Source organism: Trichosurus vulpecula, chromosome 1 (assembly GCF_011100635.1).
Source record: "Trichosurus vulpecula isolate mTriVul1 chromosome 1, mTriVul1.pri, whole genome shotgun sequence".
Lineage (NCBI taxonomy): Eukaryota > Metazoa > Chordata > Mammalia > Diprotodontia > Phalangeridae > Trichosurus > Trichosurus vulpecula.
In genome coordinates, this window is record NC_050573.1 from 323,990,299 (window position 1) to 324,134,477 (window position 144,179).

The 144,179-nt window shown below is 35.3% G+C and overlaps 1 protein-coding gene and 1 pseudogene across 1 annotated transcript; one reads left to right on the forward strand and one right to left on the reverse strand.

The window, feature by feature from the left end:
* Nucleotides 1-847: 847 nt before the first annotated feature.
* On the reverse strand, nucleotides 848-1,791 carry LOC118833885 (annotated as a pseudogene).
* Nucleotides 1,792-23,797: 22,006 nt separating this feature from the next.
* Nucleotides 23,798-112,748, forward strand: CDH10 (cadherin 10). Its single transcript, XM_036744937.1, has 11 exons — nucleotides 23,798-23,818; nucleotides 29,529-29,823; nucleotides 31,336-31,455; nucleotides 32,008-32,175; nucleotides 61,673-61,860; nucleotides 66,579-66,832; nucleotides 77,068-77,204; nucleotides 85,954-86,075; nucleotides 99,867-99,975; nucleotides 105,514-105,765; nucleotides 112,133-112,748. Exons 1-11 carry the CDS (start codon nucleotides 23,798-23,800, stop codon nucleotides 112,621-112,623), a joined length of 2,157 nt encoding a protein of 718 aa, XP_036600832.1. The 3' UTR covers nucleotides 112,624-112,748.
* The last annotated feature ends 31,431 nt before the right edge of the window (nucleotides 112,749-144,179 follow it).

The window sequence follows — 144,179 nt, forward strand, 5'->3', positions numbered from 1 at the left end:
ATGATTATATGGTCAACCATTTCTTTGCTGAGTTGAAGCAAGACCCTAAGAAGTATATAAGTGAGAACAAAAGGGCTGTCTGTAAACTGCACAACTCTTGTGGACGTGCAAAGAGTACCCTCTCTTCCAGTACCCAGGCCAGTATCGCATTTGACTCCTTCTATGAAGGTATCAACTTCTATACTTCTATCACCCATTCCCATTTTTTAAAGTTTAGTATTAAACATTAAATATTTTCTTTCACTTTAATTTTACATTATTCTGCTGGAAGGATATAGTAGCGGTGGGAGAATTAAAACAAGTTAGATGAAGCCTGGACACACTTCCATGATTATCCAGCTTGGTAAAAGTGGGTGGATTTGTTCCTGTTGCTGTATATGCAGACCAAGGCCCTGGAAAGTTGGGACGCAGTTATGGTCATTTTCAAAAGTGTGCTATGAAAAGAATGGATAGCTCTAAGCCAGATTACAAAGGAGGAATGAGGGACCATTTTCTTCCAGAAACAGAATTTCTGAAGAGACCCAGTTCTTTAGTTATTTCCAAAATGACTAGAGAAAGGAGGGTAGAAAGGAATTTCGACATGATTTTCAAAACACTGTCCATGTGAGGCAACTGGTTGCTGTTCTGAGGACAGAAATGACTTAGACAGGCTATCCCCTCCAGTTCCAAATATGGAAATTGAGAGTTGACAGCCCATTGGGTATAAGAGTGGGCTGATGCTAAGTTGGTATGGAATTTACTAATAAGTTTCTTCCATAAACAGACAGCTCAAGTATTCCTTTTGCTTCAGCAAAGAAAGCTTGAAAAAGCACTTGAGAAGCTCCTCCACTATCCCTAGTGGGTAGATTCAGAGAAGGAAGTCATCAGTGCAGCCACCTTCAAGGCCATAATAGAACTCCTGAAGGTTGAAGATGTAGTGAAAGTGGATAAAGGCTGTCATCACCACCAAGACATGGAAAATCTAATGTGATTAGAACCATATATCAAATCTGCCAGGAAAGAAGCACTTGATATACATCACAGCCATGAGGAAGAACCAACCCATCCGGCCCACTGTTATGACCTTGACAAAACCTTCTGCAATAGGGAAGTGCATGGTGGGCACAAGCTCACTCAAACCAAGTCCCAGGAACACTCCTGCTCTTGTTTGCTGGTGTTTGGGTGTGGCAAACCGGTTCCACTTGGCCACAATGATGGCAGAGATGCCCAGGCCACAGACAATGGAGAAGTAGATGAAACATAGCTGTGGAGAGCAGTAGAAGAGTAATAGAGCCAGAGGACAAAGCAGCTCCCCATGATCAGCAGAGAAATCAATTCAGGAACAGTCCAATGTGGAAAATATCCTAGAGACTTTTCCTAAATGACAAAAGATGATGTGAAAGAGCCAGGAGAAGCTGAGGCAGAGCACAGCACCTGAAGACCACTTCCTCCAAGCAGATGGGCCCAAATATTGCCAGTCTCCATGTGTATATGGAAGATGCTCCTAAAGCAGGCACAGAAGGAAGGCACGGGTGGTGTGTGGCCATGGAGAAGGTAGTCATTGTCCTTTGGCCAGTCACAGAGCACATCACACAGGATGACCCCCCAGCGTCCTTCCTATACCTTATATACAAACTCTTCCATCTTCTCCATGGCATGGTGGACTTGTAGTGGCAATGTCAGTACCTGCACCTCCTCTTTTTTTCTTGGGGTACTGGATATGTTTGTCCTTCAACTTTGGTGGAATTGGGGAGGGGCCATTTGTTTGCCCTTCTCTGTTTGGTAGAGAGGTCCTAGCTGGGTGAGCTCCATTACTCTGCTTCTCCGTTATGGCCGGTTCCCACTGTGCTGCCCCACCACAGATCATTTGCAGGAAGATATCTGGCTGGCACCCCGACAACCAGAAGCTTCAGTATGGTTGAAAGTGAAAGCTTCCCAGTCCTAGGGGCAGAGATCTCCCTTTGATGGTAGACTGGGCTGAGCTCCTGGCCAGCTGCAGCCTCCTAGGGCTCTGAAGGGGCTGCCTTCCCCATGCGGAAAGGGCCGCCAGCCTGGCCCTGGCCCCGGCTCCAGAGTCTGGTAAGGCTCCGCCTGCTGCCTCGGCCCGTCCCCGCCCCCAGGGACAAGGAGGCGCGATCCCGGAAGAAGCTCCAGAGGCCGCTGCAAACCCCGGGCCGCAGCGCTTGCCGTACCATGGCTCCTTGCCCCCACCGGCTACCATTTAGAAGAGTTGAATGTTGACTTCTTACATGGACCTTACCGGACCCTGTGGAAAAGGCCCTAAGGGATTCCGAAATAGATAAATTAGAGATTAATTACATTATCTTGGTCTGTGGATCCACTGGTATCTCCCAGATACAGAAACTTCTGCAGAACTTCTTAAATGGCAAGGAGCTCAAGAAGGGCATGGATCACAATGAGGCTATTGACAATGACGCATCTATCCAGGCTGCCATCTTGTCTGGAGAGAAATCTGAGAATGTTTAGGCCTTTTGGATATCACTCTTATTGCCTTTGGTATTCAAACTGGTGGAGTTATGACAATTCTAATCAAACAAAATATCATCATCTCTACCAACTGGACACAGACCTACTCAAAGAACCAATTAGTTGTGGTTCCCCCTGACAAGGTTTATGAAGGTAAGAAATCGATGACAAAATAACCTGATTGGAAATTTTGAGCTTACAGGAATCTCCCTCCACCCCTTTTACCTCAAGGTTGTTCCTCAGATTGAAGCAAGGAAAACAAGGTCACCATCACAAACAACAAATATTGTTTGAGCAAAGAAAACATTGTGTGTATGGTGGAGGAAGCTGAGAAATACAGACTGAAAAAGAGAGGCAGAAAGACAAGGTGTCTTCCAAAAATTCACTTGAATGTTATGCTTTCAACATGAATGCTAGAGTAAAGGATAAGAAATTTTAAGGGAAAACTGGAATTAAAGAAAAAAAAAACCCTAACAAATATAATCAAATAATTAACTGGTTGGTTCTTACCAGACTGCTAAAATATTCCCCTGGTGGAATGAGCAGATGAAAACAATTTGTAAAGGCATCTGAAGCAAGCACTGTGCAGTGCTTAGAGCTTGCTCAGACATGGAAGATGCCAAGGTCATACATTGTATCCCAGGCCATTGCCAGTTTTCCTGACTTTTGTCTTGGGACTAGACTTCCTTGACTTTGAAAGAGAGTGAGGGTGATAACTTTGTGCAACTCTGCCTCAAAATAGCACCCTGTGATGTCATTGGTCCTCTTTGAAAATGAAGGAAAAATAATTACCAGACGGCTAAGAGGGAGTAATTTCAGCATCAGCAGAAAGAATTGGAGATCTGCAACTTACTAAACTGTATCAGAGTGAAGAAGGTATGCCTGGTGGGTTTGCAGATGGTAGAGTAGCCCCATTAAAGAGGTCAGCTACAAATGCCAACAGAACATTCCACACAGCTTTCCAAAAATTCAAGGGCTCAAAATTGTAGCCAAGGCAGTAGGGATTTAAAGAACATTTTAGTTGTTGTGTAAATCTGTGCATTCTGAATAGTTGATGTGTGTAGGGGGAAAAAGTGAACAGCATTGCATTTTATCAATTCTATATTGCTGGTTTTTTTTGGTAATGTCTGACTCCTCATGACTTGGGGTTTTCTTGGCAAAGATATTGAAGTAGTTTGCCATTTCGTTCTCCACCTCATTTTACAGATGAGCAAATTGAGGCAAACAGAGTTAATTGACTTGCCCAAAGTCACACAGCTACTAAGTGACTGAGGCTAGATTTGAGCTTAGGAAAATGAGCCTTCTTGATTTGAGGTCTCACACTCTATGCATTGCATCACCTACCTACCAGCCCTGTGAGTTCTGTATACAAGTGAAAATGCACTTCTTATCCTGAAGGAAAAAAAAAAACTACTTAAAATTTGCAAAACCCCCCAAAAGCCTTTTAGTTTCAAGTCCCTCTTCTGATGAAACCACAGTATTCTATTCCTTCAGTTACTTTGGTTTTATAGATTTAAGGTAGTTCTATTATTTAGTTTTTAAATTTCATTTGTTACCTCTTTCCAAAAATCCTTCTTTTCATCATCTATACTCTCTTTCTACTTACTCTAGATCTTCTTTCTCTGATTCATGACTCCTATAATTACCTTGACTCTCTGTTTTCTTTGTGTTTTTCATGCTATCAAAAATTCCAAGGTATCCATTCTAGGTTCTCACCTCGAGACACTTTCTGTCACAGTCTTGTAGGATATATGTCGTGGGTTCCCCTTTAACATCATAGCTCATTTCCAGAGCAATTATTATTATTATTGATAACAAAAAATTAATAAGAATAGCTAATTTTATATAGCACTTAATTGTGAGCTAGGCACCATTCTAAGCACTTTACTTTTGTAAATATATATAAGTTTTAAAAGTATGTTTCAATCTGCTTTCAGATTTCATCAGTTCATTCGCTGGAGGTGGATAGCATTTTTCATCATGCATCCTTTGGAATTGTCTTGGATCATTGTCTTCAGAGTTGTTAAGTCTTTATTGATCATCCTTACAATAATGCTGTGGCTGTGCACAATGTAATCCTGGCTCTGCTCCCTTCACTTTGCATTTCTTTTTTCTTCTGACATTATCCTAGCCTGCTTTTCTTATATACAATAGCATTCCATTACAATCATATACTACAACTGGTTCAGTCATTCACCAATTAATGGGCATTCGTTAGATTAGCAGTTCTTTCCTACCACAGAAACTGCTGCTATATACACACATATACAGTACTTAGTACTTTTTCATGTTCCCCTAATTTACTTATTATATAACCCTTTATGTCTAAATCATTTGTGTATTTTAACCTTGTCTAGGTCTATGGTGTGATATGTTGGTCTATGCCTAGTTTCTGCAAAACTGCTTTCGAGTATTCCTAGCATTTTTTTCCAAATGGTGAGTGATTACTCCAAAAGTTTGGATCTTTGAGTTCATCAAACAATAGATTTGTTATGCTCATTCACTACTGTGTATTGTGTACCTAGTTTAATCCACTGATCTACCACTTTATTTCTTAGCCAGTACCAAATTGCTTTGATTATTATTGCTTTGTAATATAGTTTGAAACCTGGTACTGCTAGGCTGCCTTCCTCACCATATTTTTGTCCTTGATTTCCTTGATATTAATAACTTTTTGTTTTTACAAATAATTTTATTATTATTTTTCTAGCTCTATAAAATTTTTTTTTCTTTTTTCTACTTTCTTCTTTTCTTATTTTTTCCATTTGCACATAAAGAAAAATTTTAATTTTTGTATTTTCTTTTAAATTTTGAGTTCCAAAGTTTCTCTTTGCCATCTTAACCTCCCCCCACACTGAGACAGTAAGCAATTTGATATATGTTATACAAGTTTAATCATGCAAAACATATTACCATATTAGTCATTTTGTGAAAGAAGACACAGACATAAAGAAAAAAAAGTACAGAGATTGAAAAATATTATGCTTTGATCTATATTCAGACTCCATCTGTTCCTTCTCTGGAGGTTGATGGCATTTCTCATTATAACTCCTTTGAAATTATCTTAGATCATCATATTGCTGAGAATAGCTAAGTCATGCACTGTGATTACTGTACAGTATTGCTATTACTGTGCACAAGGATGTCCTGGTTCTGCTCACTTTATTTTGCATCAGTTCATAAAACTCTTTCCAGGTTTTTTGGAAATCTGCCTGCTCATCATTTCTTATAGCGCAGTAATATTCTATTACAATTACATGCCACGACTTGTTCAACAATTCCCATATTGATGGGCGTACCCTCAATTTCCAATTCTTTACCACTATAAAAAGAGCTGCTATAAATATTTTTTCTACAAGTGGGTCCTTCCAATCCCCCCACTTTTTTTAATCTCTTTAGGATACAGACTTAGTAGTGGTTTTGCTGGATCAAAGGGTATGCACAATTTTATAGCTCTTTGGGCATACTTCTAAATTATTCTCCATAATGATAGGATAACTCTACCAATAATGCATTATTTTCCCAATTTTCCCACATCCCCTTCAACATTTTTTATTTTACTTTTCTGTCATATTACCCAATCTGAGAGGTTTGAGATGGTATCTCAGAGTTGTTTTAATTTACAGTTCTCTAATCAGTCGTGATTTAGAGTATTTTTTTTCCCTTGTGACTATAGATAGCTTTGATTTCTTCATCTGAAAACTACCTGTTCATATATTTTGACCATTTATCAATTGGGAAATGACTTGTATTCTTATCAATTTGACTCAGTTCTCTATATATTTGAGAAATGAGGCCCTTACTGGCTGTAAAAAATTGTTTCCCAGCTTTCTTCTTTTCTTCTGGTCTTGGTTGTATTGGTTTTGTTTGTACAAAACCTTTTTAATTTAACATAATCAAAATCTTTCTTTTTGCATCTATTAATGCTCTCTATCTCTTGTTTGCTCACAAATTCTTCCCTTCTCTATAGATCTAATAGGTAAACTATTCCTTGCTCTCCTTGTTTGCTTATGATATCACCCCTTATGTTTAAATCATGTTCCCATTTTGATCTTATCTTGGTATACAGTGTAAGATGTTGGTCTATACCTAGTTTCTGCCATACTGTTTTCTAGTTTTCCTAGACATTTTTGTCAAATAGTAAGTTCTTGTCCCAAAGGCTACAGTCTTCATGTTTATCAAATATTAGATTATCATGGTCATTTACTATTGAGTCATATACACTCAATCTATTCCACTGATTCACCACTCTTTTTCTTAGCCAGTACCAGATAGTTTTGATGATTACCACTTTGTAATATAGAGATCTTGTATGACTAGCCCGTCTTCATTCACATTTGTTTTCATTAATTCCTTTGATATTCTGGACCTTTTGTTCTTCCAGATGAATTTTATTGTTTTTTTCAAGACCTGTAAAATGATTTTTTGTTAATCTTATTGGTATGGCACCGAATATGTAATTTAGATAGAACTGCCATTTTTATTATATTGGCTCAACCTACCCATGAAGCAATTAATATTTTTTCAGTAATTTAGATACAACTTTATTTGTGTGAAAAGTGTTATGTAATTGTGTTCATATAGTTCCTGGGTTTGTTTTGGCAGGTACACACTCAAGTATTTTATATTGCCTACAGTTATTTTCAGTGGAATGTCTTTTTTCAATCTCTTGCCGCTAAGCTTTGTTGGTAATATGTAGAAATGCTGATGATTTCTATGGGTTTATTTTATATCCCATAACTTTGCTAAAGTTGTAAATTATTTCAACTAGTTTTTTTTTTTAAGTTGCTTTTCTAGGATTCTCTAAGTATACTATCACATCATCTACAAAGAGTGATAGTTTTGTTTCCTCATTGCCTATTCTAATTCCTGAATTGTTTTTCTTCTCTTATTGCAATATCAAACATATCTAGTACAATATTGAATAATACTGGTTTTAAATGGGAATCCTAACTTTATCTCTGATCTTATTGGGAAGGCTTATCCCCATTCTAGCTAATTTTTTAAATAGATATTACTTATCATTTTGAGGAAAACTCCATTTATTCCTATGCTCTCTAGTTTTTTTCTAGGTGTTATATTTTGTCAAAAGGTTCTTCAGCATCTAATCTTCAGCATCTGTTGAGATAATCATATGATTTCTACTGGTTTTGGTATTTACATGGTTAATTATGCTGTTAGTTTTTCTAGTATTGAGCCAGCCCTGCATTCCTGGCATGAAATCCCACCTATCATAGTATATGATCATTGTGACATTTTGCTGTAATTTTCTTGCTAATGTTTTATTTAAAATTTTTGCAACAATATCCATTAGGGAAATTGGTCTATATAGTTTTCTTTCTCTGTTTTGGCTCTTCCTGGTTTAGGTACCTGTACCGTATTTGTATCACAAAAGGAAGTTGGTAGGATTCCCTTTTTACCTATTTTCCCAAATAGTTTATATAGTAATGGAATTAATTGTTCTTTAAATGTTTGGTAGAATTCTGGCTCTAGAAAATTTTTTCATTAGGGAATTCATTGTTGGCTTGTTCAATTTCTTTTTCTAATATGGGGTTAATTAAAAATTCTATGTCCTTTTCTGTTAATCTGGGCAATTTGTATTTTTGTAAATATTCATCCATTTCACTTAGATTATTAGCTATCTTGCCATATAGTTGTGCAAAATAGCTACTAATTATTTCTTTAATTTCCTCTTCTTTTGGTGGTGAATTCACTCTTTTCATTTTTGATAATGGTCACTTGCTTCTCATTTTTTTAAATCAAATTAACCAATTGTTTATTTTATTATTGTTATTTTTTCATAAAACCAACTCCTACTTTTATTCACTAGTTCAATGGTTTTCTTACTTTCAATTTTACTAATCTCCTTTGATTTTCAGGATTTCTAATTTAGTGTTTCATTGAGAATTTTTAATTTGTTCTTCTTCTAGAGGTTTTTTTTTCAGTTGCATGCACAATTCATTGATATGCTCTTTCTCCATTTTATATCTCTAAGTATTTAGAGATATAAATTTCCCCTAAGTAGTGCTTTGGCTATATACCATAAATTTTGATATGTTGTGTCATTGCTGACATTCTATTTAATGAAATTATCGATTGTTTCTATGATTTGTTCTTTGACCCATTCATTCTTTAGAATTAGATTATTTAGTTTCCAATTAATTTTAATCTATCTTTCCATAGCCATTAATTAAATGTAATTTTATTGCATCATGATCTGAAATGGATGCAATTAATATTTCTGCCTTTCTGCATTAGATTTGAAGTTTTTATTCTCTAATATATGGTCAGTTTTCTGTAGGTGTCCTGTACTGCTGAGACAAAAGGTGTATTCTTTTCTTTTCCCATTCAGATTTCATCAGAGTTCTGTTCTATTCAACTCCTCAAATTCTTTCTTGATTATTTTATGGTTAGATGTATCTATTTCTGAGGGGAAAGTTGAAATCCCCTATAGTTTATTTCTATTTCTCCTTACTCACTTAACTTCTCCTTTAGAAATATTTTATTATATCATTTGGTGCATATGTGGTTAGTATCAGTTTGACTTCATTGCTTTTGGTACCTTTTAGCAAGATATAAATTTTTTACCTGTATCTGTTAATTAAATGTATTTTTGCTTTTTCTATGGTCTGAAATCATGATTGCTACCTCTGTCTTTTAGTTTTTACTTCAGCTGAAGCATATATATTCTTCTTTAGCCTTTTGCCTTTACTCTGTGTGCCTCTGCTTCAAAATGTATTACTTGTAAATAATATATTATAGAATTCTAGGTTTTTAATCCACTTCGCTTTCCATTTCTGTTTTATAGGTGAGTTTATCCCATTCATATTCACAGTTATGATTACTATGTATTTCCCTCCATCCTATTTTTCCCTCCATCTCTCTCTCTCTCTCTCTCTCTCTCTCTCTCTCTCTCTCTCTCTTTCTCTCTCTCTCTCTCTCTGCCCCCCCACCTCCTTCCCCCGCTTTGACCTTATTTCTCCTCACCAGCATTTTGCTTCCAACCACCACCTCCCACAATCTACCCTCCCTTCTATCACGACCCCTTTGTTGTCCCCCTCTGCTCCTACTTCTCTATAGGGTAAAATAAGATTTCTATGCCCAACTAAGTGCGTAAGTTATTCACGTTTTGAGGCAAATCTAATGAGAATAAGATCCCTCTCCTCTTTCCCTTCACAGTAATAGGTCTTTCACACCCTTCATGTGAGATAATTTACCTCATTCTACCTCTCCCTTTCTTCTTATCCCAGGGTAATTATCTTTCTCACCCCTTATTTTTTTATATCATCTCATCAAAGTCAACTTATACACTTACTTTCTATCTATGTATACTCCTTCTAACTGCCCCAATAGTGATACAGTTCTTTTTTTTTAACTTATACAAAGCTTTATCAGTGCTTTTGGTTTATGCATCACAGCCATTTCTAGAAACATCTCCCTTCCCCTCCACTGAGCCCTAGTATTTTGACAAAAACAATGAAGCAAAAACTTCTGATACAGTGACCTGTCTGACCATGTATACAGCATTCTGTCTCAGTAATACCCTGTCTGTCTGCCAAGAGGATGAGAGGTATGTTTTACTGTATACTCATCAGAACAGATACTCCTTTTTTGTTTACCCAGAATCTACTTTTTTTTAGCAGTCTCCATTTCTCATCGCAGTCATTGTGCATATTTTTCTAAGTCTTCTTTCACTCTGCATCAGTTCATGGATATCTTCTCACATCTCTCTGAATTCTTCTAGGCACCATGTCTTAATTCACAAGAATATTCCATTATATTCCTGTACTATAAGTTTATATAGATATTCCTCTGTCTGTGGGCAGCCACTTTTTTTCCCTAGTTCTTCAGTCACCCCAAAGGGGTATAACTGGTCTCTCCCATATGTGGGAGAATTTCGGAGTCCAAACTCTTTATAATTGAGATGAATCTCAAACGTAATTTCATGTTAGTCACTTAGCTCAGAGGTTCTTAACTTGGGATACATGGGCAGATGTCAGGGGATCCAAGAAAAAAGAATCCACCTTTATTTCAAAATAATTGGTTTTCTTTGCAAACTTCTTTATTTTATGCATTTTAAAAACATTCTCCTAAGAAAGTGCATTGTAAACCTTACAGGGCTTTATGTTAATATTATTGTTATATTATATGTATATGTATATATACACATATGCATACATGTGTATACATAAAAAATAGAGGCTTCACCAGACTGCCAAGAATCCATGACCCACTTAAAAAGATTAAGAACACTTAAATTAGCTTGATTTAGTCTTAAATAGTTAACTAGAGCTTTCTAGGTGCTCTCTGGGGTCATGACTTTAGTCAGCTGACTTTGAATCTGGGTTACAATTTTCATTAACTTACCCTCATTCTCAGCCCTCTAAGGCTAGGCAGTTTTCTTCTACTCCCCACTTCTTCCCTCTTCTCTGTCCCTGCCAGTTTTGGCTTCTAGATGACCAGAGTTCTTTTTCCTTTGGGCCCAAGGCTCAACCTTCTTTGGCTTCTGGTTAAAAGTATTGTTTTGGTAATTACTTCTCCAACTGAGGCTGATATCCTCTTGGCTGGTAGTAACAGGAAATCACTGACTAATGTTTTAATTGTGGACATCAAACTCCTGGCTGAGCTGCCCATCTCCATTGGCATTTACTAGGTTTCATTTTCCAAGATGCAAATCTTCCTGACTTCTTTGTTTGTTTGTCTTTTATTTAATATATTTAGTTTTCAGCTTTGATTTTCACAAGAGTTTGAATTACAAATTTTCTCCCCATTTCTACCCTCCCCCCCACTCCAAGATGGCATATATTCTGGTTGCCCCATTCCCCAGTCAGCCCTCCCAAATGTCACCCCTCTCCCCTCCCATCCCCCTTTCCCGTCTTCTCTTGTAGGGCAAGATAAATTTCTGTTGCCTGTGTATGTTATTTCCTAGTTGCATGCAAAAACTTTTTTTTGTTGTTGTTTTTGAACGTCTGTTTTTAAAACTTTGAGTTCCAAATTCTCTCCCTTCTTCCCTCCCCTCCCACCCTCCCTAAGAAGGCAAGCAATTCAACATAGGCCACATGCGTATCATTATGTAAAACCCTTCCACAATACTCATGTTGTGAAAGATTAACTATGTTTTGCTCCTTCCTATCCTGTCCCCCTTTATTGAATTTTCTCCCTTGACCCTGTCCCTTTTCGAAAGTGTTTGTTTTTGATTACCTCCTCCCCTTGTCTGCCCTCCCTTCTATTGTCCCCCCTTTTTTATCTTCTTCCTCCTTCTTTCCTGCGGGGAAGATACCCAATTGAGTGTGTATGGTATTCCCTCCTCAGGTCAAATGTGATGAGAGCAAGATTTACTCATTTCTCGTCACCTGCCGCCTCTTTCCTTCCTAGAGAATCGCTTTTTCTTGCCACTTTTATGTGAGATAATTTACCCCATTCTATGTCTCCCTTTCTCCCTCTCTCAATATATTCCTCTCTCATCCCTTAATTTGATTTTTTTTTTAGATATCATCCCTTCATATTCAACTCAACCTGTGCCCTCTGTGTGTGTGTGTATACGTGTGTGTGTATACACCTACATATATACATACATAGACACACACATATGTATATACATGTATACCACACACACACACACACACATATATATATATATATATATATGCATATTCCTTTCAGCTGCTATGATATTGAGGTCTCATGAATCATACAGATCATCTTTCCATGTAGGAATGTAAACAAAGCAGTTCAACTTTAGTAAGTGCCTTATGATTTCTCTTTCTTGTTTATCTTTTCATGGATACAGGGGATTATTCACCACCTAATATAGATTTTTTAAAGTCATGTACAGAAGATAGAAGCAAGGGCACATAACTGATAATAAATACAGAAGTGTGGCATGACCCTGTGTGAGAAGTATTAAAGGTCAGAATGAATCTGATAAGAAAACCTAGACAACAAAAGGGTTTCATACACTAAGACTTTTGGGACACATTGTATTGCTCGTCTAAGGGAATGATGGAGAATATTTTTTTCTTCAGTTCAAGATGCCTTCCTGGTTGCCATCCCTAAAGAGAAGGGAAGACTTACTAAAAGTTTATATCCAAAAACCCAACCCCTTTCAAACACATGCCAATTATACAATAGACCATCACAAGTAGACCCATTTACCCAAGCAGATATCAAACAGAAATCAGAGAAGCTATCTGAATTAGAAGATGGCAGATATTACATAGAGTGGGTGAGCTCTACCTCTGGGAATAAGGTATCTCTGCTCTACCAAGACCTTATCCAAGGAAAAAATTCCCCAAAGTGTCTGAGGAGGCAAACTGGAAATTAAGGACATGTCGAGGAGCTGGCTTTGGGTTTACTGGCTAGATTCTTTCTCTCTCTCTCTCTCTCTCTCTCTCTCTCTTCTCTCTCTCACTCTCATCCCTCTCCCTCTCTCTCTCACACTCTCTACCCTCACTCTCTCTCTCTCTCTCACTCTCTCTCTCTCTCTACTCTCTCTCTCTCTCTCCCCCCCCTCTCTCTCTCTCTCCCTCTCTCTCTCTCTCTCTCTCTCTCTCTCTCTCTCTCTCTCTCTCTCCTGTCTCCCTCCCTCCCTCCCTCCCAAAACCTTAAATCCAGTTCACTCTGAAGCTCATAGATTGGACCACAATAGGTCCCTGCCCAAGCTCCACTTAATGGTTGTATTTTGGGCCCTCCTGTCTTAGAGTCAATGTCAATGGTAACTGGTTCTCTTGGAACAGCAACTCTGAGGGTCTTCCCTTCCCAGCTGGATTTTTTTCTTTTTTTTCTAGTTAAAGGGGCCATACCTTGATTCACTTCTTAAAGAGGCCTATTCATTGAATGGGCGTTACCTCACTCTAAGTGAGTATATGAAAAGGCCTTAGCCCAAAAGGGCCAGGATCTCCCATTGCATCCTGGGTCATCTCCAGTTATCCTGATGAATATCTGGTCATTGGATCAATATGGCTCTGGAGAAAGTGAGGTGGGTGACCTTGCACAGCCCTCCCTCATCACAATCAAAGTCAACTGCAAGTCATGCCATCATTTCTCTCATATCACAGTCCTCTTTGGAAACAAAGGACAAACACTACAATGTTTTGATCTTCCTTGTCACCAAAGTAAGATTCTGTAGTCTGACTTTTTTTTCTGCCCTTGCTCATTTCACCAGCCAATTACTTGACTTTTGAGCTCTTTGTTAAGGTAGGACTCTGCTTCCAAGGTGGAGGGCAAACTGTCCCAACTTTCAGGGGTTTTGTGCAACTGTTTTCAGAGATACTTCTAGAGACCTGTAAATCTTCAGCTCTTCCAAGGCTGTATGATCAAAAGAGAGGTGTTTACTCCTCTCCTGGTCTGTGCTGTGGTCTGTGAGTGACCACCAGCACTCTTTTCTGCCTTGGCAACTGTGAGGAGGATTCCCTCTCCACTGTTGTCACAAACTCTACCATGCCCGTGCTTCTTCTCACCCCAGGACCTCCACCAACAACTGAAACCCAGATTGAAGCATGCAGAAAGCAAGAGAATCCTGCCTCAGCAGCAGCAAATAGATCCCTTCAATCCCCACTCTGATCAGCCACTCAATCCCTTCACTGTCTGTAGGCCAGAGAGCTCCAAAAGTACTTGTTGCTGTTGCTGCTTCCCCTGCTGCTACCCTGGGGCTGGGGACAAACCATGCTCCTCTGTCACCCAGGTCCTACAGACTTTTCCTACTGACCTTCTAAGTTGTCTTTGGCATTTGTGGGTTGAGAAGTCTGGAAATCACCACAGCTGCCACTGATTCAGTCCCCTGAGGCCTACTCTGGCCCTATCTATGCCAGTACAGTCCACACTGGACTGCACTCTTCTCTCAGACTGGTACAACAGACCTATCCTGTCGACCTTCCAGGTTATCTTGGGCTGGAAATTTGTTTTACTCTGTCATTTTGTAGGTTCTCCTGCTCTGGAATTTGTTTAGAGTCATTTTTACAGGTATTTGGAGGTGTTTGGGGGGGGACTCAAGCAAGTCCCTGCTTTTACTCCACCATCTTGACTCTGCCTGCCCCCCCCAATCTCTTTTGTCCTGATTCAGTTTCTAAAAATGTTTCAAACTCTTCTTCATATTTTATCATCTGTCCTTTGTCCTATATGATTAAGCTCAGACTTGCACTATAAGTCACCTTGGGCTTTTTGCTCTACTTAAGAGTGAGCTCCATCACTCTTTAGAACACATCATTCCATTTCTTCCTCATTTTTCTAGTCAGTGTGTAATAATAGTCTTATATTGTTCCATTATTTCCTATGTATTTGCAGGTATTTTCCTTGATGGCTTGCAGACTTTGTTTCTGAATTGAATTGTTATGTTTAACCACTAAGTATCTTGGAGATTGCAGCCTTGTTATTTTTTTTTCCCTGGATGTGCTCTGTGAATCCTTTCAATAGGGCTTTCACTTTCCATGTTTAGAAGTTCTGTGCAGTTCTTTTCTATTATTTCCTTCATTATTATACTGTTAATTTTTTTATCCTGTCATTTTTTGCTGGAACACCTATGATCCTTAGGTTGTCTCTGCTCATTCTTTAGGTTCTAGTATGATGTTTTGTTTACATAGTAAGTATATTTTCTTTTAATGTTATTATTTCTTCTCTTGTTGTAGGTTGACCTTTAGTTCTCTGTATTTATGTTCCCAAACTTTTGTTCTCTCATTTGTTTTTGTTTTGTTTGTTTTGTTTTTTTGGTGAGGCTTCCCAATGCAGATTTGAGTTTTTCTTTTTTGCTCATATTTGTTGTGCAGGACATACATTCTGCACTCAAAATTCTCATTTCTCTTTTAAACCACACAGAAACCATTTGTTGTGGCTCCATGTCCTCAAATTCCACAGGGTCCTTTTTCTCATGCATCATTTTCTTTTTTTGGAAGTTTTTATTTGTGGATGCCTGAACTCATTTACTAGATCCAGGAGCCATATTTTCTATAGTTGTTAATGTTTTTCCTATATATTTATCTGTTATGTTTCAAGGCCTTTGAAGTTTTTTTTCTTCCTAAAATCTTTTGTTCTTTCAGTCTTTCAGTTTTATCCCCCACCCCACCCCACCCAGCCACCTTATTTGCCTTATCACTCACTTCCTGGCTCCCTTACCTCTGACTGTGGTTTCCTTAGTGTTTGGGTCTTAAAGTTTCTTTAACTCCTTCAAATATGGGTATTTCATGGTTCCCCAGCCTCTAGTCTCCCCCAGTTCCCCTAGTGACTTTTGGATGATTGAAACTGGCTCCAGTTGGATGCTGTACTTGTGCCCTCAGGCTTGCTTGGTAGAATGCTGCATAGTACCCCACATGTAGAGTGTTCTATCCTGGTCACCGCTCTCTCTCTCTTTCTCTCTCTCTCTCTCTCTCCTTCCCCCCCCCCCCATTTCTCTTTCTCTCTCTCCCCCAGTTCTCTAGCTTAGAACTAGGAATTCAAAACTTGCTTTCTCTGGCTCTGGTGATTCTGGATTGCAGCCACTGCCAGGGTTTTGCTCCAAAAGGGATGTTGCCAAATTGGCTGCCAAGCAAACTTGCACAGGTTAGAGCCAGGCTAGGGTCATTGTAGCCTTGGAAAGAGGGATGTGGGGTGCAGCTTGGTGGTGCAGTGAGTAGAGAACCAGCCCTGGAGTCAAGGGGACCTGTCTTCAAATCCAGCCTCAGACACTTGATACACCTACTGGTTGTGTGACCTTGGGCAAGTCATGTAACCCCAATTGCCTTGCCTTCCCCCTTCCAAAAAAATAAACAAAGAGGAATGGGGGTGGGCTACATGGGTAGGTTTTGTAGCCTTGCTTCTGATAGCATGGGAGTTAGAAAAGAGGTGTTTGCTCATGGTCAGTGTCAGTTCCTGGGTTTGTGAGGATGTGTTTTTTTCTTTTTTTTAGCCTTCTTTTGGATTTTTTTGTGTCCTAAAAATTCATGGAAACAGCTGAAGTTGTTTTATATTTGGTGTATAATTTCTGTTTTAGAGAGGTCTGAAAAGTCGGGGTATCAGAGAAAAAGTCTGTTCCTCAATCTTGTTACTATGTGACATGGAAGTTTGTTTAACATTCATATCCTTGACACAAACAAATACATAGCTGCCTTTTTTTAAATCAAGTTCACAGAAGATGGAAAATTGGGAGGAATAGCTCCTACTCTGGAGAGACAGAGTAGAAACTAGAAAAGACTCCACATAGGGTTATGACCCATAGTCTATGAAGCACTGAAGGGATTGTGAGTGGAAAAGTTTGAGAAGCCCTGGACTAGTGAACTATTCATTAGGTATTTTGTATGCATGTGTTTAGTTTGAGAGATTATCAAGAGATAATCATGATAGCCAATGATAGATTCTGTGATTTGCAATATGAGATACTGAGTAGATATCGTTAAAACTCATTGAGGCAAACCCAGAAAATCAGGCAACTTTAGATTTTAATTTATGTCCCTGCCCACCTACATTACAGTTGTCACATGGCCATCTATGGGTGATGTTATATTCTAGTGATAAAATAATGCCAGCTTATCTGAGCTTTTCTAATTAACCCACAGCCTCATTCTTCTAATACATCAAACAAGTTATTAATCTTTTCACTAAGGCACCTAACATTTGCTTTAATATTAGGGATTATCTATTTTTCTATCTACCTCTACCTATCTATCTATCATCATCTAGATATAGTGGTTATGGATAAGAAGTCTACCATGTATTCATGTATATATGTATTTATCTAATTATCTTTTACCTAGATATATTTGTTATGGCTAAGGAATACAATTATTCACGAAAATTGCATATATATATATAAATGTATACACACAGAGATATCTATACAATGAAAAAGTCACTCTCTGTGGTGAGCAAAAGGCTTGGGGATACGCATGATCTCAATTATAAAGACTACTGGGAGACTATTTGCTGCAAAACAGTAGTATTGAAATGAGTAGTTACTTAGAGGACTGAGTTAAGCTTAAGTGATTTTCAAAATAAAGTTATTATTTTATCAACCAGGAGGGACTACTACTACTTGAAAAAAATTGCCTAATGTGGGCTATATAAACTACTTCAAAGGTCTGGAAAGACTGCAAAAAATATTGAAGAACTTTATTTTCCTTTGCTTGCTTAAAGCTTCTATAGAGTACATATGTTTTTAGCAAACTGAATGGTGTGTGCATGTGTCTTTATATGTTTTCAGCTGAATTTATGTCTTTCACACCAAAGTATTTTTCAGGATGGGATAAGGCAAAGCAGCAATAGCTGATAGTTCTCTGTACCACCTGGCAGTGGAATGCCCTCCAGCTGGTTCTTCCCACTTTGGTAACTAATCTGTCTATTTTTATAAATTTTTAAGGGGGAACACAATTCCACAGGCACCTGGAACACAAAATTTCCTGTTAAAAGAGTCTCCTGGGAACCTAGCTGAATTTTATCTTCTGTTTTCACTACTCATATTGTGTTTATGCAATATTAGCAAGGTGATACTGTACCAACAAAGAGACAACAGGATTCTGATCCATTAACATTGCTTGGATTCTAGCATCAGATACCTCTTTGGAGATATGAGTCACTATGTAGAATCCAGTAAAAGACCTAGATCATTACAGTACAGTCTTATATTACCTGCAGCTTTCCTAGTAAAACCATTATAGCTCTAGATCTATTCCCTAAGTACACTGGACTGTCAGCATAATCTATTACTCCTGGTCTCTCTTAAATAATCTGTTTTTAGTAAAATATCCCTAAGTTGGTTAATGGAAAAAAGCCTAAAAAGTTAAGCTCCATATATTCAAATCCTATTGGGACTGTGCCATATTGATCAATTTATCTATCTGTTTTATCAAACAACAAGCATTTATGAAACTCCTCCAAATGGTAGATAGACACTGTGCTAGCTGCTGAGAATATGTATGGAAAGAATTAAATAATTCCTCTAATAAAGGAGATTGCATTCTGAGACCCTGGATTTGACATATAAAGAGGCCTATTTCACCTTCAATGTAAACTCATTATAGCAGTTGCAGGCTCAATATTGGCTCAGACAACTGGCATTTTTAAAAATTGAATCTCACATTTGGCCTATACTAGTTTGCCTTCTGGGTGCTACAAGAACTCTTAGGCCAGAAAAGACTTCATTCAAATTTACCACATTTTTTTGAGGGAGGGTGGGTCCTTCTTCTAATTACATTCTTGAAAGATATCATTCATAGATATTTTCCCCTAAAACTTTGAAATGCGTCATCTGATCTATATTTGTGACAACGGTCTATACTGCATTACTAATTAAAAGTCAAACAAACAAAAAACAAACCTGGAAACAGTGAAAAAGGTTATGTTTTGAGATAGCATATACACTTCCTCAGCTGCTGTACTATGATTTTAAAATTTACAAGTATTATATTTTTTATCCCATTTCTACCTCCTTCTTTTACTCCCACCCTATGTTACTTCACTACTCCCTCCTCCTACCACACAACAGCTACAAAGTATACGAAGTAATACTGCTTGTATCTGTGTGTATGTGTGTGTGTGGCTTGAAAGTGCTTAAAGATTCAGAATCATTTCCACCTGCCTTTTCTTTGATGCAGATTTCAAATTACTAGACTCAACTATTTTATTTTCTATTCAGTGTTACTCACTGGAGCAATTAAAGCAGAATGTTAATGTTGATGTGATGGGAATAACATCGTTTATGCCACACATTGTAGATTATTTCTTGACAAGTGTAGACACAGCCCAGCTGCCACACAGGAAAATCCCACATAACATCCTTACTGTGCATAAGCAAATGTATACACAAAACTTTTGAGATTTTTTTTCAAAAGGCTCAACCCACTGAAATTCTGAATGATTGCTTTGTACCCTTTTTCCTCTGTGATTAATAGAACTGTTCTAAGGATGCTCAATGTAAGTTCCAATCTTTTTTATGGTATCTCCATATGTGCTTTGGAAATGGAATCAAATGCCAGCATACCCCACAGGAATGTAATGATGTGAAAGATAATATATAGCATGGCGATATGTTTTCAAGATTGTAACTATAATAATAATAATAAATAATATACCCTCCATTTCTACTGTGCTTTAAGGTTTGCACAGTGCTTCACAGATATTTTCATTTGATCCTTACAACAATCTTAGGAGACAGGTGCTATTATTTTTCCCATTTTATAAAAGAAGAAATTGAGGCCAAAAAAAGGTTAAATAACTTGCCCAATCACACATTCAGTAAGTGTCTAAGGCAGGATTTGAAATGAGGTCTTCCTGACTCCAGTTCCATGATCTATTTTAAAATGACAAATGGTTATATTTCTATATGCTTTTTAAAATAGCTAGATATTTCTCCCAAAGAAGAATGAAAACTTGAGAAACTTGAGTTTATCATATGCCCCTTGCTAGGTATTTCATTTGTCCTTTGATCCCCAAACTTAACCTTGTTCTTAAACAAGGCATTGAGAAATGCTTAGGGAAAAGAGCAATGAACTATGAGTGAGAATACAAATATGCAGGTCCCAACATTGTCACTCTATTAATACTGTTTTTACATAAATGTTAAAGTCACTATCTCATTTGATCCTCATAACAATTCTACATATAAAGAAAGAGAGGATCAGGGAAATTGTCACGTGCCATTGGCCACATAACTACTGAGTGTCAGAGGTAGGATTTGAACCTAGGTCACACTGAATCCTAAATCAGCACTCAAATTAATTATTTGAACTTAGTTATTACCTTTCTATGACTCATCCTTTTTAGCTATAAAATGAGAGGATTAGACTAGTATCAAAACTCTTTCCAGTTATACAATTTTGTGATTTTAGGTACAGATAAAAATTAATTACTACTAAGAATACTATAGGGTTCCATATCTTTTGAAAATATTAAGTCCTTATTAAATACTTAGTGGTTATTTTATGTATCTTAAAATCACTTAGTGAATTTCTTTAATTATAAACCAAGGAGATAGTCATATGCATAGGTTAAGGTTAAATGTTGAAGACCAACAAGTACTAAGAAAACTAATTTTTTTTAAAAGTGCAGTGCAGTACCAGTTGTTCTATTTTCCTTAATTGTCATGTATCTTGCCATGTCCTTTATCTGCTTAGTGAATTTACAACGAACACAGCAGGTTGTGAATTTTTAATAGGCGCTCTTCAAGGAAAGAAAAGGTCAGCATTAACATAAAATTCTTCTTAAAGATTTGTGGCGCAAATGTTTCACAGCAGAGAACAGGTGTTGCTGAAAAACTAAAGCCTGCCACAATCACGATAGTCTAGCAAAAATTCCCTGTGTTAAATAAAATGAGCACTTTCATGCAACAGAATACCAATACCAAGTCAAATCAATGTAAATCAAAAGTGACTGTTTTATCAGCGTGAAGCTTGCTTGGCATACAGTATGCACTGCTACATCTCATAATTAAAAGAATTCTTCCTTTGCAGGCAAAAAAAGCAAACCAACAAAAAAAGATTATATGTTGAGACAGAAAGAGATAATGAACTTTGAAAAGTGAAATAACAATTTAGCATGTGCAACTTTAAAAAAAAGTCTTTTTTTAAAAATCCACCGTGGTTTCCTGAGTTTTAGGGCAATAGAAAGGAAAAGGAGGGGAGCAGAAAGCAATAAGGAGAGGAGAATGAAGAAAGGAGTACAGAACTGGGGAGGGGATGAGAGGTAGAGGGGAAGGCAAAATATAATAGAGAAAATGTAAAGCAGTCAAATACAGAGTGAAGACGATATTTAAAAAAAACAATTGCATAAGGCTTGAGAAGAACTCTAGAAAGCATGGTTTTCAACAAGGGAGAGCAGAGTCATGACATCTTACAAAGGTTATTATTATTTCCTTCCTTAGTTTCCTTCTGTAACTGCTTAGGAATCAGCACCAATAGCCTTTCATTACAGTTCCTCCATTTCAAGTAATATAAGTCTCTTTATCTCCTGTCAGTTTCAACCAAGATAAGGAGCTTCTGGGGCTTAATTGGGATAGCCATTCGCCTCCAGAAATTTCTGTTTCCCCTCAGGGTCAACTCATTATAGTAGTTGCAGGCTCAAGACTGGTCCAGACACTGGCCTAATTTGAGAAGGTTGTTCCTTCATTTGATACCATCCTGTCAGCTGATGAAAACTGCTTCTTTGTCCTGATAGTGCAGGGATTTCAAATATAGTCTAACAAAATCCAAAGTAGTATAGCTGCTCCTCTCTAGATACTCCTTTGTGGTTTTTCTTCCACTGTCAGAAAAAGTATAAAGAATGTATTTGAAGTATTAATAATGCAAACTGACAAAGGCCCAAGTAGGATGAGTCTAATTTCTTCTCTGTAACACCAAAGATGCCATTGTGATCTTTTGTTTTGTTTTATATGATTATGTGAGAGGAACTATGCTATGTGCTGTGTGGAGACTATACCAACGAATATGAAGTGAGCCTTTCCTAATAAAAACTCAAACTATGTAAAGTTAATATGTATATGCATGTAATATGAGGTAGGATATAGTGCATGCATTAGAGAAGTATAAAATGTCAAATGTTTCCTTCCTATGAGAGTCCCTTTCCAGACTTTTACTCTACAGAATTTCAATGGAATAGGACCATTGCAATCATGTACAATAGTATATACTATAGCCAGATCATGCAATATATACTTTGAAATGTCAATGATTTCAGTGAAAAAATGGGAAAACAAGAGATCAGCAAAATTATATATACACATATATACATGTATGTAATACATATCTATATGTATATATGTAGTGAAAATATGGCTCAAGAAAATGAAATGAGAGCCAAAAAAATTTGGAAATACCTGCAAAGACCCTATATACATACTCCTCACGAATGCTTTCTTAAAGAAAAGAAAAGCACCAAATAAAATAAGAAAAATAACATTTACCATATTTTAACAGACAGAATCTCAATTAGATAAAATATAAAAAGAGGAAGTCCACTCTGGGGCCCAGATAATTTTGAGGGCATTGAGAGAAAAATTCCAGAGTTCCAAATTCCAAAGTGAAGAGGAGAGGATATCAGATGCATAAAAAATCTTATGCTAATATCAATATCCTCACCTTCAAACAACAATAACAACAACAACTAAGAGAATATAAACAACTATTTATAAGTATGACTTTCTCCTGAAAGTATCAATTATGTAAGAATAATATAGATATACATCATGGGAATACTTGCTATGAATACCTGAGAGGAACACTCAGGCTTTTATATGGAATGTTGTACGTTGGATCACATCTTGATGATCATATTCTAATAGGCAAAAGATCATGCTCTGTGTGTGTTTTGTTTCTTGATGTAAAAAAATTGTTAGTGCAAAATTGAGCCTCAATATTTCTCAGTATTTCATATGTATGTCAAAATTATTCAAAATTCCTCAAAACCTTAACAGTGATAAACCTGATCAATGAGCTTCTGATTATTATTATCAAGTAATGCATAAAGCAAGAAGAGGAATCTACATCAAAGGTATTTGACACCACCATTGAGGAGATCATGCACAGAATCTGAAGGTGATGGCCAAGATTCCTTACAGATGGTGGATTCTCCCAGATGCTGCTATTTTCAAATGACATTTTGTTGATTGTATAAAGTCCTAGGAAAATTATATAGCATCCTAAATGAGATAAATAATCGCCTTAAAAATGTTAGACAACCAGTATTTATAAATATTGTAAATAACATACAAAACAAATAGATGAAGAATGACTTGTTCAGTTGAATGAATAACAAACAGTTTATCCATCAAATCCATCAGTATATCTATAGAGATTAGGTAGACAATTCAAATTATGCCAGAATTGAATCAGATAAGAATAGCTCAGTGGCCTTGAGGGAACTGAAATGTTTTGTTTTTTTTTTAATGATTCCAATCTCCTCCCTGAAACAAAATTTCTTCTTTTAACTCCAATATCCTTGTGATGCTATTACTTTACAGTGCATCATGGAGCAAGAAAATCTATGAAGAATTGAGACTGCACATAATCTAAAAGACAATGAATTGCACAATGTGAGCTGTATCAGATTACAAATAAGGAATCAAAGAATTAGAGAGAAGTGGTATAAAGGATGCCATCAAAGAAATGAACGAATGAATGAAAAATAAAACCTCAACAAAAACTGAACAATGGTACGGAAGAAACAAGATTTAGATCAACACCTCACATCTTATACAAAGAAAAATCCAAAATGCGTATATAAACCAGATATAAAATGTCACATCATAAACAAATTAAAGAAAGATGGAAAAATAGTTACTAGGTGTAGGGTAGGAGAAAAGACCATGACCAAACAAAATAGAGAATCATAGAAGATTTTGGTTAATTTTCATTAGATAAAATTAAAAGTTTTTGCCATGGACACAAGTCCATTAAAGGTAAGATTAAAAGGGAAAGAAACTAACTAGGAAATTTTATGCAAATTTTAAGGTGACATTTCCATGCTATGTAAGCAATTGATTCAGATTTATTAGAATACGAGTCTTCCCAATTGATTAATGGTCCAAAGGTATGAACAGACAGTTCTCAAGGGAAAAGACTATCTATAGCCATATGAAAAATGCTCTAAAAACTACTACTTAGAGAAATGCAAATTTAAAAAATTCTGAAATTTCTACTTCTTATCCTGAAGAGTCACAAAGAAGACAAAAGGGAAAATAGTAAATGTTGGTGGAGCTGTGAAAAAACACACACCATTGGTGGACCTGCAAATGAGTCCAACCATTCTGGAAAGAAATTTGGAATTACACATAAAAAGTAGTTAAATAGTGCATTCCCTTTAACCACACTATACTACTTCTATGGCTAAAGCCCAAAGAGATCAAAAAAGATGAAAAGGTCCTAGATATAAAGGAAAATATTGTGGTTAATTTATGGTGGCAAAAACAATAATAACAACAAAAACTGGAAACAAAAAAGTACACATCAATTGAGGATTGGCTGAATAAATTTTGGTATATTAATGTGACATAATATTAGTGTGTTGTAAAAATATGAGTAAATAAATGATTTTAAGAGACATAGAAAGACATATGAACTGATCCAGAGTAAAGTAAACAGAAATGAAGGAATATTTTAAAATATAACATCAATATCATAAAAATAAACAACCTTGAAAACTTTTATAAACTGATGAAGAATGAAATGACAGAAGCAGGAAAACAATTTACAAAGTAATGGCCATTCATAATCCCTGGAGACTAATGATAAAACATGCTATCCTCAACCAAGATGAGAGGTTTAGGGTGCAGAGTGAGACAAATATTTTTGCATACAGTCATTGAGGGAATTTATTTTGCTTCACAATGCATATTTGTCACAAGGAATTTCTTTTTTTTTATTTTTTTTTTTTCCCAGAGAAAATGAGGGTGGGAAGGGAAAGTTTATTTTTTTAATGGAGAGCAGGGTAGGGGTGGTGCCATAAGTGTTGACTGTTGCATATACTTTCAGATGAGGTCACTATTTTGCTTTACTGTTGACTTTGTTACAAGAGGCCTCCCATGGAATAGGAATAATTTGTTAATGTTTGTAATTTAAAAACAAAACATTAATAAAACTTAAAAACAAAATTAAAAATCATTTGGGCACATTGTAAAAGTGAAGGGAAGTCCCAATTCTTTAGTATCTGTAAGAAAAAAGTGAGGAAAGTCACCATCACTTTGGTTGGACCCCCATGCTGAAATTATGAGAGTGGTAGATTGAGGAACTCCACAGACTGGGTAAGCACAATTGAGTTTGTTATCTGTACTATTGGGAAGGAGTACCTACTATATGTTAGAACAAAGACTCATATGATAAAGAAACTCTTTTTGCTTTACTCCTTCACTCTCTTGGTTAATACCCAGAGGTAACTCTATCTTCTTAACAATGTAATTTACTTCTCTCTTTTTATAGCTTTCCAAGTACAATGCTCATATTAAAAAGAAAATAATCTGGCTTCTCTTGGTAATAGCAATATAAATGAGGAGGTAGATGGTGATGATGACTATAATGTTATATTCATGTTAGTATTTCCTTATCCATCTTATTGCTTGGATAATCATTTGCCTGCTGGTTGGCCTCCCCAATCACAAGTCTTTCTTGGATCCAGTTCATCCTCTGCTTGGCTGTCAAAGTTGTCTACCTTAAGCAAAAGTCTAACCATGCTAAATTCCTTCTCAAAAAATTCCAGAGTCTGCCTAACCCCTCTAAAATCAAATATAAAATTCTCTATTTGAAATTCAAGGTCCTTCATTAACTCCAACCCCTCTACTTTTCCAGTCTTCTTAAACCTCCTCTCCTTCCCCAATGTGTACTCTATGATCCAGTGACACTGGGCCTTCTTGTTCTGTGAACAAGATACCCCATCTCCACACTTTGGGCATTTTACTGACTATTCCCTATTCCTGGAATGCATTTTCTCCTCATCTCTGCCTCCTGGCATTCCCTGGGTTCAAGTTCCAGCTCAAATCACACCTTCTAGAGTAGGCTTTTCCAGTTTTTCTTAATTCCAGTGGCTTCTCTCTATATTTCCAATTTATCTTGTGTATAGCTTGTTCGTACATAGCTGTTTGCATGTTGTCCTCTAGATTAGACTGTGAGCTCCTTAGTAGTAGGAACATCCTACTGTATCCTCAGCACTTAGCACAGTTCTTGACGCATAGTAGGTGCTTGAAAATATTTTTGTCTATATTGGGGGGGGCAGAATAAAACAAATTTAACCCTTAATCCATTTAGGATCCCTTCTCTGAAATATTTGAAGACTATGATCATTTTCCCCCTAAGGCTTTTCTTTTCCAGGCTAAACATCCCATTTCTTTCATGCAGTTTTCTTATGGGTTTGTTCCATGGTCCCTGACAGTCCTCCTTACCCTATTGATATTTTCTAGCTTGCTAATGTCTTTCCAAAATTTTAAAGCACCAAGCTGTACACAATACTTCATAAGTAGTAAGAACAGGCTACTACAGGTAAATAATGATAGCATCCTTCATTAATGAAGCATAAGATTGAAATATTTATTGTTTTGGGGGAGGGATAAGGGTTGAGGTGGTTTCCAGGCCAGTTCTGCTGAGTCTCATTGAGAACTTTCAGTCCAATAAATTCCGTCATCTTATATACATTGTCCATTTAGTTATTCTCATGCCTGCATTTACCCAGTTGATTTTTTTTCAACCCAAAGATAGGACATTTTATTGTAGCTTACATTTCAATTTACTAGAGGCAGTGTGATACAATGAAAGGGGCACTGGTTTCTTTGACTTAAGATAACTTAGGTCTGAGTGTAGCATATGATACTTAATAGTAGCATGAGAGTTTGTAAGTCATTTTGTTTCCCTGTGCATTTTAGGGACATAGAAAAAAATCTAAAATCAAAATAGTAATACTTGTATAATGTACCTCACAAGGTTTTGGTGAAGAACAGAGTTAGTAAATTTTAAAGTGCTATTTAAGCATGAGTTATTGTTGTTATTGCTACTGTTGTATAAGATAGCTATTTTTATGGAGTTTAGATCAAAATCATTGAAGATTATATCACTATCTTGATATCTATTTAAATGTAATGACCTGTAGAATACTACACATGTGGATAACATGACTTCTGTAAGTAAGTAAAAGTATTGTTATTGACTTGCTAAAAAAAAAACTCACTGAAAGGATCTCTGAGAAGCTCTAGTCACAAACTAGATGACAGTGATGACCTGTCCATGGTTTTTATATTGTCAAAATCTAAGTGTTGTGAAAAATGTTAATGCCATGTACTTTTAAAGATTATGAGTATTTGGGATGTCACCATCTATTAATTTGTCATTCTTAAAAATTTAAGGACAATGAGCATGCCAAATACTTTGTCCTGATTCCATGTTTGTTATTATTGTGTTGATCTAATTTTCCCCCCAGGGGAGGTCATATAGAAATAGTCCTGTGACAAATGACTGTCTTGATATTGTTCTTTTATATGTATTATCCTGTGGACAACCAGGCAGGCAGATAAAATGGGTGTTTTTTGGAATTGAAAGAAAACATTGAGAAGTAAGCTTTTATTATGTAGGCTCACTTAAAGCATTGTTAAGACTTCTGTAGCAGATAGAGTGACAGCAATAATGATGATTGGGTGCCATATCTTCATTGATGGATAATTAGTAATCAAACAACCCTACAGTTAGACTCAAGAAATGAAGGACACAGAAGAAATAAAAACTACCACTGTCTTCATTTTTTTAATGTTACCACATTGTTGCTTTATAGTTTAGTAGAAACAGTCAGAGAGCTGGGTTTGAATCTCTGCATAAGATTAGACAAGTCACTTATCCTCTCTAGGTTTCCCTGATCTATCAAACGAAGAATTTTTACAAGTTGGGCTTTGAGTTCCTTTTTCAGTTCCAAATCTGTGATGTACTAGTGATGCCTAGTGAATGTAGAAGTGAGTGACTAAAAGAGCACTGGGCATTATTGCTAGCATATATGCATAATCAAAATATTTGAGAATACATTTTTTCCAGACAAATGTTATACGATTTTACCATCTGCATGCCAGGTATTCAGACTCTTTCAAATGATCACATGATTAGTAATCGTTTTAAAAATAATAAAGCTATAAAAACATATATATATACTTCCCTTGAATAGTACACTTTATTGAGTTAGGTTCATAATAGATTTAAGTATTTATTTCAATTTCACCAAATTTTTCACTATTCATTTTGTTTTCTATTTTATTACCTTATGGCATTCCTCTGGTAGCTACTCTAGTTTTACTATAATTATAGGTTCACTTTTTCTTTTGAAATAAAAAGCATTCAAGCAGAAAAAAAAAATTATACTTCTTCACTTTTAGGTCTTTTTTGTTAATCTGCCTCAATAGAGCAGAAATGTCCATGAAATTAAGTAATTTTTTTAAATAAAAAATTGCAAAAAGGACCACCTTACAGAAATCCTTAGGCAGAATTTTGCCTCCGTACTAGTTTTTCCTCTTGACTGTTCATACCAATTAATCATTAGGAATTATTAGAAAGGGTCTTATTTTTATGTCTCCTAATCTTTTGTGACATTCTGATTCCTTGCTTATTTCAGTACAGGGAAACCTGAAAATATCTCTCTAAAAATGCCCACATAATAATATTGATTTCCCACCATCCAGGCATCTATAACCAAATGTAACTTATATTAACCAAATTATAACTTTTTTAAAAGTTGCTCTTTTTCTCTTATATGTTTAATTCTCCACATTATTCTTCAATTTAATTTTACAAAATTCATGATGAAGTGGTTAACTTTGTATTGAAAAGATGCCATCACAACTATCAAATCCTTATTTTTACCATCTAAACATTTTCTAAGTACTCTGACTTAGTTCCATGAATCAATCCTTATCAAGGTGAAGTAGCTAGGTTTATATTACCTTTTATCCTCCATAGGGTCTAGCACAGTGCTTAACATGTAGTAGGTTGTTAATACCAGTTGGTGGGTAGATAAAAGAGGGAATTTTCTAATGGGCTGGATATTTTTTGTCTGTTTATTAATATATGATGGGAGTGGAGAGTAGAAATATTTCTAGCTCAGTGTTTTTATATCAAGTGCCAGGAAAACTAGTTCTGCTGAGAATTATTGGCTCAGTTACCAATTCCTAGAGCAGCTAGATCAGTATACAAGCACTTACTTTGATTTTTTTTTTCAGTAAATTATGCACTGGTACCATACTGTTATGTGTTAACATTTTCTCTAGTTTTTGTTGTTTTCTGTATGAATATCTTTTGACTAAATTGTAATCTTTTTGAAGACAAGAACTGGTATTTTATGCTTCCTTTGGATTCTTCATAATGCCATGTGTATTTGAATGGCTGATTCCTCTCTTTCAGATTGTCCAGGGACCATTGTGACATTAGAGATGGCATACGGAACACTTGCTAAAATCATATCTTCTTTCTTCTTTGCCCTTTAGCTCTTGTTGCCTCAACTCTGTGAAACCTATAGCTGGACCCTCGTAGTCTTACTTATATGTAATTTAATATGAGTAAATAAAAATATTTTTCTTGGAATTTCAGAAAACAACAAAAGCAATTTAATAGTGAATCTTTTTTGATTTTCTGTTTGTAATTTGTTTCTTCTAGCTTCATTCAGATCAAGATAAGGGAGATGGATCACTCAAATATATTTTATCTGGAGATGGAGCAGGCACTCTTTTTATTATTGATGAGAAAACAGGTGACATTCATGCCACTAGGAGAATTGATAGGGAAGAAAAGGCCTTTTATACTCTCCGTGCCCAGGCTATTAACAGAAGAACTTTGAGGCCAGTGGAACCTGAGTCTGAGTTTGTCATCAAAATACATGACATCAATGACAATGAACCAACATTTCCAGAGGAAATCTATACTGCCAGTGTTCCTGAAATGTCTGTTGTAGGTGAGTATTTATTTTACGTTTTTTTAAAAGCATGTTATGTAAAACAGTATTATCAAGAAAGAACTATCAAATAAAATAGAATGAAAAAATAATTTATCAACACTGTGAGATAAATGTTTTATTCTCAGAGTATACTGAAGAATGAGAAAAATGATCAAAACTTTATTACTTGAAAATTAGATATTATTTTGAAAGGGACAATTCATTTTTCTTTGCCTGCTTTTAAGTCAAGCAAATGTAGTTGCCATCACCATAGCACTTTGTTATAGAATATAGATGATAAAATAATTATTGCCCAGTTAATTCCTTTGTCGAATCATAGCCCCAATATATTATTACTGTATATGGAAATGAGCCTGTTATAGCATAATAAAGAAATAATACAGGATGTTTCCTGAAAATTTACTTGAGTTAATTAGATATTTGATAACATAGGTCTTGCTCTAGTGGGTAGTTTAGAACAGGGTTTTGTAACCCATTTTATAATGGAGGTGAGTAAAACACATAAAATCTATTTGTTAGACTAATCTTTAAGTATTTTATCCCTTGAAGATCGACAGACATTCAGAGCTATGGATGAGGTAGATGAGTTTTAGAGATGCAGGACAAAAAAAAAGGATTTGTTGGAGATTTTTAAGTTTGCAAATTTTAAAAAGTTAGGAACTTCCTTACTAACAACTTTGTAGACCTCCAAAGCTAAGGACTCCTTATGTATATGAGTAGAGGGGAAAAAAACTCATCTTGATCATATAAATTCAAAACTTATCATCATTTCTCAGTATAGAAGTGAGTGTTACATAGGTAGTCTGAGATAGATGAGAGCATCCCCCCCGCCAAGAAATGCATTAAAGCTTATAAAGCAAATACTGTAATTTTAGAATTTGCATTCCTGTAAGTTAACTTATGAACTGCATAGAAACTTCAAAGGATCCCCAAAATCTCAGAGTTGGAAGATATTTAAGGGGCTGTCTGGTGCTTCCCATGGTTGTTCTGAACAAGAATCCATTGTATAACAGACCCAATAATTTCCTTAAAGTCTTTATCTTAAAATGAAACTACTCCCTGTTTCATGAGTATATTTTCCTTACATCAAGCTTAAATTTGCCTCTGCATATAGGAAAATTAATACAGCTAGGAAGTGAGAGAGAAAAACAGGATTTGAATACATTCCTTACTTCTTGTTGGTCCGGTGCTCTTCTTAGTACACCATGTTGTCATTACCATTTCAAATGAAGCACAAAACTGGTTTAAAACAAATAAGTACAACCGAATTTGACTTGATATAATCTTGAAAGCATTTCCTTTAGAAGAGACCAATTGCTAATTTTTCTTGTGAGATGATGTCATTGGCCAACTAAATAAATAAGATGATGTTTTTACCAAATTGCCAAGTAGAGATTTATTTAAAAGGTCATTATAAAGGCCCAGACACTTCAAATGTTGAATAAAAACTAGAGCTTTTGCTCCTCCTTGTGGTACTATGCAGAACTAAGCTGAATTTGGATATTTCAGGTACTTCTGTGGTGCAAGTCACAGCTACAGATGCCGATGACCCTTCGTATGGGAACAGTGCCAGAGTCATTTACAGTATACTCCAAGGACAACCGTATTTCTCTGTGGAACCTGAAACAGGTCGGCAGCAAAAAATATGCTTTTCTCATTTATTATATCATGATCTTTATGGGAAGGAAATAAAATGAGAGAATGAGAACCAAAAACTAGTTTGAACAGTTTTGGAGGGAAAATACTATAGTGAATTAATGTCCTCAGAGTTAAATGACTGTCAGAGCTGGATAGATAGATAGATAGACAGATAGAAAGGCAGGTAAATACATATGTATTTTGCTTTGATATATTTAAAACTGAATTATGAAAATAGCCTATTATATTTGTAAAGCCCTTTGCAAACCTCAGAGTTATATAATTGCTAGTTATTATTATCCTGATCAATGTTATTTTTAATTGCAAGTGGAAATAGCTAGATATAAATGATTTGCACTGAATTGGATTAGTTTTTAATTTAAACACTATTTAAAGTGGCCTTTTATGTCATTCTTTCAAATTAATGCTGTAGGAATACAAATGCTAGCAGTAAATAAAATGAAGGCCTTGCTTTAGAATTCTACATATATTGGGAATGCAAATAATACAATACCAATTTTTTTTTTGTTTTTGTTGTTAAAGGCATCATCAGGACTGCTCTGCCAAACATGAACAGGGAAAACAGGGAGCAATACCAAGTTGTTATCCAGGCAAAAGACATGGGTGGCCAGATGGGTGGATTATCAGGGACTACTACAGTGAACATCACGCTGACTGATGTTAATGACAATCCACCTCGATTCTCCCAGAGTAAGCTGCCTTTAATAGTCCTGCACTATAAATGCTTTAGAATAAAAGAATTAAGAAATCTCCATCTGGTTTAATTTAAGGAAAATCTAGATTATAGGGTACTTGTGAATGAAAAGCTTATGTACTGATTTATTCACTGTTACTAAACAAGAAAATTAAATGTTGGAGCCATGTTTCATTCAGAAAATTGTTTTTTGCTGGTGGCACAGCCTCACAAATATATTGTGCTTTTTAGAATTGTTTGTGAGAATAAGATTGCACTCTAATACGCAATTCTTTCTTTTAGTGAAAGATAATTTATTTTTCATTAGGAAATAAATCAGGTCATAATTTTCCAGGAAAGGGAAAGGGGCATTTTACTCAAAACCCTAACACGGGGGAGAGATAGCTCAAGGAAAATCTATTTTGATGTTGTAAAGGGGATGTGCTTGAAATAGGTGATTAAAAACCTCCCAGTATAATCTGAATGTATTTTACGTCCCTGTTTTTGACAATATAAGTATGTCAAAACAGTATGTATTATATTTTAACTTTTAGTATGTGTTTGGGGGGAGGTGGGGCCATTAAAATGACTTTCTTTTCAGTAGCATCAATAAATTTCTGTTCTATTGTAAATCAATTTTTGTTAGAAGTTAGGACAGCAAAAACAATACTGTTCAATTTGGTACAATTTTCCTAACATTATAACTTACTAGGTTAGTGTGTATGATTCAGTGATATTCCATACCATGTCAAGAGGTCTAGAGGAAGGCCCCTAGCATACAGGATTGAATAACTGAAAATTTATAGGAGAAAGTGCAAAAGAGTCAGTGTAGGATGAGAACAACTGGAGAAATTTCAATCTGCACTTATCAAAATACCCATATAGATAGATCTGAATAGATAGAATCATGGACTTATTTGTTTAACCTTCATCATATAAAAACTAGATCCTAATAACTAGTGATTTTACCTTCAGTTATGTTTCTCAACAGTTAAATTTTGGAACTGCTCACCAAAGATTCCATTTAATTATTATAGACTACCAACTTAAGAATATTTCTAATATAATTATTAATTATAAAGTTCTTTTAGATGACCACTTACACAGAGGTCTTGGTATTAAATTGCAGGACTATGGAAATTTATAGCTTCTTAATTGGCAACCATAAAATGAAAATTAAGTACACTTATTAAAAAAATAGCATACATATATGTTACTATGTTTATCATCGACCTACTCCTCTTTTTAACTCTATTACAATTATTCTAATCTTTTCCTTCCTTTGGATATGTTACTCTCATTTACATTTATATATTTATAACTATATATGTGGATAGAAATGCAGTTAAAGATATAAAGCTTATTTCATTTGCAATGCCAACTACTGTTCAGATTTATTCTTGACATCCCTCTTGCCAAGAGGTTGTGGTATAGCTACAGTTACCATAAAATGCATGCATCTGGATTATCTGTTTATCTTTGCAAGTAATCAGGATTTGCTGTGTCATAACAAAGAAGAAAAGAGGTATGGATATTACCACTGAAGAACAACCCTTTGTTATCTTGCAATGGCATTAGACACTTAAACTAAATCAAAGACCTCCAAATAATCTTGCACACACATTTTCCTAATCCTGACTTTTCAGTTTGACCCAATTGTCAGTAGTCTGTGAACAGAGTGGGTGATGGAAGGAAGGTACTGGATAGGAGTAGCTAATTTATTCATAAACATTCAATACAAACTATTACTTTAATTTTAAAAGGTATGATCTTGCTAGTGAAATGTATTTTGTCTAGCAACATTCTCATATTTGTAGATTTAGATTTTATCCAGCATTTACATGCATGTTGAGTAAAGCCAGTTCATGTACAAGTAAACCAGCTAATCAGAAAATGATCAGATAAGACCAGCCAAAATTCCCAGAAAAGCCTGATTTAATAAGGGATTAAGACATATGGAGTTCAAAACAGAGGTTTTTTTTTTTTTTTCAATAACTGCTTTATTTATTATTGCAATATTTATTTTTTCATTTTGGAAATGCAGCAAATTTGTGTTTTCACTTCAGTGTCCATAGAAACCTTGCACTATCTCCAGATTTAAGACTTTTTGTCCATTCTAATTTTTCATATATGCCAGAGTATAAGCTGGCATAGGTCATAATTGAGTAATAAATTTGAACTTGTCAACAATAGTAGTAATAGCGACAATATTTATGCTACTAGCAGTAATGACTATTTGCATATTATTTCCACAACTTTCAAGATAATTTCATATAGATTGATTATTTGATGTTCACAATTCCTGTGTGAAGAAAGCGAGCATAAATTTATTAGGTAAAGAGACCAATGCTGAAAAACATTAAATAGCTTTCCAAATATCACATGAGTAAAAGATAGTATAATTCAAACTAAAGCCAAAATCTTTATATTTCTTATTCTCTGTACTGTTAGAAGGTGCTTCCCTATCTTGCATTATCAAATGAAATAACATATTGGAAATTTTTTTTTAAATAAAGAATTCTACAGATAATTAAAGTGTTATTATTATGAGCATTTATGCACACATTAATATATGGTTGTTAGAATTATTTTCTGTCATACATAACTTTGCAATTTCTTAAAGTTTTTTTTTTATTTTTTCACAAATATTATTTCATTTAATTTTTACTTCAAAAATCTTTACAAGAAACCAGTTATCACTATTTTTTTTTCAATGACAAAGCTCTGGTCCCAAAAGGTTAAGTCACTTTTGCAAGTTCATAGAGGCAAAATTCCTAACTCGATATTTGGAATTCAAATCAATTGGCCTTTTCATTGTAATGTACTGAGTTTCTATGTAATATCTAAGTTAACCTTGCTATGGAATTTAGTATAGCTGTTTCATGTCTATAAATATGTACATGTGTATTTATATGTATATAAATAAAAGTGTAAAGAGGAAAGAGAAGGAAGATAGACAGGCAATCCATCCAGATCACTGAATTTGAATTCTGAATACCTGAGTTCAAAATTCACCTTTGATACTAATTACCTGTATTATCTTGGACAAGACAGTCTTTCCCAACCTTGATTTCTTCATCTGCAAAATGAGGGGCTTGGGCGGATGATCTCTAAGGTTCTTTCTATTGTTAAGCATTATGATTCTTGAATTGGCAGGTGAAGGGTTTTTGCAGACTTTTAGCTTTGTTTTTCCTCCTCGTTCTTCTAAGAGGGCCCAATGAAAACAATAAAATTTAATATGAGATTTTTCTAGGGTGCATAATGATAGCTCAATTAAAATGCAATTAGAAATATTTTTAAAATGAAGTCCCGGATATGAGGCGATGGAAGAATTCCCTTATTCAACAGAGGTGGGTTAATGAGAATAGAAGTTGAGGAAGAGGAGGAAACAATTCTGCATCAGGTCATAGATCTCTCAGAGGTAGATTACAACATGCACTCCAGCTGAGAAAGTGAGTGCACCCTTGGAGATCACTGGAGAGTGAAATGTTAACTTCATTGCTCAGTTTGTGACTGTATGAAGCATCCACATCTTGTGGTGAGATTGTTCCTTGCCCATGATCCTAAAATACATTAGATGCTGAGGTCTAGCAAGAAGGGAAAGAATATTCTGATGAGATGAAATTAATATTTTGGAATATATTTTATTTACCCTAAATTATACCTAGAAATTCCTGGCAATAAAATATGCCATTCGCGTCAAACATCTATGTTAATTAAGGTAATATTGTATATCAGTTTTATGTTTCTTTGAGAATAAATGAACAAAATATTCCCCAATACTATCAAAGGCCCATGAATTAATCAACCAGCATTTAGTAAGTATCTACTATGTATTAGGTGCTAAGCTAGATACTGACTATACAAGGACAAAAACTAAACTGCTTTTGATCTCAAGAAGTTTACATTCAAATTGAGAAAACATACATAAATAAACATGTATAGCATATGAGGCATTTAGGTGGCACAATGGATAGTGTTGCACTTGGAGTCAAGAAGACCTGAGTTCAAACTCTGCCTTAGAACCTTGCTAAGTTTATGACCCCGGGCAAGTTGTTTAACCACTTGGAGCTATAGATTCCCTTTTATAAAATGGATATAAAAGCAGAACTGCAGTAGCACAGAGGAAACAAGAGCTGGGCAAATCCAGCAATATCTCCATCCCAAATGTTCTAACAGACTACCTATTTTCAACCTGTGGGACAACCTTCCAAACTCACATTGGACTGATCAGTCAAAGCAGAACACACTGTACCTTGAAACCAACATCATGATGTCATTGGTCCTCTTTGAAAAGGAAGGATGAATAACAACAACAACATAGCAACAACAATAATAGCACCTACCTCACCGGATTGTTGTGAAGATCAAATGAGAAGAAAACAACAACAAAAACACTTTGCAAACCTCAAAGTGCTATATACATCCTAGCTATAGCTATTATCACTATCATTATTATAATTAGAAGCTAATTAACTTAGTGGATAGAATATTGGACTTAAAGTCAAGAAAACCTGAGTTCAGATACTACCTCAGGGATTTAATAGCTATGTGACCCTGAGCAAATTATTTAAATACTAATTGCCTCAGTTTGCTCATCTGTAATATTAGGATAATAATAGCATTTACATCCCAATATTCCTGTGAGGATATCATGAGATTTTTATAGTGCACTTTGCACACCTTAAAATGATATATAAATGCTAGCTTAATGTTATTATTCTTACTATAAATTTAGTGAAAAAGAGCACTCAATTGAACTAGGCGGTTTTCTGCAAAAGTTTTCTGACGATAACTACTGCTAATAGAAGGTTGTATCTTCATTGATAGGATTATTACTATCTTTCTAGCTGAGATTTTTAAACTCATGGGTCTTCTTCAAGGAGCAGCCTCCCTAAGTGTTGAGAGGGTGATATGTTTTTTTTACAATTTGTCATAATTTCAAAAGTTAATTTTTTTTGGAAACATGGAATCAGAAACTGGTCTTTGAATGACACTTCCAACAGAAACTTGTGACCTCAGAAAATTTGCATAACTTCTTTGAGCCTCAATTTCCTCCTCTGTAAAATGAATAATCTACTTACAGAAATGTTAAAAAGAACATGATTTTTATATCCTAAATAATTATAAAAATAAAATATTTCATGAATAAAACTTTCCATCAACACAACTTTAAAAATAAAGGTCATAAATAATCTTCAAAAATATAAATCTGACAGTAATTTCTAGTCACTGGAAGTAGTTTTTGTTTTGTTTTGATTTTGTTTTTTTTTTTTTTTTTCCTTCTGATTGTTAATTTACCTAAAGATAGGATTTCTATTCACTTTCCAAGAAATTCTCTTCAGGTCACTACTTCAGGTAGTGAAAAGACAAATATGAATAAATTTTCAATGCTAAGATAATGTTTGAATGATGATGTGTGAAGGCTGATGATATTATAAGAATGTTTTCATTCCTAAGAAATAGTATGCAAAAGTTGTGACTAATCATTGAAGACTGTTAATGATCAACATTGAAGCTCTCTCCACAATTAAATAAATATGAGATCCCAGAGTGTTGTGAAAAGAAATCTGTATTTGAAAGTAGAGAGCCTCATTTCAAAGCTTAGTCCTTTCCTCCCAAAACCTGTATTATCTTTGGAAAGTTTTGACCTCTCTAGGCTCCAGTTTTCTCCTTCATAAAATGAAATAGTTGAACTTGATAGCCTTTAAGGTCCCTTCAGTCCTAAGTCTAGCATTTCACCATCTTATTCAGATCAAGTGATTATTTTAGAAAATTAGCAAGTGAAAACTCACCTCAAAGGCAGTACAAAGAGAAATAAATGTTTCCTTTCTTCCTTTCGTTTTTCTTCTGTCTTTTTCTTTCTCATTCATTCTTTGTCTTTTTTCTCTGTCTCTTCCTTTCATTCTTTCTTTTCTTATTTATTTTTTCATTGATTCATTTATATTTAATAGTTCATTCATTATCCATATTATAATAATTTTTCATTATTCATTTTATGTATTCAATATGTTTGTTCATTTATTTATTTAACGTTTATGTACCTATTTTTTTTTACTTGTTTATTTGTCGGTTTAATCATTCATTCATCCTTCATTTATTTTTTTCCAAACCAAGGATTCCATTGATGTATAAACTTTCTGGTGAGGAAACTCTAACAATACAGATTGACTATAAATACTATAAGTTTTTGGAATTTGTATAATCAGAAAATTGCCTAGGGCCATGAGAAATTAAATGACTTGTGCAGGATCACAAAGCAAATGTGTTTCAGAGGCAGAACTTGAATTCCTCACTGTGAGGCTGACTATTCTCTCTATCGTTGGTTTTTTTTTTTCATTGTGTAAAAATATTTAATGGAATTAACTTTCTGGAGAATATGAGTTGTTCTTTTAAAAATACATTTTAAAAATGCATTTATATGTAGTTGGTGTTGGCCTAGCTTCAGTACAGAGCAAGTAAAACAGCTATAGTTTTTCCTTTGAAGGGGTAGTAGAAAGTTATGCCTTTGAGGAAGCTTGAGAATTGGGAGAAATTTGACATCTGCAATTCTAGTTGTTTTAGTTAATAATGATGATGATGATGATGATACAGCATTTATGCAAATATGTTTGGTGAATTCTTATATTAGCACCAAGGAAATCTTCTAGATCCAAAACTGGCGGGATGAAGAATAAATATATGTGAAAATTGAGGATCATCAGAGGCTCTGTATGGTTGGATTACACGCTCCACCATTGCTATGACTGGTTCTTTCATTCTTTCTTCTTCTTTTCCCCCTTTCTGTTGTTTTTACCCTTGGTTTCCCTGAGACTGTGGCTTCTGTCTCTATTTTCTTGACTGCATTCTCCCTGCCCCTTACAACCACTTTGTTCCATTCTTCTGGGTATCTGAAAAACTGGTGAATGGTGCTGAAGATAGCCGAGGCACCTCTTTAGTTTTGTGCTGCTGCTGTGGTTTTTCTTAAGCGTAGATTTTTTTAGTATTTTTTTATAATTTATTTATTTACTTTTATTTTTCAACATTCATTTTCACAAGATTTTGAGTTCCAAATTTCCTCTCCATCTCTCCCCTACCCTCCACCCCAAGATGGCATGTATTCTGATTATTCCTTCCTCCAGTCTGCCCTCCCTTCTATTACGTACCCTTATCACCTTCCCTCTTACTTTCTTGTAGGGCAAGATAGATTTCTGTACTCCATCGCTTATATATCATATTTCTCAGTTGCATGTAAAAACAATTTTTAGCATTTGTTTTTTTTTAAACTTAGAATTCCAGATTCTCTCCCTTCTTCCGTTCCCACCCACCCTCATTAAGAAGGTAAGTAATTCAATATAGGTTATACATGTGTAGTTATGCAAAATATTTCCATAATAGTCATATTGTGAAAGACTAACTATATTTCCCTCTATCTTATCCTGTCACACTTTATTCAATTTTCTCCTTTGACCCTGTCCCTTTTCAAAAGTGTTTGCTTCTGACTCTGACTACCCCCTCCCCCAATCTGCCCTCCCTTCTATCATCCCCCTTTTATCATTTTCCCCCTTATTTTGCTGTAGGGTAAGATACCCAATTGAGTGTGTATGTTATTCCCCCCTTAAGCCAAATCTGAGGAGAGTAAGATTGAGTCATTCCCTTTCACATCCTGCCCCCCTCTTCCTTTGTATTGTAACAACTTTTTCTTGCCTCTTTTATGTGAGATAATTTATCCTATTCTATCTCTCCCTTTCTCCCCTAATACTGAGAAAGGGCTCCTGAGTTACAAATATCATCTTTCCATGTAGGAATGTAAACAGTTAAACTTTAATAAGTCCCTTATGATTCTCTTTCTTGTTTACCTTTTCATGCTTCTCTTGATTCTTATATCTGAAAGTCAGATTTTCTGTTCAGCTCTAGTCTTTTCACCAAGAATGCTTAAAAGTCCTCTATTTCGTTGAATATACATTTTTCCCCTTAAGTATTTTACCCAGTTTTGCTGGGTAGGTGTCTATCATTGCTTTTTCAGAGTTTCTGTGGAGGGGCTGGAGGACAGGAGAATTTCAGAACTTCCTTCTAACATCATTTTCACTTCATTTAGTTCATTTTTTTCCTTTGCTTTGGGGAGAAGTGAGACTGATCAGGAACGATGGGAAGATTTAGATGAGAAAAGATAATTTTAATAGTTGTTTTTTAAGAGAGTATAAATTCATTTTTTAAAGAGTCATGGAAAGTGAGTTCAAATATAAAGTAGCTGAGTGGAATTTCTAGTCATCCAGGAAAGAGACAGGTGAAGTACTGGGTCCCATTCTATATTTATCTTATTCATTTAACTGGATTCTATTTCCCCTTCCTAAATGTAAAATATTTTCTGAATTTATACCTAGAGTCTGGGGAGAAGAGGCTGATTTCATTTTCTTTTTTCTATGATTCAATTTCTGCTCTTTTCCTTTGGAAACTTCCCTCAAACACCAAGAACAAACAAAAATTAAGCACTGTTATAGTCCCCTGCTTCACAAATGGATTGTCAATAAACACAAATCAAGTTTATTCATTTGCCCTCATCTTTCTATTTTTTCAATTCTAGAAATACTCAACAGAGTAAATAAGAGACTCCAACTCCTCCAACCAATAAAGGTGTTGAAGATGTTTTGATTGTATATAATCTTGATTAAGAGAATATGTGTGTGTATATATATATGTGTCTGTCAGCATCTGTCCTCTAGGAACATTGGCTGCCCCAAGCTCCATCTTGTAGAATGTCACTCTGAATCCCTCCACTGTAATGCCCTCCTCTGCCAAGACATAGAAAATAATTTCAAAATTACCTTTCTCAGTTTAAAAAAATGTCAGTCACATTCAGGAACATTCATTCAACAAAGATTTTGAGTGACTGTCATGTACAAAGCAGTGCATCATGAAGTGCATGAAATGAAAGTAATAAATCCAGGCTCATGAAGTCTATAGTCTATTGGAGGAATAAAGAACAAATACAAATAATTATAACATACGATAAGTACTTTAGAGATTAATAAAGTATTCAATGAAGTCCAAGGAGTGAGAACACAGTTTTCTCCTGCTTCTCCTGATACCTACAACAAGATTCCTTTCAAGGTCTCTGCTAGTTCACTGTGTCTTTTCTCTTAGATTCAGGGTCACTTGAGTGGCCATTTGGTTCATGTCACATGAATACAGGAAAGTTATAATGTGTTAGGACCTAGAAGCACTTACATCTTCCACAATTATCACAGTAAATCTCTAAAATGAACCAGAAAGAAAGAAACAAGCATTGCAAACCTACTCTGTGCCAGGGACAATGCTAAGAATTATGCAAAAGTTATTACATTTGATATTCACAGCAGTATTAGGTGATAAGTGCTGCCATTATCCTCATTTTGCTATTGAGGAAACTGAGGCAGACAGAGATTAAGTAACTTGCAGACTCACTTAGTAAGTGTCTGAGGCTAAATTTGAACTTAAATTTTTCTGACTCGAGGCCCAGCATGCTATCCACTATGCCAACTAGCTGCCTCAAACCAAAATTAAATTGCTATGACTTACACATGTTCAGGACAGCACAAAAAGGCTGTTAGATTCTCTCAGAATCTCTGAGCAGATACATGTCAGGATAGGTATCTAGAACAAGCAAATTTGTGTAAGTGCAGGAAACAGCTTGCTCACAACATTCTAAAACTATAGGAGGAAGAATATTCTATCCCAAATTCATAGTCCCAATCCAGATTAAAAAGTTGGAGGTATAAGTAAATAAAAGAAAATCCAAACACAATGAAGAAATAATATGATCTAGGAGAAGCCCAGAAGTATACCCAAGCGAAGAGATGAACTCCATAACCTGCCCAAAATAGATCATCAAAGAAAAGAATGCTATGGTCACAAGGATTATAAAAGTACCTAGAAGAAATGAAACAAAAGATACAAAATGTAATGTTAAATGAAGTGATAACTATGGAGGAAATAATGGCAAAAGAATAATAGCTTAGAATACAAATTGAACATCTTGCACAAGTATTGGACTTCTTTAAAATTAGAGTGACCCAAGCAGAAAGTAATAACTACATGAAACAAGAAATATATAAGCACAATCAAAAGGTTCAAAAAAAGAGAAGAAAATGTAAGACGTTCTATGAAAAAACCAACTGGTCTGGAAGAGCAAAATGTCAAGGAGAAATAATCTATCAGTCTTTTGAATATGTGAAAATTACTATCATAAACATTAAGTTTAGCAACAAAGACTAGGAGGGAAGTAGAAAATTGGGAGAAAATCTTTACCACCAGTGTCTCTGATACAGGCCTCATATCTAAAATTTACAGGGAACTGAGCCAGATTTCTGGGAATAAAAGCCATTCCCCAGTTGAGAATTCGGCAAAAGATATGAACAAGCAATTGTCAGTGGAAGAGATTAAAGTAATCTATAGGCATATGAAAAATGCTCTAAATCACTACTGATTAGAGAAATGCAAATCAAAACAACTCTTAGGTACTGCATCTCTCCTGTCAGATTGGCTAACATGACAAAATAGGAAAATGATAAATGCTGGAGAGGATGTGGGAAAATTGGAACATTAATACATTGTTGGTGGAGTTGTGAACAGATTCAGCCATTCTGGAGAGCAATTTGGAACTGTGCCCAAAGAGCTATAAAAATGTGCATATCCTTTGACCCAGCAACACCACTCCTAGATCTCACAAGTGGGAAAGGAACCTGTATGTACAAAAGTATTTATAGCAGCTCTTTTTGTGGTAGCAAAGTATTGGAAATCAAGGGGATGTCCATCAGTTAGGGAGTGGCTGAACAAGTTGTGGTATATGAATGTAATGGAATACTGTCGTGCTATAAGAAATGGGGGGGGGGCAGCTAGGTGGTGCAGTGAGTATAGCACTGGCTCTAAAGTCAGGAGGACCTGAGTTTAAAGCCATTATCAGACACTTGACATATGTACTAGCTGTGTGGCCTTGGGCAAGTCACTTAACCCCAACTGTCCTGCCCCCCCCCCCAAAAAAAAACAACAAAAAAAGAAATGGGGAAGATACAGACTTCATAATAACCTGGAAAGAACTACATGATATGATGCTGAGTGAGAGGAGCAGGACCAGGAGAACAATGTACACAGCCACAGACATATTTATTCTACGATGACTAACTTTGGTTGACTTGGCTCTTCTCAGCAATACAAGGCTCAAAGATAGCTCCAAAGGACTCATGATGGAAGAAGCTATCTATATCCAGAGAAAGAACTGTGGAATCTGAATGCAGATTGAGGCAAACTATTTGCTTTCTTTTTTTTATTCTCCTCTCCTTTTTTGGTTTTGTTTCTTCTGTCTCACTATTCATTCCATTGGTCATAATTCTTTACAACTTGGCTATTGTGTAAATAAGTTCAATTTGAAGGTCTATATAGAACCTATATCAGACTACATGCCCTATTTGGGGAAATTTCTAATTTGTATCTCCAGAACTTAGTACAGTGACTGGCACCTAATAGATGATTAATAAATCCTATTAGACTAACTTACTGTAATGTGCTTCTTCTGCATTGACCTTTATGCTTCTCTTCCTTTGAGCTTCATCTTTGTCACTTCTTCAATGAAACTTTGTCTGTCTTTCACTTTGATAACTGATTTTTCTTGCCTCAAACTTTTCTAGAGCTCTTTGATCAAGTATCTTTTTTGTCCACATCATACCCTGTCTTGTATCCTACTTATCTGCCATATTCCTTCTAGAAGAAAGTAAACTTCTTAGTGGCATTGATTGTATCATTGTTTAAAAAACTGCATCCCAGTATCTAGTATAGTGTTGACAGTGCTGTAGGAACTTTAAGGTTATGTGTTGAATTGAACTTTTGGCATTACTGACAGGAAGAACAAAGGAAAATCTTGATGGACAACAGAAATTTCTAAAAATAAGAGCCATTCCCCAATTGACAAATGACGAAAGATATGATCAGTTTTCAGGTGAAGTAATCAAAGCTATTGATAGCCAAATGAAAAAATATTGTAACTCACTATTGATTGGAGAAATGCAATTAAAACAATTCTGAGGTACTACCTCATACCTATTAGATTGGCTAATAGGACAGAAATGACAAGTATTGGAGGGGATGTGGGAAAAATGAGACATTAATACACTGTTGGTGAAGTTGTAAACTGATTCGACCATTCAATAGAGCAATTTGGAACTGTGACCAAAAGGTGATAAAACCATGCATATCCTTCAGCTTAGCAAATACCACTACTAGGTCTGTATCCCAAAAGAGATAAAAATAAAAAAAAAGGAAAAGGACCCATTTATACAAAAACATAGCATCTCATTTCTGGTGGCCAAGAATTGAAAATTGAGGGGATGCCCATCAATTGGGGAATGACTGAACAAGTTATGGTGTATGATTATGAAGACAAACTATTGTACTATAAGAAATGAACAGGTTGCTCTCAGAAAAACCTGGAAAGACATGCATAAACTGATGCAAAGTGAAATGCACTGTGTACAAAGTAGCAGCATTATTGTAAGATGATGAGTTGTGAATGACTTCCTGTTCTCAACTATATAGTGATCCAAGACAACTCTAAAGGACTTATGATGCAAAATGCTATCCATCCCCAAAGAAAGAACTGATGAGATCTGAAAGCAGACTGAAATGTACTTTTTTAAATTTTATTTGATTTTTTTGTCTATATTTTCTCCCACAACATGACTGTTAGGGATATGTTTTGCATGACTACATATGTATAACCTATAGCAAACTGCTTGCCTTCTCAATGCAGGTTGGGGGTGGAGAGAATTTGGAACTCAAAGTTTTAAAAATGGATATTAAATATTGCTTTTGTATGTAAGTGAGGAAATTTTTTAATAAACAAATTTTAAAGAAGTCTTCGCAGACAGGCTAAACCAGGTTGAGGTAACTGGCAGAAAACCTGTCTGTGGGTTAAGGCGACATCTACCCCAAGCACGTGAAGACTTTCCCAGCAGAATGGGTGGATGAGAACAATTTGTTCCAACATCCCTGAAGGCAGCGGAAGCAAGTGCTGTTGAGTACTTAGAGCTTATTCAGATATCAAAGGTGTCAGGGTCATCCACTGCATCCTAGGCCATCACCAGTCCTCTTGACTTTTGTCTTGCCACTGGACTTTGATATCTCTGGAAGAGAGAGTGAGGCTGATGATTTTTGTGCAACTCTGCCTCACTTAAATCCAAATCTCAGGCAAGTCAAGACACCACCCCTTGGTAGCATTGGTTTTCTTCAAAAACAAGGAAGAACAGAAACCAACACCATCATGCCCCTTGGCCAATAACTGATACCCCCCCCAACACATACACATACACACACACACACCACTTTGTAACTTCCTTTTGTGTGTTTTTTTGCCTCCTCCCTTTAATAGCTATGTGACCCTGAGCAAATTATTTAAATACTACTTGCTTCAGTTTGAGGGCAAGGTACCATCTTTCCCATTCTTATTTGTATACCCAGTACTTACCCTATGCCTGTTACAAAGTAAGTGCTTTGTCATTGTGTATCATATTGAATTGTGTGGTGTTGTGTTCTATTGCATTTAATTAATTGGACTGTACTTAAAAGGAAGATATGATTGTGACATGTTAATCAGTTACAGTCCTAGTGTTGGTGCCTGTGGGAATAGAGGGGAATATAAGAAAATAGTCAAAAAGGGAAATCAACAGGACTTGACTTGGTAGGTCCTTGGATGTGAGGGTTAAGTTAAATAAAAGAGCTAACACTAATTGAATTTGTGAGGAGTACATTTCTGGTGAAAGGCATTAAGTTTCTTATGGTACATGTTGAATTTGATATTGCAAATATGCTATAAATAGTTGGAGAGGTAGGTATGGGATTTAAAATAGTTTTTAAGTCTGAACAGAGATTTGATAGTCATTCACATAGAAATGATAGTCAAAAGAATGAACGCATTTTCCAAGAAAGAGAAAATTTAAAGATAAGGACCAAGGAAACCCCTCGTTAAATGTTGCTATACTTATGAAATTCAAATAATGTGTTTGGAAGAGGGTATGGAAGCAGTAGAAGATGAGTCAAAAAATCTGGAGGAAGATGAGGAGAATGCGATTTTTTTTTAATTCATAGGAAGTGGGTGCTTATCAATTATTTTCTTTGAATCAGGGAAATATCTCTGGACTTGCAATCAGAGAACTTGTATTGAAATCTCTTATTCTGCCACAAACTAAATTTATGAATTTGCACAAGTCATCTGTTTCCTTCTGAAAAAGTAGAGGGTTTGACTCAATGAAATTTATTGTCCCTTCTGGTTTTAATGGCAAGTTTCTCCAATCTTAACCTAGGCTGACCTTATGAGGAAAGGATATCCTAAACAGAAAGGAGGCAGTCAAAAATATTAGGTGCTGTAGAAGGCTGAAGAAATGGGAAGGCTGAAAGAATAACATTTGAGAAAAAGCCAAATGGCAAAAGGTTAAAGCATAAATAGTGAGGAAATGAAGGCATGAAGTATAGATTATTTAGCAATTGAGGGAGGCAGATAAATGGGATGATACCTGGGTGTAACAGGAAGGCTATTTTTTTTTTTATTTTGAAGGATAAGGGAGACATGAACTCAATTGTAGGAAAATGGACATAAATCCAGTGATGAGAGAGTTTGTGGAAGCACAATAAAGATGACAGTTTAAAGTCCTAACAGAGGCAGGAATAAATGAAATTAAGTATACTGATTCTGAAATCACACTTAGTGAGGGGTTGTGATGCCCCTTCTATTTCTACTGGGAAAGGAAGTGATTGTGTATATCTAAAATTTAATTCAATTTATTTTGACACTCACTTGTCAGGCACCTTTAAGAACATGTTATTCTAGGTAGAGGGTTATAAGGAGAAAAACAACTGTTTTTGGTCTTCAAGAAGCTTACATTTTAATTAGAGGAATTTGTGTATTTCACTAAATAAATATAGCATAATATTAAGAGGCTTGTATGCTGGTAACTGGGAAAATCAGGAAAGGTTCTGGGGAACAAGTGGAACCCAAGCAATTATTTGAAGGAAATTAGGTATTCTGGGAGGAAGAGTTGAGGAAAGAATGCCTTACAGAAATCGGAAACCACTTGGGAAAAGGAAAGAGTGAGGAACGAAACAAACAAACTAATACATAGATGAATAAATAAGTGAATAAACAAATAAATAGATGAATTAATGAATTAATAAATGAATGAATTTCATATGGAATAGCCTAGTAGGCTTGAATAAAGGGAACTGGAAAAGGAATAGAATGAAATAACACTGGAAGGGGAGATAGGAGCCTTGTGGTAGGCTTTAAATGTCAGATTGAGTTTTTTTTTCCATTATCTTTCATCATCTTAGAGGCAATAGGGAATCATTGAATCACTGGAAATTCTGAATTGTGGTTTTTCCAGGGTTTTAGAAATATCAATTTGGTAATTGTAAGTAGAATTGATTGTCTGTAAGGAAAGATTAGTGGGAATACAATAAGTAACTCAGGATAAGAGGAACTCACCTGGAGAAGGGGTGGTCCACAGCATCAAACTGGCCAACAAATCAAGAAGGATAAGATCTGAAAAAAGGCCATTAAATTCAGCAGTTAAGAACTCCTTCTTGTCCTGGATCAAATATGAGCAAATCAAGCTGTTTGGTCAAAAGCTGCATCACAAGGAATTGAGAAGTACTCTGCAGATGAGCAAACAGAGTCATTGAGTGTAGTCAACCCCAAAATACTAAATCATCAGAACTTTCATAATAGGAGAAAAGATATAAACAAATCATGTAATCTGTCCTGCCAAGTTTTTGTTTAATTCAATCAATCAATCAATCAATAAGCATTTATTAAATACCTATTTTTCAGGTGCTATAGATATAACTACCAGTAATGAAACATTCTTCCCCCAGTACTTTCATTCTAGTTCCATGTTGGACTGAGAAGTATTGAGGAATGGAAGGGGTATCATTAGCATTCACATCAATTATCTCAAAAAAAGAGGTAAGGATCAGAAGCCAGAAGTGCTAGATTTGAATCCTGACTCTGCTAGTCATGATCTGTGTGATATTAAACGAGTTACTTAACCTCCATGTATGTCAGTTTCCCAATGTATAAAATAACTGCATTGTACTAGATAACCTCTAAAGTTTGTTTCTTCTCTATATCCTTGGTATTCCTAAGAGTGATAGAAGACCAAGTCATACACTGAAAAAATCCAAGTTGAAAAGTGATTATGAGTGAAAGGAACTTTTTAAATAAGTATGAAATAAGATAAGGGCAAGATCTTTGGATATTTAACAACGGCATTTCTTGTATGAATTCACAACTATTCTTTTAATGTTTGTTGCATTCACTGTATTCAAGACCATGAGGGGTCATATTGGGGTACTTGACACCAGACATTGCCTTATACGGACCTTGAAATAAATGAAGCTTTCTTATATTTACATTTTTATGTGTTCCATAATCATTTGGGAGATCTATTCATTAACAATTCCAGACCAAGTCAGTTTTTTTGAGGACTAGCTGTTGAATCAAGATGATACCTATATCCACTAGATTGTATACCTGGTGGTGAAGTTTATTTTGCCATGACAACCCATGGAACAGGGAAAAGATTAAAATGACCATTACTTCTACTTGTGCAGTGATGATGATAGAATGATGGGAAGGGAACAGAGGATACTATGGCTCATACAATTTTATTACTCTTAATAGCCATATCCAGTAACAAAGGAATATATTTGTTAGAAAATCCCAATCTTGACATTGGAATAAATAACACAGAATTTAGAGGGAAGTTGCCATTAAATGAAAGGATGAATTCCAGGAAGTCTTTGAAGAGGCAAGGAATGAATGTAGCAAAGTAATTTTTATTGTATGTCCAAAAGTTATATGAAATATTCTTACAGGATATTAGATCATGATTATTTTCAAAAAACTACCATAAAATAATTAAAGCAGAAACACCAACATTAATTGTTGAGGATGAAATGGTAAAGAAATTCTATAAAGAATATGACAAAACCTTACAAATTAAGTTAACCTATACTTTGATACTTGGAACCAATAGGATATGTATAGCTGATAGTGAACCAGAATACTTCAGTGGTTTGCTTGAAACATCAGAAAAAATCTAGGAAGACCTCTAGTATACTGGGGACCTTCTGCAGTGAACTTTTGGGAAGAGATAAATAAAAGATATATAGAATGAGAAGGCATAATGGGTCATAATTTGCATCATTGGAGGCAACTCCCAAATCCTGGATCTAAAGGTCCACTTAGGTATTTGAGTAGTCAATGTCACATCTTTCACATAGCTCTAGTTCTAAGAAATTTGTGATTTTTTTGTCTGGTTTATCATTCTCAAGGATTCTGTCTGGTACTCTGACTTTTATTCTTGTGCTAATATTGATGTTGTTGTGCTTTTTGCCCCCTGCCCCCCTTACCTTTCAAAAAATTAAAATTGAGAAGAAAAAGGAATGAAGGCATCCCTGGCTTTTAATCATATCTGGAAGGGGACGGGAGTTCTGATCCATGACAATACAAACATCTTTTTTTTTAACCTAGAGACAGTCACTGTATTCATATCACCAGAAATGATTATAGTTTAATCCCGAAGTTTATAAGAATGGTGTAGAGCTTCCAAAAATAGATGTTACATCCATAATTTTGGTTTTATCCTTTTTTTGTGAGCATATTATTGAACATTTTGTAACATTTCAATTTTACCAATGTTTTTCATCCAGGATTATGTGTAAGCATCTGGATAACTTTTTGTGAATGGTAAGGGTAACACAATAACTCAGAAATATTTTTGTGTGAATCAGTCTATTATTTGATTTTCCTCTGGAACAGGAATGATATATAGCTCAAGAGCACCGCATCCATGGTGTGAAAGAATAGAGTATTACAAGGGAGAGAAATATTATACATAAAGTATGAAGTTCACCCAATAAAACTGCAGAGACTTCAGAGGGTTTCTGAGGGCTGGCCGTGGTGACCAGAAAGTGAGATTTTGATAAGTGAATTTACCTCACATTATTGCTTCCTCTCTTGGCCTTGTGGCACCTTACTTTAACAACTTATTACTCTGTAGAATTGAGAATTTGTATAGAAACCATAATATCTAAAATTGTAACAGATAAGTTTATATCTGCTACTATGGAAAAATTAGCTTGCCTAAAAGGAAGACAGTTGTAACTTTTAGCTCTAAGTAAATTTTGTGATTTAAGTGATAATCTCATCCCTGTACCTACAATCATTTAGCCTTTGCTACTTTCATGATAAATGATATAGCATTATTAATACTTCCAATAATACACAGTAAATGAATGGAAATCTGGTTATGTAAGTGGCCAATTCCTCCCCAAATACATTCAAATGAATGGGCTTACTATTGTCATTTATGGTGCTATAGTCGAGGATTATTTTGAAGAAAAGACAGTTTTATATTTAAGCAAATTTCATTTAATGTAGCTTAAGAAAATTCAAATAGAATTTTTTGTTTAATAATAGTCTTTATAACAAAAAAAACTAAGGAAAATATACAATTTACCTAAGATTTAGTGATGTTCTTGTTAATTCAGCATACTCTTATCTCATCTCATTCATAAAATTGTTCATTTGTATACAAAACAAAAAGATCAAAAGGTATTCTGCAGGCATGAATGTACAAAATCCACCTCAAATAATTTCAACACTTTACTGAATTTTCTTCTATCTGTACTCTTTTTTTTTCCTGAACGACCCTGATTTTCAGCCCATACTAACTGACATTTGTGTTAGTCTATGTAAACATGAGCTATGCGATGTTGAGAAGCTAGCACTGCATGTGGAAGAGATCAGAATATCAACATTTTCAACTTCCACCTTCTTTGCTAATATTAATAACAGAAATCTTTCATACTCCAACACACATTACTTTCTTTCTCCCAGCATCACCACACATTGAGAGATGCAACACTTTCACAGAATACCACCTGAATGCCTAATTTTGTAGCATTTACTGATAGTGGGTTTACCACAGTATACCAATGGCTCCATTAGGTCAAGCAACATATAAATGCCTAACCTTAATCCATTGCTTGGCTGTGTTGATTGATTTCACACACACACACACACACACACACACACACACACACTTAGACTGGTGGATTGACTCATATTTATAAAGAGAATTTTATTTGGCTCTTTTTGCTATTAGTAAAAAAAATTACTCAGGTGTGTATGTGACTGATAATCCTTTGCTTCTTCCTTCCTTCCTTCCTTCCTTCCTTCCTTCCTTCCTTCCTTCCTTCCTTCCTTCCTTTCTTCCTTCTTCCTTCCTTCCTTCCTTTTAAATCTCTAGTGGCCTTCCCTGGCTCCTGGCTTTTCTATTCCCTTGCTATCCTCCACCATCCTTAGCTTCCTAGGGAACAGAAGACCCTCAGTTGCTGTCGGGTTACTCTGGATGCACTGAAAGGATTTTGTTTATTCATGCAGCTGTACTATACAAAACCAATTCCCTTCAGGCTATTCCCAATTTAGTATATGTAATAATGGCTTGAGAATTCTAATATATGTCCTAGATATAAATATTGTCACTTGAATATTTGTCATATGCATATTTAATCATGGGAGCCCACTGTTGAAACTATACAATTTGATGTATATCCAGGGAACAGAAATGGGCACGTATAATCTTGTTAAGCATACTTCTGGTAAACAGTTAATTACATGAAATATTTTGGTGTTTAAAATTAATAACACCTAATTTCAGTGTAAGTAATTTCATGGAAATTATTTCAGCATACTTGTTAAATAATTAAACTTACTAATGAACAAGACTGTTCTTCCAATCATATTTTTAAATTAACCAAAATTATGTAGTAAGCTTTGTGTGAAACATACAAACTCCCTTCCATTTCTAATATAAACCTTCTCAGGTGTCCTTTGAATATCTGAGTTGACAAAGTCATTTCTTAAAGTAATCAAAGTCAAAGGGCTTCAGCTATCCATTATCCTATATTATAATTGTATTTCAGTTTAAAAATAGACAGAGTACTCCAGAGAGAAATCTAGTCAGTCACCAAAGATTGCTTAAGCACTTAGTATGTGCCACGAACTGTGCTAAACACTGAAGATAGAAAGGAACAAAGCACTGTATTTGCCTTCTAGAAACTTGCATCTAATGGAGGAGACAATGTGCAAAAACCTATTTATATACCAGATATGTACAATGTAAATGGGAAGTAATCTCAGAGGGAAGGCACTAGCAGTGGGATGTGAAGGAGAATATTCCAGACATTGGGGACAGCCAATAAGAAAAGCATGGAAGACAGGAGGCTGATTGTCAGACACAACAAAGAACAACAAAGCCAGTGTAAAATTTGGGAATAAAGTATAAGAAGACTATGAAGGAAGGAAGATGACAGGTTTTAAATAATTCTAAATCCCAAGCATAGCATTTCATATTCAATTACATTTCATTACATGAAAGTAATAGGTCACCATTGGAGTTTATTAAGTGGGGTAAGGGGGAATAGTTATATAGTAAGACCTGTGCTTTAGTAAAATCATGTTGGTAGGTATGTATAGGATAGATTGAGGCAGAGAGATGATGTAGAAAATTATTACAATAGTCCAAAAACTATGTGATGAAGGCTTGTGATAGTATAATATAAACATAGAGAAAGGGTTCATATATGGGAGATATTCTGTAGGTTCAACTGACAAGTCAACAACAAATCATTTATGTGAGGTGAGCACAAGGAAGGAGCTGAGAATGACACAGGTTTCAAGCTTGTGTTAATGGGAAGGTGGAGGTGCTCTGGATAATAATATGAAAGTTGGGAAGAAGGGAAGTTTGGGCAGAATGGTAATATTTCGTGTTTAAATCGCGTACTGGACATTGAGTTTGACATGTTTAAAAGAGAGCTGGTGAGAGGAGACTGGAGCTCAGGACATTAGGTTTGGATATGTTGATCTGGTAATATTCTCTGTAGAAATGATAATTGAATCTACAATGGAATTGATGATATCAGCAAATGAGACAATACAGAGAAAGAAGAAAAGGGGACCTGAGACAGAGCTTTAGGTCACATTGATGGTTACTGGATGTGAATTGGAGAAATGTGTAACAAAGGACACTGATGAGTTGTCAGAAAGGTAGAAAGAGAATCAGGAGATATCAAAGTTATCTAAATCCAGGTAGGAGAGAGTTCCAAAAAAAGAGGCTAACCATCAGTGCCAAAGTCTACAAAGAGCTTATGATGGATGAGGACAGAAAAATCCATTAGATTGTTCAATTATGATGTCATGGATAACTTTGGAAAGAAAAAGTTGCAAATTAACGCTGAGATTGTAATTCAGGTTGCAGAGTGTTTAGAATCAAGCAGAGAGAGATAAAGTGGAGGCATTGAGTCATTGAGTACTGAAGGCTTTCTCAAGGAGTTTAACCATGAAAGAGAAGAAAGCTATGTGATTATAGTTAGCAAGTAGGAATCAATTTAAGTGAGATTTCTGTTGTTTCTGTTTGTTTGTTCTTAAGAATGGAGAAAGCACCAATGTGTTTGTAGGCATCAGGAATGAGGCCAGCACATAGAAAGAAATAAAAAAAAAAACTAGGGAGTGTTGATGCTAGAGAGTATAATGCATTAGAGAAGACAGAAGGGAATGGGATGAAGGGTGAATGTTGAGGCCTTTAGTCAGAGAAAAGGACCACCTCTTCGTGTGCTACAGGTATGAAAGAGAAATACTAGAGGAAATAACTAATGTGAGATGATAAAGAGAGGAGAAGGAATGGCCTCAATGTTTTTATTGATGTATGAGGCAAGGTCCTTGGGAAATTCCATAAGAAGGTTGAACAAGGTGAAAGTATTTGGAATAGTTGCTGTGGTGTTAGAGATACCCCGTTGAAATTATAAAAAAAATCATGTCGTATTTCTAGTCAGCAGTTTCTTGATATTGTCCATCTTCATGGGAGTAATCCAAGGTTCAGCTTTGTCAAGGCATGATCAGTGAAAGGCCAGAAAAACAAATGACTTGAGTGTAAAGGAGAGTGTGGAGTTGAAATATACTTGCTGTTATTTTTTTTTAAATTTTTATATTAATAATCAAAGACAGTGTTTGATAAGTTTCCAAGAAATTGTCCTAGAAGGTATGTACAGGAATGTCAAATATATACAAAGTGAATTACTATTTATTAGGACAGTTCCATAATACTTATCTGTTGCACAGATAGATTTGATTTACTAAGTGCTAATTTTCACTTCGTAGAATCAGCTTCGTCTTGATTAGGCAGGGATCCTAAAGGTATTCCAGATTCCATTTGCATATATTAAAATTGTCAAGCACATTTCTACTAAAGCCCCTCCCTAGGAAAGTGTATTATTAAGACAAAGAAAGAAATTAAGTTAAAGACATCCCTGTTCCCTTATTATCAGCAAGATAAGATGAATAATTTTTCTTCATGCTTGTGTTTTTCCTCTAATAATAATATATCAACTTGGATTAGACTACCCTTGGTTTTACAATTGCCAACACTAAAAGACTCTTGACTTATGCAGATGTATCCTCTCTAATTTGGTTCCTCCAAATACTTTGACCTGCAGTTTTAGGAAAGGTGCCACCCATTTGTGATGGCGACTTACTTGGAATTACAGAATGTATGATTTAGGAGGTCTTTGCATCAGGTAGCTGCATCAGAAATATAATCATTTTTTTTTAAAAAAGAACCCTTTAAAAATCAGTCTAGGATTTAATAACTATTAAAATTATTTCTTTCAGAGAAATAATATCAGAATCAGGATTTAAAAGGATTCAAAATAGTTGAAAAGACAATTTGGCATAGCAGATTAATTGTTTTTCTTTTATTGATATCAAATAGGAAATAAAATTGAGAGATATGTTATTGTTAGAGGCATTAGCCAAGATCATGAAGGATATCGAATGCAGTCAAAATAGAAGAATGTTACGTATAGATGGTAAGGTCCTCCAGATGTCCTTATAAATGACATTGTGTTTATTGAATCAAACCCAGAGCACTATAGGGCATCCAACTGAGATTATAATCACTCAGAAGAGTTCAAGCTAAACATCCATATAAGTAAACATCAAGTCAGTAAGCTCATTGTTAGTACTATGATATATATGTGTACATACCCATTGAGCAGGACCAATAGAATTAATATAGCTCTCTCTCTGTCTCTGTCTCTCTCTGTCTCTCTGTCTCTTTCTCTGTCTCTGTCTCTGTGTGTGTGTGTGTGTGTGTAGCATTTATTCTAAAGTTTTTCATCTTAAAGCTATACTAATATTATTGGGACACTATTATAACGTCAGTCATGGCAGCACATCTGAGGACCACTGCTGTGATCAATTTCAGGGGGTCCAATTGCACAGTATAATGAACTCTCTACGTATTCTGCAATAAACTAAAGCACTGTTGAATAAAGCATAGAATAACATTCATGGCAACATCCTTAAGCAAAGTAATATCGTTTATCTCATATCCACACCTAGGTTACAGAATATCACGCTCCATTGTATATAACATTGCATCCCCATATCACTTATTTAAACAGCAAGATTTCCCTGGCTAGGGTCTTACCTAGCATAACACATACATATCATCGCATCCCCAAATCAGGTGGTCCCAGGCTAAGGTCTTCCTTAGCACAACACATCCTTAAGGGGTAGCAGAAAATACCATACCATCTACCTCTAGGTCACAGTAAAAACAATCTCCTTGATCATTACCAAGCATCCAAGCAAAGTCCTCTCTCATCTTGACCCAAGGTTGACCCCCAAGTCCCATGGCTCCTTTTCTGTAGGCTCACCACTCCTGACTCTCACCTGGATCCACACATAGGCTGCTCTCTGCTCCTTCAGCAGGCCCCAGCTCATGTGACTGCTCCACTCCAAGCTCCTGCCCAACAACAGGCTCCAGGGGTTCCTGTCCACAGCTTCTGTTTCTGGGAAAATGAAGCTTAACAGGGCAGCAACACACAGTATCAACACCACCATCTCAATTCACCTCCAAAGTCAGGAGGCTCTGTGTTAACAGCTCAGTTCACTTTAACAGCTCTCAGCCTCCTTCCCATGGGCAGGTCTCTGCTCTACAGCTCCACTCACCTCCACTTGCCTTCAAAGTTCAGAAGCTCCTTCAGCAAGTCTCTTCCATCAAGGGTCTCCTCACTCTCAGAGATCTCCTCTCTGCTCCAGAGGTCTCCTGCCAGCTCCCAGGTCTCAACACTCACAGCTCATTCTTCTTAGTCTCTTCTCTTCTCAATCCTGGCAGCTCTCTCAACAATGGCTCTCTCTCAGTCTTCTTTTCAATGCTGGCAGCTTTTTCCATGTCTTCTCTCACCCTCTGGGCTCTCCTTGTATACAGTTAGCTGGCATCTGATTGGCTAGAACTCAGGTCTCTGATTGGCTGAATTCATGCACATCTGACTGGCTAGAACTCAACACACATAAAAGTCTCATATTAGCTAATCTATGCACTTTGAATCTGGCAAAAATCCCACTTCATTTGCCATTACAACTACCTATGCATCGATACATATATATACACATAAATATGTGTATTCGTATGTGTATATGTGGGTGTAGATATGTAGGTGTGTGTACCTATACATACACAGAAATATATGTACACACACACATATATAAATGCATACATATATATGTGTGTTTCTGTGCGTGTATCAGACACAGCGAATGAAATATTTGTTCTTGTTCAGTTGTTTTCAGTCATGTCCAACCCTGTGATTCAGAACTGCTTCGTACTTCCCATCAGTAAGCAAGTCTGTAATGGATAAAGTTAATATGCCAAAAATAATTCCCATATGACCCTAAAATTCAAATTCATAGATAGATATAGATACTCAAATACCCACATACTTGCTCGCACACATGCATGCACACACATGGATTTTAGGATCATTCTAAAATGTATAAATATATACATACATATACATTTTCATAGATTCACAGTATACGTATGCATGAGCCCATAATACATATACATGTAGAAGCACACATAGATGCATGTATATATCGATATGAATATATTTATGTAGAAACATGTTTATATACATATATTAGCTGTATCTTGCCTTTGAAAATCTAGCTAGAGACATATTTCTAAATAAAATTTTAAAAGGCCTTATGGCCTATAAAATTGTCAGACTTTCAACCATGAATTTTTTGATAAAGGAGATACATAATAATAGAATTTTATTATGTGAAAGGGTCCTTGGAAATCAGCAAATTCAATCTTGTGATTTTATAGTTGAGTAGACTAAGGTGTGAGACTTCCTTAAGGTCAAATAGCTAGGTAGTAGCAGAGCAAGATTATAACCCAGGTGCCCTGATTCCTAATCATATTTCTCTGTGTGTGTATGTGTCCTACTTTTCAATGTCTTTTCTTTCTTTTTTTAATTAATTAATTTATTTATTTTTAATTTATGGAACAAAACAAGCATTTCCTTAACATAGTATAATAAAAAAGATGATTGCACACTAAACTGCAAATCTGTTATATACAACTTACTGTTCCTTTTAAATATATAATAGTTATTATGTACATATCTTTTTTTCTTTTTTTCTTCCCACCTCCCCAAGATAACTATCATTAGACACAAATCTATCTATATCTATCTATCTATTTATTTATCTATATCTACACACATATATGTGTGTATATTTAAAATCATTTTATACATGCTTCTATTTATCAGTTCGTTATCTGGATGTGAATAGGTTTTTCTGTAACACAAGACTTCTATTATAAACGGATAATGGCTAGGGCCACAAACTTATCTGGAATATATAAAGCACATCAAGAACCACTATTATGCCTTGTCAATAAATATAAAACTTTAAAAGCTGTTAAAAAATAAAGCAATGAGGAATTGACTGTAGTACTTGAATTTCTCAGTCTCTAGAAATTAAAAAAAAATTAACAAGCATAATTCGAAGCCTGTCTTGGAAGCAGTCTTTCAATCTTACCAAGTGGTGTCATGGAACCAACTTGTACTGGCACTAGAGAGCTGATAGATTTTCAGTTTGAGCATTTACACCTCTCATATGAGTACACCCTATAAATCAGGTTTGAGGGTTTTTTTTCTCTTATTATCTAGTCTTAATAAAATGATAGAGAAAATGTTAAATACAAACTAATCTTTAAAAATGTCATGTATCTGAACTAACGCAAAGTGAAATGTACTGGGTACAGAGTAACAGCAATATTGTAAGATGATCATCTGTGAATGACTTAGCTGTTCTCAGCAATACAATGATCCAAGACAACTCTAAAGGACTTATGATGAAAAATGCTATCCATCCCCAGAGAAAGAACTGATCATGTCTGAATACAGGTTGAAGCATACTTTTTTTAACATTATTTTCTTGATGGTTTTTTTGTCTGTTTTCTTTCACAATATGATTATAGTGGATGTCTTGCATGACTGCGTGAAAGTATATTGAATTACTTGACTTCCCAGTGAGGTGGGATGGGGAGGTAGAAAGGAGAACATTTGGAACTCAAAGTTTTAAAAACAAATGTTAAAAATTGTTTTACATGTAACTGGGGAAATATATATATATATATATGTATGTATGTATGTATGTATGCATGTATATATATATATATATATATATATATATATATATATTTTTTTTTTTAAGAAAGGAAAAAGAAAAAAAGTCATGTATCCATTTATTTTCCCAGAGAGCCAGTTGTTAAATATTTACCAGCATACTGCTGGACTTGCCAGGATTCTCACCCTATTGATTTAGTTTGGGGCAAGCCATGTTGATCTCTACAACATAGTGGGGAAATGGAACAGATGAAGGAGAAATGAAGTAGAAAAAAGTAATAAAATTTAACAATACACTGTTATAGATCTCTGAACATAACTTCGATGGCAATGTAACTGCAACCAGATTTTTAGAACCCAGTTATGCCTCTAAGAATCCAGTTAAGTGATTGTGAAGTCCCTGAACCTGGAAATAAAAAGTAGGACATATTCGCAGAGGAAATCCTAAAAGTAAAGTCTATGGAATGGACCATTCTAAAGGAATTGGAAAGAAAATATTTCTCATTCTTTTAAAAGAAAATACAGTCACTGGAGTAAGATTTTTCAAGACAAATAAAACAAAAAAAATTCTTTAATAGAATTAGAAAAAAAGAAACCCTATCAATTACTTCTGTAGAAAAAAATGAAATAGCAAAAACAACTCCATTCCAAAATGACAGATTATTGTTTGGGAAACAAAAAAATAACTGAAAAAGTGTCAGAGTGTACTAATTCCATGCCTTCCTTAGAAGACTTGCCTTATCAAATACTATATTTAATTTGTAATCATGATAACATAATTCTCCAACTGAAACTTTTAAAAGGAAATCATGACTATGTCTATTTTCCTATATGACTCATTTGGAAATGTTATTTTGACTTATTTGAGTCATTTCCTCATTTAGTTACAGCAAAGTTACATTAAATATTGTCTGTATAAGTCATTCTAAAGAGTTTAAAGAAAGACAAAAATAGGTAAGAACATTTTCCCACATAGTATCTGGGGCCAAGATGAATATTTCTAACTCCATCGATTACAATAGCTACTCACACTTCTGTAGCACTTTAAGGATTATACATTAATTTTCACCTAACCATCCTATAGGTTAGGTAATTCAGATTATACTCATTTTACATGTAAGAAAATTTAGGTAGGGAAAACTCAACTCACTTGTCCAAAGTAACACATCTAGTAACAGTCTAGATAGGAACTCAGGACTTCTCTCTTACGATTTTAAATCTAGGAACATGGTATTATTTAGTGAATTACATTAGATAAACATAACTGTTAAGTTCTTGAATAAGGGACACTCTGATGACTAAACCAGGAAAATGACAAGCATTTTGACTTTAGGCTTTGGAATTGGTTAAACTAGAGAGTTAAAACAGAACAGAAATTTCCTGTTCATATTAGTGATGAATGAGAAACATCATGATGCAATGAACAGAGAGTAGGATGATTCAAGCCCTGCCTCTGACTGATAGTAGCTTTGCAAACCTTGGCAAGTCAATTAACAGTGCCACAGTACTGTAGGCATTTCTTTAAGACCATTAGCTGCAAAGAAAAGTACAAAAACTACATTTTAAAGGGTATTTGCCTATCCCAGAATTCCTTGTATTCCTATGTTTACTGACTGTGGTGGAAAAAAGTGACATAAACACTATCATTACTCTAAAGAGACCAAGAGACATAGTTGTTCTTTGATTTCATGAGGCTGATCATATCCCATTGGTGGACTTTCCATAACACAACTAAGTGGTGTCGCTGGATTAAGCATGTGTAAATGCTTAGCAAAATCTGAAAACAAGCCCTCATCAAAGCATATTTTATAGGAACTGGCCCAAGTTCTGGAATTTCATTAGCCTGCATCTGGAGTTTTGTATTCAGTTCAGAGAACTACATTCTGAGAAGGACAGTGACAAATTGGAGAGTGTGCAGAGGAGGGCAAATGGGATAGTGAAGGACCTTTTATATATGATTGATGTGGTTAGCTTGAAAGATCCAGGTATGTTTAGCCCAGGGAAAAGAAAACTTAGGGGAGAAATGATGCCTAACTTTAAATATTTGAAGGATTATCCTATGGAGGAAGGACTGGAGTTGTTGTTTGGAGATAGAGGGCTGAACCAGGAGCAATGAATGGAAATTCCAAAGTGGCAAAATGAATTTTGTAATAATTAGGATTCATTTTGTATATGTATTAGACAAGATGGTTGCTGGTGGTTATTCAAGTTCTGTGATTCCTCAATTCTGTGAAATAGCACTTTAATGTATGAAATACATTTGATATATATATATATATATATATATATATATATATATATATATATATATATATATATATATATATAAAACCTCCAAATAGCTCTTTGAGAAAGATACTACAGGCATTATTAGCACCACTCTAGGGAAAGTGAGTTGTCTAACTCAGTTAAAAATCTAATTGTGGTGAGATTCGAAGTCCTGACTCTAAGCTTTGCTATTTCTTGGACCACCAACAATAACTTATGTTGTGGGTTGAACTTAGATACCTGCTAAGGTGCCTTCCACCTCTCAAATTCTGTGATTCTCTAAGGCAATCAGATTCCTGTTTCCTTTTTACTCAGATGGAGACCTGAGCTCAGAAAAGAGGCCAGAGATTAATATATAGATAAATTAGTCATCTACCTGAAGATGATAGTTTAACCCATGGATCTGATATGATCACCAAATGAGAGTATAGTAAGAGATGAAAACGCCCAGGACAGGTATATAAAGTACACAAAAATCAAAAAAGTATATAGCACACATTTTTCCCCCACAAAGTGTCCAATGATATTAGGCAAAAACATACTGGCTTTCCTATTTTTTCCTTCCTCCTCCAACTCAGACATCAATGAAGGATTATGTATACTATGAGTGATTAACAGCTGCTACTACTGCACATTTTCTCAGTACTTATGAACCCCTGTTAAAGTTAGTTTTTTGTTTCTTTTTTTTATTTGCAGACACTATCCATCTTCGTGTTCCTGAATCCTCCCCAGTTGGCACAGCCATTGGCAGTGTGAAAGCAACGGATGCTGACACTGGAAAAAATGCTGAAATAGAATATAGAATTATTGATGGAGACGGAACTGATATGTTTGACATCGTAACTCAGAAGGACACCCAGGAAGGCATCCTTACTGTGAGAAAGGTGCACATGTTCAGTATTAATCAAGTGCCTGGTAGTTTAGGGAGTAGGGCATAAAATACATTCAGTGCTCATGGAAACTCTATGAATTTAAAGGCCTGTAATGGGATTTGAGCATTTGATGTTGTATCAAAATATCTTTGGCACAATTCAGGAAAGACAGCATTAGCAGGCTCTTTTAAAAGAAAAATTGTTTTAACCAAAGGATATGCTGATGAAATAAATGACACTAAAGTATTTTATAAAATATTAAAGGTAGTTGAGCCATTTCCCCCTTCTATTTTCATGGTATTGGCTCATATAACATAGGTTAGTAATAGACACATGGTAGCATGGTGGATGGAGTGCCGGGCCTGGAGTCAGGAAGATTTATCTTCCTGAGTTTGAATCTTCCCTCAGACACTTACTAGCTGTGTGAATCTGGGTAAAGTCACTTAACCCTGCTTGCCTCAGTTTCTTCATCTGTAAAATGAACTGGAGAAAGAAATGCCAAACCACTCCAGTATCTTTGCCAAGAAAACCCCAAATAGGGTCACAAAGAGTCAGATACAATGACTGAACTGAAAGTATTATTGTTTTTTAAGTGAATATGAAATCAAACAAAGGTAAAAGTGCAACATCACAATTAAGAGAGGCAGAATAAAATAGCACAGCACCTATCCCGATGCATTAAATAATAATTACAGTGGATAATAAAACCAGATTAGCAGCACAAATTGAAGAAAAATATAATTATTTCAATTTATTCTTATGTGATATGGATTAAATATTTTAGATATTTTGTTCCTGAAGTCCATAGAAATGTTATCAAGTTCACATACAGTAAATACTTAATAAGTGTTGATTGAAATTACATTTAATAGAGCCCAGTGTAAAGCTATTTGTATCAGTGGTATTTTAGGGCAGACCTAGTTACATCCATAAAGCCTATGTGGGTTAAACAAAAGAGAAGAGTACAAAAGAGGAAAGAAAAAAAATTGTCATGTTTTGGTGAACTGAATGGATCTATGAATAGTCAGTGGTATAAATGGATCAAACATATAGCTTCAAACTAAGATAATACAAAGGGAAATATGTGACTTCTTATAATAGAGTAGTAAATATATGACTGAATCAGCCACCTGCTGGCCCATTATTAAAAAAAAAGATGCATCTTTAATAAGCGAGAGTAAAGTCCTGTCCAGAAGCTGAGTGGGAACAGGGATATGGGTGTAACAGAGAAAGATGGAATGCAATCTAATGAAGACAGCAACTGATTTGAGTGTAATTCTCTGGAGACTTCTTAATTTGCTGGATATAATTAATTATCTATTATTTTGTACTTGTAATAGCCAAAGAATATCAAGATGAGTTTCCCTTTTTGTTTCAACAAATTTTCTAGTTATGATATGACCTTTAAAAATATTATTTTTATAAAGTGCTTTCTGTAAATATTACATGTAATTTACAAAATATGTCAAAAATGCATTACACTTTTCAAATTGAATAGAACTATGGGAGCTTTTAAAAAAATCAATTACTAACTCTGTGACCATGGGTAAGTCACTCAATCCTGCTTACTTCACCAAAAATTAAATAAAGTAAAAATTCAATTAAAGCTTTTGTCTTTAAAATACTATTTCACTCTTAATAGTCCTATTATTAAAAAAGAGAAGAAAATCACAATCTAAGGTGTTTTCCCTCTCAGATGAGACTTATTGAAAGAAATGCAGAAATCTCATTAAAATGTATTGAACTAGTAGTTCGTGATGATTTTCCTACTCAATTACTGTAGTGTTCACTACAGTCATGTGTTTTTCTTTTTTTTTTTTAAAGATGGTATGTATACTCTTACACATTTCGCAATCCTTCAAGGAACCTCTTGATAAAATGGCTGAATTTTAGAATTTTTTTTTGTTTGTTTTGAGCTCAAACAAAGCATATTCACATCTTATATCTCCTTTTGTGAAAAAGCCACATAATGCTTCTGTTAAAACAAACAAACAAACATAAATATAGGCAGGACCAAAAGGTAAAATAGGCATAGAAAAGCATGATAAAAAGTATACATTAAAATAGACAAACTCAGGGTATATTTCATGTCTTCCAAATTATTTGATCAAACTGTAAGAGCTAAAGACTAGTTTTATTTAGAAAAGTAATTCTTTGAAATGTAGAATTGAGAAATGAGTAAAATCTGCTCATATTGAAAACACCATAATGAATGTATACATTGAAAACAAGATCATGGGTAACTAGGTGGTACAGCAGATAGAGCATTAGCCCTGGAATCAGAAGGATCTGATTTCAAATGTGGTCTTTGACACTTGACAGTTGTGTGACTCTGGGCAAGTTACTTAAGCCTAATTGCTTCTGGGAAGCGGGGAGATCATGCTGTATAAAGACTGTATAAAGATCTGTAAAAAAAATTTCTTAATTACTATATTCAATTAAAATAAACTACCCTATCTGTGTAGGAAAATCCATACCAAAAAAATAATAAGAGCTTTAGGAAATTTTACAAATTTTATCATTGTTTTTGTTGTTCCTGTTGGAATATTTTTAAAGTAATGTGGATGGACAGAAAAACCTTTGGTCTTAGGAATGGTGTAGAAAATCTCCTGAGAATTTCTACTCAATCATTTTTATTGCAGCAAAAGAGACTCTCATTCAGTTGACTTGGATTTACAGAGATAAAAGTAATAGAATCTTCCATCTTTATATATTCTCTTGTCATTGACAATTCCTTACCACTCTACTGCTACCAGAGTTATCAGATGAGGCAACAAAGTGATTAGAATAGGTTTTTTTGTTTGTTTTTTAAGTAAAGATAATACACTTAACTCATTCCTATGCTAAAGACTAATAAGAAATGGGTATTAAATCATACCCATGTTTGCCAATCATATTTGTCACTGCTAAGAAATGCCGGTGGCAAAAAGACCCACCTACATTTTTTTAGGAATGTTAACATTGTTGATTCTAGAGTAGACACTACCCTAAAACCTGGGATCTTCATTTTCCTAGGAAATCAGTGGTGATATTAGTTAGAAGCCCTTAGGTTTTAATATAACAAAAGAAAAGCAGTCTTCACTATGAGGACTCAATACACCCTGAAACTTTTAAGACTGCTCAATTTTCTCTTCTGTACTACCTACCTAAAATATTTAAAGTCACTTATAAATTCTCAGATGGAAAATGACCCCTCTAACAACAATCTCTCTTTCCAGTACTGATCTCTTTTCTCTTTTGGAAAAGATCCCTCATCCTATCTTCTTCTGAAGGATGATCCTAAGTGACCTCATAATTTTGACCTAAAAGCCATCATCAGATAGTTATAACTCTCCTTGCACACCCAAGGCTAAGATTTAGTAGGAAGAAATCCAGGAATTGTGTTCCCAATGTAGTAAAGGCCTCCTTTAGTTCAAATATTTCAGCAAAGTTTCTGCTGCTGTTTGCTGCCTAGTAGTCAAAAGAGGAGGCATGTCTTTAAGCTGGCACATTTGATTACACATTTGTTTTCTCTAGTTTGCCTCCACTCACTAACCAGAAAAATCAGGAAATCTGTGTGTGTGGTGGGGTGGGGTAGGGGGGTTGTTTTCACAACAAAATACTGTATTCATTTTCCTGGACTTATTGAAGGGGACTCACTGTCACCAAAACCAAATTCAGTAAATATATATTTCATTGTCTCATACATCTGTGGTGTTTTGCTACAATATTTTGTTTCCTAACACCAGGAGTTGCCAGCTTCTAAATTTTCCCCATATTACTTGCAATGAGGTACTGGGGGTCAGGAGTACATTAGTCAAATTAAGGAAACATAAACAAACTTGAGTGCTTGTGTGGAAATATGGATAGGGACCAAATGTGTGAGTTCATCATTAAGCAGAATATTTAGGTGAGGAATCTCCCATTACAAATGTAAGTTGGTATAACATCTCTGCCACTTTTAGTTTTAAAGGATTGCCCAGAATATTGAGAAATTTACATTAGAAGGACCAGGAATATCAATTGATGCAACACATTTCAAAAAATATTTTACTGTAATTTCTCATATTTAAATGCACTTTAAATTTTTAAAAATTGGAGATATTTACATTGTAATTTGAAATACAGTTTTTTACCCCATGATCTCTATTTTCTTTGCCTGTGGATAAAAAATAAAATGGCCTACATCAATTAACACAAGCTGATATTTTAAGGTATTCTTAAATTCAGATCTTTGTAGTATATTAAGTGTCTTGATCACATAGCCAATAGATGTCAGAAGTGAGACTTAAACACAGGTCTCCCTGGTTCTGAGCTAGCTCACTATCCACTATACTATATTGCCTCTATACAAAAATAATTAAAAAAAAGACTTCACAAAAAATGGAAGTCTATATTACATTTTAGGCTGAATTCTTTCTAGGTGGTAAGTATCATTTTTCATTAAAATAGATTCATGTAAGATCTTTCAACATTTGCACAAGATCCAAAATAAATATAAATTTATTTTATTTTTAAGTATTATAAAGTGTATTCATTCTTTATTAGAATAAGGATTTAATTATAACTATGATACATATAAATGCATATTATCTGAACAAGGTAATTCTTTATTCAGATTTAGGACTCTACAAATATTTTCAATGCAAACCTAATCCTGTGCATGGATTTAAAAATCAACATTTGACTTAGCAGAAGAGGTTTTTTTTTTTTTTTTCTCTGCTTTATCTCAATGACATTTCTCTCTACAGCCTCTTGATTATGAAAGCAGAAGACTTTATACTCTGAAGGTTGAGGCAGAAAACACTCATGTGGATCCACGTTTCTATTACCTTGGGCCCTTTAAAGATACTACCATTGTGAAAATATCTGTAGAGGATGTGGATGAGCCCCCAGTTTTCAGTAGATCCTCTTACCTATTTGAAGTCCATGAAGATATTGAAGTGGGTACCATCATTGGTACTGTGATGGCAAGAGACCCGGATTCTGCTTCTAGCTCCATTAGGTAATTACATCATATTTCGAATTCTCTCTTAATTTCTCTGGTGTTATTGATGAATCTTCTGACATTCTTTTCAACAAGTTTCATATAAGACATAATCTCCTGGAGAAATGTCTAGCCCATGTTAGAGCAGAAAGAGGAAAACAAGTATATCCCTACTTTATTTAAACTCATAGTAAAATGTAGCAAAACTTTTTTATTAAATTTTCTTAGAATTTAATGGAACACTAACAAATTCAATGGCACCAATATTTTAAGGCTACTATTTCCTTCAAATCATAGCTCTTCATGCAATTTTGAACTAATATGTGTAGCTGCCTCCCCCTTCATTCTGTCGGTCAAAAAGATTGGGATCAGACTGTCCCCCCTCCCGAAGTGACTATTTCCTGCTCCCTATCCTTCACCCAGTCTCCACTCATTTAGCCTAGGTTTCTCATTGTTAGTCTTATTTTTCTTACCTGTCTTTAAAAGTTTGCATCCTGTTTTTGTACTAAAATGCTCCTCTGATGCCTAATCATGATGTAGAAGTTACCATATAATCCCAGAGCTGGAAGGGACCTTGTGGGAGCAGAAGACTCTTCACTCTAAAGAAACCCATTCCACTTTGGGATTGTTCTAATGATTAGGATGATTTTCTTTCCTTCAGCCCTAAGTCTACCTTTCTGCAAATTCCACCCATTGTTCTTCATTCATTCTGGCCTCTTTGGCTAAAGACAATGCAAAATTAATTTCCATGTAATGGCCCCCCAAATACTTGAAGATTGATATCATCTTGGCTTTGCTACTTGGTAATTGTGTGGTCTCTGGGTCACAGGGTTTTCATCTGTAAAGTGGGAATGGGCTTAAGTTCAAATTCTAGCTTTGACATTTAAGAGCTTTGTGACTTTGTGGACTTCCACTTTCCCCTCCATCCCAATCATGGCTTGGCTACTTTTGTCTCAAGTGAAAATATTCCTGCTGAGGACTTTTAGTCTCATCATTTTCAAGGTGGTATGATTAAGACCCAAGGCACTGAGTGATTTTTACTAGATAAAATCAAATGTGTGATGCTGCCAACTCATATCAGCTCACAGGTATCAGTTGAATTTTCCATGTGAGGAAAAGCTGATGATTCAGATAAAATTTTTAAGTGTGTCATGCATTCATTTTTTTTTCCTGGAGAGCCCACTGTAAACCAGCACACTTGGTTTTCATCTTTGGTGAAAGAGTAATAGTATCAGGTCTTGTAAATTAAAGTCCAGATCTCTCATTAATAGACTACAGAAATATTCTATGCTTGATAAAGTATGTATATTGTTGTTGAGCAACCTAGTAGCTGACAGAAAACCCAGTGCCAATTTCTAAATATTTTGTCACTCCCTTAGAAACATATCATTCTTCTACGGTAATGACAGATATATAATGTTGGAGCTGAAGGGAACCAAATATTTTAGTTAGTTCAATCACTTCATTTTACACTTAAGTAATCTGGGATAAAGAGAGGTTAAATAACTTATCTAAGGACACCTACCCTTTGTTAGGCACTGTAAGGGGCTCTTGAGAGCCTGATAAGCTTGGGAGTTGAGGCCCACGGACAGTCCCATGGGAAAAAGGAATTATCTGGGGCTACACAGTCCGGCTCAGGTCCTCCTCTTCTGATAAGGCAGGCTGTGAACAGCACATGCCCCCTTCCAAATAAGGACTGGACACGAGTTATTCACGTGCTGTGATGCCTGGCCCTGGGGCTCCTGATAGGCTTAGAGGATCGTGCACAAGCTTGCTTGCACCCAGTAATGAACGCTAGTACTGCATAAAAATCCTGCTTGCTGAAACAATAAATAGAGTTCCTTCCATCCTTGACTCCCACCTCATCATTGCGTATCGAGACAGGTCCTTGCTGGTCAAGGACTACCAGGGGTGAGAGGACCCCAACAAGGCACCATGATAAATGCTAGAGACACAAATACAAAAAAAGAAAGACAATCCCTGCTCTCAAAGAGCTTGTGATGTAATAGGGAAAGACAACACAAAAAAGGAAGCTAAAGAGGGAGGGTAGGAAGGTACCAGCACCAGGGCATAATGCAGAATTCCCAAGTAGTACGCAATGATGAGGTTCCTGGGGAAATGATGGAGAAATTAATTGATATGACTAGAATTCATGTCTTCTGATGTCTAGTGTGGTGAACTTTCCATTCCATTTCAGGATGTAAATCAGATGGTGAGAAATATTTAATAATTAGTGTTGACTGCTGGAAAATGCTTTCAAAAATTAATACTTTCAAAAATTGATATTGATACTTTCCCAATCTAAGGCAAATTCATAATAACCACTTTATTCAGCATTAAAATATGCTTGCTAATTATTTATAATAAAGTATAATATAAGCAAAGCAACTAGCATAGTAGACAAACATCCAGGCTCAGAATTAGGAAGACCTCAGTGCAAGTCCCATATCTGATACACACTGGACGTGTGACCCAGGGCAAGTTAATTAGATTCTCAGTGTACCAGGCAACTCTCTAAGATTAAAAGTTGGAGACTGTAGTAACCTATCTATATTTATAGAGGAAATTTTCTCACCTGGATTTCCTTGCACCAATGAAATCCCAAATTAAGACCAAATTAAATCACAACAGAGTAACAGTGCAAAGGAGCAGAAAGAGCATGAGATTGGAAAACTAGTATGAATCATAGAACCTGTGACTCAGACTGAACTGTAACCATTTATGGTTTTGCCACTAACTTATGGTGTGACCCTGGGCAATATATTTAACTTCTCTGGGATTCAGTTTCCTCATCTGTAAAATGAGAGGGTTGGTATAGATTGATCTCTGAGGTTCCTTCTAACTCTAAAATAAAATTCTTGACAGGTCTAGCAAATCAGTGAAAAATGTCCTACTTAATTTCCCCAAGAGTATACTTGCCTGCTATTTGTGATAGTTCCCTATAGACACAGAAAATTGTACAAAATTATATTTTGCTATGGAAATAAAAAAAATGATACTGAACATTGATGATTTCAATTAAAAATAGATATATAATGTGAGGGGTACTGCTATTTTGGCAGGGTACCACTTATTCGCTATCCATGTGAAGGCACCTAATTAGCCCAATTTGTGTTCCATTTTTTTTTTATTATTTAGGGACACAGGTAGGAGTTGGGAAAAATACTAACAATCATCACACATTTAATTTCCAGTGTGTAGCAATCTGGTTTGACACTGTGTTAATGTCCTGTCACCTAAAAGGAACAAGCAATTTATTTTAAAAACTTGGTTTAATCACTGAAATAGCAGAGCCAATGCTGTTTTTCCTCTCCTGTTTATAGCCTTAAGACAACTTGTTGTAAAAAAAAAAAATCGGTCACCGTGAATGTAAGCTGTGTGCAGGCTTGGCTTTACTCTTTACGTTGACTTGAACATTTGATGAAATCAAAACAATTGATTAAGCTGGTTATTTTTTTTTTTTTTTTTTTGCCAAGGGAAAAGACAAAGTTTATTAGGGATTCACCACAATGGGCTGTCTTAAGAAATCCCCCCCCCCCCCACCTTGTGACGCCTGTTTCCACAAGCGGGCCAGATTCAAACTACTGAATTAGATTGAATCTGAGCCCCTTCATGGAGGCAAGATGGAGATTATATACACAAAGATTGTAGGAGGGATTGAGGGGTGGTCTGGGGTGCCTAGAGGAGGGGTTTAGGAAGGGTCTTGAGGGGAAGTCCAAGGAGGGCAAGGTGAGGTAATGGGATTAAGGGTGGGAAGTAGCCGAAGGCATGGATATGGATAGTATCAAGGGTGGGAAGGTTTCGGTAGAGATTTGGGCCTAATGACAATGCGAGGCTTGTGGCCTTAGGGGAAGGCCAGATCCAGTTAGAAGATTCAAGGACAGTTCAAGGGGGCTCCCAGAGACTGCATTCCAGATTCAAGGGGGTTCCCAGAGACTGGGCCCTCATCATTCCCCCCTCAAACAAATAGGACCCAAATTCTTTTGGGGTCAGGGACGAAGATCTCAGCTTCTGAAACTGCTTCCTGCTGGCAAGGGGTGTAGATCTGTTCCCGGCTCGATGGGTCCAGTTCAAGGGGTCTCGATGGGTCCAGTTCAAGGGGTACACAGTCATCTGGAAGTTGATGGCTTGGAGTCTGGAGGAGACAAACTTGGCAAAGAGGTTAAGCAAACAAGCAGCAAACAGACAGTACAGGAGTACAGAGAAAGGACAATATTAAGCTGGTTATTTTAATTCATCAGTCACTTTCATCAAAATATTAAATCTTTGATTTTCCATGTGCCTCTATTTTTCCTTTATGTGAAGGCCCATAATATCTAGTACTTTTTTCATTGAACTTTAACCTTACACAGTGCTCTCTTTACCAAGACAACCCTATTAGCAATTTGTAGAATATCATTGAGAGTTGCTATGCCTGAAAACAATCATTTGTGTCTAACTTTGTCACAAGCTACTCTGAACTTAGCTTGGCTGGTGCATATTACAGGCATTATCAGGCCAATATTTAAAACTGTTCCTGATTGGTATGGACCTTCCAGAGCTCATGACCCAGAGACATAATGGGTTTTGTTATATTGGTCAAATTGTACTGATTGATACTATATAAACGTAAGTCAGTAGATCTGTGATCTTCTGGATGCGGATAGTCTCTTCATCAGTACAGATACCTCTCACTTATGCCTTCTCAAACTGTGTAATTCTTTTCCATGTCCTTTCATCTGTCCTCCATACTAGAGTCAACTAACAAAATGTAGACTTTTCTCTATAAACATATATATATATATATATATATATATATATATATATATATATATATACACATATGCATATATATATATACACATATGCATATATATATATATATACATGTTTATATGTACATGTACCTATGTGTATATATTTGCAAGTCTTTGGTACTAGTGAAATACATCTGTTTTGACATTCCTTGTGTGTACGTCATCGTGGAAAATGCCCTATAACCACCAAGAATAAATACCCCTATCATCCTTTGAGTTAACTACAACTTTTATTCTTCAGAGATTTTGAGGCTATAAGATTTGCAACCCTAGAGCAACACTGGAAAAAAAACATGTTGAAAAGATGCGTCTTTGAAACAAAGAACAGTTTAAAATCATTGAAAACATTGGGTAAATTCTTAAAATCAAACTATCTATGGTCTTCCTGTATAAATGAATCATAAAACAAACCTTGTAAATCTTAATAAATGCATTTTCAGGTTAAGGTTAAAATTGTAGTTGATGGATTTCCCTTTGTATATAAAAAGCAGGATGATGTGTAATATTTGCTCTAGTCCTAGTTTTTCAAGGCCATTATTAACAATAAAGACAAATAAAATTTCTTAAAGCAACCCTAGGAGGCAGATAATGCAATTATGATTATGCCCATTTTACAAATGAAGAAACAGACATTCAGAGAGATAAAGTCATCTGCCACAAAATGCACAAAATAGTGTATCTGACTTAAGAGTAGAAAATATGTCCAAAATTTTAAGTCCATAGATCTTTCCATCATGCTACTATGTACCTGCTTCATAGTATCTTGCTTATTTTGGTTAGTCTACACTGCCACCAGGTGGACAGACATGCCTACACTATGGTCTTCTGATTGACATAACTAAGACCATACCTGTTAGTAAATTAATTTTTAAAAATATAGCTTTCTCTTCTATCTAATTACACTTCCACTATAAAAATAGAAATCTTTGTCAAAACTTTCTCCTAAAGACAATTATGAATAGTATTTGAAATAAGATTTACAATTAAAAGGGTATTTTTGGAACATTTCTGTGATTTCACTAGTATAAGGAGTGTCCATAGAGGTTAACCCTTCTTCTTCTAAGGCAGATGAGACCTCCCTTTGCAGATTATAGTCTTGGAGAATTACACAGGCCACTCAGAAATTAAATGAATTGTCCAGGGTCATCCGACTAATGTATGTCAAGGGTGGGACTTGAATTAAGCTCTTTCCTTACTCTGAGGCCAATTTTCTAAATGCTGTCCTTTACTGCTTCTCAGAACAAGGATTTAAGAAATAAAAATACCCATTTTCCATCAGAACTGTAAGTATTGTCTTTTATACAAGTGCTTTCTGCTGGTACCAAATAAGCCATCAGAGTACCTTATACCAGCAGTTATTAAAATGTTAAGGATTCTTGAATTTCTTTTCTTGCCCTGGAAGAATAAAGTGTAATCATGGTCACATATAACCCAAATTTGCCAACATAATTTGCCCATGATTATTTTTTTCCTAAATTGCATGATTATTTTCCTACCCATTAGCCTTTCCTTTAGGTCTTTGCCTTTGAATTTAAAAAAAAATTCTTGTTTTCTTCTTCATTTCTTCCCCAATAGGATTCCTATATGGATAGAGAATGCTTCTCATTCATTTTCAAACCTGCTTCTGATTTAAAGTGATCATATTTGTGGTCCCAGAAAATAACCACATTGGTTGCCAAGTTCTGTCACTTTTTTCATCACAATACCTCTCACATTTTACCTTCATTCAATTCACACTGCAACCACCCTAGTTCAGGTCCTTATTAGTCCTTTTCTGAACCTAAGTGCTATTCCTCTTTCTAGTCTATCCGCTTTCCAGACCATCGTTCAAATCACTGCCTAAGTACCTATCATAATGCACCACTATGATCATGCCATTCCTCTACTCAGAAACCTCCCAGTGCTCCTCATTGCATCCTAGATAACAAATATATTTAAGGGCCTTCCACAAGCTCATGCTAGCCTATTTTTTAACCTTATCTCACTCTTCTCTATTTCATTGTACTCTACATTACAAGCAAAATAGGCTACTAAATATTCCTTGTCCTTCTCCTGCCCTTTTATATTATTGTGTTTTTGTTCACACATCTTGACTGAAATGGAATCCTTGAGCTGCCTTCCACAATCCTGAATTTCCACCTATTAAAATCCCTCTCCTCCTTCAAGACCCAATTCTGTTTTCACCTCCTATAAGTAACTGAAAAAAAAATGTTATCTCTCTTTTCATATTTCTCAAAGACCTTTGGACCTTTCCTGGAGAAATCTCAAAATTCTGCTTTGGATTATAGGTATTTTAGTAAAATGTCTACTTGCTTCCATTAGCCTGTATACTCTTTGAAAGCAGAGTCTGTGATTTTGTTTCTTCTTTGTATCTTTGTACCTGGAATAGCTCCATGTTAGCTTCTATGTAAATCTGTGTTTCATTTAATTGTCAAATTTAATTACATTTTAAAATATGTTTCAATGCAATATGTCAAGGTTTTTAAGTCAGATTTTTAAAAAAAAATCACCCCATATAGTACAATCTTGGTTCTCTCTTTGTCCATAGGGAGAACTCAATAAATATCTGTTGATTGATTGACTAAAATCACTGAAAATATTAAAGACAGACCTGAACTGGGGTGGTGAAGTAGGCTACCGAACAGGCTAAAAGAAGAGACTTTCTTTTTCTTTTTTCATGAATCATATAAAGGAGGATTAAATATCATATTTGGGCAGTTAGTTGTTGCAGTGGGTAGAGTACCGAGTTTAGAGTCAGGAAGACCTGAGTTCAAATTCACTCTCAGACAGTTACTAGCTGTGTGACCCTGGGAAAATCACTTTGTTTGCTTCTGGTTTTTCATCTCTATTATGGTGATAATAACAGCACCTCTCCCAGGGTTATGTGAGGATCAATAATAACTGTAAATCAGTTAGCAAAGTACCTGGCACATAGTAAGCATTATGTAACTATTAGTTGTTATTATTATTATTAGTGATATTAGACACTTGTATTTGCCTTCCTGAAATAAAATTGACTTTACTGATCACAGTAATTACTGCATTAATGTTGATTGTGCACTTTGGCCATATACTGATGGAGAAGTTGTTACATCTAACTTGTTCTGTGAAGAAAAAATAATTGTCTCTTTGGATGATAATGTTTTGATAGTGAATTCAGGAAGAACCAAAACTAGCATCATAGAAACTAAGACAAAGTCTGAGCTTTGCTAGTACTCTTGCTTTAAAACACCAATTATGGCAGGAATGTTTTAAAATGGCTCCATGGCATAGCACTTCTTCATGATAATCAGTTCTGTAGGTTTTTCATATTTGTGTTTTCAAAATGAATAAATCAAATGGTTTAAAGTTTACTGACATTTTCCAAGTATTGCAGAGGATTAAAAACACACAGACACAATTCTATCATCTTTGTTAACTAGAACAAAAAGCTTTCACTACTATACGCACATTATTCATATTCAGCTGCTTTATCATTGTTCTTTATGAAGGTCATTAAGAATTCAGCATCAGGCACAGATCAACTGATGGCAAAGACAATGGTTAAAAAAACTGCAGATGCTGCCTGCTATTTTATTTACAGGAATCACAATGGTTATTTTTACAAGAAAGCAGAAATATTGTTTTTGTTAAGATTTAAGACAATATAGATATAGAACCTTAATTTGTTCCAGTCAGTGAAAAAGATTTATTGAGCACCTTCTGTGAGCAAAGCACTGTAATGAATTTGGCTAGGGATAGATACAGGATAGGTAAAGCATGGCCTTTTGCCTTAAAAAATGTATAATCTACTGGATGAGATAATACAGGTACACAAATAACTACACGTACACCTGTTTATAATCTTCACGAATTTGGGGGAGAGGAGTGATCCTTTCTGCCTAATGTAATTAAGGAAAATTTTGTGGAGGATGAGATATTACATTCAAAATTTGAAGAGAAAACTGTGTTTTGATAGGTAGAGTTGGAAAGCAGGCATTCCAAGATAAAGAAATATCAGGAACCAAGGCGTAGAAGCTAGAAAGAGAAAACCTTTCAGAAAAAGATATCCAGAGAATAGAGCATCCCAGTTTGGTTGGAAGATAGAATCTGTGCATGAAATCAGTCATTATGGTAGAGAAAGCTCCATTTATGGAGAGATTTTTCAAGTTATTCAGTCTACTTGATTGAAAACTGACAAAATTAACTGCCAAAACTTTCCAAAATATAATAATTAGATATTAAAAGACAGATAAACAGGATTTTAAGTCACCTTATTAAGTCAGTTTATGCAAACATCTTCAATAACACATAACCTAAAAGGCATTCATAACAACTAATTATAACAAAAACACATTTATTCAAAAAGAAAAGGGCTTTCATACATTACCATTTTTAAGTGCAATATTTTGCATGAGTGTTTTCCCTTACCAACAGATAAATGAAAGATTTTATGTATTTACTTTATGTATTTTCCTTTAACAACAAAAATTTGGGCAAGGTGAAAGTGTCTCCAAGGTACTTTAAGGACTACAGATTACATCTGATCTTCTAGTTTATGGTTTTGTGTGTGTGTGTGTGTGTGTGTGTGTGTGTATGTGTGTGTGTGTGTGTGTAAGCATTAAGTACTACATGGGGATGTTTCTGAGCATTTGAAATACAATAACAACATCTGCAAGTCTCTAGACTGCTGCATAGTGATGCAAACACAGGAAATGTTTAGATACATTAAATGTATGGTGCCAATTAAATGGGACAGAAGATAATAGGAATTATCTTATTTACATAACCCCACATGGATAAGCTAGTTTTTGAGCAACACTATCGTGACATGGATATGAATTCACTTAATCAGCTTGCTAATTTTTAATCAGGGTACTTATTTTTACAGAAATTTAAATTTTTTTAAGTTTTTTTTACTACTTGCTTTTAAATGTTTTTCACTTTCTAGCCTGATAGTCACTGCATTAAATAGATTTTATCCATCTCCTTAGCCAAATAAATCCATAATGATTAACATTTTGAGCCCACTAAGCTGTTATTCATGTCAAGACACTAGGTATCATATTAGCAAATTCCAGGCTTTTAAGTGAACTGTCATACACTTGGAAACAGGACAAGAATATTGATCATTGTAGATCTATTCTCAAGATCTAGTTTGACCAAATAAGATTTTTAATAGCATGCATCAAGTGAACTTTTACTAGGGTGATGATTTAAATTTGTTAAATTACCAAAAGCATATTTCAAGATAGCAAATATGAAATGACCAAGGAACATAGTTTTTATTTATTGTTAAATATATGAAGTATATGATAATAAATCATACATGCATCTATCTGTCTATCTACATATCTGTATTACTTATATAGATTGTATGTATGTGGGGGGGGGAACTTCTTGGTAGTGTCTACATAACTATGTACTGTTGTTTACTTCTTCAAACATTTTTTTTTTCCCTTTGCCTGTTATGTTCAGGTTTTCCTTGGATCGTCATACTGATCTTGACAGGATTTTTAATATACATTCTGGAAATGGATCGATTTATACATCAAAGCCACTTGACCGTGAAATATCTCAGTGGCACAATCTGAGTGTTATAGCAGCTGAGATCAGTAAGACTATTTATGTGACTTTATTGGGAGTGGGTGTTGGTCATTATGTTAAAGGTTTCTTTCAGAAATGTACAGTATGTGTATTTTGATTAAATTAATTAAGCATAATTATATAGAAATTTATAAATATAACATTTTTATGTAACTACAACCCCATGGAAGATTCACTAGATATTTATATACCAGGTAAGCAGAGTAGTAAATTGGAATAAAATAAATGCTGGATTTGGAGTCAAAAGACCTAAATTCATATCCTGTCCTTGTCAGTTAATTACCGGTCATCTTGAACTACATTTTCATCATTTGAAAAATGAGGGTGTGGGCCTCTAAAGACCTTTCCATCTGTGATATAAAAGACAGTGTTTTAAAAGAATAAATCTGTATAACATAAGAAGATGAAGATTTTTTTCTCAATAATCTTTTTTCATATTCTTCTAATAAGAGCTGTCTAGGGTAAGAGTTAATCAGGGTTTACATTACACTAAATAAAAATCAGGCCCTAGGAAGGCAAGATTCAAAGAATACAACTGAATAAAAAATAAATTATCAAGGTGAAATTTTCAGGAAAGTAAAGGTCAAGTACCTGACTACCTGCAGAAAGTGAGCTTCTTCCCATATTTTTACTGTGCCTACTCTTCAGGTTAGTTTTAGATCAAATAAAATTGATTTGAACCTCTCTTGCTCCTCCCTCTCCCAAAATGGGGAGCAGCACCACTGACACTGGCATAGCCAACTGGCTTCTGAGCGTCAAGAATACAGATTTAAATGGGTAAACTTCTGCCTAAAAGTAAAAAGACATTTATTTTAAAATCAGATTTAAAAAATCATTCTAAGGAGAATGTTTTTGTTGCCATCTCCAACTGAGTAGTAGCAGCTGAGTAGGATGTTCCCAGTGGGAGCAATCTAGGTTAGGTCTTCCACTGTGACCACTGTTGAATCATGTCATTTTATACACCAAATTTGATGCTGTCTTCCTTTGCTCCAAAGGAGCTATTAACCGCATTTTCAGATTCAGAGAATTTGAGAAAACTAACTTTGAAAACTAGTAGAAATAATTAGGGCTTTGTTTAAAAAAAAAAACTATACTAATTTTTCTTTGTGTTCCTTCTCCTCTTCCTCCTCTTCCTCCTCCTCTGTCTGTCTGTCTCTCTCTGTCTCTCTCTCTCTCTCTCTCACACACACACACACACACACACACACACACACACACACACACAAATGAACTTAACTTTTTCTTTTCTGAAGTCAAATCAGTCTGTAAATTTGCTGTTTGAAATGCATTCCTGCCAAAGTGTGTGTAATTAGTGTCCTATTATGTCTTTTGAGGTATTGAACATTAACTGGAAATGGGGAGAGGTAGAAGTAGCACAAAGGGGTTGTTTTCGTTTGGCCTTAAGCTTTGTGGTTTATGATAAATGTGGCATTCTCTAAAACCCCTGAGTGTGTTAAGAAGATATAAAAATACATTGCTACTAAATGTGTCACCTGCCACAGGCCCAGAAGTTAAATTCTCAAGTTTTCTAGTAATACATTAAAACCTATGACAAGTACTTGTATCCAGTAAACTATCTGATGCACTATATCATGACAGAGTTCTATCTTCAGCTTCCTTTTTCAGAAATATCATAAAAAATGCCATTTGTTGAGGCCAGACTGAAAATTATGGCTACTTATGATGCCTGAATTAACCCTGGCAGCTGGAGCAAATTAACATTTGTTAGTAGAACCAAATAAGCAGCCCCCAATGCACTTCTGAGATGAATTTAACTATTATCATTGCAGTAAATTCTAAAGGTGGTAGCTATGCTTAAGGGAGTCTATTTGCTGGACTTATTATGATAAATTCCAACCTAAGAAGTGTAATACAAGGAAAATTAGGAACCCCTGAGAAACCCCTAGCTACTGACAAGCACCCCCAGAAAGAATGGACTCAGATATCTTTGGCATTTAGCAAACCCCCTGGGACTCCATGACTCCACCAAGGAATCTCGAGGCTTCTTGGCCCCTACCATCCTCTTATTGCTGCCCTTCCCCTTTCCTTCCCTTCTGACAGGTGGGCTAAGGTGAAATTCTTTTCTTCTTATCTAAACTAAGGGCGGGGAGGAGTAAGGAATTTAGACTGTGGTGTGAACCTCCTTACTCAAAAAAAAAACTTGAATAAGACATTGAATGGGCGCTTCTATAGATAAGCATTAATTCTAATAATTCTAATAAGGATTTTTTATCCTGATGTTAAAAGGCATGCTTGCTAAACTTTCCTGAAGACAATTATTTAGAAGGTTTTAAAATGATAGACATCTCCTTCTTTTTCCTTAAAGCAAATTAACCCTTAAATGCTGGAATTCATTAACTAAGTTGGTGCCAAATGTCCTCATTCTCAAATATTGCACAGAATTCCTAGACATTACAAAGTTCCTTAATCGAAAAGTGTTATAATGGGAGGACACTTAATTTCTATAAATTACATACTCAATTAATTAGCCTTATCACAATAATAAGGTTTACCAGGACTTAAAAAAGCTTTTTCCATAAGAATTCCTCTACACAGAAAACCACACAAGATTGATACGAATTCATGACTAGATGGTTTCAAAAGTTCTTGTTTCAGTTAATAACCTCAATTTCTTAATTAAGTACAATTCTTAATCTAACAACATCCAGATTATAAGAGAAATTATTCTCTAGCAGCACAGGTAATGCGATGTTAACCAATTTGTATATAATAACAAATTTAGAAATAAGTACACCACAAGCAATTATCATGTATTTAAAACTTGAAACAGATTGCAATTAATTACCAATCTAGTGATCATGACTGAGTTGGATAAGTAAATCAAATCTGATTCCTAACCACTAGTGGTAACATTTTAATTTCTAAGGCTCAATACTCCCTGCATTGTAAAAGATTACCACATTTTTCAATATTGCTGATACATCGGTTTGTCAAATTACACAATTTAGAAATGTACCAGTCCCTAAACATAATTGTGCATTTTAAAACTTGAAATAACCCTTTTATCAATTTAGGTGAACACATTTCTAAATCTCCATGCACAGAGAATCTTTCATATCATTATTTGAAACTATAACTTTAAATCACCAGATATATTCTCATAATAGAAAACTTTTTTTCACACAGAAAGTCTGTTCTCATGGTTAAATATCAGTATTATTATTTACTTGTTATAAGCACATATAACAATTCCAAATTTTATCACATCCCTTTAAAAACCCAATTCACATATATCAAAATCAGATTAAAATTGCTATAATATCATTTCTTACCACACAATGGTCTTCTCAAATTTCACAATCTAAGAGAATTTTTGGGAACACAATGCAAGTTTAGAAATACAGAAACAATAATTTTCAGATGACATCTATTGCATTTCCAGATTTCCACATATAGAAATTATTCAGCTTATTACTTTTGGTATTATATATTAATGTATTAATATATAAATACATGTATCACATATACTAATACATTAACATCCCAAATACACTTTATTTAGCTGTATATTCTTTAGCACCACTACCTCTGGCCCAGGTATAGGAACTTTTGCCTGGCCATGAATGAACTTATGAAAGAAAGAGAAACCTAATTTTGCATCCACTTTTTCCAAGCTTCATCTTATACAAAAATGCCTGAAAGGATTTTTTTTGGACTCGCAAGGAAGATAAGAGCAGGAAAAAAAAAATCCCTTTTAGTTTTCTAAAGGCTCCTCCCTAGGTGGGGCCTGGCTTCAACTAACCAATTTCCAAACTTTTAACAATTTAAAACCCAGAATTTGCCAAATTTTAACCTATTCCCCGTAGTTCCACGTTGGCCAAACGGGAGCCACAAAGAAGGAAGTCTGTTTCCCTAGTGGCAGCCTGATATCTCTGGCTGCCTCTGTTTCAGATTTTTTTAACAAAACATAGACATTTCACAATTGACACACGTAAACAGAGATGAACTCAAAACGCAACAGAATTCATGGTGTGGATCGAATTGAAGGCCAAACAGGTCCCCTCAGAGGAAAGATTTCCTCCTCAAAGATACGACCCCCAACCTCTCTCACACCTCAACACAAAACAGAAAACCAAATGGTATGAGTTGACTGAAGGTTAAACAGGTCCCCTCGGAGGAAAGGAAAGTGAACCAGATTTCCTCCTTAGGGATAGGACCCTCAATCTCCCCACACCCCAACACAAAACAGAAAACCAAATGGCATGAGTTGACTGAAGGTTAAGCAGGTCCCCTCGGAGGAAAGAAAAGTGAACCAGATTTCCTCCTTAGGGATAGGACCCCCAATCTTCCCACACCCCAATAGGAAGGGTGGCATCCCAGCCCCCCTAGCTCTGTACCACACCCTCATCAGGATTTAGCATGATAACAGAGACCCAAATGGCTAGCCCCAAACCAGAAACCAAACCAGAAAAACCTTACCTCTACAGGTCTACAAAACCAGAATTCTTCATAGGCCAAAAAGGGACAGGTCAGCAAAGAGCCCATTCTCCGAGACCATCACTCCACATCAGAGTCCTAGGAAAAGAAATCCCCAGGAGCCAGCCCTCTGAAGTGAGAGAAGGTGGATCGGGGGCAGAGACTCCCTGTTGAGGTCCGGAATTCTGTGTGTGTCTCCAGGGCGGTAACACGAAATACTGCCTCATCTCTCTGGGGCCTCCAAAATGTTGTACCAGAAGCCAGCGAGACACACCACAGAGTATAAGTTTTAAGTGGAGAATTTATTAGCCAGTGGCCATCGGGGTACGGCACCACAAATCAATGGCAAATGTGTTGGGGTGATGGCTTGGCTTATATAGGATATGGGGGTACAGAGTGGGGGGGGGGAACAGGAACAAAGGTCCTGGCTGATCAAAAGATTCAGTCAGGTTATCTTACTAGTGGGATAATCTCATTTACATTCCTTGGTGGAGTCACAGAGCCCCAGGGATATCTGCTAGAAAGGATCTGCCAGGTTATCCTTCAGTGGGATGGTCCTATCTATTGAGATTCCTTGGTGGAGTCATGGAGTCCCAGGGGGTTTGCTAAATGCCAAAGATATCTGAGTCCATTCTTTCTGGGGGTGCTTGTCAGTAGCTAGGGGTTTCTCAGGGGTTCCTAATTTTCCTTGTATTACAGAAGAAAGAAACAGTATATTACAAAAACTGCTAAACATCTGTATGTTTTATATAATTACCTTGAGTTTCCTCTAGGTTTAGCTCTGAAGACAGAGCCCTAGGATTCTTCTGGAGTATAAGGAAGTTTCCCATGTTTATACTGATCATTGAAACAAAGGCTTAAGACCTTAATGCCTCCCCACCCTTTTCTTCTGTTTTGGAAAACAACAATAAGAGTTAAAATGGTTTGAGTACACTCCTTCAAATTGTTTCCATGGAACACTTTCATTTGTCTTATACAAATGTGGCAAGGCCAATTACAAAGGCAACAGGGTGAAAGTGTTAAGCCAGAATTCTGATTTACCCAGATTACCTAAGCTCTAGGCCTGCCTCTGCCATTTACTGGCTGTAAGACTACCAGAGCCTCAGTTTCTTTATTGGCAAAATGAAGTTAATAAAAATACTCCTTTTCCAGAAATATCATTAAAAGTATCACTTGGTGAGGCCAGGTTGAAAATTACAATTATATATTATAACTGAATGAACTCTATTTGCTAAAGGAAATTAATAGCGTCTCTCAGAGCTTTTGTGAATAAACTATGAAGAGTGAAAGAAATGTGAAGTATTTTGGTTACCAAATGGAATATAGGTATGAAACAACCATAGAGAATGGGCAAGCTAGATGGGATTTTAGAGACCATCTAGTCCAGACCTTTTTATTTTGTATATGAAGAAACTGAGAAGCTAAATTCTGAATAAGTGAATTTCATCTTGGGATGCTTTGTGGTGTTACAATTGCTGTGAATTACCTATCAGTTTGAAAACTCCAATGTCAAAAGATTGAAGCAGCTTTAAGTCCCAGCTTCATATAAAGAAGGAATATGGGAAACAAGCATTTATTAACTGCTTACTATGTACCAACCAGACACTGTGATAAGCAATTTTCCAGGTATTTCGTTTGATCTTCATGTCACCCCTGTTGAAGCTGGTGCTATTATGATCTCAATTTTATATTTGAGGAAACTGAGGCAGATGGAAATTAAGTTCACAGCTTAAGTGTCTGAAGAAGGATTTGAACACAGATATTTATGACTTTCTGCCCATTATTCTATCCACTACTCCAGACATCCTCCTAGGAATGAAGGCTGAAGCAGGGGGAGGAGATTCCTCTGCTTTTTTTGTAATTCTTTGTGGTAGGAAGAGTAAACCTGCTACCAATGGAACTGTTATCCTTACATGAAGATTTTTGAAAGTGACTATCACTATGCATATGAAAGAAAGAAAAAGGAGGAGGAAGAGAAAAAGAAGAAGAAGGAAGAGGAGGAGGAGAATCTCTGGAAGAGATGCCAGAGAATATAGAAGGGATGTGTATGAAGGCACCTCCCCTAGATTGCAAGATGTTTGAGCACAGCTATGGCATAGGGAAAGAACAGTCTTATCTCCTCATTCTTCTACACATATTTCTCAGACCTTCCCATGTGCCTTTTGCACATAACTATACAGGGCAATAAATGGAGAAATACAGAAGTGTCTATTGTGTGCAGAGCATATCCTCTAGGTCCTGTATGAAAATTAAAAGTATAAGTCTCCCTTCTCAAGAATATTAAAGTCCTGGTAACTTTGGAGCAGAAGTGCGGATGAAGGCCACAAAGGAAAAGAAGATCCAAAATATTCTTGAATTAGAATAGTGGAGCCACACATGTGAAAGCCATGGCATAGACTGAATATATGAATAAGGGGACCTTTAAGATGGAGTAAGAAGAAAGTGATCAAAAGAGGTTGCATGGACCAGCTGAAATCTGAGCCAGGTCTTGAAAAAGGTGGTGAATATGAAGTGGTAGAAAGGAAATGTTAAAACAAAAAATCATAGTGTCACAGTTTTAGAGTTTCATAATACTGAATAGGGAAGGAATCTGGGATCCAGAGGTTGATTGCCTTGTCCAAGCCCACACAGCCACTAAATGGCAGATTGAGATGTTAGATTCAGATCTATTTTCCTTGATAAATCTAATTCAAACCACTTCCTCCCCTCCCCCACTCCAACCCTTGTAAACACCTAATCAGCTATTTAGCCCTGGGTAATAATGCAGGTCATACAAATGTAAAAGTATGAGTATTTTAACATTTTGGTGAAAAAAAAAATATATATATATATATATACACACACATATATATTTTTATATCTTTAAGAGACAGCAGGGCAGAATGGATAAAGAGCTGACCTTGAAGACTATAAGCACTGAGTTCAAGTCCTGCCCCTGACAAATACTGGTAGTGCTTCTGTGTGCAAGTACTTAACCACTTAGTGCGCTCAGCAAATCTCTAAGTGCGTAATTTTCAGAGAAGGTGCCTGTCATTGAAAAAGGGAGTTTCTCATCTAGGAGTTCTATATACCAGTGGCATCCCAGGTCCAGACCCTATCACTGCACTTCCTTGCAGAGGAGTGAGCAGGTAATTAGGTGGGCACAATATAATTCTAGCTATTAACAACTACAATAGCAATAATAGCATTTTAATTGCTACACCTAGTGTTTGAGGATAACATAGCAAGAGTATCATCTGCAGGAATAGGGAACCTGCAGCCTTGAGGCCACGTGTAGCCATCTAGGTCCTCATGTGTGGTCTTTTGACTGAATCCAAACTTTACAGAACAAATGATTTGACACATGTGTCCTCAAGGTTGCAGGTTCCCCACCCCTGATCTAGAGGGTCATAGATTCAGAACTGAATGAGTTTAGAAGGGAAGTTCTTGGCAGTGGAAGGCACACTGACTTTAAAGTCAGAAGAACTGGGTTCAAATGCTGCCTCTAACGGTTATTGCCTGTGTTAAGAAAGGCGAGTCACTAAACCTTTCTAGACCTCAGTTAAACTTCATCTTTAAAATGAGAGGATTAAACTAGGTAATCTCTAACATCACTTTTAGAACTATGATCCTAAGTCACCTAGTCTTGCCTTCTTATTTTACAGATGAGTTTCAGAGACCTGAAGTGATTTGCCCAAGGTCCTACATTTAGTAAATTACATAGCCTTCATTCAAACTCAGGTGTTCTCTCAAAATACAGGGTATCCCAGAAGCCTTAGGGTAGTTTTAAACTTTAATAGCTTAAAACTGCATTAAGACTTCTGGGACAGCCTGTATAGTATATTTCCTCTACTACATCTTGTTCCCTTACTATGATTAATTCTTAAAATAAGAAGATGCTTAGGTAACTTCATGTGGTTGAACTAATGCCTAAAATAAACACTATACAACTTCTATTTGGATTTTCACATTTACATGCTGTCTTTTAAGTAAGCTAATAAACACAATATGCCCACCATATAAAAGCTGAAATATTTTCAATAATTATTTAAATGTATTTTCCAGAAGAATAACATGAGCCCCAAAATAACTGAAATCATTGCTATTTAATTATTCTAACATGCTATTTTAATGTGTTACATTTTATTGTATTATAATAGAGCAGAACTAATGTTTATTTACTTAAGAACATTCTAATTTTCACTTGTAGAAAAATAAACCCAAAAACTTAATTCTGGCACAGAGGATGTTCCCCTGAATGATAGCTAGCACTGACAGTTCCTATTAGCTTCTACATATATCTGTTGATAGCAAATCAAGGTTTTTCTTTCCCTCTCCTAGACAACCCAAAAGAGACAACCCGTGTAGCAGTTTTTGTCAGAATTTTGGATGTCAATGACAATGCTCCACAGTTTGCTGTGTTCTATGACACTTTTGTATGTGAGAATGCAAGACCCGGACAAGTAAGTGTCTGAAATGTAACAATCATAATAATTTTTTAACTTTTTTATAAAAATAATACCTTATTAATGGGAACATTCAGAGGGATAAAAGAGAGAGTGTGGAAAGAGAGTAAGAGACAGACAGAGACAAGACAGAAAGTGAGAAAAAGATAGATTTGTAAGGATTGTGATAGGATCCTTAATTCGTTTTCAATGGTTCTTAAAGTCTTATGGAAGTTGTAGCTGTTTGCCACCACAAGGCAGTGAGTGGGTAGGTACAAGCAATTTCCAGACTCTTTGAAAAGCAAAAGAAAATCCTTCTGCTTTTTCAGATAAATATAGAAAACCACTAGATGAAGAGGGTAAGTGAAAGCAATGGAAGACACAGAGAGAATTAAAGGATAGGAACAGATCCAAAAGGATAGAAAGAGATTCATTCAATTCCAGGATATAGAATTGGAATTAAAATATGTCCATGTGGTAGTGAAAGAGGAACCAAACTTTAGATATATGCATTAAATTTCAGAATTACAGCAACATGAAATTATCTAATGACATATTTCTTTATAAAAATCTCCCTGAATCAGCTTTATGTATTTACTCCTAAAACCTTTGCTTCAGTAGACTCATTTTGTTGTTTGAAAAGGCTGAACGTGTGAATCTGAATGAAATGCTCTTAATTGGTTTCAGCACTATCTTCACAGAAGGAAGCAGAATGTTATAAATAATAATTGAGAATCAAAAAAAAATGTTTAAAGAAAGAGAACCCATCACAGCACCACATTATGTTTTGACATCATTTCATGGTCTTTATAAACATCAATGTCACTATTACATTTTTATGCAAATTACATTACCCAATCTCTCAAATTCTTCCTATTGAATAATCAAACAAATTCAACAGTGCTTATACAGGTTTTGAAATGGTAAAATTGTGTCAACTGGATTTTATTTTTCCTTTCAAATGCTATGGAAAACTGGAGTTCATCTTATTTATATGCCTTGTTTGGTTAATGTTGTATTGAAATCCAGAATACTATACTTAGGTCGTTTTAATGGCCTGTAAGCTTTCTTAATATTTCTGTTTTAACTCTTGAAGTTGTTCCCCCGCCATATGTTTATTCTTTGCCTATGGTTACCGTATTCCAGTTGACCATCCCCAAAGGCAGCAGCTTAAAATTTTAAACCTATATTTACGTTGTCTGTCTTTTACATATGAATAGACTAATAATCCTATATATACAGGAACAATAGATCTACAAAAGTAAATTCCCTATATATTTGTTTCGACAGTCTCAGTTTAATAATGATAGCTACCATTTTTGAAATTTAATTTATTTAATATATTTAATTTTCAGCATTGATTTTCACAAGAGTTTGAATTACAAACTTACTCCCCATTTCTACCATCCCCCCACGTATATTCTGGTTCCCCAGTCAGCCCTCTCTTCAGTCACCCCACTCCCCACCCATCCCCTTTTCCCTTCCTTTCTTGGAGGGAAAGATAAATTTCTACGCCCCATTGCCTGTGTATCTTATTTTCTAGTTGCATGCAAAAACTTTTTTTTTTGTTTTTGAACATGTGTTTTTAAAACTTTGAGCTCCAAATTCTCTCCCCTCTTCCCTTCCCACCCTCCCTCCCTAAGAAGTCAAGCAATTCAACATAGGCCACATGCGTATCATTGTGTAAAATCCTTCCACAATACTCATGTTGTGAAAGACTAACTATATTTTGCCCCTTCCTAACCTATCCCCCTTTATTGAATTTTTTCCCTTGACCCTGTCCCTTTTCGAAAGTGTTTGTTTTTGATTACTTCCTCCCTCATCTGCCCTCCCTTCTATCATCCCCCCTTTTTTATCTTCTTCTTCCTTCTTTCCTGTGGGATAAGATACCCAATTGAGTGTATATGGTATTAACCTCCTCAAGTAAAATCTGATGAGAGCAAGATTCACTCATTCCCCCTCACCTGCCTTCTCTTCCCTTCCTACAGAACTGCTTTTTCTTGCCACTTTTATGCGAGATAATTTACCCCATTTTATCTCTCCCTTTCTCCCTCTCTCAATATATTCCTCTCTCATTCCTTAATTTGATTTTATTTTTTTTTAGATATCATCCCTTCATATTCAACTCACCCTGTGCCCTCTCTCTCTCTCTCTCTCTCTCTCTCTCTCTCTCTCTATATATATATATATATATATATATATATATATATATATATGTATATATATATATATGTATGTATATATGTATACATACACACATACATATACACATAAACACATACACCTCTCTATATATATATATACATACACACACAGACACACACACACACAGACACACACATATATCCATATTCCCTTCAGCTAGCCTAATACTGAGGTCTCATGAATCATACACATCATCTTTCCATGTAAGAATGTAAACAAAACAGTTCAACTTTAGTAAGTCCCTTGCGATTTCTTTTTCTTGATTACTTTTTCATGCTTCTCTTGATTCTTGTGTTTGAAAGTCAAATTTTCTATTCAGCTCTGGTCTATTCACTGAGAAAGCTTGAAAGTCCTCTATTTTATTGAAAGTCAATATTTTGCCTTGGAGCATGATACTCAGTTTTGCTGGGTAGGTGATTCTTGGTTTTAATCCTAGCTCCACTGATCTCCGGAATATTGTATTCCAAGCCCTTCGATCTCTTAATGTAGAAGCTGCTAGATCTTGGGTTATTCTAATTATGTTTCCATAATACTCAAATTGTTTCTTTCTCACTGCTTGCAATATTTTCTCCTTGATCTGGGAGCTCTGGAATTTGGCGACAATATTCCTAGGAAATTTCTTTTTGGGATCTATTTGAGGAGGCGATCAGTGGGTTCTTTCAATTCTTCTTTTGCCCTGTGGCTCTATAATATCAGGGCAGTTCCCCTTGATAATTTGTTGGAAGATGATATCTAGGCTTTTTTTTTTGATCATGGCTTTCAGGTAGTCCAATAATTTTTAAATTATCTCTGCTGGATCTATTTTCCAGGTCAATGGTTTTTCCAATAATGAGATATTTCAAATTGTCTTCCATTTTTTCATTCCTTTGGTTCTGTTTTATAATATCTTGATTCTTCATCAAGTCACTAGCTTCCACTTGCTCCAATCTAATTTTTAAGGTAGTATTTTCTTCAGTGGTCTTTTGGACCTCCTTTTCCATTTGGCTAATTCTGCCTTTCAAGGCATTCTTCTCCTCATTGGCTTTTTGGAGCTCTTTTGCCATTTGAGTTAGTCTATTTTTAAGGTGTTGTTTTCTTCAGTATTTTTTTGGGGTCTCCTTTAGCAAGTCATTGACTTGTTTTTCATGGTTTTCTCACATCATTCCCATTTCTCTTCCCAATTTTTCCTCTACTTCTCTAACTTGCTTTTCCAAATCCTTTTTTGAGCTCTTCCATGGCCTGAGACCAGTTCATGTTTTTCTTGGAGGCTTTTGTTGTAGGCTCTTTGACTTTGTTGACTTCTTCTGTCTGTATGTTTTGGTCTTCTTTGTCACCAAAGAAAGATTCCAAAGTCTGAGACTGAATCTGGGTGTGTTTTCGCTGCCTGGCCATGTTCCCAGCCATCTTACTTGACCCTTGGGTTTTTCGTCGGGGTATGACTGCTTGTAGAGTAAAGAATACTATGTTTCAAGCTGGCGGGGATGTGCTGTTGTTTTCAGATCTATTACAGCCAGTTCTACCACACCAGCACTCCTTCTTCCCCAGGAACCCCTGACCCGGACTGAACTCAGATCTTAAGCCAGCTCTGCACTCCTGCTCTGATGTGCCACTTAATTCCTCCCACCAGGTGGGCCTGGGGCCAGAAGAAACTGCAACTGTAGTTTTGTAGCTGCCCCACCTCTGCTGCCCCCAGGGCGGTGGCTGAACCCCGAGCTCTATTACCCTGTTCCCAGCAGCTTTTCCCATTAACCTTCTCTGTTGTCTTTGGTGTTTGTGGGTTGAGAAGTCTGGTAACTGCCACAGCTCACTGATTCAGGGTGCTAGAACTGGCTCCTCCCTGCTCCTGGTCTGGTTGGTCCTGCCGCTGCCCATATTGGGTTCTGCTCCATTCTGCTCCACTCTCAGCCTCATGTGCAATAGACCTTACCCAGAGACCATCCAGGCTGTCCTGGGCTAGAGCCCTGCTTCCCTCCGCTATTTCTTGGGTTCTGCAGTTCTTCTCTGTTGTCTTTGGTGTTTGTGGGTTGAGAAGTCTGGCAACTGCCACAGCTCACTGATTTACGGTGCTAGGGCCTTCTCCACCTGGCTCCTTGTCTGGTTGTTCCATGTGGCCAATGTTGGGCTCTGCTCTGCTCTGCTCCCAGCTCCATGTGCAATAGACCTCACCCAGTGACCATCCAGGCTGTCCTGGGCTGGAGCCCTGCTTCCCTATGCTATTTTGTGGGTTCTGCAGTTCTAGAATTGATTCAGAGCCATTTTTTATAGGTTTTTGGAGGGACTTAGCAGGGAGCTCACGCTAGTCCCTGCTTTCCAGCTGCCATCTTGGCTCCGCACCCCAATAGCTACCGTTTGTAAAGCTCTTTTAAGGTTTGGAAAACACATTACAAATATCTCACTTTATCATCATAACTGCCCTGTGAGTGATGTACTATTTTAGCCCCATTTTGAGGGTGAGGAAATGGAGCCAGATAAGTTAAGTGACTTGCCCAGAGTCACACAGCTAGTAAAAATCTAAAGTGGTATTTGAACCCAGTTTTTTATAACTGTAGGTTCAACACTGTATCTACTGTGCCACCTAGTTCCCTAATGAACATGGCAGATCTTATTTACATATCCCTAGGAAGCAGACTATGTTGTATCTGGAAGGTACAAAAAGATTTTGAAATAAAAACCAGTCATTCAACAGGCATTTATTAAACACTTATTCTGTAGTCTGTCACTGTGCTAACTATTTGAAATTCCAAAGCAAAATAAAAACCCTTCACGCACTAATGTATGATCTTTCTATTCAAGGAGCTCATATCCAGAGAGGAGAAAACATGCAAATAATTAGGTATAAACACATACACACATGTATACATATAGGTGGGTATATACATACATATGTAAACATACACTTGTATACAGCAAGCTATGTGTGTAAACCTATATGTATACATGCATATATGCATTCATTTGTCTGTATATGTTGTAATGGCAAGCAAAGTGGGACTTTTTGCTTTTTTTTTCTTTTGGAGTACTTCTTAGCACTAAGGCAATCAAGTGCCTTTGATTGAATCAAGCGTCGTTGATTGGAAATAGTATATATATTCTGAGGTTAGCATTTTGTTTGGGGCTTACTCATTGGAAGAATGTTCATGTGATTTGGCCAGACAAGACTCTGGATAGACATTAAGGAGCCCCCCAGCTTTGAAAACCCAGATGTTGGTGCTTTTGTCGCTGGTAACTATGTATGTATTCCTATGGTCGGACAGTTAGAAGCCTGTCTATTGATTTGTATTATTTTCTCTGTTTGTAATGTCTGTTTGTATTTGCTCTGAAGTTCAGAGTGGTGACTTTTTCCCCTGAGCTAAGTGAATGATATATGTATGTTTAATTAAAGTAAGATTATTGACCCCTTAAAGTTGCTTTCCTTTAGAAAAGCAGATCAAAAACCAGTGCTATCAACCCTCCTGTGTGCTGGTGTTATTGGCCTTATACCTCCACAGTAGCTGCAAGTAACATTGTTGATACATATGTATATATGTATATCTTGTTTTATGTAGTTTGCAAACTACATACGTGTGTATATTTATGTGCATAAGTATATAATCTGCCTATTTAGTTAGTAAATCAAAGGTAATTTCTGGACGAAGGTGCTAGCAATGAGGTAAAAGATGTGCAGCAGGGAAAGGCTTCTCAAAGACTATGTAATTTGAACTGTCTTAAAGGAAGTCAAAGAATCTAGGAGTTAGAGATAAGGAAAGTGAGTATCTTAGGCATCAGTGCAAGTTAACAGTCAGGAGATGGGGTGTTGTGTGAGAGAAAATGGCAAGTAGAGAGTGTATAGGAGAGTAATATGTAAGATGATGAATACAGTAGGAAGTTTTCTGGTTAAAATGGTCTAATAGAATATCTTATATTTGATCCTGGAGGTAAAAGAAAATCACTATAGTTTATTTAGTAGGGAAGGCAGTGACATGGTCACCACTTTGCTTCAGGAAAACCACTTTGGCAGTTGAGTGGAGCATTTACTGAAATGAGGAGAGTATTGAAGGAGACAGACCAATTACAAATTAATTGAAATAGTCTAGGCAAGAGATAATTGAGGCCTATATTGAGTGGAGATAAGAAGAAAAATATGAGCAATGATGTGAAAAGTAGAAACAACAAGAATGTACAACAGAGTAAATATATTTAGTGAGTAGAAATGAGAAGTAGAAAAGGATGACACCTAGGTTGTGAGTCTAGGTGACTGGCAGGATGATGGTACCCTTGACAGTAATAGGAAGAATGGAAAAAGAGAAAAATTGGTAGGTGGGTGTGGGGACAAGAGATAATGAATTCTGTTTTGAACATGTTGAGTTTGCAATACCTGAAAACATACATTATGGAATGTCAAAAAGGCCTTGACAATATAGAACTAGAGCTCAGGAGAGAGATGAAGCCTGGATAAATTGATCTGGGAATAATCTACTTAAATATGATAATTAAACCTACTGGAGCCGATGAAATCACCAAGCAAGATAGCACATAGGGAAAAGGGAAGTGGTGCCAAGACAGAGCCTTGGGAGAAGTTGATGTTTAGTCAGCACAACGTGGGTGAAGATCTGGCAAGGGAGACTAAAAAGAAGTCAAATAAGAAGAAGGAGGAAAAGTAGTGATTAGTGTCATGAAAAGCTAGAGAGAAAAGATTTTCCATGAAGAGAGAATGAGCAGTACTGTCAAAATGTTCGGGGGCCAAGAAGCATGAGGCTTGAGAAAACATTTGAAAATTTAAAAGATGATTGGTAACCACAGACAGGGTAATTTCAATTAAATAATGAAATTAAAATATTTGTACATGTTTACAATGCTTTTAATTTATGTAATTTCATAAAGACAAACTCTTTCAAATGGATTATTTTAACTAACAATATGTTTGCAATGGCTGTTAATTGAAATCTGTTGTGCTAAGAATGATGTACTGGTTTGAAATCATAATTGGTCTGTAAGCCTTTCAATGAAAGTATAATGCAAGTATAACTAAAGTCAATTTCACCTTGAACTTTTATATCAGTGAATAGCTTTGATTACTTAATAGAATATTGTTGTTTCGTGAGCTGATCATCAATTTCTAGCAACTGTAATTATGGTGGTAATTATGGAGGCATAAAATAGGGAGACAAATGTTCACCTGGGGTTTTTGCCCATGTCCTGAAAGATATACTTTGTAGATTCTAAACAGGTTCTCTGAATCCTTCCATTTGTTGATGACATTGTACTAATTGCATTGATTTCTAGAATACTATGTAACTTTTTAAGGGAAATTGTTAAAATCCAAAGGACACCTATTAACCCTTCAGAAGGGGAGAGAAGGGAAGAGGAAAAAAAATTATCATCCAGATTTTGACATGTAGAACAGAATTGTTCCAACTGTATATACATTTCAGATAGTTCTTGCAGATAGACAACAAGTTTGGCTCAGAATTGAATAGGAGGCAGAAACTAGATTGAATCATATCCAGGAAATCAAATAGTGCTTTCAATTATCCTAACATACTTGCTGCTGTATAGTTAACAGTTGTCTTTTTAACATCGATGTTGTTAGTTTATACTATCTGGCTGAAATCATGAAAAATTGCAACCAAAAAAAATATACATTTCAGGTGATGCAATGGGCAATGAAACACTCACCCCCCCACACACACACCCCTTTTTCACTGAAGACTTCCAAAAGATATCATCTAAGACATAGTATTAGAAAAAAATTACTAAAAAGCAAACATAGGAGATTAAAATTTAGGTGTTTAATTTGCTTGTTGAAATATTTGAAATATTACAAGATCCAAAGGAAAACCTCCCTTCAGATTAATTCAGCAACCATTTATTCAGCATCTATTTGCTAGGTCTTATAATACAAATTTAACAATAAAAAATATAAGGATGCCCAGACAGCTGGATTTATACTTGATGTATAGAAAAGGCAGAAGCTGTTCAAAAGTGGAATGGGCAGCCATATAGATTCTAGTGGGTTTCTTCTCACTGGAGGTCTTCATGTCAAGGCAGTATGGTGACTTGGTGGTATATTTTAGTGTAGATTTGTATTCAAGTTCATGTAGAATGATTGTAGTTGGCATCGAGTTATCTTTTCAATATGAGTCAGCTCTGCCTTCTGGGGCTGCATGAACTTCCTGAATTATTGAAAACTAAGGTCTCATCTGCACCATCAATTGTGATTTAGAATTTTAATTTTACAAATGGATTTAACTATCTGATCAGGACTTTGCTATCTATATGGTAAATACAGTTTTCTCCTTATCTTTTAAATTACCTATATTTCATTTAAATTTAAAATACCTACATTTATTTTGAATGTAACTAACAGTTACAAAATTCCTTTTAATATTATTATTTTTGCCACTATTTTTCTCCCCATTGTATCAAGACCATTTACCCACTACCAGCTCCTTTTTTATACTTTGAATAAGCTTTCTGCCTAATAAAATCTCATCTTCTAATTAGTTTTTGAAAGTACATGTGGAGAGCAAGTGATAATCTTTATTTTAATCAGTGTTAAGATATTGGCATTAAAAACTCCCTCTACTGATGGAGGTAAAGCAACTTGTCTATAATTTGTAATCTTTGAAATTTGACTCAAAAGTGATAACACAGCATGGAAGGATAGACCTCCAGCCTGAGAGTCAGAAAGCCCTTACTTCAATTTTTGTCTCTGACACATACTGTTCATGTTATCCTGCATAGGTCACTTAATTTTTCTTTGCCACAGGCAAATCTCTGAGACTATACCTTGACTAGAAAATACCAAACTGAATTAGTACAGGCAGCTTCTTCATTGGGAATTCCCTATACCAATAAAACCACAGGCCCAAAAATGGTTGCCTGACACCCTGAGGGTTTAAGTGATTTCCTCATAGTCACACAACTAATGTATGTGAGTGGAAAGATTTAAACCCAGATCTCTTGACTTCACAAGTAATCCTCTACCCTCTATGCTATGGGGCCTCTCTTTGTGCTGATGCTGTTAACAGTTATATTCCATGAAATCACCTTAGCTTAAAAGGGCCAAGGTCTCCTACTCCATTGTGGGCCATCTCCAGTTGTCCTGGTAAATATCTGGCCCCTGGATCCAGATTGTTCTGGAGGAGAAAGTGAGGCTGGTGACTTTGTACAGCCCTCCCTCACTCATTTTAGATTTAATTGCAAGTCATGTCATCATCTCCCTGACGTCATGGTTCTCTTTGAGAATGAAGGACAAACAACAGTCTGCGAACCCATCTATGTATCATTATTGCTAATATTTTATAGCGTGTTGTAGAGATGTGTTTCTTCTTTTTCTTTTGTGGAATGTACCTTTTTAAAAATTCATTGAAAATCATTCTGTTCCCTTGAAGTTATAGAACACAACTAAGAAAATTTTGGTCTTGACAAAATAAGTCTTTTGTATCAGGCAGCAGTATAAAAGTGCATACACCATGGATGAGAGCTTTTAAGGTAGTTTTCCCGTTATTTGTTTTTGTTTTTTAATCAACAAAGAAAGGATACAGTAAGATCTCAAATTTTTTATACCTCTCAATTTTGTGACTATGAATATGCAATCTGTTATAGAGAATTATCTACCAAAGCTTAACTATTGTCCTCTCATTGCTTTTTTTCCCTAAAAGAAAACCCCAACTTTTGCATAGACCATTCTTTCAAAGGCTTTCTTTATATATGAAAGTGGACCTTTTATTAAAGTCCTATTCCAATGCCTCTTTGTAGCATTGGAGTTAACCTGAGTCCTTGAAGGCTTTGCAAGTAGAAATGAAGCTATATTATATTGACCAAATTGGAGAGATGTTAAGTGTAGGCTCATCAGCCTGGTGTCAAAGGATAAGCCCGGATTCAAACTAAATTCAGAGAAACTTTTCACCAAATTTTCCACAGGATAATAAATATCTGATCCTCGGAAATGTCTAAATTCTAGAGAGAGGTTGTGACCTGTGCTGTTTGAGGTAGTGCTAAAGCCAAATAAATTAGAGATCTTTGAAATATTGCTATAAGAAAGTAAGCATGGTAGCTGTGGATTTCTTCTCTATTGCTTAATTTGGGTCCTAATAATGTCTGAACTTTTCCATTCCTTTAGAATCTGTTCTTTGAGAGATCTTTAAAAATGAATTCCAGAGTATATTTTGAATATACTCCAGCACAGATATCCTCTGGATTCTTTTAGTCATAGATGCTTTCGTCAACTAATGTTTAAGTACAATTTTCACTCCATAATTTGTGACTTACAAGAGGATATTCTTCTTGGTGAGCTTAGTGATGCATGGATTATTTAAATGAAAGGATGGGTTTTTTTAAAGAGTTTTTTTTTTGTCAGCAAACAAACTATAAAGTAAGATCTGAAATTCTTTATACCCCTTAATCAATTGTGTGATTGTTAATATGCAATCTGTTATCAGGAATCATCTACCAAAGCCTTGATTTTCCTCTCATCTTTTTTCTTTCAGAATAGCCCCTTTGGATAAACATACTTTGAAAATTTGAAAGAATAAACATACTTTGAAACTGCTAAATGTTCTGTCGTGAATCTTTTGAGTGGAATGATATTTAATGCAGAATAATAGAAATAGCACAGTTACATTTTAAATTGAATATTATGTTATCCACACATGCACTATTTGAACTGTGGATGTTTCCCTGAATGGAAAATTAATTAAAGATGATGACTATAATGTTTACCCAAATGGTCAGTTTATTTAGGAATGCTTAAATGAATATGTGATCTCATCAACATGGATATTCTCTCCAAAGATGCAAAATTTGAGAGTTGGGAGAGACCTCAACAGTAGGATAGCTCAAGCCACACATATAAGGAATCCCTACTATAACAAAACCAACAAATGACCATACAGCCTTAGCTTGAAGATTTTTCAGAGAAGGAACTCATCACCTTTTGAGGCAGATCATTTTATTTCACCATTGCCTGCCTATTCTGTGTGACTCTTTCTCATATTCTCTTACAAGTTAACAATAAAGAATCTATTCAAGATGTTGGAGCTCTTTCCCTAGATCACTTGATATTTTGAGGATACTAATAAAGCCTGTGGAAATCTAACTTTCACCAGATGCTCAAGCCATCTTTTGTATCATTCATATTTGATGACATCTTTTTCTCTGCTTCTTTTTTATGATTTTTTGGTACTATGTTTAACTCTGTTCATCCTTTTCTCCCAAGCCCTAGCCAAGTGGCTTTCCATCAATTCAGTTATTTGATTACAACAGCAAACAATTTGTTTAAACATTGACCTGAATCAAATTTAAAAACAATGAATATCTATCATCTTGAAGATGACCTGAACTTTTAGTGAATTTACAAGAACCTTTGGTGAAATACCAGAAACCAGACTTATCACAAAGTGAACTGACTAGTTCATTTCATTAAGATTTTTAAAAATAGAAATGAGAGACTTACCAAATTTGCCATTTAATTTTGTCTAAATATTTGCATATAGTCTCTATTCTTCTACTCCTCCATTTGGTTTGATTATATTGAATATATGAATGTTTCTCTATATGTGTGTCTTTCATCTTAATTAAATTTCCATGACAAAGTTTAGAGACTTGTGGGCAATATATATTTTATAATGAGAATAGATAGAGGATTTCATTGTAGATTGCAGATATACTGTCATCTCCCCTATCTATTAATCGATCCTTAAGACACCATTCTGCTCTCCTTTACAAGATGAAATTGAATACACTTCAAAATTTCTTAGTCTTTTTTTCACCATCACCAAACATATCTCTGCTGTGTTTTGGGCCAAAGTAATTAAGAAGTCCATTTGTAAATGGTACCCCCACTTCCTCTTCTCTTACTATCTTCTTAACTCTCTGCAGTCTGGCTTCTGATCTCATTATTCAACAGAAATTGCCTCCAAAGTTACCAGTGATTTTGTAACTGTCTAATCTAATGGGTTTTTTTCCAGTCCTCATCCTTGAACTCTTTGCAGCTTTGCTATTGTTGATTACCTTCTTCTCCTTGATATTATTTTCCCTCCAGGCTTTCATAACACTGCTCTCTCCTCTTTTACCTCCTCCCTATCCATCTAAACCTCAAGTTCCTTTGCTGTGTCTTCATGCAACCCAAACCTGCTAAACATGGGTATCCTGAACCTTCTTTCCCTTGAACACTTTCACTTAATGATCTCTTTAGGTCCCATGGATTTAATTTCCATCTTTATGCTGATGATACTCAAGTTTATTTACTTAATCTGAACTGCTCTTTTGACTTCAGTCCTTCATCTTTAACTTTCTAGTAGATATATCAAACCAGATGTCCGGTAGACATCTTAAACTCAATACATACAAAACTGCACTCATAACAGCCCCACCCAAAGCTCTCCTATTCCAAACTTCCCTGTCCTTACTGAAGGTACTACCGTCTAATGAGTTACCCAGGCTCACAACCTTGGTGTCATTCTTGAATCTTTACTCTCTCTCTCACCTGCTACATCAAATCTGTTACCAAAATCTCTTAATTTTACCTTTTTAACATCTCTTGAATGTTACTTTCCCATCTGTACGTTGCTGCCACCTTTGTGTATGCCCTCATTGCCTCAAACCTGGATTATTGCTATAGCCTGCTGGTTGATTTCCCTGGCACAAGCCTCCCATCATTCCAATCCATCCTCCCCTCAGCTGTCAGTTATCCTCCTAAAGTTAAGGTCTGATTATGTTACCCTCCTACCCTGTAAACTTTAGTGGCCTCCAATACCTCAGGCTCAAATATAAAATCAACTAGTGTTCAAAGGCCTTCACAAACTCACCCAACACACCCAACTTACCAGTCTTTGTACATTTTATACCCTCACCTCAATCCATCCCATCCCCAAGTACCCTTTTATCTGGTAACACTGGCCTCCTTGTTATTTCTCCAAAAAAAGACACAGCCATTTCTGACTCCAGACACTTTCATTGGCAATCCTTCATGCATGGAATATTCTCCTCTTCCTTCCCTTCCTCTACCTCCTGATGCCCCTGCTTCCTCCTTCCAAATCTGAGTTAAAACACTACTTTTTACTGGGAGCCTTTCTCAATTCCTCTTAATTCTATTATTTTCCTTCCATTGTTAACTTCCTATCTATCCTATATATAGTTTATTTGTACGTAGTTATTTCCTTGTTGTCCTTTCCATTAGACTGTGAGCTCCTGAGGGCAAATACTTTTTTTGTCTTTCTTTGTCTCTCTAGCACTAAACACATTTTCCGGCTGGAAGGAAAGCCTAATTAAGGTTTATTGACTGACTATTTTTCTAGACCTATGTGAGAAAATTTATAAAATAAAATCCTACCCACAGATGATGTAACTAAAGTCATTGCCTCCAACTATAAAAGTCATTTTTTTCTAAGGCAAAAAAAATGGCTGTTTCCAGCTTATTATAATATAAAAAAATCAAATTAAAATGCAAGTTTAAGCAATATTGATCTATTAAGCTAAAGCTTGAAACTTGAGTCTATGCCAGTATATTAAAAGAAAACAAATCTAGCATTACTGAATAAACTATAGTGAGGGAAAGTGGGGACTCCAGAGGTATTGCATGTGAAGTTTCCAGTTACCTGCATGGCAGTAGCAATTTTAATGTGTATTTTCTTTTCTCTGCAGCTAATACAGACTATCAGTGCAGTGGATAAAGATGATCCCTTAGGTGGACAGAAATTTTTCTTCAGTCTAGCTGCTGTCAACCCAAACTTCACTGTCCAGGATAATGAAGGTATATTTCAGATCTGACAGTATAAAGAATTCCCCTTAAAAGATTACTTACCAAATTTATGATATATCATAAATAGTTTAAAAGACCTCAAGGAAGTTAATATTCTAATAATATTATAAGTTGTATTGAATGGTTTAATGAGCTATTAATTCTTTAACATTTTCAATAATCAGTAACACCTTCAAAAACACAAGATTCACCAACCCCTACCCCCCTCCACTCTTTACATAAGTATGTAAGTGATAAAAATAACTGAGAAAGTAAAAAGAAAGCAAAAATTACCCTAAAAGGGATATGATTGGTTGGTTCATTGACCTGAATAAGAGAAGCTTCTAATTGGCTGACAAAGGCTATCAAAGCTGAGCTCTAACCATACCAAATATTTTAAGTGAGTATAATGCAGAAAAAAAAGAGTAGAGACAAGGAATAAAAAGGAAATAGGTGAATAGGAAAGAGAGAGAAACAGCATAAATAGCATAAAATAGAGATAGCAAGGGGGTTATAGAAAAGCAGACCCACAGAAAATAATAAGATGACATTTGAGAGTAGAGACATATATAAGGCAAGAGAGGGAAGAAACATTACTTGGAAGAGCAAAACAGCCTGAGCAGCCCAGCACATTACAACCCAATAGCCCCTGAAGCTATAAAAGTATCATATTTTAGACTGGGACAGCAATTTATCTCCATGTTTATAATTATGATTGTGTGTCACCAAGAAAAAAAATAAATGTTCAGTATACTTTGTATGCAAAGACAGGCAAATATGTGATATGTTTTCAAGAGAGCACTATCACAAATATGTATTATAAGTTTTGGAACTTAACGGTTGGAATGTAAGGTACTTGGAAAACTCAATCATCTGGAACATCTTCCCTACGCATTCAGGATAACTAAGGTAGTATTGCATCTAGTAATTCTCTCCATGTGTATTTTTTTTAAATTTACATAGAATCTTTCTGAATGAATAATATTATGGTAAAGGTGGTTTTCATTATTCAATAAGCATTCAAATATTTATTTATTTTGTGATAAGTGCTGGAAGAAGATATAAATAAGATTAGACAGTTCATCATTTCAATGAATATATAATCTAGTTGGAGGAATTTTAAGGCATGTGAACAAATAATTATTATACAGGGTATTACCAATATAATAAGAGAATCATAAGAAATAATTTAAGCATTAAAGGAAATAATTCTTGTCAGCATGAGAAGAGAAAGTTTCATGAGAGGTGGTATTTCAACGAGTCCTTGAAGTATGGCTATGGTATCAACAGGCAGAGATGATAAGTTACAGAATTCCAGGCATGAAAAAGTCTGAGACAGGAGAGTTCATGTCATGTAAAATCAACATTCAGGGGTTATCTCACTTTAATCTTCAGTACAGGAGATGTGTAGGAAAGTAGTGGGCAATAAACCTGGAAGAGTGATTTTTATCAGAGCATAAAGAACTTGGCATAGCATGAGAAAAAGTCTGACCTATGTTTGGTAAACAATAGAAGATTTAAGAGCAGGAGACTCACATTTTGTAAACTGGGTTACACAGGGATGACATCAAAGTTATAAAGTTCAGTTAGTCAATGGAAATGAAGTAAGGCCCCGAGTCATATAGCATGGTGGCAGAGGCAATGGGAGAAAAAGGAATGAGTTTAGTTATTCATAGTATCTGCCTCAAGAAAACTCTGCTCCCATGCTACTCCTAGTTTTTCTTCTCAAAAAGTCAAAAATTTTGATAAATACGATGTTGTAATGAAAAGGCACTGTTCGAATATATAACCTTTCTTGATTTCAATCGCTTTTCCATTAAGGAAAAAAAAAGTCTAAGACTAGATGTTTTTCAATTCTAAATCAATTCAATTCAATAAACATTTATCGATCATTTTTCATTTACTGTGAGAAGTGCTAACCGAGATAGAAGGTCAATTAAGGGCAATTAATTCTTTCTTCATGAAGTTTATATATTAGGAAGTAAGATAAGGAATACATAATAATTACAATGCAAGACATGAATATGGTCAATTCATTTGGAGGATACATAATACTTTGGGAGCATGAAGGGGGTATCTATCTATCTATCTGTCTATCTATCTATCCATCTCTCCTTCCTAATAATAAGGAAATGTGATTCCTGCCGTATTCCACCCCAATGAGACCACACCTGAGTATTTGTTTCAACTTAGGACAACATATTTTAGGAAACATTGATAATGTAAAGGGAATCCAGACTAAGGCCAAAAAGGTGGTGAAGGACTCTGAAAGCCCTTCATATATAGTGAAACTTTGGCCTAGTTATGCACTGCAGAAATGTTCTAAGAATTCCCAAAGTTCCTGAAATGTATTTGAATTTGGTTGTTTGTTAAAAACTGCCTCTCTTACTCTCTCAAGAAGTTTAGACAATGTAGAAATTACCACCTTGTTCATATTATAAATCAGAACCATTGACATATTAGAATAGAAAAAGTAAAAACATTAATTCCCTTTGAGATTTTTTTTGCAGTAATCAGTGGGTTGCCAATGTTAATATTTTAAAGTGAAAAGAACCTTGAGAACTCTCTACCCAAAAAAAGATTCTCATTCAGCTTTTTAACTGACTACAATAATTATTTTTTTATTATTTCTTTGATTTTCAGTGACCTGGATAAATACAAAATTCTTAGTATTGGCTGGAGCGAAATTGTACCCAATCAATCAACAAGGACTTAATAAACATATATTATGTGCCAAGGACAGGGGATACAAAAAAAAAAAACATGAAACAACCCTTACTGCCAGCTGAAATAACTTTAATTTCATGTTTGATAATATCACTGTCATGATCTATGTTCCATTGAGTAAAACACATAGTACTACTGAGCCTTTTACCTCTGTAAACTTACTCTTGTTACTGACCAAGGAAATTGGGATTGACATATGTACATATATACATATATAATATATATATGTGTGTGTATACACATATGTATGTATATAGTTGGCTCAGCAAAACATCACATTTATAGAAAATCAGTTCAAGAAAGTTTTTGAATAACAGTAGGAGAATAATATCATCCTCATTTAGAAAGGGCTATATACCACCTTCTCTGTCTACTAACAGGAATATGGAAAACTGGGATTTGTTTGATAATTCAATTATTTTTCCAGCCAAAGTATACTACTCAGTATACTTTGTAAGTATAGTACTATACTTACAAAAAGAAAATGGGTAATAGGCAAATATTAGTAAAAAAAAAAGTAATGGAACATTTTGACTGTGTTATATTTACTGTTCCTTTTTAATTGAAGGATTTTCAAGGTAATGTCAATAGCCTAAACATCCCAAATATAATTGTATCACTGGCTTTCTTGCAGATACTTGTAAAGTTCTCAACCAATTTATCTATTCATCTTTGAATGATTCTCTCCCATTGGGGCACCAGTTACTCAGTAGTTATACTCTTTCCTGCACTCCAGAAAACAGAAATGAGCTATAGGCATTAGCATTAAATCTATTTTATGATGATTTTTAAACTGCTTATTTTGACACTAACTTGAATCAGAGTAGAATTGAACATGTCTCTTAATTAACTTGAAGACATTGCTAAGTTACAGAAGAAACTTTAATTTTTAATTATGTTGCTATTTATAACCACATAAAAATAATCAAGGTACTCATAAGACCTTTTTCTAGAAGTATGTAATATTCTTAACCTTGCTTGAGATTCCTCTGAAGTTTATATGTGAAGTATCTATTCTATGATATATTTGGTTATCAAATTTCTAATGCTCAAAAATACATGATGATCCTATCAGCACCATTATGGAGAGGTTGCAATTTTGATAATCTAATTTCATGATTTGAAGATCCCACCACAATATTTGCTGTGTATCTGAAGACTCAAAGAAATTTAATCTCATTAAGTTCTTGGGGTTTATTTTTCTTCTTGGTGCTCAATAATTATCCTTCCCTAAAAACTCCCAAGTCCAATTTCATTTTCTCAATCATGTTAGCAGTTTGCTAAAGAACAGAAAACCACATCATTCTGTTAGTTAATTGAGAATGCCAAAATCTCAAGTAAGGTCATGGTTTATCACTTCAACTTCTGCAATCTATTGGGTAAACAAGACTAAAAACAACAAGAATATACAAATTAAAAAGTTATTGCATAAGACTAAGCTATTTTTTTATGTAGATAATAAATTAGTTCACTGAAAATAGGAAACACTTGAGAAAAAATATTTTCTATTTGATAACCTATCTTTTTCTAACCAAACCAGGAACCTTACTTAGTAGCTATTTTCATGCAACTAAATTAGTGACCCAGGAGTTAAGGTTCTTTTTTTTAATAAATAATAACTTCACTGTCTCTGACTTTACATCATTAGATCCCAACCATCTGGACAAATGGTAATTCTTACAATTTCATCCAAAATTGTTCTTTCATTCATCTGAATTTTTTAAAGAATTATTTCAAATCTTGACTTCACTTTGTTTTGATGGCCAATCTGACATTAATTAAAACAAGTTTAACAAAATATATTTTTCCCTTCTCTTATGTATTGTGAGAGTAGCAACACAATTCTTCATATTAGGCTTACTAGTAATTTCAAATAATGCTCAACAATGTATGGTTTCAAAATCCTTGAAATTTATACGAGTAACTCTGTTGTCCCCTCAGATCAGGTGGTTTGTCTCCAGTGTGTTACCTCCAACACTATGGGATAACAGAATTGAAACATTCCTCTTGGTTTCTTTATTTCAGAAGAAAGAAACACATTCAGATGACTATAACCTAAAATGGACTGGACCTAAAAGTTAATGCAAATGTTACCATGGACCCTTTATTAGGGATTCTTATTAGTCATTCTCAGAGACTGGAGTCTATGGAGTAGAATGGGAAAAAAATACATTTCAATATAATTAAGTTTCCTTTATAATGCTGTATTTTTATTTTGTGCCTTTGAAATCATTATTCTAAAAAGCAGTTCACTGGTAGATTGTCAGAGGTATCCATTACAAAAATAATTAAGGGCTTCCATTTTAGATTACCTTATTTCTCTTTATCATCCTTAAACTTTATGTGATTGTCTCAATTCTTAGCTGCCACAGGAAGATCCTATAATATTAAGGATCATTGTATTGTTTTATTGTTGTTGATTATTTAAAATGCTTCTAGGACAGTGTTTAGAATCTTCCCCTGAATTTTATTTGTATTAATGGATGTGTTTGTGTGTTTTTATGCATACATGAAAATTAGTGGAAAATTCAAGTAATTAAATGTTACAAAATTTTATTTCTAGTGTACACAGTTTTCAGATGCCCCTCCCCCCAAAAAAGATTTGGAGGGATTTGGTGTTGGTTGTTTTTCACTTTTTCCCTTTCTATCTGACCACCAAAAATCAGTACTTGGCATTAGAACACATAACAGCTTTGTTCTTTTAGGAACGTCATAAATTGGAGTCATTGAATCCAATATATCTTAAACCACAATTGGGTTTTCGGTACAAGTGATACTTAACGTCCCCAAACTAATAAATAATTCTGTTTTAATTCATTTTAGATAACACTGCTAGAATATTAACTAGAAAAAATGGATTCAGTCGACATGAAATCAGTAGCTATCTCCTGCCAGTCGTGATCTCCGACAATGATTACCCAATCCAAAGTAGTACTGGTACGCTCACTATTCGAGTTTGTGCTTGTGACAGCCAAGGAAACATGCAGTCCTGCAGTGCTGAGGCTTTGCTCCTTCCTGCCGGTCTAAGCACAGGGGCTCTTATTGCCATTCTCCTCTGCATCATCATTTTGCTAGGTAAGCTTTGTTACTGCAGACAAAGTTGTTTCGTTTCATTTTGTTTTCTGGATTATGGATTTGTATAATTATTGAGATAGGAACTTTTATTTATAAATGGTGCCACTTTCCCTCAAATATCTTAAAGTGCGTTCACAAAGGCAGCAGTGTGTCATAGAAAGCACAGTAGCTCCAAGATTCTTGTGAGGATCAAATGAAATAGTGAGTGTAAAGCCTTGAAGGTACAAACCTTGAAGGGCTGTATTAATAGTTGCTATTATTGCTGTTGCTGTTTTATATTATTTGGAGTCAGAATAAACTTCGTTTCTAATCCTCCCAATATTTCTCACCACTCTTATCACCTTTGGCAAGATAACTAAAAAACCTTAGCCTTCTGTTTTCTTAGCTGTAAAATGAGGAAGTTGGACTTAATGGTCTTCTAAGGTCCTTTATATTCTAGTGCTATGATCTTACGACTGTTGGATCTCTAAAGTACCTTTCCACACCATATCTTAGACTTTGTGTACACCTATAATACTAAGAAAAGGCAGAATATGGTAATTAGACCTCAATAAATGGCCTCTTTTGATTTCTTATGGCCCTCTTTTGTATAAACACATAACCTAAGAATGCCAAGCTAGGTCTTGGAAAATTTGCAATAAAATACTAATTTTTTCCTCCTATCATAGATACAATTATCATCCTCAATATGACGAGTTGGGGGTTTGCTGTTTGTGGAATTGGCTATGATTCAGTGACAAACCTTATCTTAATCTTAGACTGGGATATGAAAAAAAAATCAGAAGACTTCATAGTATGAACATAAAAAAGTATCATTTCAGTTTGCCTAAAAATGATAAAGTCATAGATCTTTTCCATCTGAAATGTGTAACTTTTCATTCAATGACCTATTTCTCGGACAGAGTCCGAGTTCAGTCAAGCCATTCACATGCTCCAAGGTGGATAACCTTGGCATATGAATGTCAACCATATTATGTTGCTGCCTGTATCTGAAAGATTGTGGTTGGTTGTGTTGGTGTGTGTTGTATTCTGTTGTATTGGTTGGCAAGATGAAAAAGGAATAGTATATTCTTTAAGAATTCAGAAATATTGAATTAAAAATGTTTTGCTATGAACTTATCTGGCTTCACTTGCAAGAATATTGAGGTTTTAGAAAATACTTCTCTGAACTTACACACACACACACACACACACACACACACACGCAAATATACATACTATTTGTTTAATTCTCCTGAAGCCTGATAAAATGTATGGAGGCTTGACCTTGGAATCAGGATACATACTGTCTTAGTGATTGAGGGTAAATTTCTAAATCTCTCAATGTTCCAGATAACTTCAAAGACTGTAAGATATAAACCTGCTTTGGTGGAAGGAATTTCCACATGGAGAGTTCCTCAAAGGGATGAAATTCCAAGCCTAGACCAAACAACAAACAAACGAAAAACCTAACAAAAATATGTACTTCTGTATGCCTCTAAGCCCTAAGTAGCAGATAAGGCTTATTAAGTGAGTCTACCAACTCACAAGAACCAGAGATCATGCAGATTAATGAATGAAGAATAGTGCCTGAGGGTATCAAACTCAGTAATCCCTGTCACTGTGTTCCTGTACTCTTATTTTCTTATTTTTGACCTGTTATTTTGTACATGTATTCTAATTTAGACTAATAACCATATGCTTGGTCTAATGGGCATTTCTAATTTCTAGTGCCTCTGGGCACTGACTGATTCCTGGCCCCATGTCTTCTGGCTCTTTGTTTATGGACATGGTTTATTGTCTTTTGCCTCTGCTCCTCTGGATTGTCTAGATGTTGGTCTTTCCACATACCTTTGAGCTGATGTGTGTATATTTATATGTGTATATCTTGGTGTATATACATATGCATATGTACATACACACAAAAACACATATCTACATATACAAAGATGTGTGTGTGTGTGTGTGTGTGTGTGTGTGTATGGATTTGCATTAATTTATATGGGCAATTTGTTTTTCCTATGTACTGATCTAATTTGTTCAGCACTTACAAATTGTCATTTGAAATAAGAAATATAAAATATATACACAATGCATATACTTTTTCCCTTTCTCTCTCCCCTAGACTTCTCTGGTATCCTAGACAGCCCAGCACCCCTCTCCTTTCTCTCTCTCTCTCTCTCTCTCTCTCTCTCTCTCTCTCTCTCTTCTCTCTTCTCTCTTTTCTCTCCTTTCTCTCTCAATCTGACTGTCTATCTCTCTCTGTCTTTCTGTATACACATACACATATATACATACACACAATATATATACACATGTATCTTCAAACCTTACCATTACCTATATATTTGCATATGTATTCATCTATCTATATCAATCTAGACCTAGTTCCACAGCCACCCAGCTATCTAGCTATCTATCCTAGGCCTTATAATATCTTTATTATATTTCATCTTATTTAATTAGGCCCAATGCTCTAAGTAGGCAAGATACTTGTGAATCCTGACTCTATTATCTGATACATTAGCTACACTTACCTGCTTTCTGTCATCTAAAGATTTGATGAGCATACCTTTGTCCAAATCATGAAAACAATAAACAATAGAGAGTAAAATACACAACTGAGGTATTACAGTGGAGACTTCTTCTCAATTTGACACTGAACCATTAACAGTAAGATTTTTAATCTAATTAGATAACAACTAGACAAATACAATATATCTATATTCAGACATCATGCATGCATATACAAATATATACATAGATATAGAAACAAAAACATATATACATATGTACATATATGTAGATATCCTACATGTGCACGCAGCATAAATAATGAAGGATAAATAGTGAAAACATAAATAGCTCAGAAGATGGAGTGTTGGAGTCAGGAAGATCTGAGTTCAAATCTGTCCTCAGACACTTAATAGCAGTGTGACTATGAGCAAGTCACAACTTCTATTTGCTTCCATTTCCTCATCAGTAAAATGGGGATAATAACAGCACCTACCTTGCAGGACAGATGAGATAATAATTGTAGTCTCAGCACAGTGACTGACACATAATTGAGCTGTAGATGTACTTATTCCCTTCTCATCTCCTTCACATACTAGATACTGAAAGAACTTATGTTCCTCTGTCTATTTGTAATATAATTCAATGCTGAAGAATTCAAATAGTTATATTTTATTATATAAAATATCATATATGTATGTATGCATAAAAGAATATGCTTTATATATTTAAAATTTACAGGTCTCTTCTCTGATATATCATCATTTTGTAAATACTCTGGGTTCTTGTGGACTGCATGTTCTGGTATCCCCCTATAAACTGGAAAACTTTAGGGTCACAGTAGATGTTACCTCCACCGACATAGAGCTGTGGCCTTCTCTAATTTAATAGATGATCTTCAGAAATTACTATTCTATGGCTAAAATATTCATTACCCTATGGTTATATGCCTTTCCCATTATCTGGGCTGATCCTTATATAATAAACATGAAGTCCATTATCATACACTTACTCAAGGATCTTCCAGGGCTCCTGTTGCACAAGAACTCAGAGAGGTCTCTATGCCAAAATAAGGCATCAATGTAAAAATTGTAAAATGTTAGATGCACAAAGCCTGTGTATATGTGTGTGTATACTTCCATTGCACTGACAGTCTCAGCATAGACTGTATAGATCACAACTCATCTATTTTTTTCAGCCGTTAAACTCTTATCCCTGTCTTTCCAAATATATTTTATAGAAGATCTACTAACCATACTGGAGGTCTTTGTCTGCTTCGGCACTTACAAAGTTTATACTATGTGCCTAGTGCAGAATTAGGAAGTTGGAATACAAAAACATTCATTTACATCAAAGAATTTCATTCTGTTGGAGGAGGCATGTATCTATATAAAAAATGAAATAAGTATGAGGTATTTTGACCAGGGCCATCAAGAAAAGCTTCTTGTAGAAAGTGTCACTGGAATTGAGATTGAAAAAAATAGCTATTCTCAGGGGTGAAGGTGAGGAGGGAGCACATTCCTGGAGCAGAGAATGGTCTGTGCAAAAGTATGTAGAAGGGGAGTGAAGTAGCATGGATAAGCAATCACCAGTGGCCAGATGCCTGTAACATACAACGTGTTAAGGAGAATAATTTGTTGTAAGCCAGGAAAGGCAGGTGGCAACCAGGTTTTGAAGGTCTTTAAATGTCAGATAGAGGAGTTCATATTTGATCTTAATGTTAATCCACTGCCATTAGAATTTACTGATGAGTGCTGTGGTGTGGTCAGACCTGTGCTTTAGGAAAATCATACCTTCTATTAAAATTTTGTGGCTACTGATGGAACACTCAAGTTCTCCATCTTTAATTCCTTACTCTTGTTACTTAATAAACTTATACCCCTTTCCAGTTATGCATATCTTTGGTAATGTATTTTGATCTCTGTGAATAGACATAGGGATAGGGATAGTGACTGAACCTGTGACTTCATTATTTTAGGAAACTCCCAGGTAAGGAAATTCACTCTAACAAAAGAAGTGAGCATCTTTTTGGGGGGCAAGAAAATTTATTGTTTTAAAGAGTAGTCTAGGACACCAAAAAGTTAATTGACTCAGCTAGAGTCAATCTATATGTATTACAGGTGGGACACATCTAAGTATTTCTGGAGCCAAGGTCAGTTATTTCATATGCTATACCATACTGCCAGATTTATACATATATATATATGTGTGTGTGTGTGTGTGTGTGTGTGTGTGTGTGTGTGTGTGTATGTATATATACACACACACATATATACATATATATGAGAGAAATATGCATATAGAAATGAATTCAGTTGGAAAGAACACTGTATATCACTTAATAGATGGCCTAATAGATATAGATACAGAGATAAAGCCTGTCTATGTGATCACAAATTTGAAAGCACTATTTCTGTCATTTAATAGTAGCACTATTGTGACTGTGGGGAAAGTACAAGGTTTATTATTTTGCTTTGTTTCATTTTCTTTTGTTCTGTTCATGAAATAAGGTTAGACACTTCTCTATCCTCCCAAAAGAAATTATTCTAATTTTCATGTAAACTATTTATTTTATAATTCTATATTTAGTTTTAGTTATATACAGTCTAAGCTATAGCACAAAGCTTGCTGTTTTGACTCTTTTATCATAGTACAAGTACCACAGTTCACTGTCTAAATCACTAAAGGGTAAATTACTCATCCCAGGCACAGTATGACATAACCTATGAAAAGAATGCAGTTATCGAGTCTAATATAGATTTTCAATAGCTTAGGAAATTAGAACATCCTAAATTTAAATATGTAGTTTGTGTATCCTACATACCTTTGTGGTGTATGAGGGAGGGCAAAATTAAAACACATACGCACACACACACACACACACCCCTTGAAAGAGTCTAAAAAGCAGATATGAATTTTGAAAATATGCTGCATATACTAGTAATTTTTGAGCGCTGGATTATTTTAAGTGATAGAGGGAAAAATCGATGACCTTTACATTTAATGTTGCCCATCAAAAAACAATAAAACAACAACTATGTAATGGTGTAGTGGTTAAGAATTTCCTCACTATACTGATTTTCCTCTCTATACTGATTAAATCATAGCTTTGTTAAAAAATACACACATATACACAAGTGTTGCCTGTATATAGATATAATCCATTGTTGTGTGTGCCTATATGTAAATATAGATATATGTGTGATAACTTTACATTTGAAGTGATATTATATAATCACCTTTAATTAGTTAATAAATCCCTTCCAGGGAGGATTTCAATCCTCTCTAGCAAGGAAACTTTTGTGTATAATCATTATTAGTAAATTGTATATCTTGTCATTTTAGGTCTCTAATAAAAAAAATGATTTAGTCAAATATGGCTTTCTAAACTGCCTAAAAATAAAGAAATTTTATTTTAAATTTAGAAAACAAATTGTTTATTGCTTTTTGATATATATGTAACTTTATCTCAATAATTTATCCGAAGGTCATCATAACTGTCCTTATTATTTTTATTATTATTAATTTCATGATGAATAGAAAAGACCAATGATGATTTTACATGAAACAGTGAGACAAGTAAGATTTTCTGAATATTCCTAGGGAAAATAATGGAAACATAATTCAACATTGATGGAATATTTATTTTCCTTTAAATCTTAATAATTTTCCTTTAATATAGCTCAATTACTTTAAATAGACATTAATGAGGGAAAAAATCCCACAATGTCTAGCTAAAGGACAAAATTAATCTTAAATTTTCAATTGACTAGGAAGAAGTAAGGAAACCTAAAGGCTTGACTTGTTTCCAGTCAACTCTTAGGCAGTCTCACTAAACAAGATCTGTTCTTTATTTCCCTCTCATTTTCCCCAGTTATAGTTGTGCTATTTGCAGCTCTAAAAAGACAGCGAAAGAAAGAGCCTCTGATCTTGTCTAAAGAGGACATCAGAGACAACATCGTGAGCTATAATGATGAAGGAGGTGGAGAGGAAGACACCCAAGCATTTGATATTGGTACTCTGAGGAATCCTGCGGTTATAGAAGACAAGAAGCTACGACGAGACATTATTCCAGAAACGTTGTTTATCCCACGGAGGACTCCTTCAGCTCCAGATAATACAGATGTCCGAGATTTCATTAATGAGAGGCTAAAAGAGCATGATATTGATCCCACTGCTCCACCATACGACTCACTCGCAACCTATGCCTATGAAGGAAATGATTCTATAGCCGAATCTTTGAGTTCACTAGAATCAGGTACTACTGACGGAGACCAAAACTATGATTACCTCCGAGAATGGGGCCCTCGGTTTAATAAGTTAGCTGAAATGTATGGTGGTGGGGAAAGTGACAAAGACTCTTAACCTAGGATACATTTTCTGTTCCCTCAAGAACAAATCATTTTCCAGACACCACCTCTGCTCCTTTACAATTTGACATTCAGGAGAATTTTCCTGCCACTCAGCACAATATTTTTTTTCCCTTTTCCTTTTTAATTTGTTCATTAATTTCATTAATTCTTTCTTGTAGGATGTCACATGGAGTATATACAGCATTTTATTTAATCACTTCCAAGAGCCAAAGCTATGGAAATTCAGTGTTGTCCATTTTAGTAAATAAAAGATACTTTCAGAAACTCGAACAGGATAAGACTCCCTTAAGCAACTTCATATACAAGCCGCTTCTGTTAGGTACCTGTCCTACCCTTGCAAGTACAGCTTTTAAGGAGGTGAAGAAGAATTTTTAAAATATATATATACATATATATATATACATATATATACATCCTGTTCTGTACATTACGATTCCAAAAAAAATGTACACTTGGTGTTAGTAAGTGTGATATGCAGCTGGTATACAAAACTTTGTGCAACTTCATTTCATCAAATTCTATCTGCTAATGTTTTATATTTATATTTTTGTATTTATTTTTAAGAAATAAATCAGTTTTTACAACTATTTGGCCTCCAATTTCTTTGGTTTCCTGAGGAAGAAATATGTTCACAAAATGCTTGTTATGAGGCTATGAATGAGTTCTAGTAAGAATACAGTTTTTAATTATATAAATTGATAATTACTGATGAAACCAGCATGATTCCAGGTAAGGAAAAAAATTTCTTCCTTAACTCTTTTAATAACCAATGTATAAATCTTCTTATAAGGTAATGAGGAGTGATTCCTCGATCTCTCCAAAACATGTTATCTTCGTTTATACATTTAGCAAAGAAGCATAAATAAGATTATCTTTTTTTTTTGATAAATTCATAGTATACATAGTGGAGTTTGTTTGTTTCTGCCCTACTAATGATGCCAAGAAATAGTCTTGGGGTAGAAAGTATAATCCTCCCTATTTTCTTTTGATGTATGCTATTTAGGCTTTTTGTTATTAATCTCTTTTTTAAAGTCAGGCATAATTTAAATGGGTTTAAGATTATAGTAACCTCTTAATGGAAAATATCCCTAGATCCTATAGTGACATTGTGAAAATTCCAAATAATGGCAATGATAATAATGTTGCATATTCCGTTAGCACACTGTTATAATTATGTCTTTTTTTTCAGAAAGGCATTATATGCCTATTAGAAGTCTTTTCTTTTTCTTCTGTGACTGATTCAGTTCAAAGCACATGAGAAAATGCAGCCTATTTGGTCTACAAAATTCCTGTCATCCATTGATTTTAGCTATCACTAACTTACCTCGTGTTTACCCCGGCTCCATGAAATGCTTGATTTATAAATTGAGCACTTTGTTGGAACTGGTTAGGAAGCCTCATCCCCTACTGAGTAACTATATTGTAAACAATGAATACAATTGGCCTCATCTCCAAATAGTGAAAATGCTGTGCCTTTGGAGGGAGGCAGAAAATGTAATATTGACATATCCTTAATGTGGACTTAATTATTGCATTTATTTTGAAAGGTATTTTTCCTACTTTAAAGGTTTAAAAAATGCCCAAATGTCTGCAGCTCAAAATATCTGTGAATGCATAATCACTATCTGATTGTGAAAGAAATACAGCCAATATTGGCACTTATGATCACAGTCAACTTCTAGACACTATGTGGCTCAGCAGGTCATCTAATAAGAGGTAACTTGGCAAACTTCCTAAGTTCCAAAAGCCCATTCCCAGCTATTCTAAGTGGACCAAATCACAGAATACAAAACAAAAATTGGTCTATTTAAATGTAAAAAAGCAAACCTCTGAACAAGTCATATTTAATTTGAAATTCTTTTTTTTTTTTTAAATGCAGAAATATCACAGTAGGACTCAAAATGAGTGTGTTTTGAAAATATCCCCTTAGTTTTGAGATGTTTTGCTTTAAAATAATATTTTCTATTAATAGTCATTAATATTAGTGATAATGGTTTATATTAGTGAGTTTTGAGTGATAATAGCTTATATTAGTTGCTAGAGGACCAGGCTCAAAGCCAAGAACACCTGGCTTCATGTCTTGCCTCTGACGCATACTTGCTGCATGACCCTGTACAAGCCACTTACCTCAGTGTTCTAGACTGATTTCTAAGGTTAGAAACTACAGAAACCATACCAACCTGTACTGGAAGAGATAGTTTCCTCACCTCAGAATCTCTTTTATCAGTGAAATTATAGATCTACCTCTAATCTGTAATTTATTTCAATCCTTTTTTTTTCCCCAATGAGTCACAGGCTTCAAGGGGAGACATTTTACATTTGTTATTTCACCTTCATTAACTCTGAAAAGACCGTACCATACAGCCATGAAAATAATCCATTCCAAATTTCAGAGAGGTTGGCTTCAAGTTTAGATATCAAATATTCACGATGATTAGAGGAAAGGACAGTCACAAAAATAAACCATCTCTAACTCATCAAATTTCTAGGCTAAAAAAATAAAAATATATCTGCTTGTAACCAGACATGTGCATCCTAATATTAGGAAATGATGAAGTCTCCAAGCTAAACAGCAAACTGCTTGGGAATCCAGTTACAATGGGGACTTTCTTTAAAAAAAATACCCATGTATTCTTTAGCTCCCAAATACATTTCCAGCCTCATTTCATATTCCCCTTCTCCCCTCACTCTCTAGCTACATCATTCTTTCCCAAATGAACTATTGCCTCATCTCCGAAGTGATTCCACTATCTCTCACCTCCTTGCATTGACATAGGCCATTTGCCTTGCCTGAAATGTGCTCTCTCATTGGTGTATGAAATAATGATTTTTTTCCTCCTAAACTCAGGTTAGGAGCCACCTCTGACTGCAGACCTTTCCTTGATTCCCACAGCTAAAAGTGTTCTCTTCCCTTTAATTTATTTTTCCCTATAAAGCTTTACCTAATAACTCATTTGCCCTCATCTCAGTCTACCATGCTGGCTACTACCTGCCCTGACAATTGATCATAAGCTCCTTGAGGGCAGATTGTTAGTTTTTGTCTTTGTATAGCTCCTAGCATAGTGCCTTGCAAGTAGTAATCACTTTTGTTTGTTTGTTTTCTACTTAATGGATTACATTTTGTGTGAATTGTTACAAAGCTGTTACTGATTCCAATCTCCTGAAATCATTGTGTAGACCTTTCCTTGCTCAAGGAAGAAGCATCCACAGCCATGATAGTGATAGAAGTCTCATTAGTGCCTGGTATTGCCTTAGTTTTGAAAGGAAACTGTTTTTGCTTTATGTCAGCACACCTATTAACACATGTTCCTCCTAAATTGGGAGTAGAAATTACTTACTTTCTCTTAAAATAATAGAAATTTAGAGCAGGAAGGGACCTTAGAGATCAACCCCACGATTTTTGCCATGAGAATATTGATGCCCATTGAGATTAAAAGATCATTCAGCTGGATCAGCTAGAATCCAGATCTCCTGATTCTTCCAGTTCTATTTTTATTTCACCACGTGGTTCTTCAGTACATAAAACAGTGGGGTTTTGAAGTGAGAACAAGTCATATGCTGCCTCCTCACCACATAAAACCTGCTTTTACTACTGTTGTTTTAAAAATGCCATACGGCAAATTGTTAATGAAGAGTTCCCAAGGGACTGGTATCACTCCTTCCTAGCCTTTGCCATCTTCCTCTTAAGGGGGACCTTAATGTGGCCATTCCCTTTTAAACCACCCAGTCCTCCATCTTGTTTCCAAATACCATATAATAATAATTTTTTTCATGTCTTTCTAGGCATTATTACATTTCATCAGGTGGAAATCTTGAGTTCAATTTCTTCAACAGTACATATAACCGCAATATGCTTAAATATAAATATGTAGAACAAAATAATGCACAGATGGAAAATTGGGACTATAGAGGATACAAATGAGGGCAAAAAATACATCTTTTTAAAATAAATATATAACTTATTTTTAAATAGGGACTCAGTATTTTATTTTTGGCACTGTGATTTTCTCACAAAAATTCTATGATACGTATTACAAATGTTCTTATTTCATTTTTCAGACGAAGAAACTAAGGCTCAGAGGAGATAAGGGACTTACTAAAGGTGCTGTGATTCAAAGCCAACTTTCTTCACTCAAGGGCCAGTACTCATTCAGCTTTATAAGCCCGTCTCTCCATATTTTGTCCTTACTGCTGTTTCCTTTCTTTGTGCACACGACTTAACAGCTCTAGGGCAACTTCTTACTTGATGGATGAATCTGTTCTACATCACCAGTGGGTGCTACTCACTTTTACATAAACAAGTAGCAGCCATCTAGTAATTTTGTAACTGAACATGAATATCCCTTACATCAAATGGTATCAAACTGAAATAGAAATAGGGGACCACACTTTAAAGATTCATGTAAGGTCACATGTTGACTTAGAAAACCATATATTAACACTGCCTATGTTCTATTATATTTTTTCTTCATTTTATCAAATAATTGCCAATTACATTTTAATCTGGTTTGACCAGCTGGCTATGTTTAACACCTCTGTTTTATATTATATCACAAAAGCTATCATCTAGCCTTTTCCTGAAGACCTTCATTGAAAAAGAACCCTCTACTTCCCAAGGAACCCAATTCTACTTTCAGATATCGTTAGAAGTTGGAAGAGGCTTTTGTTTGTTTCTGTTTTTCCTTTTCGTATCACGTCTGTTTGCTTTTTGCCTCTGGACCCAAGCATACAAATTTAATTATTTTCCCCTGTGAGAACCCTGAAAATACTTGAAGGTAGCTATCTTGCCTCCCTTGAGTCTTTTCTTCTTCAAAACAAACACCAATTGTCTTATGGAGAGCTGTTTAGATGCTTCCCCATCTTGATTGCTCTCCTCAGATACACTCCAGGTTGTTGACAGTATCTATCCTAAAATGTTGGGCCCAGAACTAACCACGATATTCCAGGTGTGGCCTGACCAGGAAGTCAGAAAACCACAATTAGATCAAGAGCATGCCTATGAGGAATATCACCCTCCATACAATGTTGTGATTCCCTCTACAAATGCAGATTTCAAACAGGTGATGTCTTCATATTCCTTTATCATGTTCTCTCTTAAGACCTACATCGAGGATCTACCCAATGTATTAAAGGCCTTTTTCTTGGATTTTTAACATTGTAAATGGTCTCAGCATAGCACTAAGGCTATCTAACCTACATAACAGATGTCTCCTTTTCAAATCATACATTTCTTTGATAATACATTTAATGCTTCTTCTTGTGACCAAGTTATCATGGCTAACATGTCATTGACTACTTATAACCATCATGTGTCAATCCATTTCACAATGTTTATTCTTCAGTAATTATAATGTTTCATATTTTTCAGCCATAGAACATCATTAGGAATATGTTGATACTAAAATATTTTACTTTATATTGTGGCACATAAATGTATAAACACTGTAACACTATAAGAAAATATAAAGAATATAGAAAATCATAAGTGATTCAGGGTAATGTAAGTTGAACTATATTCATGCTGACTACAATAATGTAAAAAGAAAGAAAAAAATAGTGTCAATAACAAAAAGGGTGAAACTAAACTGTGAAATTATAATGAATGAACTTTGCCCTAAGGAACTATAATTCACCTTCCTCTCTTCTCTGCAGAGATGGAGGAAGATGCGTATGGATAATGGCATATATTATTAAATTCAGTGTATTGGTTAGTTTTTCTCCTTTATTCTCCCGTAAAGTGTATAATGCTCATGTAGGGTATATATGCCCTCATGGGTTGCCTGAACAAAGCAAATGGCTTGTGGGAAAGCATGGATAGCTATCTCTGTGATCTCACACAATCCTCTGAAAGGGGCACTTGCAATTCTTAGTTAGAGGGTGGTCAATGAAGGGGCCAAAACCCTGGCAATTCTGTCCTCCTCTGAGAGATTGCTACCCAACTAGAATTATATTCACCTTCCCTCCTAAATATTGCAGGTCTTGGTTCTTGATAAGTTCAGAACTAAAAGCTACTTTCCTGGCCTCTAATTTAAATGGAGAAAATAGCCATTAGTTTACTTTTTCCAGTTTTAACTACTTCCCATTAGAGGCTAGTCATATAAAAGTCAATCACACATTCTGAATTGGAAATAAACTTATTTGTCCAAGCTAGTAGCAAATTGCAATAAGAATTCTACTGATTAGAATATACTAGAAAACACATAGAGTGAGTTAGTCCTCCTGCTGCATGCAATTCAGCTCTAGACCCTGGCCATTGAGTGCCTGTTAAAGAAATATATACCCTTGAACTAATTCAGTGTACTACCCAACCAACTGTATGTCTATCATAGTCTGATAAACATGCATGCATAGATTCTTCATGCATCTTTGTTAGGAATTCTCAGGCCAACAGTTTTGAATGGTTGTAGATTTCATGGAAAAGGCTCTATAACCTTCTGAAAATTTGATGCAGTCTGCACAATGCCATCATCCACAGCTAGTGACATTTGGAGGACTTTGCTCTCTAAATAAGAAGCATTCTTCTACTTAAACATTTTGTGGTTTAAGCATCTACAATAAGGGGAAATTACCAATGCCCTTTACAGCCATCTCTAAATATGAAAAATTCTTTCCATATTCAGCTGAAATATACCATACTGTAATGTCACAGAATCATGGAATCAGAGACTTTAAGGTTGGAAAAACACCTTATGGTCATTTTATCCAACCTATACATCAAAGGAATCCCCACTGTAACAAACCTGATATGTAATCTTTTCCCCTCTTACTGAAGACCTCAAAGGAAGGAGAACATATCACCTCTAAAGAAAGAGCTTTCTACTTTTGGACAGCCCTAACACTTAGGAAATTTTGATGAAGTAAAGTTTAAATTTATCTCTGTGCAAATTTATAGATTCTACTAACTTTTCTTATTATGCCCCGTGAGACCAAATGGAGTAAGTCTAATACCTTCTCTTCATAAAAGCATTCTCAATACTTAAAGACATTGATGTTTAAATCATTGAGTACTCTCTTTTCCAGGATAACTGTGCCTAATTCTTTCAGCCAATCCTTATATGAAATGGACTCAAGGCCCTTCATCATTTTGGTTGCCCTGTTCTCGACATTCTCCAGATAAGTAATTTTCTTTCTAAGCTGTGGAACCTAAAAACTCTCAAAACCTTGCCAGTACAGTGGGGCTGTCCCCTCCTGATTATTGAAAATAGCATACGCACACATTCTTAATACGGCTCAAGATTGCATTAGCTTTTTAGGGTGCCACACAATATTAATCACTCCCTTCTATTGAGCTTTTAGTCCATCAAAACACTGTAAATCATTTTTATAACAACTACTGCCAAAGCATGACAGCACCATCTTGTAGTTGTGGTCTTAAATCTTAGTACCCAAGTATAATATCACACATCTTTTCTCTATTGAATTTCATTTTACTAGATTAAACCCAATACCTAGCCAAAACTCAATGAGCCCAGATTTCCACTACTCCATCACAAATTCCAAGAGGTAACTATCTTTTGCCCACATGATTCCTGTAATTTTACCTCCAACAACTATTTCTTCCCATTGCTCAGAATCAGATTCAGAATATCAATACCCTTGCTAATTTCTCCAACTTTTGAAGATGAAATGGATCACTAAGGCAAATTTAAAAAAAAATATTAGTTTTTGGCAGAGGGAGAGAGAGGGAGTGAGAGAGACGGGGGCTGGAAGGGGAGGGAAGCAGAGGAAAGGGGAGGAATCCATTTACAAGTTTCATCCCATCATGTCTCAGTGACACCTATGATAATAAATTTGTGTCTTTGCATTAGGACTTTTAATTCTTCTTGTATGTTGTTTAAACTTTGAGCTTTTGTGTACAGATATTTTTGTTTTTCATTTTACTGAAAATTCGTTTCTTGGATTTTGTTTCCTATGAACTTCTGGGTATCTCATTCTATTCTTTTACTTTGTGGTTACTTTCTAGGTTATTTAAATTGAGGGATAATAATAAGCTACATTATTTTTAGCAAAATTATTTTAGCAAAGAAAGAACCTACACATCATAGTTCAAGAAATGATCAAGAAAAACTGACCCATTTGAAAGAATCCACCAATTAACAACCTGAAAGACATCTTAAAATGAAAATTCCTAGTAATATTATAGCCTTATTCTGGAGCTCCCAATCAAAGGGAAAATACTTTAAGCAGACAGAAAGAAATAATTCAAATATCATGAAGCCATAGACAGGATCACACAAGGTTTAGCATCAATCAAGATAAAAGAGTGAAGAATTTGTAGTATAGTATTCTAGGAGGCAAGAGAGCTAGGATTACAACCAAGAATGCTCTACCCAACAAAACTGAGTATAATCATTCAAGGAAAAATATAGATAGTGAAATGAATGATCTTGAAGGAATCCTAATAAAAAGAACACACTGAATACAAAATTTGTCTTTGAATAGAAGACCCAAGAGAAACATAAAATGGTAGACATGAAAAAGAAATCATAAGGAACTCAACAAGATTAAACTGCTCTCATTTCTAATGGGAAGATGATACATGTAACTCCTAAGAATAGTATCATTATGAAGGTAGTTAGAAAGATTCTAAATAGGCAAGAGGCTGTGGAAGTGAGTCAATCATGTTGAAATGGTCTTTTAAAAATGGCTTGGTGAGAAAAAGGCTTTGCTGGGAGAAGAGAGAAGAAGAATGGGGAAAATCTCACATAAAAGAGTCATGCAAGGAAGATGATCTTTTACAGCCAGAAGAGAAAATGTTGGGGGAGAGGGGTTGCAATGCTAGAAATACTCTCATCTAAATTTGTTCCAAGGGGAGGGTGGGGAATTACACACACACACACACACACACACACACACACACACACACACACTTAATTGGTTACAGAAATTTCTTATCCAACAGGGAAGTAGGAAAAAAAGATAAATGAAAAGAGTGGGGTTGATGAAAAGGAGGGAAGACAAATGAAGACACTAATAGTAAGCAAAACAAACTTTAGACGAGTGACATGATAAAAAGAGAGAGAAGGATAAACAGATAAAAACAGGATGGAGGGAAGTGTGCAGTTGGTAATCATAACTATAAATGTGAATGGTATGAACTCACCCATAAAGTGGAAGCAGACAGCAGAATGGATTAGAAAACAGAATCCAACAATAATTTGTTTATAAGAAATATTTTTGAAACAGGAAGACACACAGAGTTAAAATTAGGGGATGGAGCAAAATCTATTATGTTTCAGCTGAGGTTAAAAAAAGAGGCAAGAGTAGCACTATAATATCAGACAAAGGAAAAGGAAAACTAATTAAAAGAGAGAAGCAGGGAAACTACATCTTGCTAAAAGGCACTCTAGACAATGAAGTAATGCTACTACTATTACTAATATATATATATAATATATATATACAATATACATATTATATATATATGGTATTATACAAGTATATATATACCAAACAGCATCACATATGAATGCTTAAGGGAAAAGTTAAATGAATTATAGGAAGAAATAGAGAGTAAAACCATACTAGTAGAGGTACTCAATTTTTCCCTCTCAAAGCTAAAAAAAAATCTAACCATAAAATAAATAAGAAATAATCTTTAAAAAGTTAAATATGATGGACCTCTCAAGAAATTTGAATTGGAATAATGAGGCATGTATATTTTTTTTCAACTGTACTTAGCACCTTTAAAAAATTGATTGTATATTATGGCATAAAAACCTCACCACCAAATGCAGAAAAACAGAAATATCAAATCATAATGCAATAAAATTACATTCAATAAAGGGCCTTGGAAGCATAAATTAAAAATTAATTGGAAACTAAATACTCTTATCCTAAAGAATGAGTAGGTCAAAGAACAAATTGTAGAAACAAAAATAATAACTTTAAAGAGAATGACAATGAAACAACATACCAAAATTTGTGGGATATATTTGTGGAATGTAGTGAAGTGTTGGTCTAAGTCTAATTTGTACCAGGCTTCTTTCCAGTTTTCCCACTAGTTTTTGTGAAATATGGTATTTTTTCTAAGTAAGTAATATTTTCCACTTTATTGAACACTGGGTTATTGAGTTCCATTATTTTGTATTCTCCCTTTTCTTATCTATTCTATTTACTGGTTATATTGATCTTTTCATTTATTTTTAACCAATACCAGATGGTTTTGATAGCTACTATTTTATATTCTAATTTGAGGTCTGCAATATTGTTCTCCATTGACCTACCTTTTTTCATTTTTTCCCATGATTTTCTATAGCTTTTGTTTTCTCAAATGAATATTGTTATTATTGTATTAAGTCCCATAAAGTATCCCCTTGGCCACTTGCTTTATATTGCAGTAAAAGTGTAGATTTTGGGGGCAGCTAGATGGTGCAGTGAGTAGAGCACCAGTCCTGAAGTCAGGTGGACCTGAGCTCAAATCCGGCCTCAGACACTTGATACACTTACTAGCTGTGTGACCTTGGACAAGTCACTTAACCCCAATTGCCTTGCCTTCCCCCTCTCCAAAAAATAAAAATGTAGATTTTTTAAAAACAAAATACCATCAGTCTGATTGCTTTTTGAATAATTTTAATGAATGGGATTTAAGGAGTAGAATTTTTGGCAAATTAGTTTAATCTATTATTCTTAAGAATTGAAATTAACATGTTTCAGACTATAGAGTTAGAATAGGAAGAGGTATTGGAGGTCACCTAGTCAAAATCATTCATTTTACTGATGAAGACAAAGGGATTTACTTATGAATTCAAACAGCTTAACTGATTTATCCAACATCATTCAACTGGAAAAAAATAAAAGTGAAATCTGAACCCATGACCTGAAGGCTAGGAATGACAATAAGTAAGACCAAAAAAAAAAAAAAAAAGAGAATGAAAACACCAGAGAAAAATACTTTTTATTCATTGCTAGACTTGTTAAACAACATACTAACACATATTTACAAATTTTTTTGGAACTCAGATAGTAACAGCTATCATAAAGTCAGTTTAAAATTAATTTCCTTTTTATCCATCTCCAATCATTTATTATAAAATGGTTCACACTACTGAGTCTTGTATTGTACTGTCTTGAATTTCTAGAAGCTTCATTCAATTTTTAAGTCCACAATGAGAATACATAGAACAATGAAGTGCTAACTTTTTAGGCACCGAGGTGATCTACCTAAAGAGAAAAAATCTACTGTCACAAATATAAATAGCAATAGGAGAAAATGATGAATAGTCTTTTTTACCCTTGTTTTCCATCACAGGCTTCATAATTTAAAATTCTCATACAGGGCATGTAAAACTACATGAAATGCTATATTCTTGTGTTAAATTAAACTGTTTACCCAGAGAAGGATTAAAGATTAGTGAAGGCGTAATAGGAACATGGTAAATAGTTCAGCAAACACTTTTCCGGCTGTGGAATTACTCTAAATTTGGAATGTGACATTCACAACTCCATGGGAAAGATAACATAACAACTTCATTACCAAATTAATCCAGGAAATCCTTCTATGCAACTTAAAATATTTAGAAGTAAGCCTAAAACCATCGCAACAATGTTTGTCTCTCTATCTAATCAAGAGAAGACGATGAAATTTGAAGTGGAATTTTTATAGTGGGAAAATTTAAGGCTGCTTCTCTAAAATGAACATGTATTTCATGTAATTGTTTATGATATTAATATCTCATTGATAAATGATTTCTTAAATGTTTCATGAACATCAGGAGACATTGGTAGACAAGTATTCAGTCTTAGGTTATGTCCTATGTTGTGCCATTATTATTATCTCGCACTTGTTTGTGTGTAGGGGCACATTGGCATCATCAAACTAGCCATTTCAAGCAATTAACAGTTTAGAAGTATGTTTTTACTTAAAATTTTAGATTAATCAAATAATTAAACAAGAAAAGGACCTCCATGATTATTCTATTTGACCATTGTATTTAAGAATGATTCTTGTGAAATAAAAGCATTAAAATTCCATTAAATCCCTAAAAGGTACTTTCCTACACATTTAAAATCATATATGCTCAAAAGCAAGAACTGAAATTATTTCTTTCATTGGAGATTATTTTGTCATTGTTCCACCTAGTACAATTCTAACCCTCTAAGCCATCCATGCATAACTACTTGTTTACTGGTTGATGAATCATGGCACTCCCAAGTTATTGTTTTCTAATTTGGTCTCCATGAAAAATGTCAGGTTCCATGCATCTTCTAACCCTCTTTCAAAAAGAGAATGTTTCATTCATATCTGCAACAAAAATTTCTGGAAATGTCACAGTAACCTTTTGAGTTGACAGTCTCAGCAGAGGAATTTTTGACAGCGTCTATGCACAATGATGCCAGGTATATATTGAAACCATCTTATGTCATCTTTCCAAAATTGTGGTTTGAGCAGAGGGCATGTAAATGATTGAGTGAGGAATAAAAAGAAAAGTAGAGCATTTCTAAAATTTACTCATCAAATACAAATGGAGTGATTTAAATCCTATTACCAGTTTTCCTTTGGATACAGTGGCTTATGTAAGATATTTTTAGCTAACCTCAGTGTTGCTGAACTTGAATGCTAAAAAAATTAAAATACTAGTCAATTACTTTGAACATTTATTCATGCTTTTCATTCGTCCCATTTTTCATACCTTTTTTTAATTTCCACTATATGTATTGAAGCCACTATAGTGAAGGAATTATTTGTTCAGATGATATTTTTGGCCCTACTACCTGAAACCAACACTGGTTCTCTTTATATGGTCTCAATATATGAATTAAATAATGTCTATTTTAATGTGCTTCTGATGGAAGGTCTGTCATTAGATAAATATATAGCTAGATCTAGATAAATAGTACCATATTATATATGACTATATGTATATATATATATATATATATATATATATATAAATGTATGTGTATATATGTAAGTACACACACACACACACACACACACACACACACACACATATATATATATATATATATATATAATGAGAAATCTTTTTTAAGTATCCTTTTTACTTCTCAGGTAGCACATTGAACACCATGGAAATTAGGTCCAAATATGTTGTGCACTATCATCATGGTGAATCTATCTGTCTATCTAGGCAGCTAGGTAGTACAGCGGATAGAGCACTAGGTTTAAAGAATCAGGAATACTCATCTTCATGAGTTGAAATCTGACCTCAGACACTTAATAGCTTTGTGACCCTGGGCAAATCACTTAAACTTTTTGGCCAATAAATAATACTAATTGGCTAGTCTTTGGGAATGTGCTCCTTACTTTCCTTCATTCTTTCCTTGCCTCTCTCCTTCCTCCCTTCCTTCCTTCCCGTTAACTTTCTTTTCTACCTCCCTCTCTTCCTTCTCCCTAAAATTAAAGTTATTTAAGTGCCTACTATTTACAAAGCACTTTAAGGGCCATTAGAGGCAATCTAAACTTTTTTATCATTTTTTATTTAATATTTTAGTTTTCAACATTGATTTCCACAAGATTTTGAGTTACAAATTTTCTCCCCATTTCTACCCTCCCCCCATTCCAAGATGGCATATATTCTCATTGCCTCCTTCCCCAGTCAGCCCTCCCTTCTGTCACCCCACTCCCCCTCCCCCAGCCCCTTTCCCCTTACTTTCTTGTTGGGCAAGATAGATTTCTGTGCCCCATTCCATATATATCTTCCTTCCCAGCTGCATGCAAAAAACCACTTTTTTTGAGCATCTGCTTCTAAAACTTTGAGTTCCAAATTGTCTTCCCTCTTCCCTTCCCACCCACCCTCCCTAGGAAGGCAAGCAATTAAACATTGATCACACATGTGTCATGTAAAACACTTCCACAATGCTCATGTTTTGAAAGGATAACTATATTTCCTTCCATCCTATCCTGTCCCCCTTTATTCAATTTTCTCCCTTGATCTTGTCCCTTTTCAAAACTGTTTGCTTTTGATTACTTCTTCCCCCTACCTGCCCTCCCTTCTATTGTCCCCCTTTTTTATCCCTTTTCCCTTGCTTTCCTGTGGAGTAAGATACCCAATTCAGTGTGTATGTTATTCCCTCCTTGAGTCAAATCTGATGAAAGCAAGATTCACTCATTCACCCTCACCTAACCCTTCTTCCCTTCCAAAAGAACTGCTTTTTTTAGTTTATTTAATATATTTAGTTTTCAGCATTGATTTTCACAAGAGTTTGAATTACAAATTTTCTCTCCATTTCTACACTCCCCCCCACTCCAAGACGGTGTATATTCAGGTTGCACTGTTCCCCAGTCAGCCCTCCCTTCTGTCACCCCACTCCCCTCTCATCCCCTTTTCCCTTCCTTTCCTGTAGGGCAAGATAAATTTCTATGGCCCATAGCCTGTGTATCTTATTTTCTAGCTGCATACAATTTTTTTTTTTGTTTTGAACATCTGTTTTTAAAACTTTGAGTTCCAAATTCTCTCCCCTCTTCCCTTCCCACCCACCCTCCCTAAGAAGTCAAGCAATTCAACATAGGCCACATTTGTATCATTATGTAAAACATTTCCACAATACTCATGTTGTGAAAGACTAACTATATTTTTCTCCTTCCTAACCTATCCCCCTTTATACAGCTTTTTCCCTTGACCCTGTCCCCTTTCAGGAAGTGTTTGTTTTTGATTACCTCCTCCCCCATCTGCCCTCCCTTCTATCATCTCCCCATTTTTATCTTCTTCCTCCTTCTTTCCTGTGGGGTAAGATACCCAACCGAGTGTGTATGGTATTCCCTCCTCAGGTCAAATCTGATGAGAGCAAGATTCATTCATTCCCCCTCACCTGCCTTCTTTTCCCTTCCTATAGAACTGCTTTTTCTTGCCACTTTTATGCGAGCTAATTTATCCCATTCTATCTCTCCTTTCTCACTCTCTCAATATATTCCTCTCTCATCCCTTAACTTGATTTTATTTTTTTAGATATCAAACCTTCATCTTCAACTCACCGCATGCCCCCCCATATATATATATATATACATACATATATATACACACATATTATATATATACATATACATATATATACACACATATTATATATATACATATACATATATATGTATATATATGCATATATATATATATACATATATATAAATATGTATATGCATATTCCCTTCAGCTACCCTAATACTGAGGTCTCATGAATCATACACATCATCTTTCCATGTAGGAATGTAAACAAAACAGTTCAACTTTAGTAAGTCCCATGCGACTTCTTTTTCTTGTTCTTTTTCTTGATTACCTTTTCATGCTTCTCTTGATTCTTGTGTTTGAAAGTCAAATTTTCTATTCAGCTCTGGTCTTTCAACTAAGAAAGCTTGAAAGTCCTCTATTTTATTGAAAATTCATATTTTGCCTTGGGGCACGATACTCAGTTTTGCTGGGTCAGCTCCACTGACCTCCACAATGTCATATTCCAAGCCCGTCGATCTCTTAATGTAGAAGCTGCTAGATGTTGTATTATGTTGATTATGTTTCCACAATACTCAAATTGTTTCTTTCTGGCTGCTTGCAATGTTTTCTCCTTGATCTGGGAGCTCTGGAATTTGGCGACAATATTCCTAGGAGATTTCTTTTTGGGATCTTATTGAGGAGGTGATTGGTGGATTCTTTCATTTACAATTTTACCCTCTGGCTCTAGAATATCAGGGCAGTTCTCCTTGATACTTTCTTGAAGATGATATCTAGGCTCTTTTTTTGATCATGGCTTTCAGGGAGTCCAGTAATTTTTAAATTATCTCTCCTGGATCTATTTTCCAGGTCAGCGGTTTTTCCAAAGAGATATTTCACATTGTCTTCAATTTTTTCATTCCTTTGTTTCTGTTTTTTAATATCTCGATTTCTCATCAAGTCACTAGCTTCCACTTGCTCCAATCTAATTTTTAAGGTAGTATTTTCTTCAGTGGTCTTTTGGACCTCCTTTTCCATTTGGCTAATTCTACCTTTCAAGGCATTCTTCTCCTCATTGGCTTTTTGGAGCTCTTTTGCCATTTGAGTTAGTCTATTTTTTAAGGTGTTGTTTTCTTCAGTATATTTTTCAGTATTTTTTGGGTCTCCTTTAGCAAGTCATTGACTTGTTTTTCATGGTTTTCTTGCAACCTTCTCATTTCTCTTCCCAATTTTTCCTCTACTTCTCTAACTTGCTTTTCCAAATCCTTTTTGAGCTCTTCCATGGCCTGAGACCAGTTCATGTTTTTCTTGGAGGCTTTTGTTGTAGGCTCTTTGACTTTGTTGACTTCTTCTGGCTCTATGGTTTGGTCTTCTTTGTCACCAAAGAAAGACTCCAGTGTCTGAGACTGAATCTGGGTGCATTTTTGCTGCCTGGCCATATTCCCTGCCAACTAACCTGACCCTTGACTTTTTCAGTGGGTTATGACTCCTTGTAGAGTTTAGAGAACTAAGTTCCAAGCTTGGGGGGATGCACCAGCTCTGCCACACCAGCACTCCTCCTTCCCCATGAACCCCCAACCCTGACTGGATTTAGATCTTCAGCGGGCTTTTCACTCCTGCTCTGATCCACCACTTAATTCCTACCACCAGGTGGGAGCCGGAACGAATTGCAGCTCTAGTTCTGTAGCTGCCCCACCTCTGCTGCCCCTGGGCAGTGGCTGAACCCCAAACTCTATTACCCCATCCCCAGCAGCTTTTCCCACTAATCTTCTCTGTTGTCTTTGGTGTTTGTAGGTTGAGAAGTCTGGTAACTGCTGCAGCTCACTGATTCAGGGTACTAAGGCCCGCTCCGCCCGGCTCCTGGTCTGGTTGGTCCTGCAGCCACCCAAGCTGAGTTCTGCTCCACTCCGCTCCCAGCTCCATGCCCGATAGACCTTACCCAGAGACCATTCAGGCTGTCCTGGACTGGAGCTCTGCTTCCCTCTGCTATTTTGCGGGTTCTGTAGTTCTAGAATTGGTTCAGAGCCATTTTTTATAGGTTTTTGGATGGAGTTGGCGGGGAGCTCATGCTAGTCCTTACTTTCCAGCCGCCATCTTTAAGGGGAAAAGCCAGAACTGCTTTTTCTTGCCACTTTTACGTGAGATAATTTACCCCATTCTATCTCTCCCTTTCTCCCTCTATCAATATATTCCTCTCTCACCCCTTAATTTGATTTTATATTTTTTAGATATCATCCCTTCATATCCAATTCACCCTGTGCCCTCTGTCTACATATATATATATATATATATATATATATATATATATATATATATATATATATATATACGTGTGTGTGTGTGTGTGTGTGTGTGTGTGTGTGTGTATTCTCTTCAGCTTCCCTAATACTGAGAATGGTCTCATGAATTATATACATCATCTTTCCATGTAGGAATGTAAACAAAACAGTTCAACTTATCATTCATAAGTCCCTTATGAATTCTCTTTCTTATTTACCTTTTCATGCTTCTCTTGATTCTTGTATTTGAAAGTTAAATTTTGTATTCAGCTCTGCTTTTTTCATTGAGAAAGCTAGAAAGTCCTCTATTTTATTGTAAATCCATATTTTGCCTTGGAGCATTATACTCAGTTTTGCTGGGTAGGTGATTCTTGTTTCTAATCCTAACTCCTTTGACATCCAGAATATCATATTCCAAGCCCTTCAATCCCTTAATATAGAAGCTGCTAGATCTTGTGTTATCCTGATTTTGCGATTGTGTTTCCACAATATTCAAATTGTTTCTTTCTGGCTGCTTGCAGTATTTTCTCTTTGATCTGAGAGCTCTGGAATTTGGCAACAATATTCATAGGAGTTTTCTTTTGGGGATCTTTTTCAGGAGGTGATCAGTGCATTCTTTCAATTTCTATTTTACCCTCCTTCTCTAGAATATCAGGGAAGTTTTCCTTGATAATTTCTTGAAAGATGATATCTAGGCTCTTTTTTTGATCATGGCTTTCAGGTAGTCCAATAATTTTTAAATTATCTTTCTCCTGTATCTATTTTCCAGGTCAATGGTTTTTCCAATGAGATATTTGACATTGTCTTCCATTTTTTCATTCCTTTGATTCTGTTTTATAATATCTTGATTTCTCATGAAGTCACTAGCTTCCACTTGCTCCAATCTAATTTTTAAGGTAGTATTTTCTTCAGTGGTCTTTTGGACCGCCTTTTCCATTTGGCTAATTCTACCTTTCAAGGCATTCTTCTCCTCATTGGCTTTTTGGAGCTCTTTTGCCATTTGAGTTAGTCTATTCTTTATGGTGTTATTTTCTTCAGTATTTTTTGGATCTCCTTTAGCAAGTTGTTGCCTTGTTTTTTTGTGGTTTTCTTGCATCACTCTCATTTTTCTTCCCAATTTTTCCTCTGCTTCTCTAGCTTGCTTTTCCAAATGCTTTTTGAGCTCTTCCATGACCTAAGACCTATTCATGTTTTTCTTGGAGGCTTTTGATGTAGGCTCTTTGACTTTGTTGACTTCTTCTGGCTATATGTTTTCATCTTCTTTGTCACCAGAAAAGGAATCTAGAGTTCAACTTTGAGTCTGAGTTCATTTTCACTGCCTGTTCATGTTCCCAGCCAACTACAACCTTGAACCTTTTGTCAGGGTAGGACTGCTTGTGGAATAAAGAGTACTTTGTTCCAAGCTTTAGCGTCCAAGCGCTGCTCTTTTCAGAGCTACTTCTGCTCCACTGTCACCACAGGCTCTGTCACAGAGGCACTCCTCCTCCCCCAAGGATACTAGCTTCCACTAGTTCCAAGAACCACCAGCCCACAATCCAGATCCAGCAGGGCACAGCAAGAGAACCTGCCTCTGTGCCCACAAAGTGGTCCTTGCACTCCTCCTCTGATCCACTGCTAGATTCCTCCCACAGTGTGAGCCAGGGACTCAGGAGGTAGCTGATGCTGGAGCTCTAGTAGCAGCCTCAGGAGCTTCCTGCTGCTGCTACCATCACTGCTGCACCATATCCATTATCCCCAGGGATGGGGCCATACTGCTCTAAACTGGATCCTGCAGTTTCCCACTAATCTGCTTCTTACCTTTTTTGAGTTGAGAAGTCTGGTAACTGCTGCACCTCAATGATTCATGGCCCTGGCCTGTTCCAGGTGGCTGATTCCCAGTCTGGTCTGTCCTGGCGACCCACACTGGGCTGCGATCTGCTCCCAGCACCATGGGATAGATCCCTCCCAGTGACCATCCAGGCTCTCCTAGGCTGCAGACCTGTTTCCCTCTGCTATCTCATGAGTTCTGCAGCTCTAGAGTTTGTTCAGAGCCATTTTTTACAGGTGTTTGGAGGGGTTTGGGGGAGAGCTTAATCAAGTCCCTGCTTTCCAGCTTCTATCTTGGCTTCGCACCCCCCTCCCACCACCGCCTGATAGCCAGCAATCTAAACTTTAGATAAGACATTGTTCCTTTCCTCATGGATCTCAGTGTCTAGTAATCCTAAGACACAAATAGATAAAATCATAGTAAACAACATTATATTCCAAGTGTATTACAACTATGCAAAATAAAGTGCTATGTCAGATATAAGTCAGAAGATAATCAAGGGAGACTTCACAATTGAGATAGCAATTGATTTGGACTGCGCAGTATTTGTAGAAATTTAACAAAGGCACATTTTAGGCAAAGGAAACAACATGAACAAAAGAACAAAATGCATGTTGGATAAGCAAAGACTACAGTACTTTGAAACATAGTGTTATAAAGGGACATACAGAATAAGAATACAAAGGAGGTTTATATCTTGTGCAAGGGATTGGTTGCCTGAAAAAGAGTCAATATGATGAAAAAAATCAATATAGAAATCATTGTAGCCTATGCAATTAGAGCTGTTATGGACAAAAAAAAGCAAGAGAGAAATTATATAAAAAATATGATAAATTGCTCCATCCAAAATTAATGTATACATTGACATGCAATCACACCATTAGCAGAAAAGGAAAAGGCGAAAGTATATTCTTGAAAATATGCCTCGGGTTTCAGTAATAAAAGGGACCAAAGCCTTATACACTACTATCATGCTACTATCATACTACCATACACATTTTCTATAGGATAGAACCAGAACTAGAAATAGCAAACAGTGAGCAAAAACCAACTGTTTCCTCCTAACATAAAAAAATTGTTTGACAAGGGAAAATCATATCAGAATATTTCGTGTAGTCAGATGATTAGTTTTATCAAAAGGCAAAATCAACTTGGAAGAAAGGTTAAAGATGAGAATACAAGCATTAGAATTTCAACAGTATCTACCTGACCTATTCAAATAAGACATCAATTTCAAAGTAGAAAATGGACAGAAAAATAAATTATGATGACACTTTTATTTTAATTTCCTATAAATTTAATTGATGTAAAACAGTCATCATGATGTCAAATCAAAATAGAATAGAAAGCTATTTAACCAGAAAACACTTGATATATTTACTAAGTGGAGGGTCTTGGCAACCAAGGGTAACATTAGATCAGGATACTTTCATTTTTAAAACATTGTGAAGTAGGTAGGCAGAAGATTACAAGATATATTGTTATATACAGTGAAAAACAGAAGAATAAAAAGAAAGTCAACAAAAAGGTCACCATGAAGCTCAACTGAATAGGATCCCAAAGAATTAATGGAAGGCACTTTCAGAAAGACAAAAGAGGGTGGAAACTAGAATAATGTTTCTATAATAATCTTTCATCATACTGATGTAGGACAACATATTTGGCCCCAAATACCATGGTGTTCAATGTGCTACAAGAGGAAGTAAAAAGGACACATAAGAAAATCAAGTTCAACAGTAAGGGGCAGAACAAGAAAAGCATGGGGAAAAAATGCTTGAGGCATTACTATGGTGAAAGAGATAAGCAACTGCTAAGTTATGTGAGGGACAAAATACACCAAAAGAATTTGGGGCAGAGGGAGGGTTTGGAGAATCACAGGTAGGAATATCCTCAAGCAACAATCCTGAACTCTCTACGTAAATGCCTCTTTTCTCATCTTTGTTAACGTACTTATCAAGAACACCAACATTTCCTAGCCAAATGTCTCACCACTAACCTCAAATATCAGGTCCTGGAGAAATTCTGCCCATGGGTTCTGGTCTGCTGAATAGTGACTGTCTCTCCTGGATACTTCATTAGCTATTTCCCCAGCCACTTCTCCCATAACTTCTTCCTATCCAATAGCCCCGTTATAGCATTTCTTACCTCCTCCTTACCAAGTCTGGAACAAGGAAATGAACTCTTCATTTGTTCTTGGATAGTGTATGCCAATCTACTATCCTATAGTCTAATTCATCATCCATTTAAAACTGAAGACTGAAATACCCCAACCTGGTCAGAGCTCTTCTTTGTGTGATCTTTTGCCTCTTTAGAATGTTAAGTTCCTGACTTCCTAAATTTTTACTTTTTCTTTTGTATTTTTATCTTCAGCATTTAACACAGTCCTTGATACATAGTAACAGTTTTAGAAAGTTTTTATTTATTCATTCCAAATGTGAAAAATAGAGAGGTATACTTTTGCAAATTATTTTATTTAAATAACAGGCTTTTATAATCACAGAAATGATGAAAAATATCACTCTTGTGGAAAAAATTAGAAAGGATATAAAAATGTATCTTTAAATACTTCACAATCAATAAGGAGACTTTTATGGTTCTGGGAAGTTGATACACATTTCCTTAATAAATGCATCTAGAGAAATAATTTAGTCAAACAACCTTCCAATTACTTATGTTAAGTGAGGCATAAAAATGGAGATGTGATCTTGCAAAAGGTATTATCCACTGTCATGGAGGATGGCTTATGAGAAGTTTAATGGAAGAGAGAGAGCCTGTCAATAATCATATCTTTCCTGTTTATGTCTGATATTGTGCTAATTTCATCAATTCCCATGACATTGCAGGGCCTCCTCAGTTGAGAACCACGAAAACATAGGAATTTGGCTTAATGACAAGTCAATGGCTAATGGCAGGCATCTGGTTGGACAGATCACAGAATGAGTTTACTATGTATGTATGCGTACATACACACACAACACACACACGAAAAGTGTGTATATACACACATATATACATATGCATATGTAAATGTATACAGCATATGCTGCAGATTTAAAATAAGTTGTCTCTCAACTGATACCTGAGTGGCCAGTATTTCTGTATATCTATATTGTGTTGCATTTTTAATCATCCTAAGCTGCTCTCTTGTACTAAACAAACAAGTGAACAAATAAATGAATGCATTCATGAACAAGTGAATGCCTAGAGATGTAGATAGGTACATAAAAATGAAATTAATAAAATTAAGACATTCATACTACAAAGTTTCAAATTCTAGAACATTACAATCTTTAGAATCAAAGTTGTGGGTAATGAAAAGAGTAATGAAGAGACTATTTTTTAAATTTATTTATTTAAAATATTTAGTTTTCAGCATTGATTTTCACAAGAGTTTGAATTACAAATTTTCTCCCCATTTCTACCCTCCCCCCCCACTCCAAGATGATGTATATTCTGGTTGCCCTGTTCCCCAGTCAGCCCTCCCTTCTGTCACCCCACTCCCCTCCCATCCCCTTTTCCCTTCCTTTCTTGTAGGGCAAGATAAATTTCTACGCCCCATTGCCTGTGTATCTTATTTTCTAGTTGCATGCAAAAACTTTTTTGCTTTTGAACATCTGTTTTTAAAACTTTGAGTTCCAAATTCTCTCCCCTCTTCCCTTCCCACCCACCCTCCCTAAGAAGTCAAGCAATTCAACATAGGCCATATGTATATCATTATGTATAACCCTTCCACAATACTCATGTTGTGAAAGACTAACTATATTTTGCTCCTTCCCAACCCATCCCACTTTATTGAATTTTCTCCCTTGACCCTGACCCCTTTCCAAAGTGTTTGTTTTTGATTACCTCCACCCCCATCTGCTCTCCCCTTCATCATCCCCCCCTTTTTTATCTTCTTCCCTCTTCTTTCCTGTGGGGTAAGATACCCAACTGAGTATGTATGGTATTCCCTCCTCAGGCCAAATCTGATGAGAGCAAGATTCACTCATTCCCCCCTCACCTGCCCTCTCCCCTCCTCCCACAGAACTGCTTCCTCTTGCCACCTTTATGTGAGATAATCCACCCCATTCTATCTCTCCCTATCTCCCTCTCTCAATATATTCCTCTCTCATTCCTTAATTTGATTTTATTTTCTTTTAGATATCTTCCCTTCATGTTCAACTCACCCTGTGTGTCCACTCTCTCTCTCTCTCGCTCTCTCTCTCTCTCTCTCTCTCTCTCTCTCTATATATATATATATATATACACACACACACACACACACACACATACATATATACATACATGCACATTCACATATATATACATACATAGATATATATACATATACACATATACATATATATATATATATACACATAAACATATATATGCATATTCCTTTCAGCTACTATGATATTGAGGTCTCATGAATCATACACATCATCTTTCAATGTAGGAATGTAAACAAAACAGTTCAACTTTAGTAAGTCCCTTATGACTTCTCTTTCTTGTTCACCTTTTCATGCTTCTCTTGATTGTTGTGTTTGAAAGTCAAATTTTCTATTCAGCTCTGGTCTTTTCACTGAGAAAGCTTGAAAGTCCTCTATTTTATTGAAAATCCATATTTTGCCTTGGAGCATGATACTCAGTTTTGCTGGGTAGGTGATTCTTGGCTTTAATCCTATCTCCATTGACCTCTGGAATATCATATTCCAAGCCCTTCGATCTCTTAATGTCGAAGCTGCCAGATCTTGGATTATTCTGATTATGTTTCCACAATACTCAAATTGTTTTTTTTTTTGGCTGCTTGCAGTATTTTCTCCTTGATCTGGGAGCTCTGGAATTTGGCAATAATATTCCTAGGAGATTATGAAGAGACTTTGTAATGGTAATTTGGCTGCAGTATATTTACAATGTTGACTTCCATGTAAGACACAATATAAATCCTATCATCGGGGAAGTATGTGTTCATAAATGGAGGTGGATTAACCATGCAGAAAGAATGATGCATAGCATGTGTAAAACCCCTAATGATGTACTGGTGTATGTGAAAATTTAAAAAAAAAAAGAAACATAGCAGCAGGCTTTCCATATTTTGGATCACTCATATGCTGAGAATTTGGGGAAATACATAGATGAGAACTTTACGCTATGAAAATTTGGCGAATTTGTTGTGGTGTTTGCCAGTGGCAGAATAACTCCATATTCATGAAATCACAGATCCATTAAAGCACTGAAGTATATAAAATTTCATCAATTAATAAATATTTATTGCCTATTAAATATCCTTAGATGAGTTAGTTATTTTACATACTTGATTTTTGCAACTAACCCTGAGAATTCAGTTATGAATAGAGTTCTCGTCCTGCAGTAAGGGAAAGCTGGGTTTTAACTTGCTGAAGAGACTTTTTATTAGTACGACCCTCTGTAAATCATTTAAATTCTCTCAGTCTGTTTCCTCAGATATAAAATGAGGGAATTGAATTCAATGACTTCTATTTTTTTTTTCTTTTTTATTTTTTTGAGGAGGGAAGGCAGGGCAATTAGAGTTAAGTGACTTGCCCAATCACACAGCTAGTAAGTGTGTCAAGTGTCTGAGGCCAGATCTGAACTCAGGTCCTCCTGATTCCAGGGCCGGTGCTCTTCTCACTGCACCACCTAGCTGCCCCTCAATGACTTCTAATAACCCTTCCTAGTTCTATTTCTATGATTGTATAATCTTATGAATTTTATGTGTTTATTTCAAAAGTTGAGACAAGTCACAAATCAAACAAGATACTTTTTTATCTTTTTTGGTCACTAGCTTGTAAACTTTATTGTCTTGGAGGAGGGAGAGAAGGGAGAGATGTAAGGGAAGGTAAAAGGTGAAATTAAATAAAAGGTGAAATAAAATGGCATTATGAAACTAGGCATACAAAGATAATCATCCAAAGAGGATTGTTCAAAGGCCACTCATCATTGACCTCACTGTTAGCCCTGCCTAGCTTTATAAGCTTTCTGTCATATTATTTCTAGTCTCTTGGAGTTCTTTGGAGGAAGGTTACATTTTAGTTGTACAGTTTAATTATTATACTAATATTCCAATGAGAAGAATCTCTATTACAGAAAGAATTCTTGTAAAAATTGATTTTCAATAAAATTATGGGCTGCAAAATACATTTTCCCTTAGTCATTCCTGTTGCGGGGCTCCATTTTAGAATTCTCTTAATCTTTGCCACAATCATATTTCATTAATTCTGATCAATCTTTGAATATTTTAATAAAATAATAGCAACAAAACTAAACTAAAACTAAATCTACTGAGCTCATTTTTTCTTTGTCTTTTAGTTTGATTTTGCAGCCCTTAATACCTTGAATAGTTCATTTAAGGTCCACGTATCACTAGTGCAAAATACTTTGTTCAGGAAATATTACTTTTGTAGCATGTCAAATGTCTTCTGCACAGTTTGTTAGTTTAATCCTTTTTAATTCAATAATATGAATGCATCAAATTAGTTAACTTATACCAAAAGAAGTGATTTACTCAGAACAATTGAAAGTCCTTAGACATTCCTTTAGTAATTAAGCTGGCAGGGGTGGATTGGGGATTTTCAAATGAAGTAAGAAGTACCAGATGTGATAGCTCATGATAACAGTCTAATGTACTCACCTGTTTTGAAACTATATGAGCCAGGGACCTGGTTATAGAACACTGGCATAAAGCACTTGAGCAGAAGTATTACTTCACAAAGTATTAAGAAACTTTGAACTCTCAATTAAATGTTGCAAAAGCGAGCAGGAAGTTAGTTACATCTATATTTCAATGATAAAAACTAAAGCAATGTCTTCATTTGTCATGTTATTATTAGTGATATATATATAACCAAAATTTCAAATAAAAAGAATATATAGTCAATCGGATAGCACATTTTAAAAGTAGGATAACATTATTTTAGATGTGCTGTGTTTTCATAAGTGAAATGTCATGAAAATAAGCCAAATAGGGTTTTTAATAACTGATAGCTAGATCAAAAAGTGGATAGAGAGCCAAGCCTAGAGTCAAGAAGACCTGAGTTCAAATTTGGCTTGACCTTTACGCTTACAAGCTATATGACCCTGGGCAAGTCACCTAACACTGTTCATCTCAGTTTCCTCATCTATAAAATAAGCTGAAGGAGATGGCAAACTGCTTCAGTATCGTTGCCAAGAAAACCCCAAATGGGGTTGTGAAGAGTTGGAGGGGACTGAAATAGCTAAGCAACAACAACAAATTTACGTAGCAATTTAAAATTGGCAACCCACTTTACATTCCTTATCTTATTTGAACCACGCAATAAACTGTGAGGCATACACTATTATTAGCTCCATTTTACAGATGAAACTGAGGACCCAACACATTGACTTGCTGAGGATGGCACTCCTAGGTAAATATTTGATGAGAAATTCAAGCCTTTATCTTCCTGACTCTGAGACCAGTGTGTATTTAATCAAATGTTGGTGTTCAATTTGAACGTGACATTAACTTAGACATTTATACTGAGTATAGAACTTACTAAAATTCAAACCCATTTTCCCCCATCATTTTCATGACAATGTTGATTTAAATAGAGGGAAGTACGTGAAAAAATGCTAAATCAATGACCAACAACTAAGTACTCTCAGAGGGAAATAATTTATCCAATTTAGATTCCTTGAGGGATTTAATTCCTAAGGGCAGCAACACACACCACCACCACCACTATCTCATTTCACCTCCAAAGTCCAGAGGCTACGTGTTAACAGCTCAGTTTACTTTAATAGCTCTCAAAAGGGGCTTAAGTTAAGTCTCCTTCCCATGGGCAGGTCTCTGCCCTAGAGCTCCACTCACCTTCAAAGTTCAGAGGCTCCTTCAGCAAGTCTCTGCCATAAAAGGTCTCCTCTGTGTTCTAGAGGTCTCCCTCCAGCTCTCTGAGGTCTCTTGCTAGCTCTTTTAGGTTTCCTCTCAGCTCAACACTCACAGCTCACTCTTCTTTATCTCTTCTCTTCATTCTTATCTTCTCAATGCTGGCAGCTCTCTCAATGTCTTCTCTTCAACACCCTCTTGAGTCTACTTCTCTCACCCTTTGGGCTCTCCTTATATACAGTTCTAGCCAGCATCTGATTGGCTAGAACTCAGGTCTTTGATGGGCTGAATTCATGCACATCTGATTGGCTAGATCTCAATGTACATACAAGTCTCTGATTGGCTAAAACAAAATCCACATTCAATCCAGTAAAAATGCCACTTTGCTTGCCATTAGACACTTACTAACCATGTGACCTTGGTCAAGTCACTTAACCCTGCTTGCCTCAGTTCCCTCACTTAGAAAATGAGCTGGTGAAGAAAATGGCAAACCATACCAGTTTCTTTGCCAAGAAAACCCAAAATAGGGTTAAGAAGAGTCAGACACAACTGAAAAGATTGAACAACAAATTCTAGATCCTATGCTATTCAATGTGTTCTAGGATTGTGTCAGCTTTGGAGGGTTGCAATGTCACATTGCTTACTTTTACTGAGCTTATAGGAGCTAAAACCCAATATATTTTCCAAAAAAAATCTATCTTTCTAACTATATATAGCCTATGTTGACCTCATGATATTATTCTTTTGAACCCAAATGTAAATATATATCTACATCCATATCTATATACAGATATATATGCATATATATATATATATATATATATATATATATCCTTATGACATTTCAAAATCTTAGAATCATAAATTTAGAGCTAGTCTATTATACATGCAAGTAAATATAATTTGCATGTTTAATGTTAGTGTACAAATTTATTATAGATTCAGGTTTCTGAAAGGTCAATTTTTATGTGTACATTCAATTCTGAAGCCACTAGCCATGATTTGTTTCATGATGGACTAATGGTGGCTTTTCCATAATCTGGACAATGGACATTCTTCCTTTACTTTTTTCTCATGTGGTTTATTAATTCAAACTCTTTAATTGTTTGCAGTGTTTATTAAGGAAAAATCTACTTTCTGGGGCTCCATGCAATTAGCACAATATTACCCACAAATTGTAAAATCTGGAGAAACAGCTTACTTGTCCAAAAATTATTTGGCATACATTCCTTTCCTGCACTCTACTTCTGAACCTATAGAATTTCCTTTCCATTCTCCAATCTTTCTTTCCCTCCCCTGCCTGTGTGGTCTTGCAAACACCAACTTTAAAATCTGTGATGGATTCCAGTGACTACCCACACTTTCATTCTCTATCAACAACCATCAATGCTTTTGGAAATCCTTCCCCTTCAAGTTACAATTGGTATCCTGTTGTCCTGATTTCCCACAGATAAAAGTTATTGTCTCCATCTCAAACCTCTCAAAGTTAACTGCTTAATTCCAACTATATAATCAAAAATTTCCGTAATTATAATTTTTGTGTGTCTCATTACCCCCATTAGACTGTAATCTCCTTCAGTACAAGAATTGTGTGATTTCTTTGTTTTTATGCCTAGCACATAGCATAGTACTTGGTACATAATTTGACAGTTAATATTCATTGAATTGACTTGAATTAAAATAAATCTACTTCATACATTTTCCTCAGAAATAATAAATGAACATTTTTAGAAGAAATCAAAACTATCAATTGTCACATTAAAAATGCTCCAAATAGCTATTGATTGGAGAAATGAAAATTAAATCAACTCTGAGATACCTATCAGATTGGCTAATATGACAGAAAAGGAAAATGATAAATGCTGGAAGTGATATGGAAAAATTGGGGCACTAATGCACTTTTGGTAGAGTTGTAAATTAGTCTAACCATTCTTGAAAACAATTTGGAACAATGGCTGAAAGGGCTATATAAAACTGTGCCTACCCTTTGACCTAGCAATACTCCTACTAGTTCTGTATACCAGAAAAGGGAAAAGAAGTGACATATACATATACATATACATATGTGTATATATATATATATATATATATATATATACACACACACACACACACACACACATACATACATATGTATATATACACACACACACACATATGTGTATGTGTATATATATATATATATATATATATATATATGTATATGTATGTATATTTATGTCAGCTCTTTTTCTGGTGGCAAAGAATTAGAAATGGAGGGGATGCCCATCAGTTGGGGAAGGGCTGAACAAGTTGCAACATATGATTGTAATAGAATACTATTATTATAAGAAATAAGGAGCAGGATGGTTTTAGAAGAAAAAAAACTGGGAAGATTTATACAAACTCATGCAAAGCAAACTGAGCAGAACCAGGAAAAGATTGGATGATGTAATAACAACATTTGCAGGATTGTCAACCTTGAAAGACTTAGCTACTCTGATCAAGACAATGTCCCAAGACAATCCACAGGACATATGATCAAAAATGGTGTCCATTTCCAGAAAGAGAACTGATAAACGCTGAGTGAAGATTGAAATAAACTTTTTAAACTATTTTGATTGTTTTGTGTTTCTTTTTTCTTTTGTGATGTAGCTAATATGGAAATTTGTTTAGAATGACTTCACTAGTATAATTGATATATTGCTTGCCTTCTCAAGGGGTGCAAGTGGAAAGGGAGGAAGAGAATTTGGAATTCACAATTTAAAAAATGAATGCTAATTTTTTACATGTAATTGGGAAATAATAAAATAAAAATACATTAATTAATCAATGAACATTTTATTAAACACCAATTGTATATTAAACTCTGTATTAACAGGTAGGAATACAAGGACAAATTGAAATAATTTCTAAGCTCAGGGATCGTACATTGCATTAGGATAGACAGCATGTTCATAGATAAGAAGAATATATAAAAATGAAAAACAAGGAAAATTTTGTGGGAGGAGAGCACTAGTAGCTGGTTGGATGAGGAAAGACTCCAAATAAAAAGCACAAGTTGAGTAAAACTTTGAAAGAAACAGTGGATTCTGAGATGTAGAATTACAGAGGTGGACAATCCTGACATGGGGGACAGGCAACATAAAATAGGGAGATGGAAGATGGAGTTTCCTCAGTAAATAATGGGAAGACTAGTTTTTGACAGTAGAATATAAAAAGATCCAATCAATTAAGGAACTTATAAGCACCTACTATGTACCTGTTTTTGAATGTGTATATATCTAGATTATTCATTTAAAAGGTCATGAGGTTTTGGGGTGTTTTTTAGGTGGTAGGAGGGAAATATAGACTCAACAACCTTTAGAATAGACTTTCTCCATCCTCATTATCATCCTTCGATTAGTAAGAGTACCCTTGAGTCAAAAATGCCATATGCTCTGAATTACAAATGATGTCATAGAAATAGGCCCTCAAGCATTCAAAGAACATTTTGAGTTTGAATTAATATACAATATGAAAAATGTTAAGTTGATTTTCAAAGTAAGTGGTGAGAAATTTAAGATTGCTTTTTAAAATCACCATGGTATGCTAGATAATTTATGATTTGTTACATTTTAAAAGCAACAAAATGATTCTTCTATTATTCAAGCTATCTTTTAATTGATACTCAAGGGAATAGTCACACAGCAATCATGGGACGATATGAGAACCGATTTTTTTTTCCCTACTTACTGTCACTTCCACTTGGATAAAGCTCCAAAATACACACAACGATGTTCTAGCAAAAACCCTTTTAAATTTAAAATGATTTTTTAAAATGAACTCTGATGTTTACTTTTCTGTTCTGAGCATGTAGTTCTGTATTTTGCTCATGGCATGTACAAGTTAAAATTAATGAGTACCAAATGGTGAATTTAATATTTAGAAAATTTCAAATGATATGACATTATTGATGACCTCTATGGTATTTTCATAGGCATCTAAGATGTTGCTATTTTTGGAATATATTTTTAAAATATTGTTTTTTCTTTTGCAATATTAACCTCTATAGTCAAAATGGCAAAGGATTCTTCTTGGCAGTCTTCCTTCTTTCTCTCACTTTCATTCACTTTAATGATGGGTAAGATACAAAAAGTTCAAAGACAAAAGTTTGGCAAATGTTTAAAAAATGTGGATACTTCACAATCTAATTATTATTTCTTCAATATGAAAGATTACACATTATATAAGGTCAATGCCTTTATTTCTGTTTTTCTTTTGTTTGTTTGCTTGCTTCACAGGGCCATATTGACTTTGAAATGTTGGAGCACATTTTGGCTGATTTCTAAATTTCAGATGATCACAGGAGGGAGGAAGCTTGCCCTCAATTTGAATCCTCATTTGAAGTCTCTCTAAAATGAATGAGATTATTTCCAAGTCTCTTATTTATATCTCAAATATTTTCAGAGCTGGATGTGTCGAAATTCAAAATTTGATTGCGTAAAATGCCCTTTGTTCACAGTGCTATGCTAGAGAAAATATTAGAAAAATTAAATAGTTAATGTAAAGTGAAATCCAGTGTTCTAATTATTTGTTTCCTGCCTCAGGGTACCTCCCTAAGTCCTTCAGAGGTGGAAAGGAATGCTGAGAGCTCTGAGTCATGGTAAGTAACAAGATGAGGGAGTAGACATTTTGTTAGATCTCCACAACCTCTCAAACCCTGTCAACACAGAAGTTATATGCCAGATAAAACAACTTCAGCTTTTTTCCACG

What these genes read in the sequence shown, in the direction of transcription:
- CDH10 (XM_036744937.1), top strand. Translation starts at nt 23,798, where the DNA reads ATGGACACAAGTCCATTAAAG. An exon ending in TCTGCTTCTAGCTCCATTAG is followed by an intron (nt 66,833 to 77,067) that starts GTAATTACATCA and finishes TGTTATGTTCAG; the next exon opens with GTTTTCCTTGGATCGTCATA. An exon ending in CTGCATCATCATTTTGCTAG is followed by an intron (nt 105,766 to 112,132) that starts GTAAGCTTTGTT and finishes CATTTTCCCCAG; the next exon opens with TTATAGTTGTGCTATTTGCA.